Source organism: Dromaius novaehollandiae, chromosome 1 (genome assembly GCF_036370855.1).
Source record: "Dromaius novaehollandiae isolate bDroNov1 chromosome 1, bDroNov1.hap1, whole genome shotgun sequence".
NCBI lineage: Eukaryota > Metazoa > Chordata > Aves > Casuariiformes > Dromaiidae > Dromaius > Dromaius novaehollandiae.
In genome coordinates this window covers 121,871,152-122,015,135 of record NC_088098.1, presented here as the reverse complement: position 1 = coordinate 122,015,135, position 143,984 = coordinate 121,871,152, and the positions used below count along the sequence as shown (strand labels likewise).

Sequence of the window (143,984 nt, the reverse complement as noted above, 5' to 3'; positions counted from 1 at the left end):
CAGTGGCAGTTGTGGTTTTCGCAGCGGTCCAGCTTGCTTGTCCTGCTGGGGAGCTGCACCCGCCCGGGAGGCCGCTCACAGCTGGAGCCCGGCGATGCGCACACTGCATATGGAAAAGCACTCCTGGCAGAAACATTTGAAGTGGTCAATGGCTTTTCCAGGCATGATGGTTACAAAAGCTGTTTATTGTCAGTGCTGTCTAGTCACCTTAGAACAGTGCTGATTAGTCCAACTAATTCCTTAAGAATCAGAAAATGTAAAAGTTTTGCCTAATTTTCTTCTCTGACTCTCCCTTGGCAGTTGTTTAACACGATGGCTGTGTAGTTGGGAGGGAAGAGATTGATGAGGGTGTCATCCAAGGGATTTCAATGTGCTTTGCAAAAGGAAAATCAAATGGCCTGTTTGGTGCACAGTCCGTTCAGATTATTAGTCCCCTTCACTCATGAAAAGACAGCTATCGTCAGTGTTCTTCAAGGACATTTTGAACAGTAACCACAAGCATGAAGAGAAATGTCAGGCTCCTACATACTTCAGTGTTATTATGATGCATAGACTACATTTAGCTTGGCTAAAGAGGGATTCTTAAGGGGGTAGAGGAGAGAACAGTATGATTCTGAAAAAATGAAAAACTAGAGAAGATTAAAGGTTTTAGATTCGGATAATCTGGGGAATGGATGGAGCTGATGCAAGCTAAAGAATCCATATTTGGGCAGAAAGGGGTATAGTTGCGTCTGATGTAAACATTACAGCCATCACGTTGCACACAGCGGTGCACCTCCTGTTTGGCTGCATAGCTGCTGTTCTTGCATGCCCTGGATGCTTAATTGGAATCCGGGTCTAATGAGCATGTTATGCAAATTTGTATGCAGATTGAACCGCCAGACCTACTTTGCTAAATGCTGTATTGCAAGTTCAAAAACATCCCCAAAGTGTAAAGGCATTTAACTGCTGGGTTCAAGTGACCAGCGCTTCTCATTTTCTGGGCTGGTTACTCAGTGCTAGTGTCTGTCACTTTGCTCCTCAATTAGGGCCAGCGCGGTTCCCAGTTTTCCTTACAATGCAAAGCCCTGGTGAGAGATGCCAGCATCTTGTCTCTGTCTGGTTTTGCAGCACTGACTCTTGCCCCCACTGTGGTGGGAAGTCCATGACATGGACCCCTGGGCGCTGGGGCTCTTTCCTGCTCCAGAAAGGCCGGGGTCAGGCTGGGAGCGGGACCTGGGGGGAGCTGGGTTTGCTGCCCCCGGTGCTACTGCCACATCCCTGCCACAGGGGCTGCTCCCTGCCCCAGTGGCAGCCAGCTGTCCCGCTTTGGCCAGAGCCACATCTACCACCCGGAAAAGGGCAAGCTGTGCTGCAGCAGTGCTTTGAGCCTGGGCGGGCCGGCCCCGCTGGGAGCACAGGCTGGAGCCTGAACTCCTCTTCTTGCAGGCTGAAACGCTCCTACCGTGCGCTGCGGGCAACGGTGGAAGGCCTTGAACGCTGATCACCCTCTAACGCCTTCCACAACCCCACCTTCTCCCAGCTGGGAAGGACGGGGCAGCCCCCAGCACAGGGCCTCCCCGGCGATGCTGTCAGACACCCGGCGTTTAAACTACAGCACCAGTTGGGGCAGGAGAGCAAGGGTGGCTTTGCACAGGCTGCTCACGCATACTCACAGCTAATCCAGGCACTTTTATCTGCTGTTGGTTATCTGGCTTGTTTATGGGGAAGCTGGTTTTCCAGGTGACCCGTCAGAGGCGCCTGCCTACAGCTTTGAGAAGCCTGCGCCACGTAAATGTGCGTTGCTCTGTCTGTCCTTGCATTTGGAGGGCTTGTTCGGATGTCATTTACAGCGGTGAAACTTTGCTTACTGACCCCTAAACACAGTGGGGCTCAAATAAATGCGTCAAGCAAACGCAGTCAACAGGTTTTGATTCTGACCCCGCGGGCTGGAGTGCGGGTCCTCCCACATTGCAGAGCACAGCACTCGCCTGCTTTTCCAGGGCTGTTATTCTCTTTTACAGTCTGCAAATACCATTCTGACTCTGCAAACTTTGAGTTCCCCTTGTAAGTCACGGCACAGAATCCCCCTGCGTGTGCAATATGTCTTTAAAGATAGATAATCATCGTCTCCCTAGTTAAATTTTAACAACTGGGATGAGAAAAGACCTTTGTCCTAGAGATAAAGTCAGAGGTGTTATAAGCTTATTATCCTGGAAGTAATGGATTTAATCTCAGTTTTGAAAAAGGTAAGCCTCATGAATTATCCTGTGTAGCTGATGCTTGGAAAAAAGAGCTGTAACATACTAGTCGGTGCAAAAGGAATAAAAGATTTTTTTATAATAAGCTACTTATAACCACTTATTTTTATGTAATTTTTATGTATTTTCATGCAAAGGGCATGTGCTGGACCTTGATTTTGTAAAGCACCTAAATGAAGCTATACGAATGCCTGTAATGCTGCACTTCAAGACTGTGAGCGCCACTATTAGAGTGTTCAAAATTTCTCCATTAGTCTAAATAATTAAATAAAATGCAGGCATGGGAATGCATTTTTGCAACTTTTTAAATATACTTGCTATCGGACAAAGCTGAGAGACCTGTCACAACCTTTTCTGTCATCGTGCTTATTGCCATGCACAGATCTGAAATGCTATCTTTTGGATCTGGCAGCAGCTTACGCTTTCTGCATGGGTGTAAATGGCTACATAAAGCACAGGTCAATGAATAAATCAGCACAAAGAATGAATAAATTAAATGACTGGTAAGATAAAATGAAGCAGTAGAAAAAAAGAGGAGATTCCTTAACTTTTCAGTCCATCGAAATGCTACAACACAAGTTCTTCCTGGCTGCAGTTTGCCTTCCACATGGAGACAAAACCCATCAGAGGTCTCTGGCATGGCATGGCCTGCCTCTACCAATTCGGGACAGCTCAGCCTTGACTCGCCTTCCTTAAAATAAGCAGCATATCCCCTTTGCACTCAAAGGAGCTAGGAGTAGTCACTGCATCTGGACGTCTGTCCTTGGCAGTGTGCACAGGAGCCAGCATGACTAGGAGGATCAAAGTCTTGGAGGGGAAGGAAAAAAAAAAAACAGCCTGGAAGAAATAAAGTTGTCATTTATGACATGCACATCGCCCTGGTGAACTTCCTCAAGTACACAGTGTTTTAGACTTGTTATCCTATAACCTTTAGCAACATAGTTCTTCAGCTCTTCCCAAAGATAAGGGAAGGTTTCTCCACAGCTGAACGCAAGTTGGTGCCTAGAGGCAAGGGCCCAGGGGAAAACCTGGCTGGCACCACGCGAGTCCGGGTGCTCGGAGTGCAAGCCGGGGGAGCTGGGAGCAGCGGAGCGGGGCTACCTTGGAGGGGGAGGTGGGATGTGAGGCACCTCGCTCCCTGTTTTAGGGTAATTTGGGCACAGCAGCTGCGATCCCAGGTTCTTCACAGCTGTCTGCGTTGCACCAGCCTCTGCTTGGATGTAAAACATTTACCCATCACAGCTTCTCCAGCCTGCTTGACACTGTATGCACTAACTCAGGTGGTGGCGTGATGTTAAATCTTACCCACTCACATAGGGTAGATTGGTGGAGAAAGTTTTGAGTTTGCTGGGGGAGGACGCAGGCAGGTCCCTTTCCACCGCCGGAGCAGGGTGCAGATGGTTAATCGAGGTTAATTCCCAGTGATGGTCAACTCCTGGCGAACCAAGACCCTGGGCACTCGGGGCGCCCTGCTAAGGCAGGACTCGGCTCTCGCAGAGACCCAGCGAGAGAGCCCGACCCAGTGCAGCCTCCCCGGCACCAGGTGCCAGCTGCCTCCCTCGCCCCGCTTCCCCACCGCCCCAGCCAGGGGTAGTCAGTCAGTTTGCTAAAAAGTGCTTTGCGTCAGCACTGACAGTTGCCCACGAATGCAAATTGAACTGGGGTTTTGTTTTAAAGCAAGAAAAGGAAGCTTAAAAGATAACCTTTTTTTCCCCTCCCAGCATTTTTCTATTAGGGACATTTTGGTTTTATTCATTTCAAGGACAACTTCACCTAAACATAATAATATTTTTCAAAAAGCAAAATAATAGCTCCAGGGTGAGGTCATACATAAGCATGGTGCTGAAAAGGGATTCCGTTTAGCTGAGATTTTTTTATAAGGAAAATGAAATTTCAAACTTTCAAGTTTGTGCCGAAGTTTGGTAGGGGGTGAGGGGAGTCGCTCCTCAGACTGGAAAGTCAGTTGTTCCTGTAACCTTTTCTTCTGAAGCTGTGAGGAGACTGCAAGAAGCTTTCTCCCCATTGCTCCCCACCACTCCCAGGGTTTATAAAAACCTTGATGCTTCTCCTTTCCCCCCACAAGGCATGCCGTTTGCCAGCATTTCTGAATTTACCGCAACCAGCTAGTCCCAGCCCCAGCCCCAGCTCTGTGCATGAGCGACGGTCGGGGCTGGCAGGTGACCTGCACCCACGGGCCCTGGAAGGCAGGTGCCTGGGGCCACCGCATGTGCGGTTGAGAGGCGAGGGGGGACGGCGAGGGGCCGGGTCACTCCGGGCAGGCAGGGACCAGCCAGTGCCTGCAGTTTGGATATAGCTGGAGGGCATCAGCGCCAGTGACCCACACTGTGGCCGAAGAGAGAGGCACGGCTCAGCCTTCAAAGCCATTTTCCATAGCTGCAGATATAGGGATATGGCAAGCCAGCTTTTTGTAATGGAAAGCCTGGCCGGTCCTCGAGCACTGACTACAGTAGTGCAAAAACGTTGCCGCTATAACGTATTTCCAGCATGTTGACTCGGAAAGCAGACTGAGCACTTCAGAGCCAGATGGCAAAGTGCTCGAAAAAAAAGAAAAAAGCAGCACAAAAAAGAAGCTTCCCTCTAAAAAGCCACCGCTGCCAGCTGCCAGCCCCCCAAGATAAAGCTGGAAGGAGCAAACCAGCTTGAGAACGAATGTCTTGTTCGTGCTGCCTTCCCTTTGCCAGTTATTTGCATTTACTTTGAAACCGTTATCACGCTTGCCTCGGGGAGCGATAGTGGCTGAGCACGCGAGCCGCGCTGGCCTGCACTCGGCATGGCTGTCCCTCGCGCCGTCTCCCCACAGTGCTGGCCTTCGCCGGGGTCGTTTCTGTGGCTCTCTGCTGAGGGGAGCAGCATGGGGCAGGCGGCAGTGAGCAACTCCGTGCCAGGTGCAAGCCGTGAGCAACCCGCGCGCCGCTCATCCCCCCCCGGTTTGCTTGCCAGAGAGAGTCGGGGCAGTGGCTGAGCAGGGGGTCTGGGTCTGCGTTTGCACTGAGAGGCACGCGTGTCCAACGGCTTTCAGCTTAGCTGACCATATGCGAGCCGTTGGCTACGAGTGCTTTAAAGCGTCCTGGTGCGCTGTGCAGGGGCTGCAAAGCCTCGCAGCTCCCTGGTGGCACCAGCACTGGGAGAGGAGCTGGAGGGCAGCCGACCTGCATGGATTAACCAGGGAAGCTGTTAGCTGGAAATGCTGGCAGGCATGGCCTGGGCGCACAGAGTCCTGAGGAGGATTTATATATTTTTATGTTGATTTTCTTGTCGTGCTTTTCAGGCTGGAATACATCCCAGCTAACCAAAGTCCAGGACACGATCAGCAGACTGCGAGCGAGCTCTTTCGCCCTAGATAGCAGCAGAGCTGGTCCAAGCTGCTGTCATCCTAGAGTTTCCTCTAGGGAACAGGACCTGTGGTGTCTATCAGCCAGGCGGTAAGCGTGTTTCCACACAATTTGGAAAACAGAGATTTTTTTTTTCCTCAGAGGCATTATAGCAAGCTTTGGCTGCCACAAACCTCGTTTACACTTTCCAAACCCTCCTGGTTCTAAGTTTGTCTTGCAACAGAGCCAAGAGCGGTATTACGAGAATGTCTACAGATAGCAATTTTGTGTGTATGCATGTGCCTGAACACACCTGTACTTCTTGACTACGTGCCAAGACCATCGGAAAGCTTTGTCGTGTGTGTGAAATAGTGAGAAGTGCAGCATAAAAGCAAAGTCTCAGACCTACCACAACCTGACGGTGAAGAGAGAGATGTTTGGCTTGTTGGATGCAGCTTCTTAGTTTATGAGAACATCTAATCAGGTTTTTGGCCAAAAGGTTCTATGAAGTCATATTTTCTGAAAATAATAACTCTTGGTTCCTACACTGAGGAGCGCTTCACATCCAAGCACCACAAAGTGCTTTGCAATGGTAGGGCTCTCCCTTCTAAAGGAGAGGAAAGCCCTGATTTGGTGGTTTGCTCAAGGTGGTATTTCAAGCCAGTGGCAGCGCTACGCTTATTATTAAGACTGTTATTTGCTTCTTGCATTACAATAGCACCCACACATGGTGCAGGAGCCCAGCAAGCTGTTTTTTTGGAGTACAAACTCAGCCTTGGCCTGGGCACTCCCCTGGGGGACTGAGAGGGAGAACAGATCATCTGCCCACTGTCATGGTGCCTGGCAAAACAGCATCCAGGTTGTTTCAAATGCGCTTTTGACAGTGGTTGCTTCATGTTGCCAGGCCTGACCAGCCCTGGCCGCAGGAGCATGGGGCTGTGCACGCTGAGGCATGGCTAAGGAGAGCAGGAGCTGTCTGGGCTCCCCAGGGCCCAGCTTGGAGCTGGGATGTGCCCCCGGCTCATGCTGCCTCGCAGCTGACAGAGCTGCTTGGAGACGCAATACTTTTACTTTGGGCATCAGAGCAGCTTGCAGATGGCCTTAAATCAGAGACGTCCATTTGTGTACATCTTTCCTGCACACAGTCCCTGCTGCAGCCGGGACTCCGTGTCACTAACAGGCATTTTGTTATGCTTTATACCTTGTCTCGCCACCAAGAGGATGGTTTTGAAGACAGGAGAACAGGGGGAGATTTTGCCTTAGCAGGGTGGGTGGTTTGACCTGCTGCATCTGCTCTCTCACAGAAACCTTGACAACAAGACAGAGCAGTATGATGGGAGAATAAGAAGAAGTGTGTGTGCTTTTAAGACCGCAAGCCAGGCACAACCATGGGACTTGCTCTATCATATGTTCCCAGAGCGGAGGGTCGCTCACAGCCAAAGCCCACTACTTAAATAGGAAAATTTCATACTTCATGACACTGCTTCTCCTGATGGGTTGATGCTCAGCACCGGCCCTGTGCTTTGCTCCCATATGGAACAAATGCTGTTATTATTGCTGCTCAGAGGCAGCACCGAGATTAACAATTTCCATGTACAGATATTTCTTTGGCGTTACATAACCTATGTATTTAACACACACTAAATTTTCATTGCAAATTGGCTGCTGTGGGGGTATTCACATTTTTTAAAAGCTGTTTCCTTTCCTAGCCATGCAGTTATCTTATAGCTTATTTTGATCTGATTATGAAAGCCACACTAAAAAGTAAACTGGGTATGAGGCTGTGGGATGACATAATTAAAAAAAATTAGAACTAAAATCCAGAGATCATGGTTAGTTTTCCAAGCCAAACAGTGTGGGATAGTTATAAATTGTTTCATACCCACCTTTGATCACAAGTGTGAAAGTAACAGTGTAAGGCTGGGATGCAAGTGGGACCATCATGATGCTGAAAAGATGCATGCAACAGGTCATATGAATTTCTTTCTAGGCACCTACCTCAATGTAAAAAAACCCCACCAAGATATGATATTTGCTCTTATTCATTGGATTAGGGAGAGAAAAGATTTAAACTCACTCCAGACTTCTATCTGGCTGTCTCAAAAACTTCATTTTCATGCTAAGCATGGTTTAAAATGTCACTGTGAAAAATGTGTGACATTTTGATTGACTGATTGCCAAGATTCTCAAATCCATTCATTTACATATGAATCACAGTGTCAAATATTATGGAAAAAAAGTACAGTAAACTAGAATTATCAGAGAATACCTTACATTCCCCTTGGTTAAACATACATTGGGAGGAGGAGTGTCTCTTAGAAATCAAATATTACAAAGACAAATGAGATTTAAAAATGCCGTGGCATCCCAGTTTATACCAGTGACTGGTAATGACTGCTTGTGGTCTTTTTTGCAACTGTCTATAAATAGCAGCCTGGATGTTGCCTGTTCTTTCAGTGAGCTGCACAGTGCATTACAACATCATGACAGTCATCAGTGCTGTCTCAAGTAAGGGTTGCATTCCCTCCTTCATCTTTCTGACGTAGCTCCAACAAAGTCAGCAGGATTTTACCAGCATCCTTAGATCATCTCCCTCCAGTAAGCAGTTTTCAGATTGCTCTTAAAAGTGGTGGAAACCAAAACCAGCATGAAGAGCCATCAAATACAAAACTCCCATGTTCCTCAATTAGAAAAGGCTAAGGAGCCTTCACTATGCAACTAGCTACTGTATGCCAGAGGCCGTGACTGGGTTTGTGGGAGTGACATTAAGCACATGCATAAATACTTGTTGGATTAGGGTTTATGGTTAGAGAAAATCCTTCCGACTGAAACAAAACCTCCTATCAGGATCACTTTTAAACAGTTTTAGCAGAAGGAGGGTGCAGTCAGCTTCCTACAGCAGGTTTTCTCATCTAATGTAAGTAGCTCAGTGCAGGACTTGGCATATTCTGAGCAACTGTTTATAGCTCCTATGCAGCACATCTGCTTTGGGCGGAAATCCACTTGAATGGAGACAGTAAATTTGATTTGCTTGAGAAAAAGAAGTGAAGAGTTCCACAGCAAAACAATCTGGGTCACAATGTACTTTGGATTATAAGATTTAGTACAGAAAAAGGCCCAAGCTGCAGAATTCAGAGCCAGCTTTCAAGCATCAAAAAGTTTAAGGGTAATTAAAATGAAAGTTTAGTTCATCCACTTGTGAATATGTCTGCATAACTTGGAGCTGACTCTGTGCTTGGATCTTCCCATCTCCCTTGTGCTCCCCCAAGGCCATTCAAATCCAGGGATCAGACCCTTCTCCAATTCACAGCAGAAAGCACCAAACCAATATACACACACAAAAGGCTGTTTAAAGAAGAAGACTGCTTGGATAGAAAGAGGCACCAGCAGGGACAACTAGCTGTGGGTCTGTCATGGGTCTCTGAAAACATGCAAGCAGGAAGAGGGTAGGGGCGTGGTCATTTCAAGACAATACTTCAAGATAATACAAAGAATTAGAGAGTAGCTGAAATAATACAGTTTGAGGCCAAAGAAATAGACCAAACAATGGTAAAGCTACCGAGGGAGAAACAGAGGGAAACTGAGAATTACTGTGCAGAAATGATGGGAGAATTATTCTCTGAATTTCCAGGGCAGGAGGCAGTGCTGAACATGGTACTAGTCACCTGGTACTTCTAGAGAGGCTGAGTTTCCCAGGGTGTTACCTGTGTCATGAGGGGGAAGACTGGCCACCCATCTACTCCCATCTTTGTGAAAAAGAAGCTGAGACAGTGCGCGCAGCTGTGGCCTTGGCAGAGGTATGGTGTTAGTGTGGGTGCCTGCCTGTGGGAACACAGGGAACAGTGCAGCTTTTGTCCTTTCTGCTGGAGTATTTGCAGCAGATCCACAAAATAACCTAGGGGAAGAGAAATTGTGACCCTCTCCCTCCTTTTGCTTCTGCTTAGCAAGCCTGGTTAAAAGCATACATCCGTGAAAGCTGCACTGCCAATATCTCATATTCCTCTGCCCTAAGGAAGATTTTAAAACTGAGGGTTGACTTGTGTCCTCAGTTTCCCCTTCATAACACCACCAGAGGCTCTGGTGTGACATTTTGGGGATATTCACCACCCACTCTAGCCACCTTATTGTTTAACATGGCCAGCTAGGCTGGGCGGCAGCCTGTGTGAGCTCCCTGCGCTGGCAGGGGCTTGGTCCACTGCGGGTGGGCGGCTCCTGAGCCCAGGGGCCAGGCGGCATAGCCATGGGCCACCTCTCGTGGATGCAAGGAAGCAGGATTTCTTTTGGCCTTACCATTTGCTAGGCCGTGTGCAGTAATCCCTGACAGCATGGCCTGTCACTGGGCTGCACGGCTGCAGCGCTGGGCAGGGCTTGGCTCCCAGCACTCACAACAGTGGAAGTGAAGCTGTTTCGGTGCTGCTCCTATGGTGCAATGATGCCACAGAGAAGATGTTTCTAAAACTTCTCCTCTTAAGAAGTCCAGAACCTCCCCTCTCCTTTACAGCCTCTCACCTTGTATTCATTACGAGAGCTTTCATCTTTGGGAATGGAGGCAGTTTTTATGTGGACATCAAAAGAAAAACAAGTGTGACACTCATTTCTGTAGAAGAATATATTATTTAGCAGATCAGTCTGAAGGTAAAAAAAAAAAACAACTGTACATCTTCAAAGGTTTTTCTTGTTGCTGTTGCTTTTTGCATCCACAAGGATAAAAATATGCTTGCATGGTAGTCTCAGCTGTGAGCTCCCTTTGCTCATGCTGAAGGATCCCATGATGCCTACCTGTACCAGGCCAAAAAGCAAACCTGCAAACCCAGTATGGTTTCTTCTGCATTCTTCTAGTGTAGAAAAGAAAATTTGCGTCCAATATACTGGGCTTCTGAATGTGCTGTGAACACTATAAAATTCAGAGTATAATACAGAGAAATGTGTCATTAGGGCCTACTAGGCAAACAAAAATATATGCCAGGACCCCTGTCAGAATATAAGCATTCATTAAGCTATGCTATAATTAGCATACTGCTGAACACATATATATAGTATCTTGAACAGAATGACATTTTTTGGTTTTGGACTTCAGTGGATCATCTTCCAGAAGAGGCTCCTTTGCTAAATTCCACTTTGTAGACTGTGGGCCTAATTCCCGATGGTCACCAAAAGGGCAAAGCCGCTGAAGGTTTGAGTCCTGCTGCAACCTTCACAATGTCCGCAGGGGGGTCCTGCTGGGGGGCTGTGCAACATGCTCTGGAGCAAGGGGAGCCGTCAGTGCCTGCCTGTGGCGGTGCCTGTGCAAGCAGTCTGCAGGCTACAGACCCACAGGCGAAGGGTGGCTGGTAAGCTGGGCACCCATGCTTGCCACCTCTCTGGAGGACATGTTCCCAGGTGGTTGTTGATGTAGCCACCATGTCTACTTGGCAAAGATGATAATTTCGAAAAACAAAATAACCTTGGGACTTATACTTCGCTCATAGTCTTTTTCTTCTCACTTTTCGGTGCTTCCGGTGGTCAAGCTTTCACTTTTCTTTTTCTGCAACTGAAACAAAGAGCAAAGCAGAATAAACACCACTGATACAGTGCCCCCACTGCTGTGAGTCCAGTGCTACCCTCTCCACAAGGCATGTGCTAAATTTCTATGGAAATAACAGGCAGCCACTTGGTATACCACAGGCTGGAACTCAGTATTTCTCATTAGCCACTGTATTAGGCTCTAGGATTTTTTGCTACCTCCTTTTGTTTCAGGATATTTCTGAATTAGGGCAGTTCTCATTTTCCCAAGACCTCATGTACACTGTAATTAAAGCTCCATCAGTCTGTATAACAATTCTGTTTTGACAGCTTCTGTAAATCAGAAGTAAAATTTCAGCTCAGCATGAAACACGAAGAGGTCTCAGAAAGGCTCACTGTCATCTTTGAGCTCTTTTCCCCTCCTTTGAGGAATGCTCCGCATACCCGTTGTAAACCAAAGAATGCCTACAAGATTTTCTTCTTCTTTATAAGTTAGTGCCCTCAAAACTTGTGCTCTTTGATTAATCAGCCTTAGTATTTGTACTGCTGAGAGGAGGACTGTTCCCTCCAAAATGCTTTGGAGGAAGTGGGAGCGATAGCAGAAAGCTACTCTGTCCCTCACCCAGCCAGTGAGAGATCAAGTAAATGAACCCTCATTTCCCACATATCAAAGAATATCAGTACAACTAGTTCTTCAGGGCACTTCTCAATTTATTTTGGTGACAGAGTGACAGATAGGGTACTGTCTACATGATAAAACTGTTCTCGTCAAGAAAATCCTAAAGAGTGCAACACTGTTCTGGGTAGGTTTTGTTATCTGTTTCATCAGGGAAAATAAATGTTCAAAGAGTTGTGTAAAGAAGTCAGTAAGCTAAGAAGAGGTTTTAGGATTTGTCTGCTGGTCCAGCGCCACAGGCTGCAGGGCACTGCGGGAGCTGAGGCCAGCTCAGCCGCTGGCATGACTGCTGCTGCACAGCAGCTACAGGCACCCAGTTCCTGGGACCAGCCTCATCTCTGTCCTGGCCTGGCTCCTGAGGCAACACAGACAGGAGAGAGCAAACGCAGCTATGCGTATATCTGAATTTTCCTGTGTCTTGCATATCAAAACAAGAGACATCCCATTCATGGAGATCCCCACTCAGCCTCGGCCATAAAATGAATCCATTGGTTGTCTTGTTAATCCTAGTGAGTGCTATGTACCTGAGTGTGATTCCCCATAAAATTCCAGGCACATTCTTGATGATAGGTACGTCAGTGGAATTTTCTTCTCTGAAAAGAAAATTAGGCCTCTCTGGTGCAGCTCCTGAACTGATGTAAATTTTGCCCCCTCCCAGAACATTTCGGTGCCATCTAGTCCAGGTTAACTTCTTCCCAGAGTAAGCAATTTGCTTCCTGGGATAGGTGCTTGCTAAAGTGCTCCCCTCAAACAGTTATCTTTAGGCTTTGTCTCGAGGTCCCTCACTTCCAGGCAGCTCTATTCCCCTGGCCATGCTTCTGTGCTACCTGGCAGATGTAAGTACACATTCATGGGCACATACATGCTGTGATACTCTCCTTTCTGCAGTTAGGTATAATGAATGTGTTTCTCATGAGTGTGATTGTGACATAAACATTCCTATTATTGGGGAATTAAATTAGTATTAAATTATTACATCTGACTTATAATTATTAAGTTATAAAGTTTGCCTTATGAAAAAGATATTTAGAGCCTACCTCTTTCATAGCGTCATCTATCTGTTTTAATTCCTCATAGTGGTCCCTGGATTCCCAAAGAGGCTGGAGCATCACCTCCTCCACTTCTGGGAACAGCTAGAAGAAAAAAAAGAGAGAGAATACTGACTTTTCCTTTTGTATTCATTAACTTATACATGCTAGAAATAGACCGAAAGAAAGGGTGTGACTCGTGCATTCCTGTTTCCCTGGCTAACGAAACGCCTATCACAACAAACAATGAAGTTCTGCACACTCCCAGTTCTGCTTCTCACATTTGATAACTTACCTTTGTCACCATTTCGAACATGGGGATGAGAACAAATTTAAGGAATCCAATCTGTGCCGTTGGTTTGGTCACTTTATCGCGGTCCATAAAAGGTGCCACTGGAAGCCCCTCAGATTTTTCTCGGTCGCTCTGGAACAAATTCATAGTGAACAAATATTAACCTTAGCTAGAAGCCTATGAGGAGAGTAATGTGCTGAATAGACCAATAAATAAAGGGCAGTATTCTGTACATACATCTCAGTGGTATATCTAAAAATAAAATGGAATAGAAATCTGCTTCCTTCAGGCTAATATAGCCTGCTTTGTTCAGAGCAAGCATCTGAACAGATCTGCACAGCACTGACATGAAAGTAGTCATCTGTGGGCTTACAGGGCAATAAGGCCACCTGATTCCCACTGCAAACCCATGGGTCTTGTGGGGAAAAATATTCCTGAACATTCAGAAAGGTGGTAATGGCTCTTTGCCACTCTGTAAGAGAAGGAATGGGTCCTTGATTTCTTCATTCTCCACAGAGTGATTCTTCTTGGGTGTTCAACCAGAAATTACAAACCTTCTGTAATAAAGACTAAAGCTAGTGCCAGCTTATCCAGGGACCCATAATTTCTACACACTCAGCAAGAGAAGGCTGAATATATGTGTTCAGGACTTTAGACCGCTTTGTGCAAACCACAGTCCAGACCCTTCATTGGCATAAATGAATATAGCTCCATCGGCTGAAAAGAGTTAACCATGTTACCTGCTTGACCACATGACTCACTATTTCTCTGTGGGTTCATGTGCAAGCAGGTCATGGACTGTGCACCCAAAAAAGACTTCCTGCTGCAGGCTTTCTCTTCCCTCTGTTGGGTCTGTAGGCACATAGTAGTGCTTTTGTTTCATACTTGGATGGCCAAAACAGCAAGGCACACAGATAATAAAATTTTAAGTAAAAAACTGCAGTGCAGTCGGCTAGAGGTGCTTCTGACACATTGTTAGAGGTCTCTGCCTCTTGTCAGAAGCTCTCCTCTGCACACACCCTGTCAATGTGTGGAAGAAACACACAAGATAGCTCCAGTGTGTTGTCCTTCTCAGATCACTGCAGCTGCATTTTGCTTGCAATGCCTCCTGTGGCAGCATACAAGCCTGGCTCAGCCGGTGTGCAGGAGACAGCTGAGGGCTACTTTTCCAGCAACCCTTTTTTATGCAATCAGAAATAATGTCCAGCTGGGAATCCAGTGAGGAACAATTGTTCAGGGAGCTTAAAATCAGACTTTGCACACCTTTGCAAGTTTTCTGCTTTTTCTTTCAAGCAAATCTTCATACGCAGTTAAAATAATCTAAACTAGTCCCATGTAGTATTTTATACCATTGATTGACAGTTTTATCTTGCCACTGCTCTTCCCTTTTGGCTCAAAAAACATTTATACACCAAAAAAACTTGCAAGGCAGCCCCTTTACAGAGAACAACCTTCAGTCCGACAGCATTAGGATTTTCAGGTTGCTGTTGTCTTTCAAATCCAAATTACAGTCAATTACATCTACTTGCTTTCTGAGCAGCTTCTCTGACTGACAGCCTTCTGTAGCTTTCTGTAAAAGAAGCCTTTCCATCCTGGAGCTGGACTGGGCTGTCAGACCACAGCACAGCTCCCACTGAAGTGGGAATCAGTAGTAGCAGCAACTGTGCAACTGAATCTCTCCCTCATTCTTACCTGCATAAAATATTCCTCTAGTAAGCAGTCTACCCAGGGCTCTGCTACTTCCATCGGGCGGACTTCATTGGAGATATCACAGCATTTTATCAGTACCATCTTCAGCTGAAAGAGGATCAATACTTTAATACTGCAGTCATATTGCCAGCCCTTTTTCCCAATCCAGAGCTTGTGTCTTTACAATGCAGGGGGAGAAAATGCTTTTAGACAGCAGGGACAGTCTTAGGATTAAATCAGAGGTCTTAAATGGTCTGGATATTTTTTCACTCTCTCAATGACCCTGAGTAAATCACTTTTCCCCCCCTCTGCCTCAATTTTCCTATCTGTAACTCTGGGATGTGTTACAGTAGAACATGTGCTTATATATCATGTGAAGAACTTCTGAGATTTAACCAGGAATGATCATAAAGTTCTTTGTAAGTGCTTGGATGGGGTCAGAGGAAAGGCTGCCATGAACTTCAAAGACTATCGGATTAGGAAGCAGAGGAGACTTGAATTTGTACTGGACACTCTTTCTGCATAGTAATAGACAATAAGAACTTGTATCCTGACAGAGTAAATGTATTTTATTCCTGATGGCACTCCAGGACTTTTTAAGCCAGAATGATTTATTTTTTATAAAGTGCTTCCAAATTTGTAATTCTTTTTGGTGGGACAGAAGGTGTTAGAAAGGATTCTTTTATAATAATACATCTTGAGCCTTGATTTTTAAACAAATGCACATTCATCTGCAAGATTTCACACTGTGCACAGAAAAATGATAATCCAGAAAATCTCCTTACACAAGTCATGTGTTCTTCATTAGAGTAATCAAAATTTTCCATTTTTTCCTTGAAAGAGTCCAGTATTTCTGCATGTCTTGCCATGTCTGTAGCCAGGATCAGTGTAATTATTCCCTGGTAAAGAAAACATGTTCGTATATTAACTCAACGTTGTGTACAAAGTCTGTTATTGTAGAGAAAAGTGGGGGTGTTACATGTAAAAAAAAACCCAGATGTATTACATCAGTAACACTAAATGGGGAACTTTCTAACTTCAAACCACCAAGTAAGCTAGAAAAGAGTTATAAAGAGGTCATGGTATATTAGAGGTTGGCTAGGTCTATAATACTGGTGTTACATTCTGAAGGCAGTGAGTTTTTTCTTTCTGACTGGCTGATTGTGGAAAAACAGTTGTACAACAGGATGTTAAAAGCCACACTTTGTTTGCTAAGATCTACTTTTGGTCCCTTGGAAAGCAACATATGTTTTGCTGCTGACTCCAATAGCACAAAGAAGAGACAAAGATCAGTAGATGAGCATGTCCTCTGTACTCATCCTCCTTGGATGAAGGACTTTGAAATACATAACCACAGGCAATGCAGTAGCAGGTCTGTACCCCCCTGCTAGGCAGAGTTTATGACCGGAAAATACGTGGTTAATGTAAAGCTGTAGGTTTTCATGCAGATCTGTCCATTTTGGTCCATACCTGCTTCCCATGCTTTGGCAGAAACAATGACTCTAGTTAGGCCAGTCTAGTTGGGCCATTTGAGCCCTTTTTTTTGGTTTTCTTTTTCATTTAGTGTGTAAGGGAGGTGTGGCACGGAAAGTAAGAACAAATATTGGCCCGGAATGCTGTAATGGCAATTACAGTATTGTTCACTGTCACAGAGATATCTGTGATAACTCCCAGTCCACCAGAACCTCTTCCAATGGCAAAAGTGCTCTGCTGTTGTAAATCTTTTCCCATTTCAAACCCTCTCTTAAAATTAATACAATGTTCTCTTAAAGCATAAACTTCTGCCACGAGAACGTAATCCTTTCCCAGTCAGAGCTAATTGGCTCCTTCCATAACATAAATATCTACACAAAAAATGTCACAGGCTTTAATAGTCAAGATGTGCTCATGATTTCTCAGCAAGACATTCCAGAGAGTGCTGTTGTGGAAATCATCCAAGAATCCCTCTTGGATCCTTCCAGTGTAAGGGCTTTTTCAGTCCTACCCTCTAGGGAGAATGATTCACTTGCATTGTACAGCAGGGAGGTCTGTGCATGCTACATCTTCAAGCAGAGTTTGTATGACACAAATGGGACCAGCATTCATACCTGTCTTATCTGTTTGAACTGGTCCTGGTCAACATTGGAGAAAATGTTGTATTCTGGCTGAGAAATGATCTGGAAAGCCACGGCACAGTGATGGTTCTCCAGTGGGGAGATATCATTGTAGCGTACTGCAAGCTCTGTTCGTGCATTTATCTGATAGCTGATGTGAAGAGAAACAATGAGAAGTCCTACAGATACACACCAGCTGCTCTAAAACATGCTGCTTACTTTTATTTACATTCTTTTGAACACTTATTCAATCAGCTGCAATTTTTTTTTTGATTGTTAATACTAAATCAGACTTTTAGAGAAGATGGATATTATTTTAATATCACTTCAGGCACTCTTCCCCTTTAGGTTATTTTATTTCACCAAGTCTCTGTAGCTTAAAATGACATAGAACAAACACCGAAGGAATGGTTTGGGTTTCATTCAGCCCCCAAAACTGCTGACAGATGGGTTCTCAATCAATCAGAACTGGCTTCTGCCCTTATTTAATGAATGACTACAAATAAATTAGATTCACTCTCCCTCCCTCTCTCTTTCACACATACATACACAAAAGCAAAAGTGACCATGAGTAACACTTCTAATTTCCTCACATGACAGTAAATAGAATAATATAGATTTTGTAATCTGTAATTGTGAAATAGTGTTTAAGTCAAATCATCCTTTGTATTTTATTATTATTATTACATTTCAATCAGTGAAGCTATACTCATCTATGCCCTCTCAGCTGTAAAACATTTCCTTTTTTTTTTTTTTTCCTCAGGAGTAGAGAGGGAAGTGCCGGGGAAGAAATCTGAAAGAGCATTTTCTGACAGGGCTGAGGGCAGCTGGCAGCCCCAACCCGGACCTGAGGTTTCTGCATGAAGTTCTGCCCTGGCCCGTGTGTGAGTGAACAGCAGGGCCTTGGGGGAAGGCTGTGGCCAGCTCAAGCTGTGAGGAGGAAAACCTGATCCACAAAAATGCCAGCCAGTGTTACCTTCTCAATAAATTTTGGGAGAGAGAAAGCAAGAGACAGACTTACGTATTGTTATAACCAGGGTGATCCAAGTCATGGCATACTGCTGCGGTCATGAGAATCAAGATGTCAATTTGGGAAAATTTCTCCTGCAAAGTACAAACCATTAATGTAGTCTTGCAATTTCTTCCTCTCTCCTCGTAAATGAAAAGAAGAAAAAAGCCCACATTTACATTTCAGGGAGATGCAAATCAGAGCAAAATGAAATATGTTTCCATAGTTCAATTTACTTCAGTCAAGAAAGAGATTTTTGCCTTCCTTTCCAGCAAAAATGACTGAGATTTGCCTTTGTTGTATTAAATAACAGCAGCTCAGAGGAGGCAATTTTCCTCAAACTTGCTATTACTGCAGAAATTGTATGAAAGCACAGAAATATTAATACAGTCTCTTACAAGTCATTTGAGTATCTTGATTAAATTAGTTAGGACTAGAAGATAACTTAGCTGTCATTACATTCTGTATTAACTAAAGTTATAAAAAGAGTGAGAAAAATTAAATGTAGCATTTCTACAGCTTCTGAATAGGATGAACTTCCATGCAGAAAAGTTTTTCTTCATACTCCTGCTGGCAAGGAAACAGACTTAGGCCAGAAACTGAGATGTTTAACTATGGAAAAAAAAGGATTTTTGACGAATAAAAACTATTTTTTACAGAAATGAAATGAATATGCAGACACAGATTTTCAAGTCAAAGAAAAGAAATGATGCCTGTAGTTTAGGAAAACATACAGGTCAAATATGAATCTTGCATATGGTACATGCAATGCATTATTTGCACTAGATCATCCAGAGGCAATCACGGTTTTGGAAAAAAACCTCTGTGGAAATAGTTTGTGTCATGCACAAAGCTCACATCCACAGACCATAATTCAGTAGGCTTTTGGATCCAATTTGTAAATGTTTCATATTATTGAAATGCCAAAAGGGCTTCTGTGTACAAAATGGGAATATGCTAGAAGTGAAAATAGCTCCACAGCAGCCTCAGAAAGTCCAGGAGGTGTCTGGGGTCTGAGACGGGGTGGCTTAGTGGGCAGCCAAAGGTGAAAAACCAACAGCTTGCCCAACACCTGCCCTCCTCTCTCCGGCTCATCATTTACAAAGAAGTCAGTGGCCTCTTTGGCAAGCAAGATGGCACAGGTTTTGTGGCACTCAATGAATGAGCATACACCCCATGAGGGAAACACAGTGTTAATACCTGGATGGGGGACATACCTGGAGACTGCAGAGTGAGATCATGCTGTACATCATCTGGGTCACGCAGAAGCAGTGCCGGAAGTTATGGAAGGGGTTGTTTCTGTAATTGTCATGAATACACAGCTGCAGAAAGAGGGAAAGAAGCAGTCAGAGATAGGAGAGTTCTTTTTCTATAGAAATGTGAATACATATGCTTCCCAGTCTACCTGGAAGCACCGTATATCCTTATAGGAGTGCTGTGGAGCCCAATATTTTTCTCTGCTAAGACCGAGTTGCAGCACAAGGCCCTCTGACACACTTTCTGTCTTTCTGGGGGAGGACAAGAAATAACTGCCTTTCAATAATTTGTCAACACTTTGGCTATGCAGTGGTGTCCCCAAACTGCACGAGAAGGGACATATTTCCCAGTCACAACAGGGCTACTCATGTAAAGCCCATGACAGCCTGCTGATTTTTTCTTACTTTCACAATTCTGAGCACATTTGGAATCAGGAAACTCTGAGACAGGTAATGCTTGTAGCAGCTTCTCTCTAGTACCAGCTAGCTGTGGGTAAGCATCCCAATGCAGCTGTAAATGCGTCTCAGTCCTAAGACAGGACTCTGTGCTCTTATCCTGAATTTGTATTTCAAACTGTGCCATCGTTAAACAGCCACTTTGGGGTATGTAAAGAACACAAAGTACATCCTCATTCCCCTCGCTCACTGAATGCAAATTGTAGCTTTGAAATCTTCAAAGCTGAAATGTAGTTGTTATCTCATTTGCAAATACTCAGAGGTGGCGCTTTGGGATGTGTCTCTTGGCAGAGTGAAGATGTGAATAGACACACAGGAGCATACCTGTGTAGATTTTCTACCCCAGGAAGCATGGATGAGGTTTAGCCATGCGGACACATGGGACTAACTTTCGCATATCTTAACTTCCCACAGACCCTGCCTGTATACTCTCATTACAAATGCAAGCTAAAGCAGTTTTGATGTGTTCCTTGCTACTGTTAGCCTCACCCAGCTGGCACAGCTGAGTTAAAACATGCCACGGTTACTCTTCTAATGTACTAGATGGCCTTCAGTATCTTTTCCTGCACATCAGCAGCACTGCTGGACCCCACCTGCTGAAGGGCCAGTAGCCTGGACCCTGAAGAGCCCTTACCCACATGCCTCAATTACTGAATTTGAATTAATGACACTGATGGCATTCTTGTCCCCTTCTCTAGCTAAAGGGTGAGTTTACTGAGAGAATCCTCAGGACTCTTCAGGATCAAACCCTTTAACCTGGCATGTGACTTCTAGAAAGCCTAGGCATGCATAGCTCTGGGCGAGGATGTGGGCTTCACTGTGGGCTTTCACTGCTTATTAAATATTTGGGCTTCACTGCAAAAGCTCCTCAGATTCTTCTGCAATCAAAGACTTTAAAATTACATTACATTATTTTAAAATCAGTAACTAATTGCACTGTATGGTTGACAGCCAGGCTCATGGATGGTAGGCGGTATCTCCCAGCCTCTGCACAAACACATCGCTCGTGCACAGGCGCTGTACAACACTGCTTGGGTGTAATGTGTATATCCAGCAGTGGAGCTTGGAGCATCCCGGGGTAATCTTGACTCACAGCGCTGAAGAGCTGGAGTGATGGGGCTGCATTAGTCATCCTTTCCTCCACTTTCTGCAATATTTCTGTAGTCAGAGGATGTGGGAGCACAGAAGAAAGTATATGCAGGAGGCAGCTTTTTCTCACTCACTGAAGTTCAAACTGGTGCCCATGCTCTGCCTGGGGAAGTATCACAGCTTGAGGCAGACTCCTCGGGGCTTTTTTAATCACCTTTCTTTCTGTGAAGCTAGTGTTTGAGGAAGGAATTCTCACCGTGTCTAAGATTTGTATAAAATATATTGGAAACTCCATTCATTGTTCAGAATGAGGCTCTTAAATGCTAGCAGTAAAAAATGACTTGGAGAAACAAGCTAACAGGAAGCCGCCTGCTGTAACACTTGTGGGTGGTATGTTGATGCATGTTGACATATCACCTTGTTTCCCATGTTTGCAGGCTGTGAGACAGGAGGAGGAAATTTTCTGTTTTATCTCCTCTGTGCTAGTCTTGATTGTATTGGGTTTCATCCTACCCCTTCTGTTCAGCTAGTTTCTAAGGTCAACAATACTAAGCTTTTCAACCATCTCCTTCAGGGAGAGCTTTCCCAGGTCTTGATCATTTTTTAAATCTCCTTAAATGTAGTCATAATATTTTTCTAACATGGCTTAACCAGTGCTACATACAAATTCCAGGTGAGCTTTATGCTTTGCATAGAGACATGTTACTATCGGTCCATTTTATCCCTTATTCCAGTCTCTAATCAGCCTAATGCCTGTTTAGCTTTGGGCTGCGGCAGCACACCAAACAGTGACAATCACTGACATAACTACTCTTGTGCCCAGGTGCTTTTTGCTCTTGATGTACTTACTGGTATGATGAATTCAGTGTTTTGCTTTGTGTTTTCTAGCTACATTCTGACTGCGTGGAATTTGTTCAGACCTTTTTGGAAGCCTACATCAATCATACAAAACAGTTCCCTCTGTTCTGTGCATACTCTTGAGATAATTAAACAAGATTAGTAAAATACAATTCTTCTCCATAGGAATCATATGAAACTTATTCATATCATGAACTTCACGTCATGACTTTTTATTTATTGTTTCAATAAATTTGGCAGGTAGAGATGTCAGTTTTGTTAACTATAATTATTCAGCTTATTCCTAGATCCTTTTTAAACAATAAGTGGTATATTTACTATTCTGCAGTCCTGTAGGACTCTGATGGGTTTTACTGAGAAAGCCAACATATTCTTCATCTTTTTAACAATTTCATTCTTACGCTCTCCCTTGGGCTTGAAAACTTACTGGTTTTTTTAATACTCTAGTGTTTCTTCTTTAGACATCTTAGTTTCTGGTATGATCTTATCTTTATCATGTCTGGCATCTCTGCAACATTCCCAACATTGAAGACCAAGGCAGAAAAAGTTCTTTAGCTTCTCAGCAAGTTTTTCTCTTTCATTCCTTGCTCTTTTACTCCCTATGATTTAGCACACCTAATAATTATTGTACCAACTGCTTTTTTGGCTATATTTGAAGACGTTCTTGTTGTCTCCATTTACATTAGGCAACAAAAGCAGTCACCATAAATGAATTGCTTGCCGTAATAGAAAGCTCAGCAAACACATGCGAAACAGTTAAAAATTGTCATTTGTGACCGCAAGAATGCAAACATTTGCAAGTACTTAAACTTTAAGGGTGTGTATAGATTGACTGCTTTCAGTGGGATTACTCATGTGAGCAAAGCTAATTCCACGCCTAAGTATTTTGTTTATTGATTTCTGAATTTGAAAAACTGCAAATATCAGTAAATTGAAATACTTACCAGCCACCTCTTTAATGTGATAGGATTGATGTTGAAGTCTTTAACCAGTCCAAGATCATGGTACATATGTTCTAGACAACTCAGCATCTGTGGCCAGGGATAGACAGGTTATTGGCTTGGTAAATATCACTTTAGTTTACAATACAGTGCAAAGTGAATTTCCTCCTCCCAAGGCTGCTATAACTGCAGAGCCCTTTTGTTAAGATGAAAGAAAGATGTTCAAAGATCGCGTGATTAAAGACAGTGCAAGAGGGGAGGTAGAGAGGTTCTGAAAGCTTTTTGAAGTAGACAGATCACTGCTGACTTCATAGGTTTTGTACAGGGCTTTGAATCACACCAGCTGTCTTTAGCAACTGTGATTCATGAATATCGTAACAATTCCTTCTCATGAAAAAGCATTGCCATTTTTCTAATTCAGCTGGGATATGGGCTTGTTCTAATGCTTGTTGAAATCAATGGGAATTTTCCCACTGACTCCAATGGCCCTAGCTGCATAGAGATGGATCAAGCCCTAGCTGTATAGAAAATGATGGCAGAAAACAAGACATGCTTAAAGCAATGTGTATTCTAGACACATAGCAATGTCTTTTTCTTTTCTGACTTCTTCTAAGTTCTTAAATCAACTATCCTAACTCTTTTTTGTTTCTTAAAAAAATCTCAGTTTATTAAAACACAAAATTGTAGCGAGTTTGTGAACATCCGCTCCCACAGTCTGGAGCTATGAATCCCAATGGCTGAAATGCAAAGGCAGGCTGTTCTTTTGAGACAACATCTGTGCCAAGGTACAAATGGGAACACAGGTAGTGTGGCACTGCCCCTCCTGGTTAATCTTCTGCATTTGAAAATATTGCAGAAGAGAGGTATTGATAACCTGATGTATCTGTGCACATAACAGCTGCCACCATTTAAAAGTGAACTGATTTCTAGGATTTCAGGACTGTATGTCTCTGCATTCTCATCTGTGAGAACAAAATCTGCAGGGGGTAAAATGTAGCAATTATATTAGCAGTTCTTAGACTGTAGACTGATCCAGGAGTTATAATATGATGAGTGTAATATCACACATACAGCCTTGGAGATATTTTTAGTTAGGTTTCTATTATTTAGGATCTTATAAACTCTCCAGAAAAATGGTTTCATCTAATGAAATTTTATATATATCCAGGGAATATACATAGTTTACATGGTAACAAGGGAGCTGGTTTTGAGTCATCTGAACAGGAAGAAACATACTTTCCCACAAGACTTGAGGGACAATGTCACAAGCTGATCTGTGCTCAGATCACACTGCCAGTGTTTTGACACAGATCACCTTGTCTCATTCCTAGTCTCTGAGATAGGATATATGTTTTGCAACAGTTCTTTCAGAAAAAGCTTTCTGAAACAATAAACCTGAGCTGGATCTAGAGGGGCTGAGCTACGTTCAGGAATTGCCAGTCTCCCTCCACTCATTGCCAGGAGGGCCTGGGTGAGTTGCTGGGGTGATTCGGAGTCTCAGAGCTCCTGCCCCAGAGTCGGGTGAACACACGAGGGTCTCAGTTTTCATCAAAAAGAATTAATTTTAGCTGTGTCAGTCAACAGCAAAAGCTTGAATATGGGACTCTTTTAAGGCTTAAAATGAGTGAGCATTTGAGAAAGAGAATGAAAGTTTGCTGGATGGCCCTGTTACCTACATGCTGCAGAGCACCACATTATTTCCTTGTTTACTGAGCACATAGGCAACTGTTCATTGTTAAATAAGCATTGACAGAATTGAAATATTCTCTGTAAATATAAACCAGAGCTAAAAGGGTGAGACAAACCCATATGGTGCTGGGGTCACCAGAGTTTGTGTGGTATCTTATTTCTGGGCAGTGCTCCTCCTTGCAGAGCATGCCTGATCTCCATACCCTCTTGTTAGCAGTGTTCATGCCACCATATAATGTTTCCTAGTACTCTGAATGAGTTACTTTGCTAAAATACTATGCTTCAGCATGCAAGAATCCGTGGCAAATGTTTTTTTGTCTCTCCCTATTCTTTCCTAGTAGTCAGAATAACAATAAGCCAACAGTGTTACGGTCCACCTGGCAAGCTGTAATTCTGCCTTGCTTGAAAGACCTGACAGGCATTCAAAAAATGGGGCAAGCCATTTTGCCTGAGCAACTGTATAGCTGTGGTGCAGGGAAATAGGGGTGGAGAGGGAGCAATGATTGCAGAGCATCCACCTCAGCTTGGCACGGGCCATGCGAGGAAAGTTCTGCCAGCCTCTGCAAATGGGAGATGGACCAGAACACCACCAGAGAGTCCTTCTGTTATTCTACCAGTCAGATGAAATATCTTGAATGAAATATGCTATATCTGGGGGGTGGGGCTTGGGATATTTTTACTTGTCATGTTCATTTAGAAATACTGAACCAGATTGACTCTTGTATGTGTAATATTTTATTGAAAATTTATTTGTGCTGCTAGTGCCACCCAATCCTTCCCTTAAGAAAAACTCAGCACTAAAACCCTAACTTAGTCCTGTCCTCCCTTATGTTTTCCCTGTGTGAGATTTACTCAGATCTGTTGCATCTAGTTTTACACTATAAGCTGGCCATTGGAGACACATCCTCCTTCTTCATGTTTCTGCAGAGGCACATTGGACCTTCTAGAAGCATCCATAATACAGATGATGAACAAAAGCAAGAAGAATAATGATAGTACTAATAGGCTGTGCATGCAGATTTGCAGCCTCTTCAGAAAGTGCTGCAGAAAAACCCTTGCATAAAAGGCTATCAATCAATGCATGCACCTCAGCCTGGATTCCTACAGCAGCAGGTAGCTCCATTGATTTATATGGGGTTACTAATCATTTGCTTAAAATCAAACATATACTTTCCCAGGGGCCGATTTGTTCAGATAAGATGGCATGAGAGAACTCATGTGGCATTAATGATAGTGCACAGGTCTTTATGGGACATTACTAAACAATGAACAATGAAGACATTAAAAAAAATAAAGAGAAGTCAAGGTATTATAAGCAATGTAATGTATTTGGTGTCTGTAGGGAGAAAGTACTGTATTCTGGTGTGATACAATCAAAATACAGCACTATATTTTAAGTATACTAGTTTGATTTCCTGATTTAAAAAAAGTCATTTTAAACTTAGAAGACAAGAAATCTAAAATAAAAAAAATAGGTAAGGGATAGAAAAAGAAAAAAATAAACTCCTTCAGATTATCTCAAATGGCTATTTCGGCTTTATTTGTCCTCAGAAAGAGTACTAACCCAGCAAAGGGTGCTGTTGAATGGGGGCTAGTCCCTAAGGGTATGTCTTCACTGTGGAAAGGAATATTTTTCTCAATGACAATCTCAGTGGAGACAAAGTGCAGCCAGGAGCTCTTCAGCTCTTAGCTCCTCAGCCAGCGGAGGTTGCACCTGTATTTACCACAGGGTAACACGAGTCAGCTGCCTAAGATAGCCATCTTTTTCACAATCATGTCAAGGCTTCAGGGCAGCAAAGACCTCCAAGGGGTCTGTGCCAGTTGCGTTGACGGGTGGGATCCCTGACCCGTGACTGGGATTGCACAAGTGTCTGCATGCAGGTGGTGCAGAGACCTGGCACTCTGCAAACTTGCAGCCAAATTAACCTCCTAGTTACTTGCTCGTAAGCCCAAACTGTTATTTAATCTCTGTATCATTACCTCATTGGGCTCCCACAGCCAAACGTCAAAGGTTGGTTTCCGAAGCGCTTCGATGGTCTCTTGGGACAGCATGTACTGTGGACAAAACGGCAGGCAGCGTTACTGAGGGCTCCCTGCATCTCTGTGGGGTTGCAGTCACACGTCTCTGAAACTCCCCGGGGCCCTGCTCATGTGGGTTTTGGCCTCATTTCCCAAGGAAAAAGTTCTCTTTCCCTGCCTTTCTCCTTTTTCTCCCAGTAACTCTAGAGCCAGCAAGCTGCTCTTGGTCAAAAGCAGAAAGTTCTGCAATTTTTGTAAAAAAAATGCCACTGAATAGAGGGGTGACACGCTGGGTGGCTGCTGACATGCACGGCTCCTAACAGGCCACAGCACGGCTGCCTCTCACAAGCAGGCCAGCCAAGGGAGAGCAGCTCCGGGACGCGGGGGCAGATGAGGATGTTTGTGGTGGGGCAAGGCATGTGGAACATTTGGGAGAAAAGAGAGAAGCGAGGAGATGCTATGGAGGGGGTTGCCAGTGGAGGGAAATAGGTTATTTCAGCAAAGAGACGTAAAGGGTGTAGGATGCCGATCTGTGCCCCACTGCATTAATTCCACTGCTAGCAAAACAATTTAGTGCATTTAGTGCATCCAGTCGTGGCTAGATAATATGAAGTGTGTATGTTTATAATTTTAAAGTAGTTGGTGTAATATATTGAGTTTCAGATGATTTATAGTCTCCTGAGTATTTTTTCAAGAAGTCCCACTTTTTCAAATTGGTTGTCAGCCTGTAAGATTTACGTAATTTTTTGTCTTTATGCTCAGGGACTGAAAACAAAATCCAGTTCATCATCCAGCTAGGATTTGTTTATAAAAAGAAAAAAAGAATGTGGGGGGTTAAAAGATCAGGGAAGAATCTGGGCATTACTGAATCGTATTTTTTAGACTCTATTGATCAAAGTCTCTTTGGAGCACAAAAACCTTGTAGCTTTAATCAGCCCATTTACCATGCCTGTCTGTAATTAGTTTGGGTTTACTACACTGAGAATCTGAATGAAATTATTTGAGCCATCAAATTGTTGTTATTGAATTAAGATTCAGGGAAGAATAACACTGAAGATGCCTTCTGGAGAAGGCAACAGTTTTTGCTTTTGCATCTAGAATGTACATTTAACATGATGTTCTGCAAGAAATCTGTGAATTAACAATACTGATGCATTATTTAATAACAGTGTGGTAGTGGCCACTTCTTCTTTCAGTAGAATCATCGCCTCTTAGCCTAACTGACATTGGACAAATCCATCACCTCAAAGGTGATAACAAATGTCACAGATCTGGCAAACAGAACCCAAACTTCTTCTGAAGCCAAAACCCTTATGAGCTTTGCTCTCTGGACAACAGAGTATCAGTTTACTCTGCAGTCAGTCAATACAACTCCCTATAGCATTTGTTGTTAATTCAAAGTCCTGATATTATAGCAATAGATCAAAGTTGAAGGGATATCTGGCGTAAATACTTATCAAGGAAAGAAAAAAAAACAGTTTTAGAATGATTATGCTTGCCCTATATTGGGCAAAATTTAATTTTAAAAAACGTAAGTCTAATGATGCCCACTCCATAGACCTAGACATCGCTTTTACTAGGCAGGGCAAAATAAATGGCAGTCTTCTAATAACTTGGCCGGAGCTTATAATTCATTGCTCTGTAAGGCTCTGAAGACAAATCTGCAAGGGTGTATGTTGTATCATACAGCCAGATCACACATGACCCTGTGAACTTGAGACAGCTATGATCCGTGCAAGCAAATGACCACTGTTAAACTGTGATTTGCACACGTGTGACCTGGTGTTTTGTCAAGGTGCGAGTTGAGCACTGAGCAGCTGCATCCTGGCAGCTTTGAATAAATCCTGTGGAGAAGGACTGCAGGCACCAGGACTAAATATCCTGTGTGTTTCATGGTTTTGGCCCTATTCACCACTGTGAATTTGTACTTGTGTGTACCCAGTAGACATTTTTCTTCAAACATTGACATTTTCTCTAGTAAATACACTAACTCATTTTCACAGTGGCAATGAATCATTCTGGAGAGAATCCAATGTAGCATTTTCTCTTTGTTTTCCCAACTGAAGCATCCCATAAATTACTTTTTAAATTAAAAAATAATCCATTAGGAGAAAACAGGAAGCAGCACTATTTTCAATTAGAGTACAACATTATAGACTATTTTTGATTGTGTGCTACAAGCATGCAGAATAAGCAAATATTACTAGACGAAAGAGCATTAACTGCTGACAAGTGCAAAATGGTCATTAACAACTCAAACACTAATGAGATTTCAAGTATTAAAGACTACTGGGGATCCAACTCTAAGCCCATTACAGACAATGACAGCTTTTCCACTGGCTTCTAGGAATTTTGGATCAGGCCCTGGGTTTAGAATAATTAAGTGATAGATGGCTAGGGAGTTGTGCATTGTAAAATGATATTTGTCAGGATGGCAAGCATGTGTTAGGATTCGGATAAGAATGAGTATTGCATGGTACCTTTGGGTAGGAGGGCACATCCCGCCGGGGAGTTGGCCTCTTGTTTTCGTCCAAAAAGCTGTACTTGCAGGGACAGTTAGTCCTGAAATGAAATATTCAGCCCTTAGCATTGTGGGAACAGCACTGCTTGGTCTTGAAAAATGCCAGATGTATTTTGGTCTTTTGGTAGGCATTGCTTGGAGATTATGCCACTTCCCAGCCTCTCCTTTTCTAATCTGGTGTTGCTCAAATGCTTTAGAAGTGGGATCCTCTTTAGGATATTCTCCCCTTGTGCAACACTCCCATCTCCCTTCCTCCATATATTTGAATTCAGATTAGGAGTGTCTTTCTTCAGTCATGTATCCATGGATACCCAACCCCTTCTATTTAAACTAGTTACTTTCCTTTTAGCAAACAGTTTGCGTTCACCCAATGCCATGCCAGCGCGCTTTTCAGACTCAGAGGCTGCACCAGCGCTACTAAATAAAACGGACTGCGACTCTGCTCTGCCCTTAACGCTGGTTGGTGTGGCAGAGCTCACCGCCTTGCAGCTAGAGACTTAAGTCCCCAACAGAGCAGCCTTGCCTTGCACTTTGTGTTAGGCAAGCTGTCTCATCCACGCAGTGCCCCTAGCCTGTGCCATGGCAGCCATCCGGGACAGTTGGCCAGGAATGCCTGAACCCTGCCAGGATCGCACCGTACCGCACTGATCATGTGATGTTGCTCTGCCTGCATTTTGCATTTATCCCTGGAGACCTAATATTTGGATTGTCCGCTCTCATTTTTCAATCCCTCCAACCAAATGAACCTAAAAGAAAATCCAAAACGAAACCAACTAAAACATTCCACTAACTTTATCTGTTCCCTTTTCCAGGATTTTGCAAATTTTGTATTGCATCTCTTTTTAATGCTTCTCAGCTGGGAATTGGCCCACATCTCTCTTATTTTTCCTCTTGTCTTTGATCTCTGCTATCATTTCTGATGGCATTGTCTGAATCCTTTGCAAAGTTATTTCATCTTTTAGTTCATGCTGGTCAGCAGGCTTCAAACAGCTGCCTTTTCCTGCCCTGTTTAAGGAGATTCTCAGTTGGTGAAAAGCTGTCTTAATCGTTTCTAAACCCATTTTCTCAAAACTCCACTGTGAGGAGTATTACTGGGATAAAAATAGTGAGATTAGGACATTCCTTGCCCTAATGGGAACTGGCTGCCAGGGTTAGCCTCAGGTCAGCCAACCATCCGTATGGCACAGCTGTCGTAAGACTTAGAAGCCTTCATCCTACCACACTGGGGAATGCACCAGAACTAGGATGCATCAGGCCCTTACAAATGTAAGACTATCTGTAAGTGATCATAATTTTAAAAGACACTATAATGTTATTAGTGTCTGCCAATAGTGAGCACAAAAAGCAGACTAGCAAAAAAAGCAAACTGAGTCGATGCCAGCAGGGCTGCTTTGCTCTTCTGCCGAGTAGAAATGCGCATATCACTACGTGTGATGGCTTTTATAAACCTAGCTGTTCATCATTATCCTGTCATTTGGTAAATGTAAATGTAAGAATATGTAACGTAGAGGAATATAGCTATATATATTGTGATATTATTAAACGAATATATGCACACATAAATATACATGAGTTTAGTTTAGATGTAATATGTAAATCTAACTGTAACACTTTATGTGGCAAATGACATACTGCACAAGGGATGACAAGTCCAAATAGGAACAAAACCATTTCCACTTGCCCTGGGATGCCTCCGTCCCCCGCAACACTCATGCCCCTTGCATCGGCGGGGGAGCCTATTTGCAGAGCTGCCCGGGGACGAAGCGCCCCAGTCTGGGGTCACCGCTTCTGACGGCATCGCGTCGGCGGAGACATGGTTGCCTGGGGAATGGGGAACTACGTGCTGTTCCTTGGCACCTTGCTCCTGGGTCCTGCTTAATGGCAACACCACGCAAGGAGCACCCTCTCCTCACTCGTACGCCAAAAAAAGATGACTCACAGCAATCCCTGACTATATGCTGAACCTCACCAGGATTTTGTGCAAGCCTCTCTGTGTTACTGGTGCGGGACCTCAGTTTTCACCTTATGTTACGAAGGAGAAATGGTGATGTGCTGGAGTGTGGGAGTGTGCTGTGGGACAAAGAATCAGAGATACAAGACCAGCAAAAAGCACACTCAATTCTACAGAGAATCTTTTGCATGTACACATTGCACATTCTTCCAAGCTCCACATGGAAGAGCGGTTGCAGGAAACCGCCACCAACAAGAAAAGCAGATCAATATGGCACAAGGTGATGTTGGGCAGAGCAAGTTAGACCTCTACTTCAACTAAAGCATCTGTACAACTCCCATGGTAGCTAGGAGCAAGCTAGCTTGGGTGCCTGCACCCAGCATTATGTGCTGCTGTTTTACATCTGTTTTTACCACAGCTTTTGCACATCATGTTCCATGCTGGTCTCCAGCTTTTGAGGTACCAGCTGCCAGTGATTATAACTGCCACAAACTGCCAGCTAAAAATTCACTTTGCCTTTGTTCACTGCGAAGGTAATACTGTCACCCAGAAAAAGGGGAGCTGCAGCTGCCCCCATAGCCCAGTCCATCTGACTAAACAGCAGCAGTCACAAAGGCAGGAACTGAGCCCCCGGCATGGTGCAGCTTCAGCACCTGTGCCACAAGTGCATGCAGGCACAGAGGGGCCTATGGGCTGTCCTAGGACCCAGCAGGAGGGATGCGAAGGGACTTAGGGACAAGCCTGTGCAGGGCCGAGCTGTTTTCCTGGGGTGATGACTCCAGGAGCGAGAGCGGTTTGATTTTTACACCCGCCCAGGCAGAGGGACATTGCTTTACTGTGCTCATAAGAAGCTGGCTCCGGGCCATGGTGCCCGGCTTCATCTGCAGGAGATGGCAGAGACTGGCTTTGCTTCCAGGGAAGACTTGATATTTCTTGGAACAAGGTGATAGGACTGTCAGGAGGGCAGACAGCGGCATAGGCTGTTTGTTTACAAGTGATAGCCGTGGATTTACAGGCCCTCTGACTTCAAGGCCAAATGTCTGAGCCTGCCTAGGTCTCTGGCTACTTTCTTGAGTGTCTGGCTCCTGCTGGAGCCTGTGCTACTCTTGTCTTGCTGTCTGTCAGTACCTGACCTAGCCAGACCCCAGACAGTGAGGGTCTGCCAATGCATATCACACTCAAAATTCCTGCGTGAGAGACGGTGGCGCCTCAAAGCCGGATCAGCAACTTGATGCTGCCCAGACCCATCTGGCCTGAAAGCTGCAGAGATACAAAGAGTCCTCCTGGTCATAAGAGAGGGATGACTGATCGGAAGGGAGATTCAGCCAGACCTGGAACAGGCTGTGCTGGGCAGATGTAGCATTCCCCATTCCTTTTTTTCTTATTAAATGGATAGCTTAACATACTGCTGTTTATATTACAAAATATAGATTGTAAAATGACAAGATTTCTGACAGGAATGAGTCATGGCTGTTGCTGGAATAGTCTTGTACTTCCTGGTGTATGTGGTGTTAACTGCGTGAATGCAAAGTTGCCATGACTTCTTTTTGGTTTTAGTTTTCTATCTGCCTATGCATCTCTAGACTCGTCAGTGCAACTCTCCCAGCTCCCCATAACATTTGAGGAAAAATAAAGACACATGCACGCACATACACATTATTCACAGCACATCAAGCACAAATCAGCATATGTGTTTTCATGTTTGCTGCCAATCTGAGCTCTGATTTTTCTAATGAGATTTTCTCACACACCTGAACAAGAAATGATGCAAGCCCCAGGGCAAACCGCAATCCATCATAAATCTGGAGCAGATCTTCTGAGGTTAATACTGTTACTCTGCGTTTATGCTAGTATGACAGCTGAATTTGGCCTTAGACTTTATAGGAATGTATTAATACCCTGCCTCCTGACATATCTGGATAGTAAAATTTATAAAAGCCAGTGATCATAAAGCCCAATTCTTTCAGCAAATCTCCCATTGCCCTCAGTGGGAAATAGTTTTGACTAAAGGTCAGAGGATTTGACCCCAAATGAAGAAAAAGAGAGAGGCTTTCAAGATAACATAGTTACATTTGCTGAGAAAAATCCCCTTCACCTACAGTTTGAGCAGTGTGGTAAATCCTTTTTCAGTAACCTTCCCAGAAGTACTCATAATCTCACAGTGATGATTTGTTTGTCCTAATGGAGCATCTTGGTGACACAGGGGGCAGACTTTCCAGCTGAGACCACATACTGTACAAAATGCAATTTTTTCTGCTGTCATTTTAATTACAGGGAAACCAAGTTTGACAATTGCAGAATGAGCCCTTTAATTAGAAAGCAAATTCCCAAATTCTTGTTGAAATTGAAATGGGCACTTTATAATAGCATGAGATCATAATTAGAAGAACTGTTACATATTTATTTGATATTTTCTCAGACTACGGTTTAAATCTTACTAGATCTAATTCGACTGTTATCTGTTTCCCAAGCAAATGCTTCACTTTGCAGAAGTGCTTTTCCCTTTCCCTCCCCCCAAAAAACTGAGTGAAGAGTTTCTGTTCTATATGGTGAAACACAGGAAAAAGTTACCCTCTGCTGCAGGACTTCTTTGCTCTAATCATGAAGCCTGCACTATTTTAACTGATAAATGGCTATAAACCTTCAATTGTAACAGGCTGTTAAATTAAAGCCAGTGTCCTTAACGGTTATTTCTTTCCTTGCCCCTATACTTTTGAACCCAGAATGTAACTCTGTTCTGCAGAAATGTTGCATTAACACTGGAAAACAGATGCTTATTTCTTCAGTTAGATCCAAAGCAGAACTTACCTGGTGCTTCTAGCTGCCATTTCCTCCTTCATCTTTTTAATGTCGCTCTTGCATTTCTCAATCTCCACTACTTTCAGGCCTTCCACTGTCAACAAAGGAAAATAACAGGGGTGTTACCATGGTGAAACTCGAAGGATCTCATTACAACAATTATACAAACTTTCAAAGGGCTTGTAACAGTGGGGCTATCCAGTGAGTGAGGTACTTCTTACAGTCCGCACTGGTTCTCATGTATGCAGGTGCTGCCAAAGCGATGTATCTTGAAAACCCACAGGAATTCTTTGTTGTCAATTTTAGATGATAGTCTGAGTATTTTAATTCACAGAATGGTTATAACATCTCCTCTTTTCCACGGTTGCTCACAGCAGTCAGCTGTTCTGATGCCTTTACTTCTCTGCTGTTAAACACTAATCAAAGGGGCTCCTGAGCAAAAAACCTCCAGTGATGGGATGATAAGCGCAGCTAGACAAATATGTCCCAGTAGGATTAGAATTCCCATTAAGATAAAAGGTTTTAATTTGAAAGTTCATGCAGAGCATTAAGGAGCTCTAAGAGGCATTACTAGCTACTGAGAAACCAGACAGAGAATGCAGGAGAGAGAGAGAAATGTTGAAAAGTTTTGACTCTAAGAATTGATTTCATTGTGTTTAAGTATTGAAGATCTGCCACTTTTTTTTTTTTTTTGCAAATCAATTTTGTAATCAAAAGTTATTTCTGCATGCAGCACAAAAATCCTATGTTCCTCTTCTGTATGTGTTTATGAGAGCCACAAGGCAAAAAGTTTGATTGCTTGTTTATGTTGCAATGCATTTCATTCCACGTAGCTGTGAGAACCTAATGCAGTGCAAATATGTGAATATTCTCCTTTTTCTTTCCCTCTGGTTGAACTATCAGCATGCTCAAGGACATAATATAGCGCTATTTATTAAGTGCATGTCATTCACATGGAATCATTTCACAGCTCATTTGTTTACTGAACTCATTGTTTGCACGGACAAGCCGTGGTTCAGTGAACTCAAGGGAACGTGTAATTGTACAATCAGTCCTCAATCACTTTCTTATAAAATAATAGAATCATCATACTTATCTGGAGGGTTACATATAAGTGACGAAAAACTGCTTCGGAAGGGCAGAACTCTGGAGATCAGCAGAGACCTCATTTTTTATTTATTTATGCTAGTAATTGCTTTTGGATGAGGAACAGGGACAGAAAAAAGCAGAAGAGGTATATAAACCAAGTCCAAAACATCATGTATTAAAAGAGGAAAAGAAAAGGGTTTTGAGTTATGTTTGAATACAGGGACACCATCCACTTAAAAATCACATTTCCAGATGAAAGTTTTTTGTCTAGTACTGTTACAAGCAATTTCTTTGGGTGATGATAGGGATGATACTGGTAAGGTGCTGTCCTGCTTATTCAGTATCTTTACTCTGGGGGTCTGACTGCACTTTTTTGGGTACTCAGTTCAGCTGTTTTGTTGACGGTCAGCTGCAGCTGACCTGCAGCCCCTGCACTACTATATACCACCCCTGTGCATTCCTCTGGGAGAAGCTCATGGTAGTCCATTTGACAAAATGCCTAAATGGGTGGCCGGTTCATATCAGAAGCAGTGGGAATAAAGCACAGTAGCAGACTGACAAGGCAGTGGGGCAGACAACTGCAGAGAGTAGAAGAGAGATGGTGCAAAAAGGCAGCCCTGAGCATTTGCAGTATTGTCTCTCTCTAGTTTTCTCCCAAAACCTCCCCAGGGGAGCAGAGAATTTACATAATTATTTTCTTAATGTGATGTGAGACGCTTACAAATTGTAAAGGGTTTTGCCAGCTTCCTTATTCATGTGTTGGCTGCTGTGTGAACACTGGGACAAAGTAAAGCCATGGAACAAAGCATTTCCAATGCTTTCCCTGCACGGATATGTTTTCCAAGGGGAAGTCACAAGCTTTAGATGGGATTTAAAAATCAGTTAAAAGATCCGGCTCCTAGAAAAAAATTTCTGTGATTCTGTCTCTAGACAGTAACAGGAAGGAAGCTGAGAACATATTATGTGAGGTGCAGATGTAGAGCTGTCATGAACTCTTATTCCCACACATGTCCCCTCTGGGGAAGAAAACCTGGAGATCACATGTGAAAGTGGTAGAAAAGGGATTTCTGCAGGAGCTGGGAGAAAAGGCAAAACAAAAGCACAATTCTACTCACATTTTGCTTGCAAATGATAAATGGCCTTGTCATGTGCACTGATTAAGGGCTCATTATATTATTCTGCAGCAAAAAATACCTCTGAAAAGACCCTGTGCTGTCTAAAGAAATCCTTGGGCTGAATCCAGTACTGAAACATGGCTGTTACGGCAACCACTGGGAGCCTTGCCTGAGTAAGGAGTCTGGATTCTTCCTTCCCCTCACAGTTTTGCCTTTTAAATATGAAAGCCTAGGATTATTTCAAAGTGTTGCAGATTTGGCTCTGTTGCAAAGTCCAATTTTGAGCAGATGGGTGCACTTGTAGACAGGCAACCCAGGGAGCCCCTTCCCACAGGCTGAGGCTGCTGGAGATGTGATCACAAGCGCTGAGGCAGAATGGCAGCAGATTGCTGCATCTGCTGTTATTTCTGTCAGCGGAGAGAGACAGTTAAAAAAAGAAGCCTCATTTGGGGAACACTGAATTTAGTTCACCTACATGGCATCACAGCTCCAGGAATACTGCCTTCTCTAAACCAGCAAAAAAGTGCTGTATAGTGCAAATGCACAACTCTTTCCCTCCGGCAGCTGCATGTGGATCTTTGTTATCTCCCTCCACTGTTGCAGGGCTGCTGGTGCTGAAAGGCAGTTTGTGCAAGGTACAGCCAGGAGTCCCAGCGGCATCAGGGAGAGACCGGGGAGAGAGCCAGTGGACAAAAGCAGCCGTCAGCTGTCTGGGATAGTCATTTCCCCTTGCTGCCGGGGAATAGGAAGACCTGTAGAAACACTTGCCTCATTTGCACTAGTCTGTGGATCTAGCCCAGAGCACTGGAACTGGTTAGAAATTTCATAGAAAATCAGAAAAATCGTCATTTTTGTAGAAAATGCAGAGCAACAGAGCTGATTTATTTTTCTTCTTTTTTTTGGGGGGGGGGGTGGTGCAGGGACAAAACAAAAAATCAGTGGTGCCTTGGATAAACTGCAACCAAGCATATTGGGTGGGATTGCTACCTGGATTCCTTGCAGAGGTCTGCACTGAGGCTGGGCATGCTGCAAGGTGCCGAGATACAGGCCGTGGAGCAGACTTCACCAGGAGGGCTCCCACTGCACCAGAGCTTTTGGAAAGCCCCAGCCTGAGGGCAGTCTGCTGCTGGGGTGGCCTCTGGGAGAGGTTCCCCTGCAGCTGCTCCTTGAATAGGACATTTTTTCCTTTCGCTGCTGATGAAGGCATCAGTTTCACTGAGCAGCTGCAGGGTCAAGGTAGCTTCTGGTTGGGGGAAATTTCAAGAAAACAACTTTTTCCATGTACCAGAACCTTCTTTTTTTTTTCCAGCCAGCTTTAGTGAGAAAGCACTTTTTGCAGCTGTAGCGTTGGGGAAGATTCTGTCCATCTCTGACTTAAATGTTGCGTATCAATGAGGATTTGACCTCTGGTGTTGACACTGCCCTATGTGACAGTGCCTTATTCATATCTATGCCCCGTCTTTCTCAAATCTGTTTTATGCATAACATGCTAAAAAACTACAGGGCAGATGCTGCCTGGAAAAAAACAGAAAAGGAGCTCTTTGACCAGCTGAACTTTACTTTGTTGCTGCATGGCAACTAAAAACAATTGTATTACTGTCAACACATGAAACAAACAAGGAAAACTAGAAATAATACTGTGTGCCTGCTCTGTTCTCGTACTAAGCCAGGAAATAGGACCTGCGAGGTGTGGATTTCTGTGCTCACAACCCAGAAATCACTGCCTCTCAAGAGCCAAAGCAGTACCCTTTGCTTGTATTTAAGTATACATTATGCTGCATATTTAGTGATACTTCTGATATCATACCTTCTTCATGCCATATGTAGTATGCACACATGCAGATACGGCTAGGCTGCAGGGTGAGTCCTAACCCCATTTCAGTCCCACACACAGTAGAAAAAGGCAGAGAGAGGGAGTGTAACATACACTTATTAGAAATATATTCAGACCTTAGTGCTCAGGATCGACTTTAGCCAGTAGTAAGAGCAAACCCAATCGTATTCAGTTTAATATACAGTAAATGTATTTCCGAAAGGACAGAGTCTAAAGGAAAGGCAAAATGTTTGTCCTAACCCCATTTCAGTCCCACACACAGTAGAAAAAGGCAGAGAGAGGGAGTGTAACATACACTTATTAGAAATATATTCAGACCTTAGTGCTCAGGATCGACTTTAGCCAGTAGTAAGAGCAAACCCAATCGTATTCAGTTTAATATACAGTAAATGTATTTCCGAAAGGACAGAGTCTAAAGGAAAGGCAAAATGTTTGTCCTGTGCAAATATCCAACATAGTTAATGTGGGAGAAGGCAGCTACATTATCCTTCTTTAATTAATTTGAAAAAGTAATATCGAGTTTGAAGGCAAATAAAGGGACACTCACATTCAACTTTTTTCTCCAGCATTGCCAAGTGATTAGCTACTTCCGTTTTCATTTCATTGATTTTAAAAACCCTGAAAAGAAAACCCTTATATATTAATGTTATACATATAGTGCTATATCTATACTATCCACAAAAGATTTTGTGTTAGAAATGTCTTACATTTTTCAGAGGATGGATTACTCCAACTGTGATTGCCATAAAGAAAATAAAATTTGCCACAGAACTGTAAAACTTTTGGTGGAAAATACACGTGTTCAAGGGATTTCAGAAAAATGAAAACCAAATGATTTTGTTATGGCTCCAGGAATCTACTATGCCTCTGACACACTTCAACACCCCCTCTCTCAGCAGTGACTTGTTATCATACGCCCTTAGGGAAGCAAAGTTAAATTGACAATGCTTCATCTATCAGCAGTCAGTATTTTTACACCTCTGAAGCTCTCCTGCTTTCAAATTATGATGGTGATTTGCTGAGCTAGGGTGGAATAGATCTCTCTTACTGAAAGCAGCTGGAATAAAATAAGCAGCAATACAGACTTCAGAAATCCTATTTGAGGAGAGACATATTTGTGTGATAACAGAAAAAACAAAACAAATCAGATGATTTTAATGCTCTGTGAAGAAGCATTTCTTTTGCTTCCTGAGAGGACAGAAACACTATAAAAACATTTATATTTGATACTTGATCTCCTTTTTAGATCAAAGATATGCTAAAATCACTCCTGGTTTAAGCTACTGTATTGCTTTTAGTGGGAGGCACGTGTGCACCAGGCTTAAATTTGGCAGGAAGAGTGGAATTTGAAGATCTTAAGTGGCCCTTTGGCTCCTGTGAAAAGCTCACTTCAGCCCAATAAAAGAAATAGAATTTTAAATTGATAATAATGCTGTTCAGTTTCTTACCTTGAGAATTGCTCGGCAATCTGTCCCAATAAATTCTGGAGCAATTCTTCTTTCTCTAAAAAAAGGAAAGGGAGAAATAACAGAAAATGATACAGAGAAGAAGGCACATTCAACTCTCCTGCAAACTTGTACCTGCAGACTTCCAGCTCTGATGGTGAAACATTTAGCCAAAAAGTCATTCTTGTCCTTTGAAAAGTGACACCATTTGGGAATGCAGATCAGTCTATGATTCCTCTTTCCACATAGCTGCTAGTTTCTTGGATTATATCCCTACTGCTGTATTTGTGCAGATTACAGTCAGGATTTACTGAAAGATTTTTGGAGGTGCTGGATCTCTGAAAGACATCCTATTTTATTATTTATTAAGGGAGTGCTCTCTGAAAAGGAGACCCCTTTCACATTTCTCAAGTGGGACGCCCTGAACTATCACTTGCTTTTGAAAGGTTTGGCTCACTGTCTGACCTCTGGCTCACAAAGACTCCCTTCATATTATCAGAAATAGAAATTTAAATTGATAATAATGCTGTTCAGTACCAAAGCATCCAGAAACAACACAGCAGTGCTTACAAACAGAAGAAAACCCAGCTTGCCTTTCTGACTTACGCTGTGACATTACACTGGACACCTATGTTTTGGCGCAAATTTGTGAAGACCACACAGCTAGGCGTAAACTTCATGCAAGTGCAAGACGCCAAACTGACCATCCTTGCAGAATGAAGTCCACCCTGCAGAGCTCGTGGGGTGGACCCAGCAGGACATTTGTAGCATGGATTTCCCAACCCCTTTTCACTTGAAAATATAACTTGGGCAGACCCAGCGCAGTGCGGTGCCTGCAGGAGGGAGCTCCAGCTAAAAGATCCTGCTGTTGCCAGTATCGGCTGAGTTGCTCTGGTGTCGGCAGCTCTGGGAGCTCTGGAGTAGATAGCTCGCTGCTTCCTACTGCCAACTTCAGCACTGTGGCACTTAAAACCGGCTCAGGAAAGTCAGCTTAGTAAAGCCCAGTCCCTCTCCTGAGATTCTCAGAAGACTGCAATCAGCAACACAGGAAAAAACAAGTTCTTAAAACAAGACCCTAGCTTGTAAGAGACACTATCCTTTAGGAAGGAAGAAGCTGCACAACGGCAACATTTTCTGCTCTTTTGGTATGTCCACACTGCATTCACGCAGGCAGAGGAAGCATAAACCACATTTGCTGAGCTCTGAGCTGCTGCATCTACATTGCTCCCACTTCCCCCCGCCAGTTTATTTAATCTGCACTACGCTGCAGTCGTTCTCATGCCTGCAGTGTGGATGTACTCTTGGTCTGTCATGCTCAAGGAGCAGAAATATATGCATGCTTTCATATACACCCCCCAGACTGCAGAGCACCCCTGCTCGCCCTAAGCAGAAATACCCGACTGACATTTCTGAAGGTGCTTCTCGTGTTTGTCTGAGGGAACAAAATTCCTCATGAGTGCAACCACCTGGACAAAATACATCAGACGGAAACACAGCCCAGCATTTACGACATATTTCTAAATAAATGCCCTTGTACCTGCTGAAGGAATTTGCAATTCCTCAAATATTAGAGTTGTCAGAGATACTTGTCAGGAACATTCACTTTTCTGTTTGAAATGATTTGGCTACGGCACCCTGCAGTAGTCTCTAAACTGGAGCAAGCACTCGCTCCTCCAAACATCTCAGACCTAATTCGCTCTTTTCTGGTGTGATCCAGCTCCCAGCAGAGCGGCCAGCAGAGCAAACGAAGAGATTAGTTCTTATTACAGAGGCTCGTTTTTCAGTTTCCTCCCCAAAAGCGTTCGAAACTGAGAATCAAAGGGCTGAAGCAAAACAAACGCGGCTTCCTAGGCAAAACAGCGGGGAAGCTTACCGTCCGCAGCACCTGGGCAGTCACCCGAGTCCAGCAGTGAGAGCAAGCACAGAAACCTGTGTCCTCCTGCTTCACTGCTGCTCGGCGCTCTGACAGTGGCTGTAGCACGCGAGAGACTGACAAGTTCCCTATAAACACGGTTCCAGTAAAAAAAAAAAAAAAATCTTACTTTCACTCCCTCCCCCTGTCAAAACTTGCTCGGAGTACTAGGACATTCTAATCCAGGGAACAGTCAGCTGCAATCTGATGTTTATAGATGTAATAAAAGACTTTCAAAACGAAGATGTATGTTTTTATAACCCTAGGGTGCAGTAAAGATATATGACTAAGAGTGGCAGCTCTCCTCATCTTAAAGAGACAAAGAGCCATTTCTTTCACCCTGTTTCCATCAAGAAGGGAGACCTCTGCTAACCCCTGCTCCCTAAGAAAACGAGAAATCGTGACGGTGTCGTTCAGCCTGGCAGGATGCCCCCTCCTTTGCAAAACAGCGAGCGTGGGCATCCTGCCACCCCTCCCCATTGCCCTGCACCTTTCGTGTCCCTCTGCGTGGGGCTGACACCCCAGGCGCACACGGCTACCTTTGCCACAGTTCCTTAGCATTTCTTTTTCCTTTTCCTCTGTGATTCCCTACGGGATAGGGAAATTCCTCGCCACGTAACATAGGCAGCTGCCATCCGCGTGCCTTGACAACGGACCCTGGCTACGGCCTGCGGCAACCCCAGCCTTAATCGAGCTGCGCCGGACAGTGCGCAGGCCCGCTCGGGCCTCCCTGCAGCTTGTCCCGCCCCGGCCAAGGCTCCTCGCCCCCCAGCACGGCGCCGGGCCGAGGGCTGCGGGGCAACAGTGAGGGGAAACCACAGGGCAGGGAGTCGTTTTGCCCCGGTCGGACCAGGCAGCAGGTGTGGCAGGCTGCAGCGGCCACGCTTCTTCCTCAGCCTGCCACCACCGCCAGGGCACGAGGGGCAGCCTGCCTCGACGGGCCTCCCTCCACGGCTATGCACGGCGGCCACGGCGCAGGTGTCCCTCTGCCTCCGCGGGCCCTCTCGCACCTGCATTTTGGCTCGCCTTCCCTGTCTGCGCTTCCCCTTTTCGGTCCGGGTTGGAGTTTGGGGGGTTTATTTATTTATTTATTTTTATTTACTTTGGTTTTATTTCTTGAGAGTGTGCTGCCAGCAGGATTTGTTCATTTAGTCAGCATTTCCAGCGATATTAGAGCGCCCCAGCTCTAATTACTGCTACAAGGCAGCCATCAGCTTGCGAGTTTTGAGTCTGTTCCGCCTCAGGAACACGGGCCAAAGTCTTTCTAGTGGCGAGAGAGACAAGATGCCAGCTTGGACCATGCCCCTTCTTGCCTGAGGCCGCAGGAGGAAAGACGGCACGTGACGCCAAGGTCCCCAGCCTGACCCCCCCCCCCCCACCACCTGTGCGTTGCAGGTGACTGACCCAGCAGTGGTATCGCAATGGCCAGTGCATCCGATGGACGCTCACTAGAATAATAATCTTAATTCTAGCCCCGCTCCCGTGACTACAGCCGGGAAATGAAGAACAGTTTCTTAGCAGGACTCCAGTGGATATCTCCTTTATTGGATAAAAGCCACTGCTGAGATCTTCCTCCCAAAGGATCGTGCTTTCCAGTCTCACCTTTTGCAATCTTTGTTCCACTACAGCATGCCTCACTCTTTTCCAGCCGCCTGGGAGATTGCTGAAAAGAGGTGCGTTCACTCCAACTGTTGTGAAAATTGTGGTGACCCTTTTTTGGCATGTGTTTGGACGAGTTGCTTTGGAAAGCAGAATCACGCAGGCAGATTTGTTTAAGAAGTGAAGGCTAGAACTGAGCTGTTTTTTTTCTTTTAATGAAGAAGAACAATTTCCCACTCTATTCATTCTCCCTACTCTCAGCAAAATGTCAAGAATGTTTAAGATTAATGGCAAGCCATGTAAAAGAGAAACAGATACCAAGGAACATTAGTTCCATCACACAGTTCAGCTTTCCTCCTCTTTCCATAGCAGACTTTGCCTTATGCTTTGGCAACCTACCACCAGAATTTTTCTTGCCCTTTTCAGTTCAGATCTTTGGAAATCCCTATTTTATAAAATGCAGGGGGGAAACAGAGACCTTGTTGACACAGTGAACTGCATTCTGCACAAAGCAGAGCCATGTGCTGTCAGCTGGAGTGAAAAACGAGGGCCCTGGGAAAGTGTGAAAAGTCATATATATTCTTATAAAAATATAAGGTTAGGTTCATGTAAAAGAAAGTCAGCTTTTCTTGAAAGCCCTTGGATCAGATTCCCATCTGATATAATACAATGGGATTCCCCAGTGGAGTCCTGACAGCATTCACTGGCCAAGGAATGGGTTTTTCTGTATCTTGGGGCTAGTGAATACTGATTACAAACATTATTCAGTATGCAACTAATCCTGCTTCTATTAACAACCCACCAGTTCTGACCCGATAAAGCAAGTAGTATACTCCTAGACCAGAAGTGTGATGCTGTTCCAGCAGAGTTTGTTCTAATAAGGAAATAATTTAGAAGACAGCTTCCTTCCCCTTAGCAGTCATGTGTGTCCCTCAGCTTGGAATACCTCCCTGTGACAACAAGCGGCAAGCACTGACATGGGATCTGTTTATGGCTTTTAACAAGCCTTACTGTGATAAAGTTCTTCCTTGTTTCCTATCTGCATTGTTGTTTTGCTCTCCTTTTTCCGTTTGCTCTCCACATGCACAAGCTCTCTGTTGTTGGCTTTCCGATCCCCCCAGACATCGTTCTACGTTGCTTTGTCATGTCCTGTCTCCGTGGAGGTTTCTGCCTGAGTGGCCGCCGGTAACTTGGAGAGCAGCTTTGGTTCGCTATGCCTCTTCCCCATCTATATAGGAAAGTGCTGCCAGACACCATGTTTTCTTGCACAACACAGGAGCCTCAGCAAAAAAAAGTGGTGGGACCTGTAGTTATCATGAAAAAAGCAAAACTGCCTTGCTCCCTTCTCAGAACCTCACCCATTTCCTTCAACCACATTTTCCAGCCCCAAACTTTCTGGCTCCCTCCTTTTCTTTCTAGGCACTCTGCATTTCTAAGATGATCTTAGCCCCTTGCTCCTTGTGTCTCACTTCTCCAAGCTGTGTCCCCAGCTGACGTCTCCTGCCCTCTTACTGTCCCTGCCACCTTCCCAAGATGTGCTTCCCAAACACCTAGTCTCTCCCTATAGCTTTTCAACGCGCAGGCTTGGGCTGTTGTTCAGGCTGCCTTGAAGCAAGTGGCAGGAGATACCACAGTTGCACAGATGAGATATACCATGAGCCAGATGCTTTACATGAATTGCCCCAAGCAAATGCTCAGCTTCAAAATCTGAGAGCTACTGCCTTGAGCACAATACTTGCTTGCAAAAAAGTCCTGTAGAAATGCCACTTTAGTCCTCCCTGTGGAGGACAACAATTATAGGAATGTGTTCCAGATGTTGTCTTTCATCCAGGCCTTCTTTAATCTTGTCAGGTATTTTAAAATATTACACTGAAAGCTACCATACCCACACCAGAAATCACTCTCTTTCCTCAGCCATTTTGAAATACCTAGGGTTCATATGTTGTGCTCAGCTTTGAGCAGAGGTTTGCTGAAAGAAGAACAAGTTTAACAAAACACTGCAGGACAGGCTTTCAAAAGGTCTATGATGCCTTAACGGAACTACTGCTCTATGTGAGACTTTTCCCAAGACATCCCTGGGTGCTGAGTCAGACCAGAGCAAAGCACTTTGAAAGACTTGGACCCCAGCCATTCCACCTCACCTTCAAATACTTTGAAACTGGGGGACAAATATATTTTCAGCTTTCCTTATAGCTTATTTTGATCAAACACTTTTTATTCTGCTGTAGCTACAACCATAAGAGACTCAGCTTTCTTTCTTGCATTACAGCCACATAATTTGCACATGAAAATGATTTCTAATGAATGTAAAATGATTACAAATTCAGTTTTAGTAAGTGCAGTTCAAAAGAAGTGTTTTACCTGAGAGTCGCCCAGTGGCAACAGGTATTACTTTGTATGGAGACCTGGAAAAATCAGAAAGGGCTGATATTAATAACGCTGAGAAAGCACTTTGCATTCCACATTTCTACTCCCTGAGAAGTAGGAAGAAATATCTGAATATATTCTAAGCCTCAAAATCTGTCTGTTGAAATATGGAACAGGCACTTCTAATGAACACATAACCTTCCATTTTACTACTGAACTAGTGCACAAAGAAATCTTGGTTGTACTGTACAGTCACACCACAAACATGGGAAAACAGCCTCCTCTTTGGCAAACCTTGATAGCTTGGAGGCTGAGATGGTGGAGAAATTGTTGCAGGCCAGAAGGAAGCTCCAGTGGTGGGGACCATTTTTTTGTTCGATGTTTGTGCAGCACCGTGCGCAATAGGTCCCTGCCACTCTGGGGGCTCCGACAGATGGCATCAGTGAAAATAATAGCAATGGTAAGTAATAATGAAATATGTAATGGAATAAGAAACAGAAGAAGTCATAACTGTGAGTAGTCAGAATGAAAATAAAACCGCAAGGCTGAACAAACAACAGGAAGCCCAGGAGCAAAAGGGAAAGGGGAGACAAAAGGGGTCAAGGCCAGCATGAAAGAGTCCTAACCTCATAAAAGACTTTGACTTGTCTTTGCAAATAATGTCATGGTTAGCTTCTAATGGAGCCATAAAGGAGACGGAGTGAACAAAGGAGCTGGGAGCCTTGACAGCAAACAGAGTGGGAAGGGAACAGATGTTCCACATTAAATACTTAAATGCGGTATTTTTCCTCAGACAATTACTCCTACTTTAATAACAAGGAAAAATCTTCAAAAGTAGGAGGCATTAGTGTTATAAGCCAGCGTGCAATTCTTGCTGTCATCTCCCTCCCTCTAAATAGTTGCTCACATCACACTGTATACAAGAGGCATTCACAGCCGAACAAAACCCTTTCCCTTGGGCTTGACTCCATTTTCTGAGAGCAGCTTCCAGCAAGGCTTACCTCTCTGAGTTTGCGGGCATTGTCGGATCAATGGATACCATACAATTGTCTGCCGTCAAAAGAGAGATTGTTGTGTTCCTGAAAGGTACATTTCAAAGAGGTTTATTTGACCTAGAAATGTTGGCTGAGATTTTGCACCGCTGCTTATGGTGCATGGCCATTTTCTCTCACGCAGCACTCCCATTCTGGCCTGGCACTGTTCTGCACATACCTGTTTTAGCTGGAAGGGTCAAAGCACAGAACAGGGTAGGCTTGATGTTTCACTCATTTCAATTACCAGAAATGTTTCTGACAAAATATTAAGTGTGATCATCGCTGATCTTGGAGCAAACTTTGCTCCCTGCTAGCTCACGTATTCTATTGAATCATCAGCTAATGACTTCTATTAGGTAGCTATGTATGATGACACATCGACTAGGCAGCTATACACCAACTAACTTACTCTGTAGAAATGACTATCAGTGCTATGAATGTCTTGAAATTGTCTAGTTACTCCTTTACAAGAAACAAACAAAACAAAAATAAGAGGCCGTTTTTTTTCATTATCCGGTGCTAAGTGTGATCTCATAGGCTCAGATGTAAACCTGGGTGCTCTCCAGGAACCTGACTGAAATGCACAGTTCTTTGGAAGTCTCTGCTGAAAATGAAACACCAAATATACAGTTATCACCCTGTTCATGAATGACTCCAATTGCTAAACAAAGTTGCCTGGGTGACAGAGTGGAAATATTTGACATCGTAAGCAAATGAGAGTTATCAACCTCTCTAATGTCAAATGGGAGGAAATAACAAGGATAAACAGCAAAGGGCATTAATTCTCTACAGCAGTTTATGCAAATTCTGAGTCAATATAGTCCAGTTGATATTTCTACACCCAGAGTTAGAGTCATACAATAAACCCATGATTCAAAGGTTGGCCTATTTCTCATGTGCATTTTTGTATTGTAAACTTGTATATACAAATACTATGGCTTATTGCATGCTGTTGTGCACTGGCCTGTGCTGCTCAAGTACCATAGACAGACAACAACTGCTCTCTTTTAAGTGTGGATTTGTGACCTGGTTTCCCTTGTGCCACTGTCCTGGACAGGTAGCACAGAAGTGGCTGAACTATCCTCTTCCATGCCCTTTCCTCCCCCATCTTATCACACAGCTACATCCAACGCAGAATTCCTCACTATACACTGGTTTAAGTTGGAAGATACTCTCTGCATGGAGAGGAAGCAAACTCTACAAGAAATTTCAGCAGGAGAGATGCATCGAATTTACAGAATAACATAAATTAGAAAATATGCGGCTCAGCTAATGGCTTTTGGAATATTTCTATTCTAAAAAGGTTTCTGCTGGATACTTTGTGTTTGATTATCCCACACCTGGGATTATACTGTAGTGTGTCTAAATATAAAGCCTATGATCTAGTGGCAACATTTCTCATTCTCCCCAAATTTTTCCCTAAAAAGCAGATTCTAAAATTGTGGTTGCATTTTGCTTGATATGGGCAAGGCTGTAGTACTGAGGTATAACGGGTATGTGCACAGAGCCAGTATGTACTCTGGGCTGGAATTCTGGCTTTGGTGGCTTTTTTACAAGAGTCTACAATCCGATTTGATTTGATTTGATTTGATTTGATTCGATTTGATTTGTTTTGATTCAATTCAATTCTATTCTATTCTATTCCGTTCCGTTCCGTCCTGTCCCATCTCATCCTGTCCTGTCCTGTCCTGTTCTTCTAAGCGTACTCAGCACTGAGGTGGCTATATCCCTGCCAGAGCTTCACGCACTTTTCCAGTTGATGCTGTGTTGTCCCAATTTCCTCTTCCAGCAAACTGGAATGAGAGCAAAACCTGAATAGCAGGTTTTTAACTAGATCATTTTGGGCTTGTCTCTGAATTGTCCCTAGAAGTAAAGGAACAAAAGTGAAATGAATGTCACTAATGAAAAGAGAGACCTACCTACCTTGGTAATCCCGTTGCAATGCAGAAGAGGTCCATAATATCTTTGGAGTTGCAGTATTTACTAAAGATCACCTTCCAAAACGAATAGCAGCAGGGGAAAAATGAAGACAAAGGAGAGAAAGGACAGTTAGTTCCCAGTGAGATATGAACTCTATTCAGGCGTGAACTGCGCTAATTTTAAGGATCATCCTATAATTTCAATTATCTGATTTGGCCTGTGAGCTGGAGTATTTCCCTACTCCTGCTTTAATACCTGTGCTTTTAGATAAAGAAAGAAGGCTCTGGAGACCTAACTGTGCTGTTCGGAAGTAGAGCAATAATGTACGTGAACTGACAGCTGAAGGTATCTCATAACACTGTAGAGCTGCAGGATGATAACAACCACAAGTTTCAGAAAGGAACAACCCAGATTTAGGAAGGTTCTTGGATGGTATGAAAGGGCACTGCTATTTGGATTACACCAGCTTAAGCTAGTTTTAAGCAGAATAGAACTTTTTTCCCACATTTGTGCCAAATTCCCTGCAGTCTAACAGATTGCATTGTTCCTGCTGTTTGGCCAGAGGTTGGACCTTGACTTCTGAAATTTGCCACTTTTATCATCCTACTTCTCCCACCATCTCTTTATACTCTTGAGCTCACATGCATACAAGGCAACCCCTGGGTTGAGAGCACTGTTTGAGCTCAAAATGCAAGCACCTGTAGGTTTGGAAAGAGCAGCATTAAGTCTGCAAATGCAACATTCACCTGACCTCATTGTGATACAGCCTTTAATGATACAATCCCATAGCATGATTTTCCCCAGACTTTCACTTCCTTCAGGGCACATGGCGATGATGCTCACTGATTGGGAAACTCTTGTGGGTTGTGTCTTCTGGTTGTTTTTGGGAGGTGGTGGTGGGCCAGAGAGCCTGTCTGAATATAATTTATTGATTATGGTGGAGGTTTTGAAACTGCTGTGGAAATAAAAGGCCTCATTGTAGTTCAGTCTGGCTCATCTTCTCAAAGCCAAGAACAATAGAGAACAGTGGGTCTTATTTGTCTGGAGCTGCTCAAGTTAACAGTGTGGCTGCAGGCTACAGAGGCCAGTTTGTCATGGCAGAGTGGAGGAGGCTGTGGTTTGGAGCAGCGGTTTCCCATGGCAATCGTGGATCTCAACTCCGTTGCACCCTGCCCCCTGGAAAAAAAAATACAATTGCAGAACCTTGAAGTTCAGGATAGAGTAGATCAAAGGGACTCACAGAGACATATTAACTCATCTATAATAAAACTCATGAGGAGTAAGAAAGTATTTCACAGATGAGAACTGAGGCACAGGCTGAGGATGGTAAAAAGTCTCCTCTCCTTGCAGGTGTCTAGATGGAAACACTGTTTTCAAAACTGCATAATCATTCTTCATATCTGATATTTTCATATTTTCAGGCACAATTTCCATTGCCTTTCATTGCAGGCATGAGCTCTCAGCTTGTCTGTGGATCAGACTCAAAACTGGTGACCCAGAAAATAAGAATGTGTCATCAGGGACTGCCTTTGAACAGTTTATTTTCGCCAACTTGCTTCATATCACTTCTGAATTCTGGGGCAGACTCTGCAAGAGAAGTTGGTTCTCAGGTACAGTGTTCGGCTGCTTCCCTCAGAGACCCTTGCTAGCAGTACCGCAGTGTCCTGTCTCCTCCATGACACACTGAAAAGGAGGAGGAAAGGTCTCTAGACAGCAAGTGTTGCTGCCACGATCCTCTGATTGACTCAGTTGAATAGTGTCTCTGCATTCAATGAGGCAAGGACCATGCTGGAAAAATAACATGTCATCATATAATAAAAATTACAAAATTTTCAAAATGCATACATGCCAGGGGAGTGTGGGTTAATTAAAACTGCAGCTTCACTCTGGCAGTCTTAACATTTGAGTGCTTTGATTTCTAGATCATAATAATGTTGCAAAAACATAGTCCTCATGTGTAGCTTCTAAGATACTTTTTGGAAACTAACCAAAGTCCCTCAGCTGGCCTGGGCACCAATCCTCTGTTTCTGGCAGCATTGAAGGTTGTGGGATGTGCTACCCAGACCTCGGCTGGCAGAGATCAGCAGTAGGCTGTTGTCCCCTTGCAGACCAGCAGTAGAGGCCATGGGACACTGTCAGCAAGGATCACTGACATTTGCTAAGGGCATGGGAAACTGAGCCTCAAGAGCTTTGGAAACTGTACCAGGCTCTGGAGAGGTTGTGATACAACAAGCACAAGCTCTCTGCCTCTTTCCTCCGACTGAGATCCACCTCTGTGCTGTTATTCCAAGGCTGGCTTTTCCATACCCTTGGCTTCTTGTCTCATCAATGCTTCAATTCATCTACCCACTCCAGCCTTCTTGCCCAGACATGCCCAGTCTGCCCTCAAGCCCCAGCTCCACACCCCAGATATGTAGCCTAACCAATCCAAGGTCTAGGTTGAGAATGACCTGATCATGACTTTTGCGATGATCTTTTGAGATTTAAGGAATTTATCCCCAATGTCTTTCCTTCTAAAATATTGGAAGAGTCCTGACATAATTGCAAGATCTGACCACGCCGGTTCAGTCCTATTGCGCCTGATGTGTGCTACGCTAAATACAAGGCACAATTCTTTTCAGTTCTGATGCTGAAGTAATGCTTCAGATCTTAGTTTTCACTGGTAACTAAAAAAATCCCTTTCATTCTTCGAATGTGTGTTAGGGTTTTTATGGTATAGAATAGAACAATATTTGTGACTTCAAGAGACGGTTATGGCTGATACATAAGTATACATCCACCTTCCCTATTTTCCAGCCTAGATGAAATTACACTAGATAATACATTCAGATTATAAAAACTCAAGGTGGATGATTGCTGAGGTAGTTAATAACTCTCACTTGGGAAATGGGTGGGATTAAAGCCCAGTGTGTCTCAAAAGGCTGCTTTGATAATCACCACAATGATTCACCCTTGTTTATTAAAATCAGCAGCAATCAAAGCAATAAAGCAGAGTTAATCGAGTTCAGACGGGACTGAAACCTTGCTTCTCACAGAAAACAGCATCCTGTTGGAGTGATAGCTGCTAAAATTGGCAAACAGAACATTGGAAGGCTGTTTTTGTACCGACGACTGATACATGCAATAACTGAGCAGATGATGTTAATTGTGGCTGAACATAAGGAAAAGGCTTGTGATGTGCTGGGAGTGTTATTTCAGGTAGTGAGATTTCTTATTCTGGAAATCAGTTATTATTGATGGGGACAGATGAGAGAGGGAAAGATTAAAAAAAAAAACTTTAAAAAAGCATTAAAGGTTAGAAAGTCAGCCTGACTCACAGAAAGCAGCAGGCACTTTCAATGCATTGGGGCTGAATTTTAATACTTCCTTTTACTCCATGTAATAGTGTAAGTGTGGGAAGGAAAACAAGAACGTAGATATTATTTTGTGGATTGTGAGCTATCTATGTACATGTTTTTAGCTTTCCCCATTTTGACATTTTTACTGAAGTTTGCTAGAAGTGGATTTGTGAATCACCCACTGCATTTTGATTCTCATCTCAGGATGTAAATGGTTATCCTCAGCTGTTCTTCTTTAATTAAAGAGCATATGCTACTAAAGTTCTCTTCTTTTGCAACCTGCTGAGCTTTTCTGACCAACTTCCTTCGGTTTCAAAACAAAGCAGACAGCCTCAAACATTTCCCAGCAATATGCAATTGTTCCTGTTATTGCCTGCAGGTTTATGTTCCCAATAAAGTCAATGTCAGCTGTGCTGATGACTTCAGCTGGAATGTATTTTGGAGAGGGGAGAGGACAGCCTTCATACTGTGTACTATTGATGGCTCCAGCACAGTATAGGAATCCTATTTGTTTAAAGTCCATTATCATTTCAGGGACATTAGCACCATGAAGCAAATATAGTGACATTTGGCCTACAGTCATACTTTACCCAGCTGGGACATGCGGTTTCTCCCATGACCAGGGAAGGTGGTTGACTAGCAGTGCTGAGGACAGCTAGCTTCCATGTGATGAAACTGTCCCCATTCTGCCCTCTTCTCTGTGTGCTCTTGGCACTGGGAGGTGAAGCAAGCATCTCAGCTAGCCTCATGAAGGTGTCCTTGCTCGGGCAGGTGTCCTGAACCCATTGCTGCTCAGCCCAGGTCTGCATGATGACATTTTTCTGGCACTGTTTGCAGGCCTGATCCAGACCCGCCAGTCAGCACAGGGGGACTCCACTGCCCTTCAAACCTGCCTCAGCTGCTTTTAAACACAGTCACCTTCTTGCTTAGGGCCTCTCTTCCTATCCCAGGGTGGCAAGCCACTGCCAAGATGTGTCTCACAGTGTCTCATTCCCTGCACTAATGCCTGAGCTGGAAAAGATCAGTGTTCACAGCAGGACAGAGACCTTGCTATCGGGCGTAACCAAGGCCAAAGACAGGAGATATCAGTGACTTATGTAAGTGTGATAGTGGGCTAAGATTACCTATGTGCAGACAAGTTTTCCCATAATACACATCAAGAAAATGAATAGTTTGACACAGGCCAGTGCAGCCTGAAGAACCCAGGGATGTAGTTCCTGACACTCCTCATATAAGGGAGAGCTGGACACAGGAACTCCAGTGTTGCCTGGTGGTACAGTAGCGTCCTGCAGGCTGGGCCAACACAAGGCACTCAGTCACCAGTGTCATTTCTGTAGGAAAGGTAGAGCCTAAATCATATGAATAGAGTCACAGAGGAGACAGACCACAGGGGAAAGGGAAACAGAGGCCCCTGCTTCAGTTTGCAGATTGACAACTGAATGCCATGAGGATGATCAACCACATATAAATCCTGCTGATTGCGTGTCCCTTGGATTTGTGCCAGGAGGAAAAGAACGCATTCCCCCCAAATGATACAGCATCCGCAAACAGTTAGTTTCCTCTGTTTGAGCATTAACATTATTTCGTATTTTGGTCCTTGTTTCCCCTTATTGTTAGCAAACCTTCTACCAAGTGTAGAAAAATGACAGGAAAACTAGTCTCCCCTGAATGCTTAGCTTGATAGTTTTAATAAGTTGCCATCAAAACCAAGACGTAGCCATTTGATTTAAGTATGGAATGCTGCCTGCCTGCCTTGGAGAGTAGAATGAAGGGGAAAAAACAGAATGAATAATAACTGAGATGTTTTGGAGTGGAAATAATATTTTGATGAAGCATGCAATGACTGTGAAGTAGGACAGTGTGACTCAGTAGAGATGTCTGTTTCCTGGCCCAGAGCTCACATCTGTGGTACTGAAACTGTGGGTTAGTTAGTTTTCTGGGGACAGTTCTGCACTGTTTGAAACATCTTCCTTCTTCTCTCTTAATCCATAGCACCCACATTTGGGAGGGAACAAGGATTTCAAGACCCCTTTTAGAAAGAGCAGAGATTAAGAACCCTGGTGCTATGGCTGGTTTCCCCACTTGGAAAAGCTGTTTAATATTAAAGGACTGTGTTGGAGGTACTACTAAAGGACCACAGAGCACACACTCTGCAACCCACCAGTTTACAACTAATCACATTATACTTCACTTTCAGATATGATGGGTAAAAAACAGCCTACAAATCCAATTTCTGTTCTATATTTGATCCTCAGAACAGCTAATCCTCTCTGTAAACTGCAAACCCTGTCCAGTGTTATCCTGTTCTGATCTTTTGTTGGTAATTGGGTTTTCTTCCAAGTGTTTAACTAACATTTGATTTTTTTTAACCATAGTAAAATTCCTAAATGAGTAATGGAGGAATATTTTCAAAGCCAATATATCCTCAGTTGCCAGCCCTACTTCCTTCTGCTGGTCTCAACCTGCTGTATTCAAGACTTTTAGCACTAGGTGATATCTTTTTCATTCAGCACAGCAAGCAATGTTCAGAACGAGGGCTGAAAGTGTGGGGCTAAAACTATCTAAAATGATGATATTTAGCTAACGATATTGAAGGATAGTGTGTCAGAAAAAGAGCTTGCTAAAACTCGGTTACATATCTTGCATGGACTTTGAAACTCATTGCTGTTCTATAACAGCAGTTTTCATGGAGGAATTTTGAACTGCTAAAGCAGAATGCAGACGGGAAAGTTTTCACTGTGATTTTCTCTTTCTCTCCAGCAGTCTTTGTTGTCCATATCAAAATGAAGCAGGTTGAAGAGCTTTTAGATGCTGCTCTATAGAAATCACTAAAAGGAACTCATTTTTCTGAATTTGTAATCAAAAAGGTCTTCCTGAGAAAATAGCAAAAAGAGTACCTACCTTATCAGTCACAGTTCCCAATATACAGCAGAAGCCCTGCCTAAAACCCCATATCTAAGCCTCTCTCAGCTTTCTCATCCTTTGAATTTCAGATACAAGTATTATAGCGTGAGCCCAGCTATATCCAAAATATCTGTCTATTCTTCTTTATTTCTTGCACTAATTAACAGTTGATATTTGGAAAACCACTCCATTTTTCTGGGCTTTAAATGTTAGACAGTATTAAAAATAGTACACCAGATTTGCCATCTGTTTGATGCAGTAGGAACTTCACCAAGAGAGGAACAGAAAATAAGTGCATGTGTGTGTGCATGCATGTGGGTGTGTGGGAAAGAGAGAGAGAGTCCTGATCTAAGAATCTGAACAAAAATAATAGCAACCCAAAGCTTTTCAACACCCCTTCTGTGGGTAGTTGGGATGTGGTAGACTTTTTACTATCAATAGCCAGAGCTCTGCAGAGTTGCTGATTCACACTTACCTTTGAGCAGTAGCATGGCTTGACAACATTCATTTCAACATGACACCTATGTAAAATGTACAGGTGGGATTCATCTGATGTGGTTTTAGACACCTAGATGCTAGGTTTCTTGTGCACCTTGCTCCACTAGACTCCTCCTATTGCCGGTAGAGACAGAGGACAACTTCCAAACAGTAAATCAGCCCACACATCTCCAAATCCTGGTTTAGGATGGGATGAATCATCCTCTGGAGACATTGCCCACCTCCCCACTGACTTTGGGGGAACCTGCATGACTAGCTTGGGCTAGTCATCATTAACTTTAAGACAGCTATAGTTAAGTGGGATGACTCCCACCAGTTTCCTAGTAATGTATATTACCCTGAAATGAGAGACAGGAGGCAGACAGAGGTGACGTATCAGGATCGCAAAGTACGTGGATATATGATAAGGCACAATTCCCATCCTTTATAATATTCCTGAAGAGAGAGATATGGGAAAGAATCTTTTCAGGAAAAAGAAAATGTCTGTGATACTCCGATACCTGTGAGCACCAGGACCATCCTGAAGGTCTATTGAACTGGACAGTGTGGCAGAAATTGGATGCTCTGTCACTATGAGCAAGGAAGGATCTCATCACTTTTTAGAGATGTTGGGGCTTGTGGAGGAAGTGAGGTTACATTAAAGAGAGTCTTGTGCAACCTGCTGACCAGACTAAGGGATATATTGCTAACATTCAATCTTTTAGCACTAATGATAGCAGTATATAACCAGGAACCAACAAGGCTCATTTTGAGAGGCTGAGCTAAAAGTTTCTTAATTTCTACAGCAGACATAAAAGTATTTCAACCTTTGACAAATAATTCAAATGTCTATATTCTGACTTCCCTGAATATCAGAAGGGCACATAGCTGCTGCTAATGGAGTATTAAGTGCAATTAACCCTCTAGCACAGTAATGCATTAGACTTGAAATGTTTGTAAACTGGATAATAGGGATGCTTTAGCATCAAATGTCCTCACTAAATGTGAGTGAAGTTAGTGCATCTCAAAAATACTCACAAATGTGATGTCTGCCTATGTGACCTGCTTGATAATAGAGGAGTGTTAAAAATGCATCTTGGTTAGTAGACAAAAGAAATCCAGCGTGGTGAAAGGCCAGTGGATACAATTTACAGCTGTAAAAGTAAGTTACCTAGAAAGGTGATAGAAACAAAATGATTTTGTCTTGTTTGTAGTAAGGCTTGTATGAGAGCGGCACAAACTGCTAAGGTTTCCTTGTCCAAATCCTTAGGTAACACCAGCAATAGAGTGCTCCACCGACAGTTTCTGAGCATATGTTGTAATAACTATAATAGATGGCGCATGACCTCAAAAAGATAAATGCCAGTAAACAAGCCTTTCTGGGCCATGGGTCTGGAAGAGTTATGCAGGAGCCATGGGAGTGCCCCTGAATGACCTGATGGGCCTCATCAGGGAGGAAAGGGAAAGGAGGGAGAAGAGACAGAGCCACAAGTATGATGTTTTCTCTCACATTTTTAAAAGCCTGCTTTTAAGCCATTTTTGTTCTTTGAAATGTTGAAATGTTGTACAGGAGCTGTAATATGACAAAGTTTTAAAACACTCGCTGTTCAGTTTTTGCTACACTACAGTGAGGACATCTACCAGCTACCTTAATTTCACCAAGGCCAGCTAAAATCTGAGCGCCCAAGTTAGCCAAGACCACTGGCTAGACTCAGGCTGTGCTACCTTACATGCTCCATTGCCTGCAGCAATCCACCACTAGCAAAAAAATGGCCTTGATCCCACAAAAACATACTTATGCCTCACTGCTACAGAGGGTTTTGGCATAGGCTTGTCCGTGTGTGGGAGGAAGCTGTGAGCCCTGGCCGTACAGACCGGACCCTGGGGGTGTGTATTACCTGTGTCCCGACTGCACGTGAAATACGCCTCTGCACACCCCAGCCTCCCCGGAGGTCAGGAGTCGAAAGCACATTCCTAAATAACTAAATCCCCTGGCTAGACAGCCAGGGAGTGGGGAGCTGCGGGCACCACAGAGCACGCTTGGCCCCGCTGTGCCAAGGGAGTCGCTAGGACTTTCTGTGCAGCATTTAGGGATGCGAAAATATGTAACAGCCTTGAACAGATCATCACGCCATTATTTTTCTCCTGCGTTTTGTTTTTAATCTGAATCCAGTTCGGCGTGTTAAAAATAGCACGGCAAGTTTTGGAAAAATCTGTTGGGTTTGCTAGAGTCTACGCATTTATACCACAGTTGCTGTTGCTTTAATTAAAAAGAAAAGCTCACATGACAAAACTATCCCTACTGGCTGACATTTCAGTGCAATAACCACAGCACCAAAACATAATCTTGGCTTTGTTCTGTTCATCATGGACCTCAGGCCAAGTGGAACAATAGCTGCGGGTGTCTCAGGGTCCTGCTCTACAGGTCAGCACAGTAGAGGTGGACAAAGATTGAACTGAATAAATTGTTTTGAGAAAAAAAAGAAGGTTGTCTCTCTATTTGGCATCCAGAATGACTCAGTAAACCAGCAAAATGACTCCAAAATTCTTTACTTGCTTTCTGAAAAGGAAGAAAACTAGCCTGAGTGATTTTCTTGAATCTTAAACAAAGGCAGTGGTCCTTTTTCTTTTTTTTCCTGAAAAATTCAGGCTCTGTACCCTCATGACTTTCCATCCTTGCTATAAATATACTGTTGATTAAGACAGTGGAAACAGAAATCATCTCAGATTAAGTATTTTCTCAGAGGAACTCCTTACAACTCTGCAAGTAAAGCCACTACACTGACATTTGAAAATGCGAGCCATGAAGCCACCCACCTGGGAACACAGGCACTGGCTGGCTCTGCTCTGTTACCATTTTGATCTCAAAGGTCAAAAGAAATTCCAATGTTCCCCTGTAGTTTCTATGTGGAAAACATACAGACATCAGTGTTCCATGTTGGTGGATTTTTAATTCAAAACAGACTCAATAGGGAGTTTTCTTAAAAAAGTAGCCAAAGAGTTAATAACATTATGAAGGAAAATAAGATTCCAGATCTGGAGTTCCTGGCTTCCTCAAGTTTTGTAGAGCAAACCTTATTTCTCCACAGGCAGATTTGGGGTTTTGGTGCTTGACCCCATCTAGTGGCACTCCAGAAACAACAAGAAATCCCCATACACTATGGTAGTGTAAAGTCACCTTCCTATACGAAGCAAAGCCATGGGATTTCTTTTTGTTTGTTTGTTTGTTTGTTTTCCTGACCATCTGTTCTTTTTTGCCTGACAGCAAAACAGGCTGTGGCACAGGTGGGTCATGAACGTGTTGCACAAGCATGTCAAGCCATGGATATGCGTGTAAAGTGTAGCAAGAGGCTTTGTGACCAGGCAAGCGGGTTATGATTTGCTGTGCTTCTCTGGGCAAGAAGAACCTTTAAAAATAAATAAATCAAGCAGCATTCATTTCCCACAGATTCATATCCACTTTACTTAGATCCTGAATAGGAAGTGTATTACCTTCTACCTCCCTTTTTTTTTTTTTTTTAAATCAGCTTTAAGAACAAACGACCTCTTTGAAGCTGAGCTGTTAAGACCCACAGCTCAGCTTGCATCTGCAATACTACGAAGGCTTTGATCTTGCCTCTCAGGCAGCCCTGCCATGGATGTCCCGCTGCCACAGCACACCTCGCAGTCGGCGCTACCTCCACCAGCCTGGCAATCCCCGGTGTTGTGGGCAGCACACAGCTATCACCAGCCCCATGTGTCCTCCCAGGTGATGCAAAAGCCACCCCTCCGCTTGTGGATGCTGGCAGCCATGTGTCTGTCTCACTCGTTGCCATGAGGGGCTGAGGCCCACTCCTTTCCCCTGGGTTGAAGCTTGCTGACTGGAGTGAGTTGCCTCGGCTGCAGACAGGCGGAGCTTGCTCAGCTCTTGACCGAGGCAAGGTGGTGATGCTCCCTCACGTGAAGATATATGTCCTTGCAGGTACTGAGCTCTGACCCCTTGGGAGAGGCGACAAGGAGGATTGTCCTGTTCTGCAGAACGGCTGTAAATCCAATTGCCAATTGCTGCTTCTCTTAAAGAGTATGAAGTGTATTTGCAGTGCCAAAGGAGCAGCCTAATTAGCCCTGAGAGTGATAGTGCTCTTTGCATGTATCATGAGTAATAATCACGCTGGGGCTGGGTGCACAGTACTTAGCACAGACCAGGCGTGCGGGAGCAAAGGTAGCAAGCCACGCACTCTGCAGACATGGGGCTGTCAGAGCTGGAAGGGAGGCTGGCTGCTACAGCAACGTGGAGCAGACTCCACTTCCAGCCTGTCCGCATGGAAATGGCCAGAGGCGAGTCGTCCCTTGCCCCGCCAGCAGCAGAGCCCTCACTGTTGTGACAGAGCAGCATGGGGAGGAAGGGTAGAGGAGGTCTGGATATGATCCCTTCCTCTCAGGCATGCTTGCTTTGGTCACCATCCTATGTTCAACCCCTGCTGATGGTGCCTCCTTTATTTTAGCAGCCCCTGAGAAGGATTTCAAAGCCAATGACAACCCCTCTGTCCCCAACAATTTGAGCAAAACATTGGGCCAAACCCCTTTGCCCTACCCCCTGTGCCTCTCTGTACCTGGCAGCACATATACCTGTTTGGTTTAATTCAACACTCATGTTGTAGAGCATCTTGAAGTAATCACCTGTAAGGTGCAGTTTCCCAGGGTGGGGGCGGTATGGTATTTCCTGGGCTTGGATTGTCCCTTCCTTTACTCTGAGATGGAAAATAACTTCTCCTTAAGTCGGTAGCATGCCCTGAGGTTGCACTGGTGTGAATTCAGAATCAGGCCATGTAGGCATAAAATTATGTATTAAGAATCACTATTATAGCCATCATTGTGGTATGCCCACATTACAATGCAATGCTTAGCAAACCAGTTGCAAGTTGGAGCTAAGACCTGTCAAACTCAACAAACACGACTCTAATGAAGCTTATACCTTATTACTAGGTTAAGAAGGAGTAGCTTAGCATTGATTTAACAAATTCCCTTTAGAAGCCTCAAATACTGCATTCCTTGGAAGATTAAGGGTTGCTTTTTTTTCCTAATGATGTTGTTACTGAGGAGGCACGAGAATCTGTGATATGCCCGGCTTACTCCTGAGTGAACCCCATTTACTCGGTATTTTTACTGCAGGGATTCTTCCAAACATTGCACAGATGGAATTTCACATCTGACAAAAGAAACAGATAATGTTTATCGAGCAAAAAACTTAATACTGCCTGAGTTTGCATTTGCTTGCTCATGCAATTGTGCCTCTTCTGTATTTTTAGTGACAAAAGTCCTCTCTAGAGACTGATTCTGTGAAACGCTATTTTTTTTAAACCAGCATGGCTGACAGATAATATGATTTAATTACATGTGTGGAAATGCTCACAACTTTTTTGAAACGCCAAAACATTTTAATATTTAGCTGTAAAGGTGCCAGAGAAAGCATTCATTCTGGGGGCTGTCAGGAGACCAACTCATTAAACCCTGGCAAAACAGAAGCAGTCCCTTTCGCTCAGCAGAGCCTGTGGGCTCCTCTGCCTGTACGGAGGAACCCGCTGCAGCAGAGGAATCACCTTCAGCTGTAAGCCGCAGGACCAGTGAAGAGGAATATTCTGCTGTGGGAAACCTTGCACAGGTTTTAATCTTCCAAGGTCTTGTTTCTGATTACAAACTTCTTCACTTGTGCGCTCAGAGAACCTGCTTCATTGCGGGGAACACGGTAGTTCTCCAAAGCAGTTACAAAGGGGACCGTAGGCAATGGCACCGTAGGACACGATTGTAAGTATTAGCTCTCCCATTGCCTTGTTTCTGTGGTCATTAATACATGAAAGGGAAGGGAAAGGATTTCTTTACTGTTTCTTTTTAAACAGGAAGAAAAAGGGCGAGGCTGGGTGAAATGAAGATTTAGAGCAGGAACACAAGAGGTGGATATTTGAATTTTGCAAGTCAGGGTTTAGTTGCTCTTAAGCCTCTGACTGGCTTTCTGTCAGTATTACATAAAACAAGGCACTTGGTCTGTGGCCAAAGAATTCCTGACAAAAAGAATATGAAGAGTTACTTACAAAAATGCTAAGACATTTTTTCTGTTTAAAAGCAGTGGGCTCTATAGTGTACGAGCTATTTCTTTTAGCCATAATACACGTTTCTCCTGCAGTTTCCCCTGTGCTGCATACAGCGGTTAAGCAAACAAGGAAGAATAATGTAAGCTAAAGTTTTGATTAATGTTTGTTGACACATATGAACAACTCCACAAAGGTGGCGGGGACCCGGCAGCACCCCAGCACAGCACATTAGAGAACAATCCAACACCTGCCTGCCACTAAACTTCTCGATAGGAAAATGCCCATCATTAAAAACCTGATAGGCAATTTCAAAACAACTCAGCACGCCGTGCTTTCCAGTTCTGACTGCTTGGGTGAAAACCGGGGAAGCACCTCTCCACAGGCAAAACTTTGTAAACATGTCGAAACAGTACTCTTGGAGAGAAATCCTGCAGCGCTGCTAAACCCAGGATTCCCACACAGACACCGAGTGCGGGCAGCAGAGAACACTCATCGCCTGCCGGTCTCCCCTTCCCCTTTAAATAAAAATTCATGCACAAAGCAGAAGCCACGCAAGACCCCTTCCCTACCCCCCCCGCCTCCTTTTAAAAAGAGATTTGAAGCCCACAGCGGAGCTGAATGCAAACATGCGTCTAGCTCGCATTACAGAAATAGGTCGCACGGCACAGACAGCTTGCAGCCGCTGCCGTGTCCTGAGGCACTACTTGGTGAAAAACAACAAAAGTACCTTTTGAATTCTTCCATCAATATCCAAATAAATACACTTGGGCCGGTAAGTTGAGGAGGCAGATCCCATCTTGCTACAGTTGGGCTTTTACTGGACTTTTTTTCCAGTGCCAAACAGAGCAGAAAAAAGGTTTATCCTAAGAAGCTGAGCCACCACTGCCTGACAGTTTGGTGTCCCTGCTCTTCTGTATACCACTGTACTCTCATTCTGGGAAGGTCCCTCCTCTCACATGCATGCATTTTGCTGTGTCTTTGTCTCTCTGCCACCTCCTTTTAGCTTTGCTTCCCTCCAAATCCAGCTGCCTCGGACAGGAAAGGCACAGACTCCCGGTCCTATCTGCAAGTGCCCTCCTGATTCCCATAGCAACAACCCCTCTTGGCTCCGGGGCTGAGAGCTGCTGGGTGTTCGCACTGCAACCCTGAGAGCCCAGGGCTGATGAGCTCCTTCTCCACGCACAAGATAAAGTGGCACTTCTCGCCGGGGAAAATCCTCCTCCATCAGCATGGTGAGAAATGCCATTAATTTTTATGCTGAAAAAGGACTCTAATTATTAATTAGTGCCCACCCTTTCCATAAGCTTCCTGCACATTCATTGCAAGTAGTGTGAGAAGCTCCCAGCTGCACTGTGTGCCGAAACTGTCCTCTTAGACACCCGCTGCAGTCAGGGCTCGGACTGTCTCAGCCAAAACTCAGCTTTTTAGTTTCCACATCCCTCCTGCTACCATTACAAAGGTGGAAAGAAAAAGCAGCAGCCAGAAAAATGTAAGCCCCAGAAGCATGAAGAAAACAGAAAGCACATGCTCTAGCCCAATGCCCTCCAGGCCATCCCGCAAGTGAAACAATTCAGTGTTTTAGGGCACGTGAAGTATCCTGGCAAATGTGTCTTCCATTTGAAGCACAGCCGAAAACCAGGGGGGCGCATGGCATTTGATGGTTGACTCTCTAAGCGAATGATGAATGCCATCTGCTGCATATCTGTGTTGTTCTGCAGTGCCTGCGCCTGTGGGGAGCTGAAACAGCAGTGGCGGGTGATGCTCGGTCACGGAGGAGAGAGTTTTGGGGACAGCAATCCCTCCACCCTCAGAAGGGAGAGGCTGTCTGACAGGCTGCAAGCGTGCAAAGTGGCTGGAAATAGCTCATTACGCTACCATTATTGCTTGGTGTTTTCTCAGGCTTCTGGCAGAGGAACTGTAAAAATATTTCCCAGCCTCTTTTGTGCTGGAGCCTGGAAGAGTATGGCTTGCGGGAGCAGGTGTGCAGGAGCTCGGTGCTGCCTTTCCTGGCCACACACAGGCCCTTACCGCAATGTGAGCGAGGCCCAACCTGACCCGTAGAGGCGGCCACCACGGGCCCTGCAGGTTACGTTACTCTGTGCAGCCCTAGGCCCTTTGGTGCGGTGCCTCCGGCTGGAGCACACGTTCCTCTGGGAGCTGCCCGGCTCCCCCTGCAACACCCTGGCAGGGCTCGTGTGCTGCTTGTCACCATCGCTCAAGTCAGTCAGGTGTGAAAGACGGACAAAGAGGGTTTGGACGACGCCTAGCAGAGCGGGGCATGAAACGGATGGTGGCGGCAGTCCTGAGAGAAGCGTAGAGCGGAGATGGGCAGCAAGTGCACCCGTGTTGACGTGGAAGGGCTGTCTCAGGAGGAGAGGCTGCACCCACCGCAGCATAGCCGGCCGGATGGCTTCCAGGGTAGCTGATTGATGGTGACAACCAACACACATCACAGGAAGATGATGATGATGATGACAAAAATGTAGCTGTTCAGAAAGAGGTAGCAAGAACACTTGCACTGGGACACGCACGTTGGGCATTTGTAGAGGAAGAGGCTGAGACCTCTCCCAATGATGACCTGCTCCAAGAATGGTCAGACAAGGTCCCTGGGGCATTGCGGGATTCAATCTCATAGTATAAAGAGATATATTGATCAGAATCACAGGCCAGTGAGCAGTCACCTTCTGATTTGTACTTTAAAAAGCAATCAGCTTCTCCAGCCCCCAAAATAACAGTCTCCAAAATCCAGTTGATGATCCTCTTCCTGCCTTTGCATCCACCTTGTCATATCTACTGTCCCTATGTATTTAAATTGTGTGTTTCTTAAGTCCCTGCACACATGCCCCCTCTATTATGTTAATACTTGTTGAAAAAATTGCTTTGCTACAGTATGGCTAACTACTGAACTTTTCAGTTAGAAGTGAATCTACACTTCCTAAGAGCTGAGCTCATAGAAATTATGGTTAGAGCTTGCTGTAGTCCAGGGCACAGCTCAGGCCCATGGCTGAATGGCCACAAACGACAGCGTTCATCCATGAGGGCATGTACCTCCATGAGATCACTGCATTCCTTTAATTGTTTTAATCCCCCTGAATCCCTTTATTTCATCGTACAGTTGTGCAACTGAGTTAGGAAAGCTATCCTACCATATCAAACCCTACATCAGTTCATCAGCTGGGCCAAATCCTGGCACTAGAGCTCCCAAGCACATTTCTCTACTGTTTGTATTAAAGGAACATTTTGCTTAACAAGGAACAGGACTAGGCAGGTATCCTCTAGACCACAGGATGCAGGAGACATGTTGGATGTTGCATAGCTCTAGTTTGCCTTCTCTGCTAATGTCTCCTGAGGCCCACACACACCCCGCTTTGTACACGTAACGCTTAACATTAGATATGCCTTTCAGGATACTCCTGAGTTTGAGTCTTTGACCTGATGCTCTGGCAATCGCCCAGACAAATGTCACTGACCCAGGCTGGCACTCTCAAAGAGTGAAAAGGTGCCTCTGTGTCCCTGTTCCAGCATCTGCTCCACCTATGCAACTCAGAGGCAGCTCTATCAGGATTTCCAAGGTGTAACTGTAAAATACGTAGATCCCACCTGGTTCACACTTGGACTCACTTCTATTGAGGCACAAAACAGCAAGCTCTCAAGGGCAAGTTGGGGGCTGTGCCTCTGTGCCCACCACGCGCATATCCAAAGGTGAACACGGACAACCGGCCGTGTAGGGGAGAGCTCCTCATGCTGTGCAGGCCAGCAGCCTCTGCGCCTGCTCAGCTGCACTGTCTCTGTCTCCCTGCCTGACATAAGCTCGCGTCCAGCCGTATCCATGTATTCCTCATCCCTGGACTGATGAGACCATCTAATAATCCCAAGAAAGACTGTGCTCGGTCAGATCAGATGCCCACCTGGCCTGTTGCCGCTCTCCTTCAGTGACCATAAGCAGACACCCGGGGAAGAACAAGAGGGGTAGGCATGTGGGATATTTCCCTGTTTTTTCCTTTCCAGCGCAAGAGCTCCTGGAGGTGGTTTCTGTGCACCTAGCTCACACTCGGTACATTTTTCCTCTTTCATGACAGAAGGCCCCTTCAGTCTCCCTGAGGAGCTGCCTTTGTCAAACGCACCTCAAGGTTACAGCATCCTTCTGCAACACCCTGCCAAAATATGTCCCTTCTCTGAAGCACCTGTCATTCCTAGTCATTGATTTACAGCCACTGGATGGGGTTTCCAGGGCTCACTTTACCCATTCTTAAATGAAAAAGCAAATGGAAAGAGCAGTTCGGAAGTCTCTGTGCTCACATGGTGGCTCACATCAGCCATTCCAGAGCATTACCCGGAGCCTCTGTAAAGCCTTGTTTTCCCTCAGCACTCAAAAATTAAGTAATCTGCTACAAACAGCAGTGCATCCACACTGGGGTGGGGGCAGGGTAGCAGTTTTTAAAGAAAAAAGGGATTTAGACAGGAAAAAAAAGAGAGAAATTTTTCAGTGCAAGAGTTCCAGTTCATTTTTTCCCCAGAGAAATACCTTTCCATTTGCCATTGCTGAATCATGTTTTCCCACTTTTGCACTGTATTTTGGCTCTCCTTGTTCTCAGTAACAGACTGATGCTTCGTGATTGCCTTCTTGTGGTGGCTGCTCTTGCTCTCACTGCCCCGGCAAGGGAGAACATGCTTGGACTCGGCACTGATCCCTTCCAGACCCTCGGCAGACAGTTCTCCCACTTCACGCATTGCCTTTTATGACTGCCCTTTGCCGCTGAGCACAGAAATGAAGAAGGTGCGAAGCCACCCGAGCCCGTCACCCTGCCCAGGGTGCTGTTTCCCACGGGACACTCCCCGCCGGCTGGCCCTGTCCCACTGCAACCCCACGCTCTTCCCACTTGCCATGCCTGAAGGGTCGGGAGAGGCAGCTTTGGTCAAACCAGTGAGGGAAAACCTCTGTTTTTGTGTAAAACGCAGTAAGTACTTCAGAGTCCTTGGGGGTCGGGAGGAGGCTGTTTAGGTTCTGAGCTTTTATTTGAAAATGTTTCCTAGGCTGGTAGGAAATGCACAGCCTGGCCTGAGAAGATGATGGGCTGCTGGAGCATGACTCAAATCAACCATTTCAAGGAAGCTGATTCATCTGAAACTAACATCAAGTAGAAGAAAAAACAGAGAATAAAAAAAGTCTGCTTTGTTTTCTTACCTGTTTGGTGTCTACAAGTCTGTGCTGCTTCCTCTCTCCATTAATCCTGTTTTTCCAGGTTTCCTCCTCCAGCTGTAAGTCTCTCTCACAGGTCCGTCTTTCTCCATGTTCCGCATGGGGCCTGGTCTTTCTGCTTTACTCTTCCACATTGGTCCCTCAAACTTACTCTAACACTTTCCCTACCCCTGGAGCTCTGAAATTTTCCCTTTGTTTTCTCAGTTCCTCTTTGCCTCCTTATGTAATCAGTTTTCTGTCTCTCAGCTATTTTTTTTGTTTCGCCACTCGTGTTTCTAGATTTTTCTCCATCACTAATGTGTGTGTCAGGGCTTTATTCTGTACAGGAATTAATTGTTTATAACAGTTAATGCTAGTAATAGCTAAACTGATGGTTATATCAACTTAAGTTCCTGTATCACTTCTGTTCCAGAATATGAGCAACTTATTCAGTTCAGCTTTTAGCTCCTTTACGTAAGTGTATGGAAAGTGTATGACTTTATGTAGATGGAAATTTTAGCTTGCTGCTTAGAACATTTCTTTTATGCACTGCCAATTTTCCGCAGAACCAGTTCTGGAAATGATCACATTTAATGCTAATTATGGAATGACCGATCAATAATACCAGCACGTTTTGTATGATTTGTCTGTTCAGGCCTCCAAAGCCAGCGTTTGAGCCTTCACCCTCCAGCAGCTCAGCTGCCCACCTCAGTCTTGGCACCATCTGTTTTTCCAGGTGTGTTGCTCACCTTGGCTCCATCCTGAGCCCATATTCTGCAACCGTAATCACACTGGTCCTGGTTTCCACAGAAAACCCCCTCAAGGTGCATGGGCTAGAAGGGAGCTGCAGCATCTCCTGACGAGGCTGGTGCAGGGGACCAGCACGGTGAGATACACGGCCCCATGGCAGGGGGATGTAGCACTGTGCACTCAGGAACCGGCCTTGCTCTTCGTCCCAACAACCCTGGTCACCTCAGTGCTAATATTCCCTTCATTCTGTTTACGATTATCATTAAAAATCTGGCACCAGTGGTTCTCTCGTGTGAGTCAAAACTCACACGTACCAAATAATAAGCTCGAATCCTGGGATAGTGAGTCCCAGCAAATACTATTAACTTGCTAAACTTGTCCATGTGTGCGCTACTGGCTCAGAGAAGAAGCAGAGCAGTCCCAAGGCACAGGTGATTCTTCCACTTTATGAAAGCACATGCCCAGTGTAGCATTTGATACTCCTTGCCTTTTTCTTCTGTGCATTGAGGCACAAAACTGCTCTCCCAAGTTCCATCTTAGCAATTCTTTTGGTAATCAAGTCTCTTTTTTCATTTATTTTTACAGCATTTGCAATATCTAGCACCTCTCCCAGATGATTTCTGGAAGGTCCCTGCAGCTGTGCAAAGCCCACCATCTTTGCCTGTTCCTTGATGCAAAGGAAGCTCAGACCTCACAGGCTATGTTTTTTCACTGCAGTGTTAGCATCAGGTCCTTGTCACAGGCTCTGCAACACAGTGGCACAAACAATCCTATGTCCTGATTTTTCTAAGAGCATTTTGCATCACTAGGCTGGAATCACCTCCCCTTGACATCCCTTTCCTGGCTCCTCTCTCCTTCCCAGAGCAGGCAGGATCTTGGGCATTGCTGTGCCCTGCCATGGTGCCATGTGCTACAGAGATATTTGACTGCACTGTCTTCTGTTGCAGCAATCCTGCAACCCTGCTCCTTGTCTTCCAAGCTCCCTTCCCTCTCTGCTATTCCTTTCCCACATCTTCTCTTCATTTCTGATTCCCCTCCCATCTTTTTATTCCAACTATCTGTTCTTTCAAGTATTTATGTGGCTCCCACTGCAAGAGGACCTGAGTGCCTTGCAGTCTTGCGCTAGTCACTGCTGTATACAATACGAAGCATGCAATACATATGCACACACACCAACTGGTTGTGAGTGAAATATGTAGTCAGCACGTTGGATCCCTGCTATAAACTTCTGGGAAAGCCCAGCTATAAAAATTGTATTTTCATAAGGTTATGGAAGAAATTAACAGATCCAGCCGGAATTTTAAATAGCTGATGGGAAGAAATAAGTGAAATTAACTGTGTCTGGAGTCACTTGCTAGATCATTCAGAGGGATGATAGCCAAGAGGTGGAAAAGTGAATTCCCTCTACTGGACAAGATTGGCTCATGCTTTTGGCAAGAAAGCCTGAGCTGTGGGCCATGGCCTGTGCTTCCAAACAAGAGGTAAGCAATACATGGTTCTATTTGAGGAATTGCAGGAAAGTAAGGTTATTTCAAATGCAAATTCTGGAAGACAGTCTTTTGAGCAGGTTAATGCTATTCAGTGATTCAGTGTAAATTGGCTATTTTCGTCTTTCTAACAAGTGGATCTCCGACATCCTAAAGTTTTGGCACACTTATGAGTAACAAAGGGTTGCTAGTGTTGGTATCGATCTGGAGGAGCATAGTTAATGCAGTCACAACACGACAGGGTGAGGGGACAACGACTGTGCACTTCCATGTCTGGGTAGAAGTACTGGCATATGTAGAGCACAGTGTGTCACAGCTGCACATAAGACAGTCCAGGAAGGACAAATACATACCACATCTGGGTCTGTGCAACACCAGAGTCTTTTGACTGCTTCAGCACAGAGCTGGATGTGTGAAGCCACAGAAGCTTTGGATAGTCCTGTGAGAGAATCAGTCTCTCCAGTGCACGTTTTTTTCCTTACGCTTTTTCTCTTGAAAGAACATTTGTCTGGACAGGTGTTATCTGTCACTGCTCTCCTTCCCCAAGGGGACTGCACACAAAACCTATAAACATCAGAGTGCAAGATCACTCCGAAGCAGGAGATGACCAAGTGACCGGAGGATTGCTGCATTTATGACTCATCCTTTTGTGTCTCCTTGCCTGTATTCTGCCTGATTATCCACTACTTACACCACCTAGCCACAGTCGCATCAGCAGAAATGGCTGGGAAATGTAATACTACTTGGGTCCGCTTTTCAGCAAGTTAGATGCATCACCAAAGTTAGGACCCTGACTGGGAGATTGTACCTCGACTGTATCACATCAGTGTCCCATAGAAATCGGAGCCAATCATATGAATTTCTGTTGGGTCAATACAGAGGGACTATGCATGATTCTTGTCAGTACATAAAAATTAAACTCTGTTGTTTAACATGATTTTACATATATATATTCATATTTATTTACAGATAGGTAATATCTCAAATACACGTATATAATGTATCTATTTTTTCATGAAGTATAGATCTTCTCATATTGGTTCTGTTTGCAGAGGTGGTTCAGTGCTGTTTCCTGTAATGACCTATTTTCCTGTAATGGCATATTTTTCTCAATAAAATAGAGAGTCTTATCTTTCAGTGTAGGAGTCCAGAACATGGCCACAGATACTGTATGAAAAGGATGGCAAAAGCTTCCTGCGCCCAGGTAGCACTGAATGCATCTGATCTGCTTCAACAGAAAGCTGAAAGATATATGAAATAGGGAAAGTGACTATTTTTGCAGTTTCCAAAACCATGTTGAGTTCAGCAACTCTTTCCCCCAGGAGTGTTAGCTAGACGTTCACCCATCATATTTCTCTCTATTAGTGTCGCCAGCATTTCTGAAAATCATAGGTCATGACTAAAGAAAATCAGAAGATTAGATGAGAAATCATTAGTGCCTGCTTTCAAATAGCACATCTGTGATTTTTTTCTTTTTTTCTTACTTGCCTCCTGTTTGTTGCTGAACCTGGGTGTGCATTCAGGTCATGTACATGGGCTTTCCTTTACAACTTTGAAGGCCAAGAACTTTCACTAAGAAACAAGAATGAACTGAGTTTCTCATGCAGTAATAAGACTCCAGTTCCTGAGGAAAACCGCTAATATCATACAATTAATGGTGCAGTCAGGAGCAAGGGCAGCACTGAAGTATAGAAAATGGAATGGAAGGGATGCCAGCTGTCAAGTCCTCCGCATGTCTCCTGGGTTATTCCTAGGCTGGTGACCCCATGCAGGGTTTGGATAAACCTTTTGTTCCCTTTTGGAGTTGACATCTGTCAGTATCTCCACCCTGTCCCACTTCTGGGCGTCATCAGGACTCATCACTGCTCTTTGTCTCCAGATTTGAGTGTCTGGGAAAAGAGAGGTAGATGGCCTGGGCAGCCAGGCCAGCGTCACAGAGGACATGGACATCCCACACCTTGGCAGAGGGATGGCAGCACAACTCCCACTGTAATAGTCCTCCCTGTTACCGGGGCAGCCATCCTCAGTGTGAAGGCTGGGAATTCACCTTAGCAGAGCCTGCTCTGGCTTCCCAGATATGCACAGGTAGCACAAGCCATGAGTCTGGTGCATGGCGGACACCCCTACCAAACTATGGATATGGCTGTCCATGCCATGTCTACACAACCATGGACTGAGCAACAGCAATGTGAGAGATATTGTGGTTTGCTAAGAGTAGCCATGGGAAGCTTCAAACAACCAGAGCAATTTCCTTCTCGCTGCTCAGGGGTGCTGTCGTGGTGGTGACCACTGCACTGCATGAGAGGAGCTCAGGGATGAACTCCCTGGAGAGCCCTCGCAGCCATCCCTGATGACTCCCAGATTGACAGCCGCTGGCTTTTTATGGGAAGCTTTTCAGTTGGGATTTATTGGTGGCTGGACCCTCTCCTGTCACATCTCCTTGCCATTCTTTCATCCTCTTCTCTCTCTCCTTTATTGCTTCTTTTTCCTTCTGAGTGTATTTCACTGGATTCACCTTGGATTTCTCTTTTGTTAATCCTTATCCTCCTGTCTTCAGCTGCTTCCACACAATCTGAACACTGGACATGATGGTTTTCCTCATTCTCTCTCTCTGCTCAAATGTCTGATGAAAACATACTATTGACATGTCAACATCTCAGAAGGGAGTGCTGACCTTCCAGCAGGCAATGAAAAAGTTTTTTGCCAAAAGCTGAGCAAATCAAGAAATTTTCTGAACAGATATAAGCTAAGTAAAAACCCCACAATTAGCCATCAAAAAGGGCACAAAGTTGTGGCCAGTTCTACTTTCCAACTCCACATCTTTTCCATGTACTTTCATTCTTCTTTGGTCTCTTTTGCTTCTTTTCCCTCATCACGTCCTCTGACCCGTCCTCTGCTCCCCATTTTATCTGCCCTAATATGTTCAGGCTCAACGACTATGGTTGGGGGTTGTCCACCCTTTTCTCCCTGCCCCGTTTCATCTGAGGATCGCAGTCTCCCCACCATTTCCCGTTATGTCTTAGCCTCTCCTGCTAGCAACACAACCCAGCTCTCCACTGTCCCTTTCTCCAAGGAATGGTGCCAGTTAGAAGAGGAAAAACTACAGAGCCAGAATTACTTCTTATCAGTAAAACAGGGCTCCTACAGAGGAGCCAAGTCCTGCTTTCTTTGGAACGTGTGAGTGCTCGACCCTTGCGTTTGCTAGGGAGAAGGCCAAAGGCAATACATCACATTGTTTCCCTTAATAAAATGGTGCTTTTGGGCTGTTTGTATTTGTCTTCTACACACCATGTTCATGGACTGAGCAAGCAAGACTGGATTTTTTTCTTAAGAACTCTGCTTGTTGCTGAAGAGCTGCTGTTCAGAAGCATGCCTGATATGTGTGTGCGTGTCTGTGTGCACATGCATGTCTATGTTTACTCTATAAATTTTTAAGATGTCATGCATTATGAACAACCTCCCCCCAACTGAGATGCGTGGTAGCTACCATAAATAAAATAGTGCTAGCATCCTACAGCATCATACTGAGATATGTAAAACATTGCCATTTCTAGCTGTTTTGCATTGCTGAATATTATTTGTAGGAATTTCCATGGAGTCCTCCACTAGGACAGCAGAATGCTGATCAGATCAAGAGAAGAAATCCTGCTGCAACCTCAGAGAGGTGGCATGCTCTTCTCATGCCTTTGGAGTCCATTTTCTTTGCAGTGTCACTGCTGCTCTCTGAGTGCATCTGTGCTGTGTTTCTTTTGACATGATTGCATTAGAGTCTGCTAGCTTCAACAACTGACTCTGCTTCATATTCTAAAGGTGATGAGGTTTAAAAGTCCCCCGGAGAAACAAATCCATCACCAGGGATCATTTTGTGAAAACATTCTGCCTTTGGCATTCAGTCCCAGCCTCCATTAGCCAGAGCATCCCGTGGAGAGTGTTAGCTGCTGCAAAAAGCTGAGATACCTGTATGGGCAGAGCCTCACGAAGGCTGCACACTCTGAAATAGATCCAGAATTTGATTCTGGGTGAATCGAACTGAAATTCATGAAGTAATTACTTGGACAAACCTGCTTGAAAATAGACTCCTGCCACAGAATATTAAAATCGATGGAAAGTCATGCAGCACCTAAGCATTCACTTGATATCTATTTTTTGGCATAAAAAAGTAAGACTAGCAATGCAGTTTATTACAGGTTGTATGTGTGTGTGTGTGTGCGCGCGCACGCGCACGTGTGTATTCCTCTCAACAGAACATAATTACATGGACAATTTCAACAGCTTTGGAGGTAGTTCCGGATATTTAGAGATGCATAGGTGAAAGCACTGAAGCTGCTAATCATTCATTTTGATTGCTTTTTACAGGTCTGGGAAAACAGAAAACAGTACCTTTGGGAACCAGTCTGTGCTTAGAAATAATATTTCCTTTCTTATCATACACAGGAATGAGATTTAGATGTTGCTTTTACAGACGCACTGTTCTGTTAGAGGATTTCAAGCAGGCAAATAGGGACCTTGTTTTCCTTGCTGCTATACATTATCTGTAACCTTTCTACCAAGAGGCTTGGTTTCAAATGACAGTGATGTGAAAATTATTCTGAGAACTAGATGCATTAGTTTTACTCCAAATGTTCAGGGACTTTAATCAATTCACCATTTTTAGATTCTTTGCTGGAGAGGGATTTTGTCCTTTCCAAAAAGTTATTTACCAAAATCTGGGGTCGTTAAGTTTAGAGTCTCTGGATTTGCCCAACACCAAAGAGTACAAGAATTTAGTTTGTTAAATGCAGCCCTAATACTGGTATCAGACTAAAACATACATTCTCAGGCTTATCTGCTTGTAATCCAGATTTGTTGCTCAGCCCAGTTTTGCATTTCTGGACTGTATTTCCAACCCCTATTTTGAGAACTGCCAATGTAAAAACTGGACCAAGGAAAACAGAGCATTTCTCTTTCTGCCTGCTTTAAGCAATTATGCTGCTTTGCAACCAGACACGCAGACCAGTTGTGGCAATACATTTTCCTCACTACAAAGAAAGCAAGCAAACTTTCGTACTTCCAAACCCCTAACAAAGCCGAGAGGAAAGCAAAGAGCTGCTCAGCGCTGGCCAAAGGCACCCATGTGTTGATGGGGGGATGCTCTCCCCAGCACGGAGGAGCCTGCACATCTTTGAGTTCTGTCTTCTCTTTGGGATGGAGAAGGTGCCTCTGATACATTTCTGTGGCCTCTTCTCTCCTTTGTTAACACGCTTTATTCTTTTCACCTAACTGAAAGGCTGCAGAAAGAGGAAGCGGGGGAGGAAGCTTTTCATAAAGACTTCTAACAGTGACGGCTGAATGGAATCCCTATGTAACGTGATTATTAGCTCTACATGCAGGTATAGATGCAAACATGCAGATTCTGTCACAGAATGACAAAATGTTCAAATGCTTCCTACCAGATGATAAGAGTGATTTAATAATAGAGTCGGAACCAGCTGTACTTATTAAGCTAAAGTCTCACCCGGCCTATAGTGAGATTGGATGACTCAGACTCAAATATAATACTCCATCCTCCACAGCAGAAATAACATCACTGTGTTTGGCAGAAGATTCAGAAGAAATCCAGTGCTTCCAAAGGTTTTGCTTGTACATTGATTGTACTTGGCTACTATACGCTGTCTATATCCTCTGTATCACAAAAATGAAAAGATAAGAATTCAGAAGTTACTGATCATTTTTTATGCCTCTTTTTTTTTGAGCTAGACTACCTATGTCTACTGGGCAGCAAAATCCAGCCCTCTTTCAACTAGTTCCTGATTTGTGCTGTAACTTGTGTGTGTGCACCTGTGTGTGTATATATATATGTGCATGTGTATGTGCATATATATATATATATATATATATATATGTTTGTGTGTGTGCGCACACACATGCATCTGTATTCCTCTTGATTTAACATATGAACTCAGGCTGCTTCTTTGGGTTCTGACCTCAGTATGAGCTGCTGCTGGTTTCTGAGTAACCCAAGAAACTTAGGCCACCAGCTATGGATTTAGGTACCAGATAAATTGAAGAACTGCAGTGCCTAAGATGGCAATTAAGGACTTAAATAAAATCTTTGGGTTCTCAAAATGCTGGCTCCTGAGCTACACAAGTGTAAGGAGAATTAGTACTTGGAAGTAAAGACTGATTAGATATTTGCTATTGCTTGCGAGTACAATTGCCAAAGTACTGGCAGGTAGATAAGGTTAACCAACTTATCTTACCTAAGCTCTACCACAATTCATCTATGCAATATAATCTCTCCAAGCTTTTGCCCTCTGCAAGTCTGTGTGTAAAACAAATTCACTCAGTCATAGATTGCAAGCCACAAAAGGCAATTTTCTAGCCAATCTGAAATCGGCATCCTGCAATATTGGGGAAAGCCCTACAAATGCACTGTAGAGCTTGCACAAGAAGGTGACGTCTTGGAGTGAGGAATAATGAGAAACAAGTTTTAGTTTGAATTTTTACTGCTGTATTTTTAAAAACACACTGTAAAGGTGATAAGACCAGGAGAATCAATTAGTATCAAATACATGCAAATATCAGAGTAATTGAGATTCTGCAGTGTTTGTTTTGAAGCACTAACTCTAGCACCAACCCTAGATTGAAATAAGTATAGAAATCTACAGATGAAGAAAAGGACTTGGAACTGGGCTGTATAGGGACAAGCCTGCAGCTTACCTAAAAAGGACTGTCAAAGTTTCAGCCACACTCAGCCTCTCCACTAACTGCTCCCCTAACCCTAGGCCAGCCTGCAGCGACACAGGCCAAGGAACACACTGATGCTGAGAAGTGAAAATAAACTAAAAACTACTGAAGTCCCAAGGTGGCTCCACATTGCCTTGCAGGACACCATGGTCGGTATGTCTATGGAACAGGAAATTATCTGAGCCCTCACAGGCATTTCATATAAGCCCAGAACCCAAGCCATTCCTGGAAACAAAGTGAAAAAAAAAAACCAAAAAAACCAACCAAACAAAAAAAACAGATGTGAACACAAAAATCCCAAATTTCAAATGAACTCTCTGGTGGTTGTTCAGACCCAAGTGTCTACCTATCTTATATAGGTTTATGCCTAAATAATACAGGGGAGGCACCCCCAAGCTGAAGGGCTCCACATGCACCCACATCAGCCCTCGCCCCTCGGGACAGGGCCCTCCTGGCTCCACGCTCCCGACGCCAAGCCCAGGTCCCCAGAGCTGCGTGGGGCTGGGGGCCATGAGCCGCAGGGCCCGGCAGGGTCCTCACCAGTGACCTTGCTCAACTCAGTCTTTTACATTTTAACACTACCTGCTCCCACATTTACATTTCTATAGCATCCTGATTACAGCCTTACATTTTAATTATGTCATTACTTGATGTCTTCCTCTATCTTTCGCATGTTCCTGAGTTTGCATACGCAGTTGCAATTGCAGTGGGACTCCGTGAGTCCTAGAGATGCAGAATGACCAATTGCCAGGTGCTTCTATCCGTTGGCACAGTGAAATTTCAATCACAAAAAACCCACTGTGGGTTTTTTTTCCCTAGCCTTTGCAGATGCACAGGAAACCACCATTATCAGGCAATAGATACTCAGCATTTGATGGGATACCTCAATAATTTCCAGCAACTGCCCTTTTTTAAGGATCTGCGGTCTCTACTTATACGAGCATGTACTTTATTTTTGCCCTCCCCTTTTTTTTTTAAACTCACTGTGACCAGCAGATACACCTCTCCAGGAAAAGAGAGCTATTTTAGACTCATTTGTATTTATTGACATCTGGATGGTTATCTAATGGCCACAAGCAAGGATCTTGTATGGATGTGTGTGTACATATTGTTGTTGCGTGGCATAGAATGTATGTATTTCCACTTGCAGCCAGAAAGAGAATCCCTTACTATCTGAAGCTGCAGTGTAAATCATTCCTGAAAATAGTTCTTAAACGTCTTCCACTTCTGAATGGCTCGAAAAGCTTCAAGTGAATACTGTAATCAATCATCAGTAAGGAAATCTTACCTTTACCTGGTGCATCAGCCTTTTAATAGTATTCCAGTGCTTATACGTACAAGGCACTATATGCAAAGTCAGTTTAACGCCCTCCTCTGCCCAAAAGAAACTTCTGGACCAAAACGAGTTCTATGGAAAGGTGGCTAAATATTTGTAAGCTGCTTTTATAAAAGTAGGAGGGAGAGAAATTCTACCCCCAGAATAATCACAAGGTAAAGAAAACAATCTTTTAGTTAAGAACAGCATCAGAAGAGAATTTCAACACATTTTTGACAGCTTCTCTGTCAATGCAGGAGACAAGCAGGTTCCATGAAATACGTCTAAAGAAAGTTTGGTTCTTATATTCAGAGGTGCGAAAGCTTTGCTGCAGCAGCAGGATAACTGGGTATACCATGTCAACAGAAAACTACAGAGGAAAAAGGAAAAAAAGAAGCATCAGCTAGTGATGTTAAATAATTTTCTCCTTATTGCAAACTGGAAACCAACTATAAGAAGGGAATAGAAGAGGGGAAAAATACAACATTTTATAGCAATCAATTTTATTAAGTGCTGAAGAAGCGAGACACATAACACAACAATGTCACTGGACATGAACCTGAAGCGTAATAGTAGTTAAACCAGCTCCTTCCCAGCTTTCAAGATGACAGAGAGATTTCTAACTCAGCGTGACAGAAAATGTAGCGCAAGGTTACCAAAGCCCTAGAGCATTTCAATGCAAAATTCCCAATGAAATTAACGGAGCCCTGCGTCTAGAGTCATTTCATAGACATGACAGTCTCAGCATAATTAGCAAAGGGAGAGGAGGAAGAATTCGTATTATTGCATTTCTAGTTTAGCAAAGAACAAATCAAAATCAAAATAGATTTTCTCTAAGGTGAAAGTGACATAGTTCAGCAGAAGAAAAATATAGCAGATAAAGTTTAAGGCTTGGAGAAATCATTAATTAATCTAATCTAACCTCCTATATAATACACGGGCCATAAAATTTCATTCAGACCAGAGAATTTCACTGGTACCCATTCTGGGCCTAATAACTTGACCTGATTAAAACCAATCTTTCTCAAATTAATTCCATATGAAGAACAATCAGCCTCCAACAACTCTAAACGTTCTTCGATTTCTTTTACAGTATATTATGTCCATCTAATTTTGAGCAGGACTTCTCATATAAGCAACTCCACATATCAGTCCCTGGAGATATCTATTAGTAGCAACTAAATAGATTCTCCAGTCTAAACACTTAAGCCAGCCAGAAGTCTGAGATAGTGCGACACTGGCATAAACATAAATGGAAGATTACCATTATTATCCTAACGGCTTTATGCAAGAAATGCGCAGCACATGCAATAGCCTTCAGAAGTGGATGGCAGAGTTGCTTCTGGAATTTCCTAATTGGCAAAAACACAAGAGAAGGTGTCTCATAGTGCATGGAGCATGTGAGTAGTTTAACCTAAAGGCAAAAAGTCTTAAACTGACCTATGAATATGACAACACCTTCTTGGATACCTAGTTCTCCTCTTCCTTTCCCACCTCAGAGAGCCTTCCTACATGCAGCAGAGACAAATCTCCTCTGCAGTGTGCCCAGCAACGGCCAGGGCAAAAGGGTCCAGGTACTCTGGCAGAAGTTTCTGCCCTGAGCCGGGCAGAAGAGGAACTTGAATCTGAGTCTCCCTTCTTCTAGAAAATGCCCCAATTACCATTGCCTATTCCAGGGAGGCACTTTGGGCACACGTTGATCAGAAATTCTGCCAGAGGCCCTCAGAAATCCTGCCAGAGGCCCTCAGAAATCTTCTTCTAAACAGATTTTTTTTCCCTTCCAAAAATTTCTCCTCTTCCCAGTGCATCTGTTGTTTTGGACTCCATTATATCTCTGGTAGAATCACACAAACCACATTAAACATAAAAGAATCAAGATCATAAATGTTCAAAATGATTTGAGGCAGAGAGAAAAGATGAAGCTTTTCAATTTAAATTCCATATAAATTGAAGAGGAAGCGAAGCAAATAAAAGAAAAAGCACCTTAAAGCCAAGCTGCAGAAGCTGGACTCACCCCTGACTTTCATGAGTGTCCTCCTTTCTACTTGACCAAAATAAGGAGGCAGAACATCCCCATCTGATGCAACTGATTACGAATAATGATGCTGCACAACCCTCAAGACCATGGAATGACAAAATTACACATTCTGTGGAGAAGGGCTTTGTTCTCAAAAGAAAAGAATCTTAATTTGTTCTCCTAAAAAAACCCATTTCAATGAGTCCTATCAGGGATATGAGCCCTGCCCCAATAGGTATGTCTATCTTTCACAAGCAAGAAATGGTACATTTCTTCATGGAGATTTAAAAGACGAAGTGATCAACATTTTTCATTTTAAAGCAGAATGCATTTTTATTCAACACAGGAGGGAAAGAGATAAAATTCACAACAACCAGCATTAAAAACAAACCAACCTGTAGTCATATTTAAATTCAGCACTACCTACTGGTCACTCACATTTCTATACAAAAAGTTTTGTCAGCCTTGTTCATTTCCAGATTAATGAATATTGACACCCAATACTAACAAAACATAGAGTTTGTCCAGAACTTGGGAGATCTTTCAGGTTGTCATGAAAGAAAAGCAATCTTTATATTTTTGTCCAACAATTCTTAATTGGAAGGAACCAAAATGCTGCATGTTAGCAAGGAAGGAGAGAGCGGCATGTTAAGAGCCCTAATTCCTTCTTGCAATCAATGGAAGGAAGATTCAGCCCAGCACCTCCAACATTGTCATCATACCATATCTGAGTCAATGCAGTGCAAAAGCTTTTCAAATAAATAAATAAATAACAGCAGCAGCCCCAACAACTAAAACAAGTAAAACATAATTAAACATCTTTACAACATCTAACTGTTAAATAGAACTAAAAGCACTTTAACCTAGGACTTCGGCCCATGGGGAACAGACTCACAAAATCTTGACAAAGCAGAGTTGAAGAGCACCAATTGTTTTGATAAGTGAGTGTACAGTTCTATATACCTTCTTGGGGGGAAGAGGGATTGGCATCTTCAGCTAAAGAAGTCCTCTACCCCACTCTCCCCACATAGTCCTTGAGGTTGTGCCAGCACAGCTGTTTTGGGGTTGCAGTGTTATTTTTCCCCATCTTGGGCTAGACTAGCCCCCTGATGAGGCAAATGGTCCCACCAACAATCAGACTGGCCAACAGAGGGGTGCTGTGCCATTGCACTGGGATGGAAATACCTTCAAGCAATATTGCTGCAGAACTCTCTGTTGCGTTAAACTACAGCCTAAAGCTGAAATGCAGAATAAATTTACAAATGTGAGTCATTTTGTGCATGTCAAGTATTCCCACCGATATCAACAGGTTTACTCGTACAGTGTGAAGTCAATCATTCATCTGAGTAGCCGCAGGTTCAGAGCCTATGTAGAGGACTCATTTATGAGGACTTTGGTACCTGCCTTAAGTCTTTGTGTGACTGAGGTGTTCCCTGTACCTCTGTGCAGCAAAACAGAAAAATGAACACATATTGTTCAAGTTAAGCATAAAGCACATGCCGAATCAAACCAGTGAAGTAACTGATCAAAGACTGCACAACTACAAAACAGCCCAGAAAATTCACTATTGTGCCAAGACATGGCACACAACACCAGCAGCTCATGAGACATTTCTCCATATGTTTTGCAGGACTATTTTACAGAGTGCTGTTTTGTTAATCAAGTACAAAGACTACTGCATTGTTTCACAAAGCTTAGAGCACAGTTTAGAACAAGACATGTACCTACAGCTTTAATAAATACAGTTAAGAATAATACACAGTTTAAGTTATTTAACCTTTGTAATCTAAGTATAAACACCTCATACAAAAAAAATCTTTCACTTTGTACATCTTAAAAAAATCACAGAAACATCTGTTTTGCAAAAGAGATAGCTGTATGCAGAAATGATATGTTTTGAAGACATTAACCTTTCCAGTTGCTGGGTAACACCAGTTACTGAAATGTTCTCTTACAACCTACCATCTAGGACTTTTTTTGTCATATATACATATTTTGTCTCTGAATTCGAAATTCAGAGCCACTTGAAATTAGCCACTTGAAAGAGATTTCTGATTATTAAGGCCCTGATCTGAAAATGACTTCCATATGCACACAACACCACAGAAATCAGGGAGTGCCCAACTGAGATCACTGTGGCACTGGGAACTAAAACAGCTAATCTTTCTAATTCTGCAGTACTGAGGTATGACAGCTTGCAGTTCTCTCACCCCAAAGGAACATCTCATTTCAACCTGACCTAGAAGAGTAGCACAACTATTACGTCACCTTTGCACAACCAGTTTATAATGCCCTGAAAATCATTAGAGTCCCTTACTGGAAATTCTGACTCACAAAGAGCTTTTTGCCAGCTTAGGACTCCTTTTCGCACAATCCTAACTGTGGACTAACATCTATTCAGAAAGTCTGTAAAAAACTGCTTACTGCAGTACACTGCAACTGTAAATTCCATTTCATTATCTACAAAAAGTTCAGATGTTGTCCTTGGGATTAGAATTAGTGCTGTAGTTAATATCTAATGATATGATCAGGTTATCATTGTCTGAGCAGCTTCAAAATACTAAATAGTAGTGTATCTTAATAGCCAGCTGGTATTGTCCTCTATGAAGTGATGCCCTTGATGTGCACAAGGTAACATAAGGGATACTTTGCTTATCGACATTTGCTAATACCACTGGGACATTCCACTGCTAGACTATTACGATTTCAACTTCCTTGTGCTCTATTTTTGACTAGTTTTTTGAAAATACAAAGCTTAAGATTGTAATTAAAAACATCCTATCAAAAGAAATAAAAGGCACTTGGTATTTCTCTTTGGCTCAGTTGAGGCGCTCTGCTAGCAGCTTCCTGAAGCTGCTGTCTCTCCATCTGATGAATAGTTGCTATCCTGAGGTACTTATTCATGTGCAAAAATAAGAGCTTCAGGGATTTACCAGTTGCACTTCTCAAGTTGCTTCTGGTAAATGTGCAAAATTCTTCACCAAGTAGAATCTCTTAAGTATAGAGTAGCATGTTCCACAAAGCTTTTTCCAGGGAAGAGCTCTGATCAATTACACAGTCTTTATTCCAAGTCTGGTCTCCTAGCTCAGTGTTCTTTAAACCTGGGAAAGAATAGTAATCAGGCAGGAAAATTTTATGCATGAGACATAACAGCCACTAATTTCAAAATGCGGGAGCCATTCCTTGCTATGTATTTTTTATTTTCCATCCATTTTACTTCTCCAAAACTACAGTGAAAGGGGCCTAATTTATTTTTTTGCTTGAGCCAGTGTAACCCGATTGATTCAATCGCATTTTTCTCCATCCAAACCACCATAAAGTCAGAGCCACCCTTTCCTTTAAGGAGACCTTTTGGAAAAAAAAACCAAAAACAAAACCCCTATTTGAAAACACTAAAAAATATAAACCAAGCAATCCAATTGCTTCTTTTTCCCCACCTGCATGCTCTGTGATGAATGCAAGAAAGATCACATATGCAAAAAAAAAAAAAACCCAAAAACACAAAGCAAAACCAAGAGACTATGACAGAGAAATCTGTTTTCAAAATAAGATGCTTTAAAGAAAAACTGTCATGATTTAAAATAGCAAAATGAGATTACTCTTTTGAAGCAGAAATAAAGCAGAGAGAGAAATGCGCATACAGAAAGCTTAACATATTCTGTCTACTTCTAGATATTATGGGGCAATGGCTCAGTAATGTGTTTTTCAACTGTTTTTATACAGAAACAGTCATGCATAATACTTACAGGGTATAATCTGTATTACACCGGAGTTCCTTCTGTATAAGACGGAGTAAGAACTGTAAAAATAGTAACAGCATCTGTGTTAATAACTAGAGATATGCCAATAGGCTAAGGTTTAAGATAAGATGCACACTGTCATTCAAAGACTTCTTCATGTGAAACATTATCCTGTAATGTTCAACAATGAGAAAAAAAAAAAGAGTTTGGAAGATGAGTCTACACCACGAACAGGCAAGAGGCAAATAATTTCCTTTCACATTTGCATGTCAAAACCTGAGTGGCTTTCCAAGGTTACTTTACCAGCAGAGCTGTAAAAAAACCAGCAGAGGGAACCCAAGACTTCAAGAAAACATGGCAGATACCTACATGCTCCAAAATTTGTATTTTAGGTGCTATTCTGAAAAAGCTGTGTGTGTGAAGAGCTTTAATCACACACTTAGTCTGAGTTAAGTCACTCATATTTATTTGCACATGTAGGATTAGGACTGTCAAACTCAAAATTTGAGGATTCCCACAGACAGAACCTCCAGGGTTCCTCACTGCTATAAGCTTCCTTATCCTCATAGCCTCACTGCTATAAATGGAAGTTTCCTCAGTATTTTAAGCGTTAGTGTTTTAAGAAGTTACACCTAACATTTCAGGTGTATGATATCCTTGTAAGATATCTAGATATCTTTGAAGAAATACCAGCCAAAAAACTGGCATCTATTTGTCCTACTGCAAAGAACAGGAAAAGCCAAACAAGAATTACAAAAAGCAGGATTTATCTCAACAACACAGAGTTAACCCTCTCAGAAGCAAAGAGCTTTACAAAGGCATTTTAACAGATGCTGCAGAGAAATGCGGGATTTTCTTGTCTGCTTTTAATAAATATCTATAAAAGAAAAAAGCAGAGCTTTAAGTCTACTTGAGAAAACTACAACAATCTCCCAAACTCCCACTCTGGAGCATGGAATACCTTGAATGGGAATGCAAAACTGAAAACATTACAAATCAGGATTTATAAAGCTGCTGACTACCTCTAGGAACACCCTTCAATTATTGTCTAATTTAATTAATTTCTAGATATTTCACATCTTAAATGCAGAAAGAAAACTTGGTTTAAAATTTTGGGCTTGACTTCAGAGAAAAAAAACAAGAAAACAAAAAATAAAAAAAGTCTCAATGCAAACTCAAAGCAAACTTCCTCCTTTTCTTGTGTTAGGAAAGGATAGTCTGACAGGCTCAGCATTAGCACCTCTGCAGGAAGTATGCAGCTCAGCAGAACACTGTGTGGGCATGGCATTTTGTCTAGGCACGGCCAGTACAGAGGAAAGAGCATTTATTAAAAGTGTCCCACAGCCACCCTGCCCTTTTATGAGCACTTCCATCCAGGACTTCAAAAGGAGAGGATAAATAAGCGACACTTTGGGCGACCTGAGGTAGTCATAGTAGTATTCTGCTCTACTAGAGGAGAACAGACCCAAAGCTAGTTCAGATGCCTGTCAGAACGTAACCTACAGGTTCTATTATCTGCGTGTGTAGCATGACTGACTTTAAAGGTACAGCAAGACCCTCCTTGGCTCATCTTATGTCTTCTTTGGTCTCTAAAGCAAAGCAGGGCAAGTCAGAAGAAAAAACCCTTTTCAGATCATCTATCCATCATACTTTCATCTTAAACAGGAGGAAAAAAAAGAAATGGATGTACTCTGTACTAAGTCATCATGTGTGTCACACCCCTTCCCTAAGCATCTGCTCTTAGTCACTGCCAAAAGTTAGCATGCCAATCTTTGGTCTAACCTAGTGCAGCATTTTTAGGGCCCATCTGGAGAATGTGGCGTATTAACTTTCAACAGTTTCATTATCACAGTGATTTTGTTAATATAGCAACGTAGCAAAATGTTCGTTACTGCTTCAGTAAACTGCGTTAAAGGAAACAGAAGTAATTTTTCTGTGAGCAGACTCTGAGGCATCTTCTAGGCCTATATGGGAAAGTTTACTTACAATTATGCCTGCTAATCTGCTCAGCCAGCAATTTATTTATGTGGATTGTGCAGAAATTGGAGTGCATCAGAACTAATCTGCACTTTTGATTAAAATTAGATGAGAATTTCGAAACAAGCAACCTTGCTCTTTAATTGAACACTGCCTGTACAATTGGAATGGAAGTTTCTTACAAAGGAGAGTATTGAAATTGCAAAAGGAAAATCTGCATTTTAATATAAATAGCTTGGCATAAAGGAAATACATCACAACTCCATAGTATTTTTAGACTTACTAGCAAGGCACATGCATCTGCCACCATCAGCATGTAAAACACATTGTTCCAACCAGATGGGGAGATGAGACCAGCTAAGAGAGGCCCCAAAGCCGCACCTAAAATACAATATTGAGTGTCAGAATGATGCAATGTAAGATTCACTATGAGGAAAGAAAGCCATTCTGAGTTAGAGTATCGATTTCTCCACCTAGGTACCTCAGTATTACAAGATAGTATTGGTACAGCTGCAAGCCAATGGGGAACCTAACATAGGAAAAGCTAGAAGACTAAAAGTTTGAGAAATACCATCCTTTGGCTCAAAAAATGCCCATCCAGCATAAGGATGAATCCTAGTGAATTCCCTTCCACATGCCAGTGCAAAGAGCATGACTAATATCTGTGACCTCAGAAACAGCCCCATGACATCTACTTCTGCTATTTGTGCCCTAGTATCAGTCTACCACCCTCTTGCCTCCTCTGTCAGGTTTGGGACCACTAGGGAGGCTTAAGGCTAGGTTAGTTCTATTTCCCACTTAAAAAACTGTACTGAATCCTGGCAAAATGGGAAACAGGGAGAACACGTTTTCACAAAGATCCTTTGGTGGCTAAAAATCCTACAGTGGCTAAGGCAGGCTACCTCAGAGTTCTGGCTTACCTACGGATCCTGTTCCATCGATGATTGCAGTCACTGTGGACAGGGCTCTTGCATTCCCTTTCAGGCTTTTATGGGTGCCCTGAAGTGATGAAGACTCTTTAGAACCATTTTGAGCTGAACTTAGAAAAAGTCCCTCAACAGCATCTACTTCACACCCCTCTACAATAGATGCACATTATTAATCAGTTGCCTTAAATATCCAAGCTCAGACCCTTTAATCACTACTTAAAGAAGCCCTCCACCCCAATCTATTGCCTACAACATTTTCCTTTATTAAGAACAAAAAAGCTTTCTGTTCTGCACATTGTGGATTCAAGTAGCAAGGTCAGCACTTCAATTTTGCAATGTGCTACAAGGCTGTATTCATAGCCATCATGTCCCCTTCTGATAACGCAAAGCTCTGCACAACAGAAAAAGATCACTACCATAAACAGGAATACTGGAGTACCAGAATTACGGGTACAAACTAAAATGTTCATTGACAGAATTCTTGAGCCAGGAGAAACCTTTCATTTGCAATTTTAGAAGATGGTCTTCAGAACAAAACAAGCAGGAATGACTTAGTAGCTGGACAGAAAAAAACCAGAAAAACTGAATAGCTCAGAGAACTGCCAATGAGATAGACAGCCTTTTATTTCCAGCACACTGACAAAAATACAGTCAAGGTAATCAGTGTTTTACTTTTGCTCATGTCAGATGGTTGTTCATTGACATCTGAGGAATTAGCTGATGGTTTCAGTTCTCTTCTCATGAAACAGATAGGGGTCCTGTGATGTCTCGTACCACTTCCTAGCTTGCAGTCCCTTTTACAAGGCTATGGATAAAATGGGCAACTCGTGCTGGCCTTCTTTCTCTTGCCAAAAGCTCCGGACCAAGGACAGAGCTTCAGAGGAAGTGTGGAGATTGTTGTCCTGCTCCTTTTCCTATGTTTAGTATGTTTGTTGTTAGAGGATTTTTGTCTCTTGCTTTGTGCCCTCATGAACCAGCACCTTTGAAAGCAACCCTCAGAAGCCTAGCTAGTGAAAGGCACCAGGGTCAATGCTTTCATATGGTGTTTGTAACTGAGACTTTATCCAACTGGAAGTGCAGGCAGCTAAAGTAACAGTAGAAGAAAGAGTAGAGGGTAGCATGGGCAAAAGTAAAGGTACATGCCAAGCGTAGCTTTCTATGCTGATGGGAATGAAGTCTCCAGCTCATCTCTTACACACAGACACATAGCCCCTTCTCTCATTTAAAGATGCAAAGTATAAAAGGGAGCAGAGAGAAGGCACCTGTACAGAGCCTTGGCCTTGCATGCAATCTTCACATTCATCTTCGGCTGTCGTCTACAATATCCCCTCTTTGGTCTTGTTAGTAGGCAAGAATAATTCATAAGTCCCTCACAAGCGTTAGACTAATTCATACTAACACACAAACTCTAAAACAATCTCAGTTGCTGAGTTCAGTGCTCTGCCTATCCAGCTCCTTATCTATTTGCTTTGGGACAATGCAGGCCCTTCACTGACCACTCTGCAGAAGTCAGAGGGCTCTCTCCAGAGGCCAAACTTGCTACATTGAAAATAGAGAGAAAGCCAAACTCACCAAGTCAGCAGAGACAGCAGTGGTGATCAGTGCATAAGGGCCATTCACCAGGGCACCACTGATAAGCAGCATCACTGTTACAAGTTGGACAAAGAAGAGGAAATGTGAGTTGCCTGGAATGGATGCCAACTATAAGAGGAGATGGCACTGCCTGCAGTTCTCGAAGGGTTTAGATCCTTCCTTGCCTCCTCTGACCCCATTCCAGAATTTTTGCATACATTTTTGCAATGTTTTCTCCACGAGGGGAATTCCCAAAGACAATAGGAGATAGGGCTGAGTCAAAAGGCACTTCCCAAAACCTTCACTGATCCTGGTGGTTCGGGAAGAGGGGAAGTCTAACCAAACTGGCCCATAAGAGCAGGGGATGCTCACAGGAAGTCAACCATAAGCCCTCTCTTGGCTTGTGCAGCACCAAGCACTAAAGGGCCGAAAGATTTAATGAGGCCCTTAGGTAGGTGAGATACTGCTGTCAGCATTTTTGTTTCAACTCTTATTTTGAGGTAACAGATAGAAAGTCCCAAGTGAATTCAGCCTATGCAAATAAAGGCAAAGGTGCTTTCAAAAAGTAGTCTTTAAACATCGCTGACATTCAGCATAGAGAATACAGCAAAGCCTGTGCTGATGTAACATGATCCAGAAAGAGGCCAAAGGGTACTAACTAAATCACTTTTCTCATGCTACCCCTTACTTATTTCCTAGCTCCTCTCCCTGCCTCAAAAAACCCACAAGACAAAAAAATTCCAGGGAATTTGATTCCACACTTTCTCCTCTCAGAGAGAAAAAAGAAAAAAGAAGGAAAAAAGCAAACGACCATGAATGCAAAGTTCACATAAAGCCAGGCAGAAAATAAGTTAAAATACTCACCTATAGTAGCCTCAAGGCCCATTTTACTGACTGCAGAGAACATGTACAGCTGTGGTAAAGATGAAAAAACAGACATGCTAGAATACAAACATAGGGATTAATCCTATGGACCCCATTTTCTTCGTGTTAACTAAAAAATATCTTAGCTGGTATCATGTGAAAAGCAGCTCTGGTTTCCTAAGTTTTACAAAACCCTGTTAGACAACGGCATGACGGTAGATCGATGGGATTGGAGAAGGAGATAAGGAGTATGCTCCTATTTTCCAGTATGTCCTCTCAGAAGAAAGGGATCCATGATGAGACCATTCAATTTTAAACTCTCAAACTGCCAGCATCAACACAGCACAGAATACTGCTCACAATAGCATCAAAACTCCTAAAGAAAAATGCACCTCATATATACAGCTGTCAGTTTTCCTGCAGTAATAGCACAGTAATTTTACCCTTTGAGCAGCTAAAATTCTGGCTAAAAGCTGGACAGCACATTTTACAAAAGAGTAACAGATTTCCTATAGAATCATTTAACATGCAATGCATTACACCTGTTTGTTTGTTTAGTAAAGCCAGCCCAAATCTCTACAGTTGCTCACATGCTCTATTTTTCATGCCAGTTTCGAGTCTGGCATGAATTTTTGAGTTAGAAGATTCTGTTTTCAGAACATCCTATGGACAATGTTGACAAAGTCTCATCCGTGCATGAACAAACTCTTACTGTGGGTGCTGCCAGCAATAACATCATTCCGCAGGTCGATGCCCTCTTCTCTAGCCGATCTGAAATCAGGCCTGCCAATATTCCACCTGAAAGAAAAGATAGATGTGTGAGGGGCAGGCTCTGTGCATGCTTTACACACTAAGTATCAGATATATTTAATGAAACTCAACCCAGGTTACAACAATATAGTACAGCTTTTAATATAACGTTATACACAACAGCACAGGGCAAGGGACTGGCAACATAATTTGTATTTAGTAGTATCCTTATTAACCCAGCCAGGTTTGATGTAGAAGATAACTGCTGCAAACAGTTCTTCCCTTTTGTTTACTCCAAGGTCAACTGAATAGCCAGCCTGATGTGGACTGGGCGGGGGGAGGGGAGGGAAGTGATGACAGAGAGAATAAATATTTAGAAACCACTGTCCTGCTGCTTTTGAACACAGAATGCCTTTGCACCAGGTGCTATGTGGCTCCACTCTGGCATCCAGCTGTGCCCAGCTAGTCTGATAAGGACCCAATAAATCCAGCTCCTTAACTCCTCACATGCAAAATAAGCTCGGCTCCAGTGTGTCAAATGCTGTATTCTGTCCGTGTCACACCACAACCAGGGGAAAGAAGGGCTATTTTAGATCTTGGGGCAAACAAAACATGTTTTTCTTCTCTACAGGCAGTCACCCCAGGCTGTTTAAGACCCCCTGCTTCTTGTGCTTGCCAATGACTATACACAGGAGCAGTAACCGGAGTGTGGCAGCTGCACATGGCTGGAGCAGGCTGGAAGGCCTAGAGGAAGGAGCTGCCAAAATGACACACAGGAAACTTGATAGAGGCTGAAGGAAAGGAAGTTTTCTAGATTCCCAGATTGTATGTATTGCTAGGCCTTCCTTTCCCTTGCCAGTTGCCCAACTCCAAAGTGACCACATCTCATCTGAATTTATATTTAAACTCCAAATGTCCAAGCAGCACCTGCCACCTTGTCAAGCTTGGATACACAGTGCAGTACGATGTGCCTTGAGTCTGCTGAACAAAGTCACTCAGATCTCAAAGGTACTATGAACTCTTGCTTCCAGCTGTGTGGGAACCCACCTCACTTGCCCAGCTGAGCAGTGAGGGATGGTGGAAAGGACATTCAGCACAAGACTGGAGCAACAGCTGCAGCACACCCTGCCACTGGCATCTTGAACCACTGGGGACCACATAGCTCTTGATCCTAGGAAAATTCTCTCATTGTGAGCTTCATTTTCCCACAGACTGACATAGGGCTTTCCGTAAAGGAATGGAGGTGGGTGGGGGTGGTGAAGCAACTGGGCATCAAGATGATGATGCTTGCACTATTGTGAGTTGTACTGTTTCTACACTAGGACAAAATTTAATTATTCAGTGGTTACCTCATAAAATACACAGAAATATTAGTATTATTATTATTACAATCTCCTGGTTTTATCACATAAAATGACATTAGACATCAAGAAAAAAACTGTGGCCATTCACCTGTCTGCCTACAGAAAATCACAGCTGTACAACAGCACCAGTTGCGTTATGCTAGCGTGAAAAAAGGAACACATTTTAACAGCTGAAGTGACAAAGACCCATTTCCAGAACTGATGGAGCTAAAAGATCCTGTAATATTTGGCTCTTCCAGCCTACTGTGGACAACATCATTACCTCAGTGGTTTGTTCAATTAAGAGATGTTTTACTAGGCTTTTTGTGTTCAATCCAGCTTTCAACCAAGCACCTTTTCTACCACTCTTTTTCAGTGGATGTAGGACACAAGACTAATATATGTAAGCTGTGTGTGCCACAGGTTTTCCTAAACTGGCCTGATTAAGGATGAAATATTAAACTTACCAAAGATTCCACCCACATCAAACAGTGTAGAAAGATCTCCAGCTCTTTTGGCATCAAGATGTTCTAGCAACAGAAGTAAAACATTTGTCTCATTTCAAGACTACAAAAAGCACAGACCTCAATACAGTCTTGTCATGCTAGGGTAAAGGTATCTTACAGTAGTATTATTTATTAATGGGAATAAGCTATCATAAGGTGTTCTTACATATTGATGCATATCACACAAAGATATATCAAAACTAGTTATTCAGTGATACAGTCTTTTAGATATGATTACACTGCATGGCAGGGCATTTTACCACTGTAACTATTGATACAGTCCAAGCAATAGGGCTGATCAATTATTAAACTTTGGACTAAAAATATTCTGATGTATTAATAGCTAAATTCATAAACAGGTAACAAATGCTAGTAAGTTAAGCTTTTTGTTCTAAAATCACCATTAGCATACATTTGGATCATTTACTGAGCCTCGTTCTGGAGGCCAGTTATGACCAGTGATATTCATAATTAGATTATGTCTAGCCCCCTACTTGGCATAGCATATACTGCATAGTTTATGAGGACTCTGAAGAGACCGTGATATCCTCAACTCCACTGCTCACCATGAGCAGTGAGGACCAGTGTTTGCATATACTTACATTTAGTCTAAAGTTTCAAAAGGAACTGAATTTCTAAACTTCTTTGCTATTTTTAAAAAGTCTCAGTAATACACTTGAAAGAGAAGTATGTGCTAAAACAGTGGTGTCAGTGGCACTACCATAACCTCACCAACAGTGAATCAGCCAAAGCACAGATGGGAAGACTGTGCTAAATATCCTCAGTCCTTCTATTAAAAGTTAGCTGCTTTCAAGGTATCCACTCCTGCAGGAGCACTGGTTATTTGGAGTCCACACAACAGACTTTATCTACAGTATTTGCAACTCTGTGCATTTTCCTGTAACATTTAACCTCCCTCTCTCTGCTGGTTGTTACTGTTATAGTTTACTACCACAGCCTTTTTAGGTAGCTGGGGGTTTAAAGGCTACATGATGACTCACAAGAATATCAGTTTCTCTAGTTAGAGAAAATTCCTTCCTCCGTATTCTACAGCACAAAAGAAAATAGCAGTAGTGAACAGATAAAGAAGCTTGTTTGTATTTTTGGTATACTTTTGGATAAGGCCCTTCAACCATTTAAAAATATGATTATAAAGTAAACTTTTTGACTGGCTCTTAAGAGCCAAAGCCCCACCACCGCGGCTTGGAATTGTTGAAGATAAGCCAGATTCCTTTTTTTTGAAAACACTCCCTCATAATATTGAAGCTGTAAAAGTGAGAAATACATCAGCTGGTGACTTACAACTCTCCTGCTCCTGTAGCAAAGATAGCCTATTTCAGAAGCAGTAATGTTTATTTTCTTATTTATTTCAAGCTCATATTTTCAGGCACTATTTAGGCAGACTTCTATTCTCTCTTACTGTCATACTTACCGACATTTGTGATATAGAGGGGAAGCCAGAAGAGGAAAGTATAGCTGACCAATTTCGCAAACAGAAGACAAAGAGAGAACTCTATGACTCCCTAAGAGAATAAAGAAAATAAGAAGTTAGAACCTTGATATATGCTGCTGCTGTTTTCATCAAAGCACATTATGAAAACTGTTCCTAAGTAGTATTTTAGGCCTTTCTTTTTCTCTCAAGAATTCTCAAGAAGCTTTCTTCCCTTGCAAGCACAAAGCTTACAATCAGAGCAGATCGTGGTATTCTACTCATACTCTTTTTCTCCTCTTACTTGTACTGAACCGACAAAAGAGAGAACATTAAAACAAACAGGAAGGATTTGATACTGTTTGGAACACCTACATTACTTATTTTTGTCAATGTAAAGACTTTTTATATAGCAGTATAGCAGGATTGGAGTACATACCAGAGAAAGAGGCATATTTTTGTGTTCTTCAGACCCATTTTTCACATAGATCTAAGATCTCACACTTGTTGTTTAACCCTTTACAAATAGCCAGTTACCAGTATGACACAGGCCTTCAAATCAGTAGGTGGCAAAACCACACCACAGACATAGCAGATGCCTATTTAAAATAATTTGTTCCATCTTCTTTCCTGCTGGGTATATGAAAGGTATGCTTATTGCACACAGCTGCAACTGAACTGCCAAATCATTCCCCTCACCATCTGACATCTTTCAGTTGGAGACAGACTTTTCAAATCCTTGGTATGGTATACTGCAGTTATCTGCAGGGACAACACACACATACACACACTCCACTTCAAATATAGCTGTAACCCTTCCCAACATCTGGCAGGAAGAACAGAACATGTGTTACAGGGTTTCAAGGTGGCAGCAGCAATTTTTACTTTCATTTTGCCACAGGAAAAATAGTTAAGACAGAGGGTGAGATGGGACAAAATGCAAGGATGCAGGAATACAGCAGCTGGGTGCTGGAGATTTCTTCCTCTACCTTTACACTTGATCCAAATAAATTTGGGTACAATTCTACTTGTGCTCCCTAGAGCATAGCCTGATTGTCCCTGAATTAAAGGAAACTTCCTTTCTCTTGCTTTTCCAACAGTCTGAATGCTTGGGTTGTCTGTCTTCTCTATATAAGCCATACAAGAGATTTAAAAGCAATTTTGAGGAGTGTAACAGCAAGCTATGGAAGGAAGTTCTGCTGCAGAGAAGAGAAGCTCAAGTGCTTACAGATTCAGCCTACTCTTCCATTCTCAATCTCCACATGATATGCGGGGATATTTTCAAATCAGATTAATACCTGTAAACTTTTACACTATAGGCTGTGTGTAAACTTTTACACTATAGGCTGTGTGAGTATTAGTTACACCAGGTAAAAAATCAGTTTATGTAGGTACTGGAGTCTAAACGTTTGTAACTTTTAAGATGCTGCCAATGACCTTATGTTATCTGCTTACTGGAGAAGACGGTATTCTTGGACCAATTTTCACTTCCCCTCTGAGAAGGTGGCACTTTGTCTCATATACCAAAATACTGCTTTATATACACCAGAGCTGCCAATCAAAGCTTGTGATGCAATGCTAATGTCACCCACCAGCCCATTTAGAAATGCATGAGACATATGATCGGTGGAGGAACAGGCAAGAAGAGCACATGTACTCACAGGTATTCGCAAGGCCCCAAGGAAGCTGATAGCTGATGTCCCATGTCTACCTTCTGCAGGGACTGCAGTGCCAGAGTTCAGTGACACGGTGCAGTTTTCACTGTCAATAAGCAAATGCTGCATCTCTGGATCCTGTAATTTCCCCCAGCAACAACATATGCAGAAAAGGAAAAATATATCAAAACACATATCAAGTAACCAAATCATTCCAAACTCATTTTAAAATGTATATATTTTTCTTACAGAAAGTTATGGCTTTTTAAATCTCTTGATTTGGGTATATAAAGCACATAGAGAAACAAGCCTGGTTGTTTATGCCTGAAAATGTACACTGCATTATGGAATCAAGTCTCTGTTCTACCGAGGGAGATTTCAAATTGCAAAAAACACATATTTGAGTCTGACTTAACATAAGAAAACAATTTCCAGCTTTCTCTTACAACACTATTTAGGTGGTCTAATTAGAACCTAAAATCTACTGGGTATTATAAGGTATTTCTCTATAAAACCATGTACCATCTACTTGCTGTACAAATATTAAGCTTCTTTTTCAGAGTCTGTCCATAACCTCATCCTATCCATCAATTTAAACAGAGGTCATCTTTCCAGTTGAGTTATGGACAGTGAGTGCTTTACGTTAACCAATCGATGAATTTTTCACCTGTTTCTTTTGAGCACTGCAATCTACAAACTAGAAAAATCTTCAGTCTTCAGAACTGAATTCTGAATTGTTTTCTTGCACTAGGAAGTATTTTATTTTAATAATAAATCCACTGTCTGCTAAGAATATTTGTGAAGTAAGTCATTGCAATATAGCCACAAACATGTTATTAATTTTATCCACCCAGCATACTGAACTGAACTCTCAGAACAGAACTGGAAATTTACATTTCACAGCTGAACACAGAGAAAGAAATGTCAATTACAAACAGTCTTCAGTACTACTTTGCCAACTCAGAAAAAGGACAGGAGGTAGCCATCCTCACTTTCACCTGTTCCCTCAGACACTTACCTAGCTCTGCTCTCTTACTAGCTATGAATATATTCTACGCACAGTTTTCTTTCTTTCAATTGTTGTGCATTTGAATTAAGCCTTAGTGAAGAATTAAATGCCATATATATTTGGCTGTACATTAGTAAAAATAAAATGGCACATCATTCCACTTCCAGCAGTAATTACGAAGATGAAAGGTTTCTGATTAATATCTCGTAAACTGATGGAGAAAAAAAATGTGATGGACACATTCAGTCCTGCTATTTTACTCTGAGTAATTCTAAGGTAAATTCTACTTTTAAAGAACACCATTTAGGACAAGCAATTAGGGAACCATTCAGATGTGTGAACCTGGACACTTAGTATAATTTTAGAAGTTACCATATAACATACAAAACATTTGTATAGGGTTGGCAGATGGGATGCAGGATTTATTGGAGACCCTGCAACCTGCTGAAGCAGGAACTGGAAGACAGGAAAAATATGTAGGGACATCTAAAATGGCACTGCACACCTACGCCATGGTGCCTGAGTCACTCCATCAATATTTATCTTCTGAATTACTGACGCAACTTCAAAACTTCAATTATTTTGATGGTAGCAATTCAAATCACCAGCTACTAACATTAAAAAAAAATGCTGACAACTTTACTCAGCCAAGCTCCCCAGTGGAATCAATGGAAGATATGTCTGGATAGTGACTAGGTGAATCTCATACTATTTACACAACAAACCTAATCAGGATTGTCTGAGGTAATACTGCTCATTCCTCAAACAGGTGTCTCTAAATCTATTAAAGCAGAGTCAGCTGAATATCAAAGTGTAAGTGACCAAAACACAAATACCTTTATTTAACAACTCATGCTGAAGACATCTATTGACAAGATGGGATTTTTATGCTGCATGTATCCAGATAAAAAAAAAAATAGCAGTTTGCACTTGGCTGAGATAACATTGCTCAGCTTTGTCAGCTTGTCAGATAGCATGATTAGACATATGGCACACTCTTGATCTCTGGGGAAGGATTCATTATCTCTCAATTTTGTATAATTTTTAAGAGGCCAACCTGACACAAGCAGTAATGAACATGTGGAGTTACTCAGGTCACACAGCCAAAAACACACTCTGCTTTCAGTCGCTGCATATCTTGAATATTTGCTTTCTTTTCATAGTAATTGAAGAGGTCAATGAAAAAAAAAATCAGTAAAAGCTTCCTCTCTAGTGTGCTTGGAGTAGACCATCTCATATATGCTAACCATCTGCTTTTTGTACAGACACAAAAGCTAACAGTGATAATCAGCTCAACATAACTGGAACAAAACCACTGTAAAAAAGCAGAGATGTTCAACTCTACTTTGACAGAAGTAAGATCTTCTGTCACAGGCAGAAAAACTGGGGCCCTAAGCAGAGACAAACAGGAATTTTTCTTTTTTTTAACCTTATTTGTACTCCATACTAGAAATAACCCAGTTGGCAGGGAAAAAAAGGAATATTAACGAACAGGATTGCCAGCAAGTGTTCTCATGCTTCGCTGTCAATGTTGTCTCTCTGTTGGGCTCACAAGGGAACATCAGTCAGTGTGAGTGGGTATGCTGCCTTTGCCCATGTGATCTGCAGACTCTTTGCAGAGGTGACTGTGAAGGTGCCAATTAGCAGTATAAGAAACCAGAGTTAACAGAGTCATTTTTGTCTACTAAACTGCTGACTACATTTTAGCTCTGTAATTCTTACATCATCTTCCTTATTTTCCAGCTGGCTGTGGAATAATATTGACAAATTGTTTCTGGGCTGGGGACTGTTCCTGAGCAGCTCAAAACGAACATGAGTAAATGGAGTATGGAGGGGGCAGTACACAGACTGTTCCAGCACATACAAAGAGAGTCAATCAAAATCATGAATGAAGTGTTTCCCTGACAAAAACTTCAAAACCTTTTCATCAACACTGATTATTATTCTATGGGCAAAGAATGAAAAAGAATGTGAAGTTTCCATTTTGAAGAAGTAAAAAAAGTTATCCTCACAGGATATGATGTGCCTAATGTAGCGAATACAAATACAGTATTTGAAATGGACATTTTTCACTTCGTGTTCATCACAGGTTAACACTTCTTTTTGCCCATGAATGGGCAAATCCAGAGTTCAGTTTCCAGTGAGAATTACCAGCACTTACAGGTTTTAAGCAGGATTCCTGTGAATAACTGCTCATATTTAGAACTCTCTGTCTCCATGCATAATCCTGTAAGTACATACATCTATTATATTAATAACGGAAAGAAGTGAGAGGGCAAGGGGGGGGTACACACAATAGTAGTAGTTTAAAGATTTCAAATGAGTTATCTTGAAAATATTTTGCAATGCATTCATTTTTGCTGGAATTTTATGCAGATCATAAATTAAAACTAACTGAGTAAGCATGTTATCATATTCAGCTTGGTTTGAGGCATTTAGGTTAGATAATGCTTAGTTTTCTTGTTCAGAATTACATTTGTATATGAAAAGGGAAATAGATTTCAGCATTCTAAAACAAAGACCGTAGTAAGTCTACTGTAAATATTCCACGTGAGCTTTTTGCACGTGAGGAAGTTTGCCATACTTTTCACAATAACTAATTACATTTTACCTGAGATTTGCAGGTTTCCTTAGCATTTAAGGTTGGCATCTGGACTCTGACTCGACCTGCACCGTTCAGGAAGGCTTTAGAACTCTGAAAGAGGGGAGGAAAAAAAAAAAAAGCTCTTGTGTTGCTTTTTGCTTTTTTTTAAAGATTACATTAGTGTTAATCATTTCTTTACAACAAAAGTGTCCGTGTATCACATGGTAAACATAGCCCCAAATGGAGCATCTCTAATGTAATGACTGTGCTTTTTTTTTTTTTTTATGTTCTTAAGCAGACCTATTGCAATCTATATAAAACACACTCATAAAACCCATCTGAGGGCTGACTTCACACTGTCTTGTACATAGAAGCAGCATACTAAATTCGGAGCACAGTCATGCCATTCTTAGTGTCTTCAACAGCTTTTTCCACTACTGAATATTCACTGACATTTCAAACCTCTATTTTCTCGTAAGCAGATTACTTTAATAGCAGCTACAGAAGTTGAGTTGATTTGTTTCAGGAAAACCATTTTTCTTCACTTCCCTACCTGCTGAAGATACAAAAAGTTTAACCCATTATCTTATGTTTGCTCTAGTCTTTCTACCCAGAAACGGACAAGAGGCCGTCCTCTTGGGGGCAAGCGGGGTAATGAAGAGCTGCAGTGCCTCTAGGGAGCTCAAAACAGAAATTGAGGCAATGGGCTATACTGTAGGATCTACCAGAGTGCAGAATGTCAGAATTACAAGACACAGTAAGTCAGAGCACCCTACAACTTCTCAGGCAGGGTCTTGGAGCAACCTACTCCACTGTCTCCTTCCAGGCAGCTCTGGTAAGTAGCCTTCCCACGAATCAGGCCCATTCATATTCTGCACATTTCTTCAGGCCCCCCGGTGGACCTTGGCTAATATACTGCTTTCTACATATATCTATTAACATGAGCATTCCTTGGAAAATGTCAGCCTGGGATCCTTGGCCTAAAAGGATTTGCCAGAGATATTAAGGTTCATTTACTGAATTAAATCTACAGCTTCAATGTAGTTTGCAGTCAGGTAGAGATAACCTACGCTAAGACCACAAGAAGCAATGTGTAATCCCCAGGGATAAGATATTTGTTTGCCAGGTGTCTAATTATATCCTGAATGCCACACTAAGGATAAAAACAATAATAAAAAAATTCAGAAAGGAATGCCCACCCTGACTGAACATTTTAATTCAAAAGGAAACACTGAGTAATTCTTGCCCAACAAAAATTCAAGGACATACCTTGCAGTTTCCTTTAGACAAACTGCCATTCATTCACATATCCTTCTAAGAAGGCAAAAATTTATGAGCTGAGGGTAAGTGTAAGTATTTATGCTGTTTAGTGCAGTGCACAAGCAATCTTTGGCATGCATGCTCCAAAATAAACAAAAAAAACCCCAAACCTCCAGGGTCTGATAAAAACAAATTTTTAGATTTTATCTCACAGAAAATCAGGCTCTTGTTGGAAAATGATTTACAACAATCTATGGGTAAGAAAATCCATTATCTACAGAAAAGTCATCTACATCTTTATTCAGCAGCACAGCAGAGAAAAAACTGAAAGACTTTTTCATTTGACTGTCAAAAATAAGATTTACTGTGGTAAGGAGGAAGTGTCTCAGGGTAAGGACTAGACTGAGAGGCTGCACGTTTAATACTTAAAACTTTTTTCTGCTTTTCAGAAGATAAAAATTATATTCTGGTATCTTCTAAATGAACGAGCACTTTATCACAGGAGTTTAAGAGAACTAGTTTTCCTGGAAACACAAAATCATATTAAAGAAATTTTCTAGAGCATAAAGACATATGAACATTCTGTAACTAACACGTGTACCTACAAAAATAATACAGGGAGAAAAGCAACCAAAAGCAATAAAAAAGTTCTAAATCATCATGTTTTACAAATGCCATTAAACCTGCTCTCTAATGCCCATTATGAAAGTGCGCCAATGCATGATAAAGCACACTGACTTCTTGCATTTATTCATCATGGGTACTGCCATTTGGAAAGCTGTATATTAAACCTCCAATTCTGCCATCTAAATGCCCTTTACTACACTCAAATAATTTGAAACGAATTTCAAATTCATAAATCAGAGCAAAGGTAAATGCAAGCAAACAAAGCACACCCCAACAAACTGGCGAATGAAGAATGAGACTTGTGTATTCAAGGTTCTTTGCCCGGCTTTCCCTTGTCCTTCTGGGCAACTCAATAAAATGAGATCACTCACCATTGTAAACTCTGAAGAAAAATTAAGCATATGAATATGATGTAAATAAACAGTAGACCAAACTCATCCAGGATAGTGATATCAAATCTATAAATCTTAATATAACTCTACCCTAAAAATTTCACTCATGTTAAGCGTTTATTTCAGTTGTGTTTAAATTTAACCCACCTCATTCTTATACAACAAAGTTCAGTTTTTGGCACCAGCAGGTACAGCTGTCTGCCTCTAACCAAAAATTTGTCCAAAGTGACCTGCTATAGCATTATGACTATAGCATATATTTTCTTTTTCATTATTATTCTTCAAAAAGGATTTCTAACAATTGGCAAAAGCACACAGGTTGTTTTGCTTCTCAGAACGACTGAGCACAAAATGATGGTTATCATTTTATGCCTGCCAGCAAATTCTAATCCTTGTTCAGCAAAGCTGAAATTTTTTGTTCCAAGTGATAACAGTCTATTTTATTGCATGAACCTTCTTTCTATTACCAAGCTTTTTTTCTTTAGCAATCAGATATGGTCACTACCACATCTGCATTTTAGGATATCTTACTGAACTTCTAATCTTATCAATTTCCTCAACTCATAAAACCACTCTCCCCACAGTGAATGGAAACTGCAAGCCATATTCATCTAGAATTTAGAATCCATTGTACTTTGCAGACCACACAGGGTTGAAGCAAGGTATTTATGCCATTCAAATGGCATATAGCTTCCCAAGATAAAGGCAAATCTTAATCTGAGAAAAGTCCAAGGAATGTGGGGAAGTACTTTAAAAACTCTCTACGAGAATTGCAAATGCAAATATATGGAATGGGGAAAGGAGAAGTGATGCCCTTGGTTCTCCTCTGGAGAGCAAGGTTTCCAGGGAAACAGTAGGTCAAACGTATTGCTACACAATGAAGCTGCACATGCTGCAGTGATCTTGTTGCTGTCCTAGAGAAGATTAAGTCAAATGATACTCCCTTTCTGGGACTGGGTGGAGGGGCCGTGAATGAAAGGAAAAAAAAAGCCCCTAAAATGCTATATTTTTGTTAAAAATATCATGACAACTATTATATCAAATGCCACATTTTTCCCATACCAGCTCTTACTGAAATATATGAGCAATCTATTGTGCAGACTTCTTTAGTTATGCTTTCCAGCAAATGTATTTGAAACAAATGGTAGACATCCATAAAGCGTAACAGAATATTTTGTAAAAATTATGCTCTAGCTATTATAAAAGCAGCTAAAATGTTCTCAGGAGCATTTATGAACTACATAAAAGCCAAGGGGGAAAAAAAAAATCTTTCTCTTAGGTGTCTCTAAGATTCACGGAAAATATTCTCATAGTTGACAGAAGTTATCTTTAAGAAGTGAAAGAGAATTAAATGAAAAGTACAGAGCTTATTGTGAATATGCCTTATCTCACAGTAATACACTAAGAATAGGAGTTCCACAGACCATTAAAAACATACATTACAAAAGACAAATTGCCTTCAGTTACTACTCAAGAAAAAGAGAGCATTTAAAATGTAAAAAGCTATCTATCTAAAACTGATGCAGGGGAGGAAGGAATAAAAAGTGGAAACCATCCTTGTACAATCTACCTGTGAGACTTGCAACTAGAAGGTATAGTTGACACATACATACATGTACAGATGATCGTAAGCATTATCTTTCACTACAGGAAAACATATGTGGGATTCCCTTGGGACCTTCTCTCCAGCATGTTCCTCAACAGGCCTGATCTGTCTTCACACAAGGGAAACCTCAAGCCCTTCTTTACCATTCCTTCCCTATCACACTTTCAAAGAACTTGTCTAAAACATGGCAGACCGTGACCACCCACAGCTCCCTGGGGGCCAAAGGAGAAAGAGCCTTTTGATTACAGTACAAATATACAGATACCAAAGTCTTAAAAAACAAAACAGAGGTGAACCTGCAAACATACTCTTAAACCAAACAATGGTAACAAATGACATTCTGTTACCAAAAGGTATGCACAGCTTTTCTTCCTGAAGCTCTCTGTTTTGTTCTCTTTCCTTGCTTATTTTTCTCTTGTTCTGCTTGGATTGCCTCCCTCCCCTCAGGTCACAGTACAGGAAGCAAGAAAGGAATAATCTTCCCATGTAGTAGCTAAAGCTTCCTAAGGTACATCTCTTTTCCTAGTATAGACATGGCTTTCTATGTGACTTGGTTTTGAGCACTGAAGAAGTCTTAAGAGGTTTTGCACCAAATGCATTGGGCAAACATCTCAGTAACTGGAGCTTTAAACACCTTCCCAGCTTACTTTTAAATAGTGTTTAAGCAACCAACAACTTTATGCAAATATTTAAACAGAAGACTTCCTTTTAGAAACAATTAAAAGCTACAGTTTTGCTACCAGCATGACAAGGGAAGCATACATTCAATGTTTAACAACTCAAAGAAGGCTTAGACATCCACACACACACCTCATAATCCTGCCCCAACATTGCCTTCAGTGGTCAATCTCTAATGCTGGATTTTCAAACTCTAGTGCCAAGATAGGTGTGTTTTCCCTTGTGATCCAGGCAGCAGGCATTCCAAAGACACAAAAGAGCATGTGTGTGATAACACATTTACAGCTTAGTAAAGTTCATTACCTCACTGAAATTTAGGCCCTTGAAATATAAGCTCTCATACAACAGCAAGATGCACTGTTTTTTATGCCAGTAAACCCTGTGATCAATACTTTCATTCTAAAAACTCACTGGATGTTTAAAAAGATGTTGTCTAAGTATAAACGGCATCTCCATCCTTAGAGATGTTGAAACTTTGCCTAGGCAAGACCTAAGCAATCCGATGAACATCAAAGTTAGCACTACTATGAGCAGGGGGTAGGATCAGATGACCTCCGGAGGTTCCTTTCAACTTAAATTATTCTATGATTCTAAAAAAACTAAACCATTGCATTGCCACGTGACCCATACCATTAAGCATAAGCTATTTCTCTCTCCATTTCACAACTCTTTATTAACGTAAGTATAATCTTCATTAACCCCAGTTGGTTTTGGTTACATAAAGGTCATGTTATATAACAAAATTCACTGTCATGGGTTGTTTACTTCAGTCTCTTCACCTCAACTTCATATTCAGTCCTTGCTGCCTCTTTTCCCCAGCCATGTGCTTCAATGGTCTTTCCCTCTACCACCTTACACCCCAAACTCATAGATGCATGCTGCATTGAGACTATGTCAGGGGAAGGGGCTGTTTGCTTCTTATTTTCTGCAATGCCTAGTGTTAAAGAATAGCGAACTGACACTGTCTAGAGGTAGCCGCTTAGCACAACTTATATAAAACTTGCTTAGCATGAGGAGCTAAATTTGCTGAAGCCTTAGGCCGCACTTAGATAAAATAATGAACTTTTACTTAGTTCAGTAAGAAAAGGGCCTCAGAGCTGGTTCAAGCTGGGAAGATAAGGAAGTTACAAGCAGTCTGCATTCCTGCGTCTCACACTCCGAAAGGGAGGGTGTCTGCAGCAATGCGTCTCACACTCCGAAAGGGAGGGTGTCAAGGCTTTGAAATAAGACCAGTGCAGGGCATTAGGACCTTGAGGGACAAAGCCTTAGCTCACTGCTGGGGCAGTGTTAATTGTTATGATTTAGAATCACTTCCTCCTCCTCCTCCTCCTCAGGACCTTGAGACACAACAGTAAGACCCAACAAAAACAGAGGTACAATCGTCATCAGAGATCGCAAAAAACAAAAATAAGGAGAAAAACAGCTTACCTCAGAATGACGATGAGACCCAGTGAGGAGCAGGAGACCCCAGACCAAAAAATCACTATTGGTCTAACTACCGCATGAGGGGTGGGAAATGTAAGTTGAAAAAACTATAATTGCCCAGGATTTGTTTATGTTAGGGTCCCTCTCTGGAGGCACCCAGCTCGAGCTGTAATTACTGCACGCGCGTCATTAAAATTTAATTATTTAATTTGTTTTGATTTGGCTCTGAAATTTTCTGCGGGAACCTAGCGTTGGGCCCTGTTATGGTGGCTGACAAGCCTAATTTCCATAACAGTTTGGCACCCCAGATGGGACCCTAGGCGACCACTGTCAGGGCCGCTCATCTCCAAACGATCATCTGGCGCCATCGGGTGAGTTCACCTAGGATCTTTGGCAACAAGAGGCACCGAGAAGGTGAGTCTTAAACTCCCGCCTAAATTCTAAATTCTGGTCTGGTAACAGTGCACTGAAGGGGTACGCGGGCTGATCACCGTAAGGTGTACCAGGGGATGGGTGCGAGTCCCATCCCCAGGGTTTGAGTGGGTTTTAAGTCCCAGCTCGGTCCAGCCGGAGAAGGGGTGCGCAGCCTGATCAGCATAAGGCGCACTGCAAAACTATAAGACAGAAATCTAGAGTCACTGTGACTGGTGTGAGTGTAAACAGTACTGTGTGTGCGTGTGCGTGTGCGTGTGCGCGTGTAGCCCGGGAACCGATTGGGGCACCCGTCGGCTGAGAAGCCGCCCGCTGCGAAGGGACAGCAGTCCTAGCAGTTAAAGACTCGGGTGGTGTGAGTGCGGTTCCCAGAAAGCGAGAGAAAGAGACTGTGTGATCGCACCAGCTACAGGGGCTGGTGTTACTGGTAAGGCAGTGTGCTGCCTGACTTGCTTAAGACGCACTTTTCAGAAACTCAATATGGGGAATAATTTCAGCATAGAAAAGGGGACGCCCTTAGCTGAAATTTTGGAAAATTGGAGTAAGATTGATGGTACCAACAAAAAAAAAAATCTAAGGAAAAAAGGTTGATCCAGCTGTGTCAGGAGGATTGCCCATTTCTGACAAAGGAGGGAAACCCAGCAGAACGGTGGCCACCGCAAGGGACTTTCGATCAGCAGGAACTAACTTTCTTGTGAAATCGTCTAGAAGACAGGTTTCCAAGTCGAATGGATTACTGGTATGTTTGGGATAACTGGGCATGGGCGCAGGAGCATTTGAGCCAGGAGGGAGGGAGGAAAGAAACCTGCTGAAGGTAACACTTGTGTTAGCAGATACTAGTACCCCGGACTGTGCTCCAAAAGTTTCTGCTCCACCTTTTATGCCTGATGATCTATCTGTCATTACTTCTCCTTCTCCTCCTCCTTCTCCCTCTTCTCTACCCGCTGCCAGACTCTATCCTAATCTCCAACGTGCTGACTAACCCTGCCGCTTTTCAGCCAGGGGGAAAGGGAGGGGCCAGTCCCCCTCCTCCTGTGCTGCAGGTATTTACTAATCAACCCTGGGACCCTGGCGATCTCGCCTTATGGGGTGGTAAAATGCAGAGATTAAGAAAAGATGCAGAGCAATGTGTCCAGTTATTTTCTAATATATGCACCGGGCACAACCCAAACTGGAGTGATACCCAAATTCTTTTGAGGGAATTATTTCAACCAAAAGAATGGGATAAGATAATTAAAGATGTGGAAGAAGCGCAGCAAGCCGGGGGAATAGAAACCTCTGGCTAGCAAATGACCCAAACTGGGATTGTAATAATGCAGGAGATAGAGCTGTGTGTCAAACAGGACTTTGAAATTTAGCAGAAGTAATTAGAGCATGCAGAGAGTTAGGAGTAAATTGGACTAGAGTGCAAGAATGCAGACAGTGATTAGATGAACACCCCCATGACTTTTGGGGACTTTTGCAGTAAACCCTGCTAAAATATGGAGGAATGACCCCACAAAACTTCAATGATGCTTTTGCAATTAGTGTTTTTTTAGATCAAGCAGCCCCTGATACACCAAAGTATTTTAAAGAGCATATGCCAGGCTGGCAAGGGGAGGGGGCACGGAAGAACCAGGGGAGATAGATGGAATCAAAGTGAACGTGGTGTACAATTAAGAGTTAATGATGTTTGTCATTATTGCGGGGAACAAGGGCACTGGCAGCAGGAATGCCCAGTGAGGCCCCGTGTACTTGGGAATAGAGAGACCAGCATGAGAAAATCAAACACTAAGAATGAGACCAGGCAATTCCCAGTCAGTCCACAATGACAGGAGATAGGAGACTCAGAAAATACTGTGGAAATTGGGGTAAATTTATGGGATATAAATTTGAATTTGAGGGGCAGGTAATGGCAAATATAGAAGGTTTAGAAGTTCCCTTTCTAGTGGATACTGGAGCCACCCCTTCCTTTTTAAATTTTGAGCCTAAAGGATGCAAGTCATCAGATAAAATAGTGATGCAAGTAGTGACAGGAAAAGGCGAATGAATGTTATCTAAGCCCTTAGTACTCACTATTGGGAGTAAAACAGTGTGGGGACGTTTTATAATTTCCACAGACGCGCCCATGTGCCTTTTAGGGAGAGATCTCCTGCAAGCCTTGGATACTCAGATCTGCTTACAGCCGGAAGGGATAAAGCTAATAATTATGGGTTCATGTGTTCTGGCTAAGACACCAGAACCAGAGTCAACTAATCTGCAAATTCCAACAGGTTTAGAATCAGTTTCTAAAAAATTATGGAGCTCTTCAGGAATGGATGTGGGACTACTGAAATCAGGTAGTCCAGTCTCAGTAAAAACAAAGGGGGGATTGCCTCTTGCAGTTAAATACCCTATTCCAAAGGAAGCAGAGAAGAGCATCCAAAAACAAATCAATCATTATTTGAAACTGGGTATGCTTAGAGTCTGTGAATCCCTGTGCAACACTCCGATTCTGCCAGTTAAAAAGAACAGACAAGATTCTGATGGTGATCGGAGTATCGGTTTGTACAAGACTTAAGGGCTATAAACCAACATGTAGTTGCTCCACATCCAGTAGTCCCCGACCCATCAACCATTTTACTACAAATACCTCATTGGGCAACTTATTTCACTGTGATTGACCTAACAGCAGCCTTTTTTAGTATACCGATAGCTGAAGCTAGCCAAGATCTCTTTGCTTTCACTTGGAAGGGACAACAGTTAATTTGGACAAGGCTGCCACAGGGATTTACTGGGTCTCCGACTATTTTTTCGTGTATTCTCAAAAATGACCTCAGATATCAAACTTCCAGGACATTCTGTATTAATACAATATGTGGATGATTTGTTATTAGCAAGTAAAGATTATGAGACATGTTTAAAAGATACTGTTTCTCTATGTAACCCTCTTGCAGAAAAAGGGCATCGGGCATCTCTGTCTAAACTTCAGCTGTGTCAAAGAGAGGTAAAATATTTGGGTTTTATCTTAAAAGAAGGACACAGGTTAGTTGATCCAGAACGAGTAAAGACAATTTTTAATATGCCTCGTCCTGTAACAAAAAAACAACTTAGGGGATTTTTAGGAGCTGTAGGATTTTGCCGACCATGGATTCCTGGGTTAGCAGAACTTACTAAGCCTCTAGTACAGGCAACAAAAAAGGAGGAGATAAAGCCTTTGGCCTGGGGCCCAGCAAGGGAGAAAGCTTTTACATCTGTGAAAAAAGCGTTGGTTTCAGCCCCTGCTCTAGGGTTACACGATTATAGCAAACTATTTGAATTATTTGTCCATGAACGACAGGGAGTAGCAAGTGGGGTACTCACCCAAAAACTAGGTCCTCACCGTAGACCAGTGGCCTATTACTCCATGCAACTAGATGAGGTAGCTAAAGGCACTCCAGGATGCATCAGAGCAACAGCAGCTACGGCAGCTCTTATTGAAAAAACACGACCTGTAGTTTTGGGTCACTCATTGACTGTGTATGTGCCACATGAAGTAGAACTGTTAATGAAACAATATGCAACTCAAGCGCTATCCCCACAGAGAGCTCACCGCTATGAACTGATAATACTGCATGCAGATAATGTGACTTTAAAAAGATGCAATATCTTAAATCCAGCAATGCTACTGCCTCTACCGGAGGATGGAGAGCCGCATCATTCCTGTGAGCAGGTGATCGTCAGCTCGAGCAAGCCCCAGGAGGACCTTAAAGATGAACCTTTGGAGAACCCAGACTTAGTTCTGTTTACAGATGGATCATCCTATTATTTGGACGGAAGGCGCCACTCCGGCTATGCTGTCACTAACGTCTTTGAGGTACTTGAGGCTAATCCTTTGTCTCCGTCTGTAAGTGCTCAAGGAGCAGAATTAATAGCATTGACCCAAGCAGCAAAAATTGGTAAGAACCTGCAGGTAAATATCTATACTGATTCTAAATATGCATTTGGAGTATGTCATGTAACAGGGATGTTATGGAAAGAGCGAGGATTCTTTTCATCTTCAGGAAAGAAATTAGCTAATGGAGAAGAAATACGTAATTTGCTGGAAGCAGTTCAACTGCCCAAAGAAATTGCTGTAATACACTGCTCAGCCCATACTAAAGATACTACAGAAATTAGCAGAGGAAATGCTTTAGCCGACGCTGCTGCGAGGGCTGCAGCTCGACAACCTCTGAGAGAATGTATGGGGGCAGTTCCAAGGATGGACCAGAGTGAGTGGCCAAACTCAAGAGACCCCAAAACTATGTATGAAAAAGACTGCTCAGTGGAAGAGAAAAAACAATGGGAGCAGTGGGAAGCAAAACAAAGTGATGATGGTATATGGACAATTGGAGGAAAACCAATTCTACCAAAAAAAATATTTAATTACTATAGCTAGGTGGTTACACAATAAAGCTCATGGGGGAGCCGAGGCAATAGCTAAGCAGGTACAGAAAGTATGGGCTGCTCCAGGAATTTATGCAGCTGCTAAAAGAATAACAAATAGCTGCCTGACCTGCCAGAAGTTTTCAAATAACAAGCCAAGCTCAGATTTAGGGGGGCGACCATGGGCTTACTTCCCTTTCCAGAAGCTACAAATAGATTATGCGGATATGCCATCTGCCAATGGGTACAAACACTTGTTAGTGATAGTAGATCAGTTATCAGGCTGGGCAGAAGCTTTCCCAACAAGAAAGGCTGACACAGGGAGAGTGGTAAAAGCCTTACTGAAGGAAATCATACCCAGGTATGGGGTCCCAGATTCAGATAGGGGTGCCCGTTTTACGGCAAGCATAATCACTCAGTTATATAAATCATTAGGAATAAAAAGAAACTTATGTACCCCTTATCTAAACCCACAATCTTCAGGACAAGCAGAAAGAATGAATAGAACATTAAAAGAAAAAATAGCAAGAAATGCACACATGCTAGCCTAAAATGGCCAGAAGCATTAAACTTAGCTCTATGGGATGTTTGAAATGTCCCATGGCAACCCATAGGACTAACACCAGCAGAAATTCTCTTTGGGAGACATTTAGCTGTACTAGGTACTTATTATTCCAGCTAAGACCAGCCTGTTAGACAGAGATGAACAACTAACCCAGTATGTTCTAAGTATGCAAAAAGATTTGAAAATCTTAAAAAATATATATATATATATGCTCAATGATATCAATCCACACCACCTGAAATACAAGTGCTTGGTATACAGCCTGGGGATGAAGCTTTAAAGTATTTTCACAAAAATCCAAGTTAAAACCTAAATGGAACAGGCCACATACTGTCATACTATGTTCTTATTTTGCTGTTAAAGTTGAACTGTACTTGTATATGTTGAAAAAGAATGTGTATGTGTAAGAACACTTTGTAATCTTATATTCATAGATAACATTATTGTAGATACAAGTAATCACTCAAATATTTGTATTTGTAACTTTACCCAAGATTATGGGATGCAACTTTAATTATTCAGCTCCTATTAGATCTTATCAGTTGTTACAATCTGATTATACATTAATTCAAAATTTACTACCTATCCCCATTGGGATGAATCTCACCCTGGTAAAGAAACTACTACAACATGATGATTTCTGTCGACTGCTAGAACGCACCCGAAACAGTAGACAGAAAACTCTAATCACCATTCATCATGATGCGGAAGAGATACACCACGTCTCGGAAAAGATAAAAAGCGACGGAGAACATCATGGATGGGAAACTCTTCTAGGGTGGTCACCAACTACAACAGCGATTTATAATCATGTGTTGCACCCAGTAGTAGTTGTGTTAAGTTTAACTGTGTTATGCCTATTGCTTACAATCATATTATGCATAAGATTATGGAACGTGATAGTACGCCTTGAAAGGCTTTGAGAACTCTGTTTAAAGTATTAGCAGGGATGCTTCATAAAAACAAAGGGGGGACTGTTAAAGAATAGCAAACTGAAACTGTCTAGAGGTAGCCGCTTAGCACAACTTATATAAAACTTGCTTAGCATGAGGAGCTAAATTTGCTGAAGCCTTAGGCCGCACTTAGATAAAATAATGAACTTTTACTTAGTCCAGTAAGAAAAGGGCCTCAGAGCTGGTTCAAGCTGGGAAGATAAGGAAGTTACAAGCAGTCTGCATTCCTGCGTCTCACACTCCGAAAGGGAGGGTGTCAAGGCTTTGAAATAAGACCAGTGCAGGGCATTAGGACCTTGAGGGACAAAGCCTTAGCTCACTGCTGGGGCAGTGTTAATTGTTATGATTTAGAATCACTTCCTCCTCCTCCTCCTCCTCAGGACCTTGAGACACAACAGTAAGACCCAACAAAAACAGAGGTACAATCGTCATCAGAGATCGCAAAAAACAAAAATAAGGAGAAAAACAGCTTACCTCAGAATGACGATGAGACCCAGTGAGGAGCAGGAGACCCCAGACCAAAAAATCACTATTGGTCTAACTACCGCATGAGGGGTGGGAAATGTAAGTTGAAAAAACTATAATTGCCCAGGATTTGTTTATGTTAGGGTCCCTCTCTGGAGGCACCCAGCTCGAGCTGTAATTACTGCACGCGCGTCATTAAAATTTAATTATTTAATTTGTTTTGATTTGGCTCTGAAATTTTCTGCGGGAACCTAGCGTTGGGCCCTGTTATGGTGGCTGACAAGCCTAATTTCCATAACACCTAGTACAGCATTCTCAAACAGCGAGATCCTTCATAGGATATGGATGGCAGCTATCTCATTAAGCCTGGCCCAAATAAGGAGGGCAAACGGAGGATATAGGTCAAAAGCTCTAAGTATCTTGTTGCCCAGGAAGACTGGAGGAAAATAAGAAAGCTTAAAGATGAACGTTTTTCACTTGTTTTGCTATAATGAGTTCATCCTCTGCAAAACACAACTTAATACCAATCATTCACCTTTTGGTTCACCTGTTCTGATGGAAAGTAAGCTACTGGTTTCTACTGCAGCACAGAACAGTGATCATTCTCTCATGTTCGGGTCAGTTATAGCAGAGCCTGGCACAAAAGGGCCATGCAGATCATCTGGTTTCCAGAATTACCATAGCAAACGTATATTAGAAGGCAGAAATCTAAATAGAAAAAGCATTTACTTACGCTAGATGGTGTGCAGGAGCAACTTATATCTTTAGGGTCTGAAATACAATACCACACCTGGTTAATAGGGAAAACAAGGATAACAAATATCTTAAAACACTTGTATCAGTACAGCCTGGTCCAGACTATGAGAGGAGTGTGGGGGGGGGGGGGAACAACTCTGTAATTTACTCCCAATAAGCCAACAGTACAGATGACACAAAAGCAGTCCTGGTGTAAGTGTCTAATTGTACCTGTAAGAGAAACGAAAATGGTGCTCCATAGTATCCTTCCCATTCTATGACTGTATTAAGTGCTAGTCTGGCATACTAGCTCATTACAACAGTTATATCTGCAGAATTTTTACCTCCTGAGATGGAACAGCTACAATAACATAAGCTTTCATATACTAATATATCTGACTCTGCATAAGGACACGAGGAAGAATTCTTTCTCTTTTAATCTCTATCAGTACAATTAAAATAACAAAACTTGCTCTATTAGCTGATTTCTAGATCTTGTAGTACAGAATATGGACATGGGTTGGATGGTAGCACTGCATATACATTGCAGCAAGGTGGGATACTCTGCTAAGATGCACCTGAAGAGTTTATATAAAGATGGAATTGGACTGAATTCTGAAATGGTTCTTCCTCAGGTGTGCCAGAGTCTGAGCATATTAACTCTTTGGACATACCTGTCTTTTTCTCTGTATAGTGTTCTAGCAAGAAGTGGTTTAAGTATTGCCATAGTTTAAAGAGCATTTGTTTATATCTGAATAAACTACTACATATACTTTGTACCAGATGCTTTAATTTAAACAGCTGACATTCCCCTCCCATAATGAGCACCTACATGGTTTTCATCAGACTAAAACACTTACGTTCAATAAGAAACAGGAAGCAAACAATCCCCATCACAGCAATGATAACACCAGGCACTACAAAGGACAGACCCCAGCAGGTAGACACCCAGTAAGCAGCAATTAAGGATCCCAAGATATTTCCCACTGAGGTATGGGAATTCCACATTCCCATGATCAAACCTCTCCTGCATAAAAAAGACAAACATTTCTTATTATTCCAAAAATACACATTATTATAGTGAGAAAAGTGTATCAAAAAACAGTTCATCTTTAGTGTCAGTGAAATATTTGAAACCTTAGTGTCCTGTTACTGAACATTCCTTTATGCTACAGTCTTTCATCCAGCAATTTCAAGGCACCTGAATATTAATAGAAGTGATCTAAGTACTTCTCTGTGCATGACAGAATTTACTCTGCATTTAACGGGATTTAAAGGCATCTTTAGGGCTTCCATGTTTCTGGATAGCGTTTCCTGGATTAAAACAAACATGCGCATGTTGGGTAGCATATGCATGCTAAGTCTGATGCTTCTGGGAATGCAAGTCCTCCGGCAGACACATTGCACAGATAATCTGATGCTTTCAGAATACATTAGACTTACCATGTAGAAGAAAACAATCTGTACAGGATAGGTAGAGCAAATCCAGTATTTTCTGAACACATCCTGGACTTACCATGCACTAGTTGAAGATAATACCTGCACAAGCTTGGCTGACACATCAGGCTGCTGTCACCCTGGAAATCCCAGCTTAGAGTTGCTGCACAATAACTCCAGCTGGGCTAACGTAAACCTCAAAAATCCTACTAACGTCAAGGCAGTTAACAGTTTTTTCTTCCTAAGTCATGGGAAAACTACTTTGTCTTCAGTAACATTTTATCCGGAGCAACCTAATTTGAACTAAAACACATCTTTTGCTCTAGCTGAAGACAAGATCTAAAAGGTCTGCTCACATTTCAAGAAATTTGTAGCAAATGAGAACAAGAACCAGTTCACAGGCATTCAGACCAGAGCCCTATCTATCAGTCCATTATTTGGCCTCCCAAGAGCAAAGATTTTTGCTTTTGCATGAAGCAAAATCTGAATAAAAGCATCCCTTTTGTGTAGAATCACCAACTTTATTCAATATTGTATGATGGTTATTATTCTCTACATTTTACAAATTTCAAAAAGAGGCTGCAGGGACTACAGAAAACTAGCTTTAGATGGAAGTTTCTTAATTATCCCATGATTTTATATAGAAAGCATAGTTCATTTGCACATGGCCTCTTCTGGTACTGATTCATAATAATGTTCATTCAATGGTATCTACAACGGATGGCACTGTAGTAACATTACTGTATGTTATATGCATCAGCAGTTATCAGAACCAAAGGATTTAGCATGCAGCTACTGCAAAATTTATGAAAACATCCTGCATGGTATGACGAAAAAAGCACTATGAATGACCTCTCTGCAGGGTTAAAAAAAAAGGGGGGGGGGGTTAAAGAAAAAAGTGACAAAAACAAAGGTTAAATCAGCTGCCCTACATAATTTCTCATGAAAACAAGAGAAATTCCACATTAAAATGGTATGGAAACTGCCTTTATTAAAAGTGGTTTTAGACTGATAATATTTGCAAGAATTCTTCTTAATTCAATTCTGAAATAGTTCATTTGAAAAATTAAACATCTAAACTAGATTAAAGAGCTACTACAGAACACTGTTCTGGCATGAGAGAATGTTTTAAACTCTAGGTAAACTAACCAGGATAACAAAATTCCTCTCAAGGATCTACGCAAATGCTTGTTTCATCCCCCAGATCACTGAAGCAAGAGCAGGATATTTAAATTGATTGTAATATTGCAGCCCAAAGCGTGTTGATTTGTAGTTCCAGTACTTCAGATGAGATATTATTTACCTTCCTTTTCCAAACCAGTTACCAATACACGTAACGACGCTTGGCCAACCAGTAGTTTGCACCAACCCATTAGCTATCTGAAAGCATATAAAAACAAACACACCCTGTAATAAGTCGGGTTCCTACACAACTCCTGCTGAGTGCTGCATTAAAAAAGCATTGGAAGCCCCCACTAAAGAACAAACAAATTATAATATTTTGAAGAGATTCTTCCCTCTACCTAAATATCTCCAAGTACTTTATGAAGTCGAACAGAAAAATTAATGTTTAATCACAGACTTAACAAAAATCACATTCCACCAAGCAGAAATGACCAACTAATTCCCCACACCCAATATGTACACAATACTTTGCTCAATTTGAATGTAAGTATGTTTGTAATCAAACAAAAAAAAAAAAAAAGAAAGCCTTAGGGGAGACTGGACAATTCCGAACATTAATTCTGAAAGGGATAAAAGCAACATGTACATAAACTGAGAGGAAAAACTTAACATGCTACATTCAGGCTGGAGTAGGAACTGTTTCAGTCTGGATGTTGAACAGGTCCCAAGGGAATCCTAACTTGCTTTGACTCCTATAAAATTCCTTTTCTAGCATTTCACACTGACACTAAAATCACACTACAATAATTCACATGCGCAATGAGTACTTGAACATGCAGTAAACAACATCACTTTATTCACCAAGAACCAGTTAGGATGACAGTATGAGACTGTCCTTGGCATTACAGGACACACTGTCCACATTGTGCAGTGCAGCACTTTGTAGAGACACCTAGCCCAAACCTGAAGGAGCTGGCTCAGGTCTTAGAAACCAAGTAACCCAAGAGCACTGGGGCAGTGACATGGTTAAACAGGTGACAGGTGAAATGGTTATAAAGCTTTCAATATGCAAGCGAGTATCACTACATGCCATATTGCACCATGTCACAGACACACACCAGCTGTGAAATTGTTGCTGATACAATACAAAGAGAGCAGCAATGCAAGGTGTGGACCTGTCTAAAATGATGCAGAAGCACAAGTCACATCCTGGTCCTGACCTAAATTCCACTTTAGGTCAAAGGTAAATGTACATGGGATGCCTGATCAGATCTACACGTGCTCTGAAAAATCCCACACAATGATTTTCATTACAGAAGCTGGCTGTGTCTCAGCCACACCAGTGTGGGAGACTGCTCATCATTAGCAGCATAAATATAATTATCCTGTAGAGAAATCCAGGATGCATCACTCAGGTCTTGGCAGACTGACAAAAGTAAATATGTCTGTTTTAAAACTCTCCCACATTAAGGCTTGCAAAGATTTGATCAGTGATTTGACACAGATTGAAACACTTCAATTTGTTTTTAAAGATTGCTTCCCCTAAAAAACATTTTTTTAAAATAAAGCCTGGAGCTATACACTCTATTGTTGCTGTCTCTCATTACCTTTCATAGCACAATGTACGCCAGCATTCATATCTAACCATTAATCATTGTTTGCACCTGAAAAAACAACACAACACCAAAAAGCACCATAGAAACTCATAGTATCTAAACAACAGCATGCCTACCTGGGCCATTATGTAAAACCACAGGTTATGTATATTATAGAAATAACCTAGTCCAAACATTGCAGTGAAGAGTCCACTAGCAAGCATTCCGACTGTCAGATAGTACCGGATAGGTAGCCGTTCCCCTATTATACCACTTGAAACGTGGAAGGAAAGAAAAAGAAAGGGTATGATTAAAGTGAGACCATATCTCTAGCTTTCAAAAATAAAGCACATTTTGTGTTTTTTAATTCTGGTTGAGGAGAAACTCTACTAGCAGCCCTGTTTTATCTTTTTTTTTCCCCTGACAGAAGCATTAAAAATGAAATAAGCAATTTCTAGCACTTGACAAAATAAAACAACAAACAGCTAGCGTTCACTAATTGCCAAGTACTGACATGCACACAATCGTCTTTCAGGGAGATACTCATCTGGAGCACACTGGAAATGATTTACTTACAAAATCATTCTTCAAATGACCTGGAAGGTGTAATACATCTCCAATGTCTCCAGCCACTGAGAGCAAGACTTGTCTTCCTTGCTAATGATTCTACTCATGATGGTTCCATTTTCAGTCAGTAAAAGAGGCATCTCCAAATGGCAGCTCATCGCATACATTTTAAGATGGGCTCACTACACATTTAGGAGATGTCAGCTGCTCTCCTTTTACTAAAAGGAAGCCAGGACAGCTAGCTTAGTCTACACATGAAAGCTGCAGTTTGGGGACATACATCCTACCTCCACATGAAGAAAGACAGGCTAGACTGTGAGCTGGGAAGCATTCCTGCATAAGGCAGTTGTGGGGAGGTAAGAGTATTTCTACATATCAACAGGGATTATACCACTGGGGACTCAGGAAGATGCATTTTTTTCACAGTAGCTAGCACAGAGATTGGACCGTGACAGCCAAGTTCTTCCTGTCTTCACCAGAAACTTGCCAGTAGGAAAGGACAGTAGCTCAGAAGTAGTATAGCCTTGTATAAAAATAGTAAACTATAAAGAAGGTTTTCAGGAGTGAGAAGATTTACCTCAGATACATTCCAATTGCATATGCACACAGAAATGAGTAATCCAGTGCTCCTAGTAATTGCTTGTAGTTGTTCTTATCTAAGAATATATTTTCAAAACAAATTATCAGGTTAAATGTACCAATAGCTTTCCAACAGTTTTTACATTATGAAAAAAAATACTTGTGTATCTGCATTGACATTTAATTTTAAATAGGCACTTTTAGACTTATGCACGAATTTTGCAAAACATTTTATTTAACCAAAAAACCCCTCTACAACTTACACTTTTATCTGTAACATATTAGGAAAATATCACTAGGCCCATTCTTAATTCCAACGTATTCAAAACGGCATTTGGCAACAGAAGAAACACCAGTTATTAACATGTTGACCATTTCTTTCAGTTTCTTAGACAAGAGGAAAACACAAAAATATAAGGGATTTTATTAAAAGCATAGTGGAAAGATATGCTTCAAATGTGTGAAGTTCTCAAAGCCAAAATGACTAAAAAAGCCATCATCATGCAGGCCTTCAGGGAATCAGCTTAACATGTTTTATAGAATGTTTAAAGTCTTTTGCATTTCATCTTCCATCTACTCATAGGACACAGACAGAAAGCCTGTTTAGAAAACAGCATTCTGCTCTGTACAGGAAACAACCATAATCACAACTAAATGGGACTCGCAGAAAGCGTGGGGGCAGCAGGAAGGACTGCACCCAGCTAGGAACACCAACAGAGCACCTAATCTCAGGAGGTCCGAGCTCATCCTAAGAAAAAGAGTGTGGATATTTGCTAGGAACCACAATTCCCATTGGCTTTGAGAGTAAAGTCACAGTTACTACAGCACTCTTCCTTTTAGCACTATTCCCAGCTTGCCAGCTATGCTGCTCAAAAACAGAGCTTAAAGAACAAGTCTACAGTGCCATCTCGAAGGGTAAGCTTTACAATAACATGAGTCCATGGAAGAGGGAGGACACTGCAGCTCAGGTGGTATTGCAAATTAAGAAAGCTAGCTAATGTTTTAAAGCAGTGAGCTCAATAAGTGCCTCCTTGGTCCAGGAACAGCAAACAGCAACCAAGTTTTACTGCATTCCAATAATTTTGGAAACATACAAGACTAAGTCCTCGCAGTGGCATGACTACCTCACAGCAGGCAGTTAGTAACACAGAATTCTGTCCATAGAGAACCCAGAGCTCAGATCTCAAACTATCTTTGAAAAGAATGGGGGGATTTTATTGCTAATTAAAGAATAAACAGAATAGATTACTGATGGCCACATAGACTGGAGTGGACTAGAACATTGAATGCGACTGTTCTACTCCACTGATATTCTTGACAGTGATAAAATGTCAGGGAATGATTGAAAAAAATCTCAATTAAATTAAAATACAATTAAATTTGAATTTAACTTGTAAGTAGACAAATATTTTTTTCTATTTAAGTAAAGGGCCAGGTTTATAAGCTACTCAGTAAGCTGGCAACCCTGCTGTGCAAGAAAGTCCCACATTTCTCACCATTAAATTGGGGGTGGGGGAATATTCCTTCTGACTGATAATGACTCTGAAAAGCTGCAGTTTAGATATACAGCAAGTAATTCCATTTAAATGACTTCTGAACCTTGAACTAAAACAACAGAAGATTATAATGACTCATTTTTACTCTTCTCAATTTTTTTTTCCATAATGAACATTTTAAAGAGAAGTCCAAATTTCTACACAAACACATTTTCTGATTGAAACTCTACTGAAACATCTCACAGCTATACCAGGTGAAATAGTATCAGCTGTTTAAGTGATTTTAAATAGGAAAGATATTGTAAGGTGTGTCACAACTTAGCTTTGGAATATCAATGAGAACATTCAAAAGAAAGCACCCCTCCCAAACAAATCACCTGAATACCTCCACATATGAAGAACAAATAGCAAGAGGCAGATAATCTAATTCTCATTATCAACACATTACCATGAAAAAAAAACCCAAAACAAAAAAACACCACTCACCAAATGGCTCCCAACCACATCGAGACACATTAGATGGCTTTTTGACAGGCTGAATCTGGGCAGCATATTCTCTGTAGGAGTTGAGTTCAACTTCATGTGAAGCAGCACAGTGCTTATGCAGCTCTCCCTGATATAGAAAGAGAATTTAAAAACAGAAGACTCACTTATAATAGAACCCTGCTAAATCCCATACACTAGCAAATTTAATAATTCTAGCTCTGCATGAACCTGTGTCAGACCCACCGAAATCAGCAGAATCATTAGCCAGTGGCATTTTGCTGTGTGAAGCCTCCATTGCATGAAAGAATAACTATGTGGCTGGTAACAACATCCTATAGTGAAGCAGTGTTTCTGATACCAAAGGATTTTGAAATACTTCACTAACATCAACCCACTTTACCCATTTCTACTCATCAGTCATATACAAGGCAGCCCCAGAGGATTTTGCCACTGGTTTCACTGGGAACAAGAATAGACCTATAACTGGGAAAAAAAAAAATCCCATAGAATCCCAAGTGTACAAACAATTATGAAAATTGAAATTATGAACAGCATTTGGAATAGTCTTGTAAATGTCACTAGAATTTTATACATTTATACGTTTCACTCCTCAGTTATAAGCAACTTTTCTCAAACCTAAGAATGCAATCCTGTAAATATTATATATCTATACATTAGATTAATTCATATGAATGGTAGTAAGTACAGGCCTAACTGTTCAAAGTGTTAAGCCCAAAGAATGGAAGCATACGCAATATTCTAGGAGTGGTCTCACAATAGTTTATTAAGTAAATAATACTGTGTACCACCTTTATTGCTTTTTCAGCTTTTAAACCACTCCAAGTTAAAGTTTAACACTGCCATTCACAAAAGAAAATACTGAAAAGGAAGAGTGTTTCTTTGTTTAATAGAAGGATGTTTAAACAAGGATACAACGTTGCTTACCTTAACTATACTAATAGGTTTCCTTGATAAATGGAAGCTGGCATATAACAAGAAAGTGAGAATGAAAATGAAGGCTCTATACCTATAATAATAAAAAAAATGTGTTTGAAAATAATTTTATTCAGATTTACTTTTAGTGCTAAGTTATATTATATATTAATATATTAACATATTACAAAAGTTACTGGTAATTTGGCAATAACTGAAGACAACCTTTTTCATGTTTTCTAACAGCCAGAGAAACCACATTAGCATTAACACTGTTTTAGAACATCTGACCTGATCTAGCCTTTAAAGGGAATTCTGTAATACACAGGTAGAGATAGGACCACACGGTAGTGCTGTTTCTTTCTGCACTTGGATTGTGCACAGCTGATTTGCTGAGTTTACATCCTTCCTTAAGAGGCCATTAAAAGGCAGTTCCACACTAAACATAGTGACAAACAGATCTCACATATCATAGTCTCATCCGGTTTCTGCTAAGATCAGAACATTAATGGTGGTTCTGTGTGTTGTCAATTTGGCTATTCCAGATTAATTTTTTTTTTCTTTCCCTACTGCTTATAGGATTTTTGCTTCATTTTGCCTTCCTCTTTAACAACAAGAATCAGCCATTTCTAGAGTGGACAGACACTGAGACAGTGCACTGTCAGCTGGAATATATGAACATAATTAACCAGCTTGGGTTTGGAAAGGAACTTTCCCTCATCCTGACTGGCATCTTCAGGTCTTTCTCTGCAGTATGTCTGGATTATAAGGACATGTCATAAACTTCCTGTCACTGCAAGGGTTTTAAGCAAAGACAGCAATCTGATCTATTCTATTCTCTACCTGCGACACACACGTTTCAGTTGTTTAAGACGGGAAATGTTTTGTAGATTTATGCTTTTAAGAATACACAGAGATCAGACTAGATCTACTGGCTCCTTCCAACCTTGACCTTAAAATAATGCTACATGCATAGATACAAAGCTTTAATACCACACAGCACATTATAGTTCCTGCTTTGTAATTAATCTTCTTCCGTCATTCTCTGCCTTATAAACTTCTACATAACAAGGGTCTTGTTTTATATTTCTGGCATATTCACAAACAAAATAAAAAAGAGTGAGTTACACTGTGAGTTATTCACCCCCATTACTGAAGGCAGCCTCACAAGCCATAAAAACTGTAATGACTTTATCCTTGCTGCTCTACTAGAGAAAATATGTGATAAAATTGCTCAAATGGGAAGTGCTACGTCTTCATTTGTTATTTCTTTGTTATTCATGCACAATTGACTCAGTATTCTGAGAAAGCACAAAAGCTGATGCCATCCAAACAGACTTTAGAAAAGCTTCCAGGATTAGTTTCCAAAACAAGCTTTTTTGTTTTCTGTTGTTTTTCTTTTTTGCTATTTATATTACATTAGCAAGAACCAAAATTGAGCTTTTACAAGTCTTTATTATACACCAATTTTTGGAGGAGAAAATACATTTCTAGGCAAGACAAACCAGCTAATCTCCAGCCCCCTTGCCACCTAAGAGTTTGAAAATAAAAATTTGAAATTCATTCCTCCAAATATATACCTTGCAAAGAAAAGGGCAGAAGGGTTTATTGTCTAGCACACTTGATAAATAAGGATCTATAATATAGTCCTTAACTAGGTTCCCCCATCAATTTATGTCAGCGTTTTAATGACAGCAATATTTATTTGTTACACAGCTGACTATTATTTTCTTGCTTTATATATGAAGCAATGAAAAGGTAAAAATACAGCAATGCACCAGAACCATCTTTCCCAGATACAAACTCACCATGTCCAAAATAAAGATCAGAAACATACTCCAAGACTTACCACTGATCTCTTGAAAATAAAGTGATGAAGCGAATGCCAGGAGGAAGCTGAGCCATCTACTCTACAGCTGGTATCAAATTTTAGGCAACACGGTTATATGGTTGGGCAAATGTTATCTGCTGTTCAGAATGTGTAACAAAGATCCTCCAAAAGCCATGCAATTGTAGACTGGCAACAGACTTGGAAGATACACTGCAGAGCTGATCTGATCTTCCTTAAGGTTTTCTTCGGATACCTTCAGTCACAACACGGCCAGTTCTTCACTCTAATTTTGTTAACTCCTGATCCTTAAAGGATAGAAGTTGGTATGTAAGTGTTCTTATCAAGGTATTCTAGTACTTTCTAATCACTACATTTAAATCAGCAATTATCTATTTCAGAGACAAGTAATTAGCATAATTAACCTCCTAGACATCAAAATGCAATAGAGAACTTTAAGCCAATATAAATTAATGCCTTTTCTGAATTTTATCCCGTATAAACAAATACTATTTTGAGAAGTCAACATAGCACAAAGCAGAAGGGGAACAGGCATTTAGGACATGATCCAAAGCCTGGTGACATCAAACCACCTTGCTTTTGTCCCAGAGAGACTACAAATAGGTAATTCCTCACCTTACAAAGATCTTCTTTAAAACATCAGAAACACTCATAAGGTTGAAATTTGTTCAAAAATGACTGCAGTGTTTTCAACCCAGAACTGGGAACCCTCCAGCTTGAGCGTGGAGGCAGCCAAACAGCACTGCCAGTGGATCTCGATCAGCACTCCCTCAGCCAGCCTGATCCTCCTGTCCCAGCATCAGTGCTGCACAAAGCACGAAATCAGCAAAAACCTCAGGGTGGGGAAAAAGGGATGTTTTTCCACTACCTGAGCACTCTACACCAGCTCATCCAGGGGCCAGCACAAAGGGCAAGGCAGGCTCACATGCAAAGGCAGCACTGGAGGGAACACTGAGACTGTGACAGCACCAGTTCAAATTAGCATTAAATGTAAAATTCCTACCATTTCTTCGAATCCTGGCCAAAGCCTCTCAACAGGAAAAGATGATTGGGATGATTATGGGCTCGGCACCAGGAACTAGCTGCACAGTTATTTAGCAGCAAGTTTGATCCACCAGTTGAGTAAGATAACAAAAGGCACTGTAGGCAAAAGGTGTGACTGCAGCTCACGTAGACTAGCTGAGCCTCCCTGTGTGCTAACAGCAGTGCCATTCCAGCAGCAGAGCAGATGACGTACCAGGACTATGACTATTACCCAGCAGCATCCCTGCCTGGGATCTGTGACAGACCCCCTACCCTTCTGGTAGCCAAAGCTAGCAGGCTTAAAGGCAGCACCAGCCATGCGTCTCACCGAGATTTGGTAAGATACAGGACTCGCTCTCCTGGCAAACAACAGGAAGTGAGCTAAAGAAAAATCTCCCTTGAAGAAAACACAGCTGCCATGATCAAGAGCTTATATTAACTTGGGATTTTTAGAAGCTGCCATTTGACAGGCAGCTGTGCGAGCCTCTCCCCTCTGGTCTTTATTCCCCCCTCTTACCATAGAAAGCACAACTGTGCTCCTCTTCGACTGACTGAGTACCAGCACTGAACACAGTATCTGTTGCATCAAAACCGACAAGTTAAAAACTTCATTATCCACATATGCTTTATCCTTGGGAATGGAAGAAATCTACTCCCTTTTCACATAACTGAGTACCCCACCAAAAGATCAAGGGTCTGCTCCTCTATGTAAATACACATTTTTGTCATGCCTTTAATTCTTCACATTCACCTGGTTCAGCTTGACATCTCTCCTGTCCCTTCCCCACAATGAAATCTCTCTCCTGTAAAACAGAATAGACTCGTTAATCTTGTATGGTATGCTTTTTTCTTTCTTTTCCTCTCCAAATCAGATACTAGTTGTGCAATTAACCAACAAACCCTATAATCATTCCCACCTCTCCCACCATGAGTTTCCTACCTCCTCTCTGAAGCTGCAGGGGCCAGGGAAAGGGCAACCCTTCCTTTCCTCTCCAACCCTCAGCTGCAGGTTCCTGCCTCCCTCTGTGTTGGACCTAGTAGCTGTATAGCCTCAGTTCAGATGGCTGATCTGTCAGAAAACCAGCCTTGAAAAACATCTGATCTAATAGAAAATATTAACTCATTCTGTGGCCACAGGACTGCTAAGTGGGATGCACCTGAAGCAGCAGGAGCATAAAGCCAGGGACTAAAACTGGGAGTGTTCCTTACAGTAACAGCTAGCCATTAGGTCAGCTGAGCTTGAATGTCAAGCCATGAAATGCTCATCAGTCATTCGTGCTTGGCAGAACTGAGCTATGGGGAACTCCAGTGGGAAAAGGAAGAGAAGAGAAAAAGAGGTGAGAAGAGGCAGCCCAGGGTAGGAGTGAGCTTTTCTTTAAGCAGCATTCCAGTAGTAGCAGACCTCTTTCAGGGCAATCCCAAACCCATCTCTCTTCTCCCACAGTTGTCCTAAATACTGAAACGATTATTTAAGTGGCCACACTCCGAGTGAGGAGGTAGAAATATCCATTGGGGGGTGAAAAAAACGTGAGAGGCTAGCAAAGAAAAAGCTGAGGTCACAGACTTCTTAAAATGGTTCCCTTAAACTATAAGGGGATAAGGCAATTGTCATTCATGGAAATGTAATTGTTAAACAGGTTACTATTTAATGTGTACAAAGTGTAAGAAGCCAGAAGACTCTCCACATATCTTACAAAATACTTTAATGCTAAGTGGCCACACAAGGTTACACATCTGTGCGCCTGCTGCACAGATCATACTCACACAAAAGCTAGTACAAAAAACACAGTCTCATGATGGCATATGCTTGCTGTAAATCCAGAAGCATGTGGGTTCAGCAGACTGGACTATCAGCAGCATTCAGAGAACTGCACCCTAACTCTCTTTGACAGGGAATGACTTCATCTTATCTACTACAGGCAGAGAGACCCAAACTCTGGCCTTAAAAGGACTGGAGTGGATTTCATGCCCCAAGTTCTCGTTTATTGTCAATCATTTATCTCTATCTCCATATATCCCTGAGTTCGTCTGACATTCATGCTTGTCCTTTTCACAAACAAATAAAACTTTCCCTGTGAAAGCAAATGACCCTATGGCAATGACACTTGTGATAACCGGTTATAGATCTCATGCTGCTGTAGATGAAACTAGGTTTTATAAAGAAGTTATTCTTCAGAAACAATATTAATAAGCTGTAGCAGATAGCAGGTAGTTTACTAACACATCTTTTATATTTCTGCTTTATTAACAAAGCACAAGAATAAACTTTAGTTCAATAATTGAACTGGTTTCCTATTCTTCCATTTTCAAAGACTACTTTTTCTGGTAGTGCAAAAAAATACCTTTACTCCTTATTATATTGCCAGGTATAAAACAATATTCTGGTACTAAGTTTGAACCCATACTTACCTTCCACGTTTTATATTTTTCCTTCAGGCTTCACGCTGCACTGTCTGAAACATAATTCCCTTGCTGTTTCAGGAAAACACTGTCATTTTTTTACTGGCCTTTACCACCGCAAATACCATAAACCCTGGCTCAGCTGTGCTGTGTCGTGCATTGGAGAAATGGAGTGAAGCTCCTGCTTGGTCCTTACACCTTAGTGCACGGTTACTCTGGAGGACAGGCAAGCATTACCCACTGCTTCCTCCATACAAAATTCAGGCCCTGGTCAGGGTGTCCTTAAGGACTCGAGAGTGCCTTCGGGCACATGCAGATCAAAGGCACATTGTACTTAATGCCTGACAGCTCAACACCTGGGCCATAAACTACCGAATCCATGCGCTTAGGAGGTTTTAGAACAATCTCAAATGGCAGCATTTCTTCTGTTTAACATTAATGCACAAATCTGAAAACAACTAATCCTGACTTTAAAATGTGGGAAACCATCCCTGTGAATGTGCAATGAATCTATATCCAAGTTCCACAACGCCCAGTAACTCTGCATTAGCAACTGCACTGACCGGAGGCTAATGCAACACGAGATGACTAAGTGAAAGCCAGCGCAGCTGCCCAGCCTCCCTAAATGTCAAGTGCCAGGCCTGGCACTCGGATGGAGTGCTTAAATGCAGGCTTATCCTGCATGGCCAGGCCCGGAGAACACATCTCCCCACGGTGGGCCTTCCCCAGCCATATGAGGTGCGACTCCCAGGAGAAGCTGTGTACATCCCCATAGGAAGTTCCTCAGCAGCAGTTCAATACCCGCTAGCGCAGATCTCCACTTCTGGCTTTCAACGTGGCTTTAAAGCCACTCACTGCAGACTGTGTGTCTTCAACCGCGCACACCGAGGCGCACCAACCTACATCTACCGCTTCCTCTAATCAAGAAAACCAGCGGCTCCTTGAAGCACCATCCTCCCCGCGCTTCACGCCTTGCACCAAAATCTGACGCGCAATTAACCGCTGCGGGGCAGGGCTCAGGGAAAGGCTGCGAGCCGCAGGGGACGTACTGGAACCTGAATCCTCAAGGGGGGAGAAAAAAAGGTGGGGGGAGAAGAAAAAGGAAGAAAGGAAAGCGGGGGGGGGTGTGTCTAACCCCTCAGCAGCACCCAATGCCCGAGGGGGAGAGCGGGGCCCCCGGGCGGCCCCGCGGGGAGAGGACAGGAGAGCAGGGGAGGGGAGGGGGTGCCGCGGCGGCGGGAAGCCGCAGGGCCGCCCCCGCGGGCCCAGCAGGTGCACCCCCGCCGGCCGAGCCTACCCGGTGCCGCTGCGCTCGCCCTGCCGCCGCCGGTGGCTTCCTGCTTCCTGCTCGGGCTGGGCTGAGCTGAGCTGAGCCGAGCGGGGCGGCCGGGCGCGGCTCCGGGTGGCCGCGCTGCCGCCCGGCCGCGGGGAGCTGCGCGGCGGGACCGGTCTGCCGGGCCCCTCCCCGCCGCGCCGCGCAGGAGGAGGGTGAGGGTGCCCCGCGCTGGCGAGGCGGGCCGCGCCGCGCCTCGGCGCAACGGACAGCGGCGGCCGGCGCTGTACTGCCCCCGCGGGCGGGGGACGCCGCCAGCCCCGGCGCGGCGGGGCCAGGCTGCGGCGGCCGTTAGAAGTTGCGCCATGGGCTCGTGCCTGCCCCGGTCTGTAACGGCCACCGAGCCCCCTCCGCCCCGCCCGCACGGAAGCGGGGCCCCCCCGGCCGCGGTGCCGGGCCCCGGGCCTCGCCGCGGGGCTCGGGGGCGGCAGCGCGGCCCGTCCCCGCCCGGTTCCGCGGCGCGGCCCCGGCGGCGCCCCCTTCCCCGCGGCCGCCTGGGGAGCCGCGCAGAGAAGCGCCGTGCTCAGGGCAGGCGTTATCTGCGATTTTAACCGATTAATGTTTAACCCAAGGGGTCTCTTACTTACCGCGTTCCAGGACTGTGTCGCAAAGGAGGCTCGACACGCTCCAGCTATGCTTCTCCCCCTCCCCCCCTTTTTTGCCTGACATCGCCGGTTTGATTTCCGATGAAGTCACTGGTCCCCGTCCTGGGTAAATTTGCACAGGTATACAGCTTGAGCACGGCCAGCTGTCCCCCCGAAATCACTGAAGCTATTTATGCTGCTCAGCCACAAACATGCAAAAATCAGGAGCAAGGCCTCCTGCAAACTGACGGAAGAAAATCTGTGGGACTCTTTCTTTAAAACAGGAATCATTATTTATTTTATTTGCTTTCTGGTTTCCTGATTCTGCAGTGTGTTTTCAGTTACAGCAGCTATCCATATTTCAAAGCTTAGCTAGGTACACAAATGCTCACTTCCAGCTGCTGGTGTATTTCTTTACCATGATAACCTTACCAAAGCTGGATATGCGGCCTTGTTTAATCCAAAACTTAATAATTTTTAAGAGTTACTATCTGCAAGCTTTAATTATTCCATGTAACACAGTTCCTGCCTTTAGGATATCACCTGCCTGGCACCAGCAACCTGCTTATGGCACTCACTAAAATGTTAAGTTTTATTTCATGCCTTCCCTCTTGTCTTGCACTGCCTACGTCAGTAATCACAGTAAAACAAACTCTTGGACTCCCAGTGCAGTTTTCTTAGGCCCCGTGTTTCAAACCCTTACACACATGCTCAGCTTCACTACGCGATGACAGCAATGATATTTTTCCTTCACTTTCTCCCAGTCAATAAACAAAACCTTCTTCCCTAAAACAATGTTTGCAGAATCAGGTTCTCAGAGTTACACAGGAGTGTTGCAAATGCAGAGAGGTGTTGCACAGATAGCTATTTTTAAGCTTGTCACCAGCAGATGTTGATTCCTGCCCAGACTCCCATCCATCAGGCTGAGATTTGTAAATACTGAATCAGTTAAATAATACTGAATCGGGTTAAAAAAAAATCTTCCTATCTCCTCCCCAAATGCTACAAAGTCGCTGCTTTGAAAGCTAATGCAGTGGTCTTGATTATGATCAACCTTACTAAGTAGACCATTTTAGTTCGCAGATAAAAGCAAAAGCTCCTACTCAGCACCGAAAGGTCTAGCATTAGCAACTTCTACAGAGCCATCGTGTGCTATAAGACAAACTATAATTTCATCATGTCTTGGAGAAAGGACACTGCATAATTGCTTATTGATAGTACAGTCCCATGCCCTTTATGAGTCCAAAAGAAAATCATCTGCCCTAACTCCTCATCCACTCAGCTGAAATGGCCGGTGCCCTGGGCAGGAGAATTAAGCTTAGCTGATTCTTACACTCTGAGAGGGGGCAGAAACAGGGAGGTACGAGAGCCACTTTGGCTCTCCACATTTACTATCCCCCAATATGATGGTGCATGAACCGGACAAGGAAATACTTCATGACTCTCTATTCTTCTGTGCAGATGTATCATGGAAATGCTATTATCTTAATAAGAGGATATTTGTTCCTTGAGGTGGAAAAACATACACATCAGATAAGGGTAACTACAGCCTGAGCAAAACATCAACATATGTTGATACTTCTAATTTCTGCTGCATGAACCATTTAGCAGAGGCAAAAATAGAAAGGGGATGCTCCTCTAGGAAATGTGCTTTGCTTGAATCATGCCACTGCCTTTTTGCACCAGCACCAGACGGCAGCCAGACACCATTTATTCTGACTGGCACACACAAAAAATGAAGACTTGCCCCTTTATAGCAGAAAAGGTCAGACCCATCTCACTGCATTTGTTTGCATGCATAATTAGCCATCCCAAATTATCATGACAACTACTGTCATTATGCAGATCCTCAGATTTTCAAAATTTATTTTGGCTTGGCTCTTTTTCAGTTCCTTAAAGAACTTAACCCTGCTCATATCTTTCTATCTTCAGTTACAAGCAATTTGCAAAAAGTGCAAGCCAAACAGCCACAAAAACCTGATTTTTTTCCTGCTTAAAGTAGAAACCATGTCTCCCATTAAAATAAAGGTCTCTCCTAAACCTCTAACATCACTGAAGACTGCTGGCTGCCACATTTGGCACAGCTGCTTTCTCTGTTATGCTAGTACTGGTCACCAGCAGCTAAAGCTGTCAGCAGCCAGCAAATAAGTAAGAACACATATATAAGGGAGTGATTTGAGCTTGTATTGCTGTTTACAGCAACACAATGCTGGTGTACAGCGTCAGAGGAGAGACAGAGGTCAGCCTGACATAAAAAGAGGTCTACAGCCAGGACTAAACAGCTAACAAATAAAGCACAAAAAACATTCTTTAAAATAACATACATAATCTCAGGGCTCACAGAGGAGAGTAAAAAGGACATTTCACCAGTTCCTGTTCAGAAGAAAACACAAATGAAGGATATGGTTCAGTAAATAGTTGTATTGATAGCGACCGTGGCAACAGCTGGGCTTTTTAAGTCTCTGGCAGCATTCATACTAGAGAAAATAAAAAAGGGTGTGTTCTTGTCTCCAAAACCAAACAGAAGTAAAGGTATCGGCATTGACAGATGTTTTGTTACACATCTGCCAACACCTCTTTTGGAAAATATAATCTAATTTCCTAGGTGGACAGGTCAATTTTATTTCCACTGAACAAGAGTTGTGTGCTTAACTCCCCAAGCCCTGATTTAGCAAAAGACTTTGAAGTCAATAACGTCAGCATAGTCTTCCATTTGCTGAGTACATGATGCTAGCCAACTGAGGTCTAAATGCGTATTACTGCATCCTTTACGTGATTAATGTATTTATTTTCCTTCCAGTAAATGGCATGAACATATTTTATGATTTATAATTGCATGGATGGAAAAGACTAATCAGTTTAGCCACTGAGTGATCTCTTTGACTAGGGGAACAGAAAAGTTAATAAATTCTTTACATAATAACAGGTTGTTAAACAGTATTTTACTATACAAAAATTGATATTTTCTTAGACTTTATTCCAAACAACTAGCAGAATTCCCAGAACTGATATAATCATGGCTCTTAGTTGCCTTTATTAGTTTTATATGTTTTGTTTTCCCAGCAGAGCAGCTGGGATATTATATAACCAATTTACATCAACACTGGGTGCAATCCAAATACAACCTGCCATCAAGCCTTGGCAAACAAAAAAATCCTAAAGAGCCAAAAAGAAAAAAAAAAGGGAGAGAGATTATGAAGGATATGTCTATATGGACAGGAGTAGACAGATAACAGGCCTACTTTAGCCATACTCAGGAATGGCTGGAGGGGAGCCAGCTTTGGTCTGGAAGCTCTAAAGCTGTGTACAAGTATACATGTAACACGGTATGTCCTGCCTGTTAATGGGATTTTTTAGCTCTGGCACAGAGCCACACTAATATGACTACATAGCTTCCAGACTGGTACTTTTGTCATATTCAGCTTGCAAGAAAGCTAGTGAGAAACACCAGTGAATATTTTCAGGAAAGGAGATCAGCAAGCAAGACTGCTGTGCCAACGAAGCTATTTGCCCAACCAGATCAGGGCAGTACCCAAGAACTATAGAGCACTTATGATGAAAATCTGTAACAAATGGAACATGGGAACAAGGGCAGATGTTGATATGACTGCAGAAGACATTCAGGAATAATGGCATTTATTTGAACCCTGTGAGTTGCCTATCAGCCTCCCTTTCCATTCAGAAAAATGAGATCAGCTGTGCTGATCATATTCTACTATTAGTCTCAAAGAGGCTTTTCAGAGGGGTGCAGAGCTGTACTGTTAAATCATCTCATGTTGTCTGATGAACGATTTGTGTGAGGAGCAGGTATAGCCACAGCGGTGTCTTTTGGGGTAGGAGCTACTGAAGAAAGTCCTGGGCAGAGCTACTGCATGTGACCTGATGTTACATGGACCAGTGGCCCCTATAGCTGGGGTGCAGGTTCCCTGCTTAGAGACCCAGACCAGCCCTCTCATACCTTCCACCGCCTGCTCACAGCAAAATGGCCAAGAAAGTACTGAGAATCCAGGATTAAAAAATACGTATTTTTACAAGCTGTATTATTATAAATGGAGTCTGCAAAGCAACATACAGACCATCTTACCTTCCACTCGATTTCCTTTCACCAAAGCCTGGATAAGAACAATGCATAAACCAAGGGAATGGTATAAAGAAAACAGCACTAAACTGTATGCAGTCCCATGATCCATTGATCAATCGATTGATCTATTTATCTATCTATCTTTTTGCATTGGCATTGCACTGCAAAAATATGAGAAAAAATGTAGCTTGTTTTCTTTTTTTTCCTTTTTTTAAAGCCCTATTCATCTCTTTTTTTAAAAAAAATCCCTATTCATGGGAATACCAACATTTTCATGATACATACAGAAACAACCAAGTATTCCAAGAATGGAGCCAAAAAGAAGAAAGTTTATTTTGAGGTTCTTATCTTGAAGAATTTACTTCTGTTTCCAGCAGGAAACAGGAAAGTTTCTCTTGTTACTTTGCCTTTATTTCTGCTCTTCCTAAATTGACTAGAGAGCTGAGTAGAAGTGCATGAAAGGGCTACCGAAACAACTGCTGAGGAGTAAATAGATTAAAATAGACAGGTAGACTGAGTAGATTTAATTTCTCCATGCCTATGGTTATGGGCTTGATCACTCGAGGGTACTCATATGAGAAGAAAGGGCTGAGGCATTTTTTAATTCGCAGAACATTCACCAGTCTATTAATGCTTGAAATAGAAATCAAACACCTGAATAGTTACAAATACCATGGTAAAAGAGAACACAATCCAGAAGAGAGAGCGTACACTAAAGCAATTGCACCTTGCAAGTCATAAATAAGAAGATGAAGTATGAAGGTATGCAAGGTGACAGGGATGAGGAAGCAGCAAATTAGTCCCAGCTACCTCAATCATTTCGCTGTTCTGTATTGAATTCACTCTGAGTTGCTACATTGGGACTTCAGATATTCTGAACAAAAGGATCATGCTGCTTTTTCTTTATGCCATTACGAATCATGCTTAAATAAAGAATCTTAGGTTTGTGTTTTATTTATTTAATGAAACAACAGCCACATATAGAGAAAAGTAGAGAAAGGATATACATAATATTAATGCTATTTTATTCTTTTACTGACCATAAGATGTTTTTTACCTCATGAATAACGCTGTCATAAAAATCTTGAGAAAAGACATTAGCAACGACTGCCTAAATGGAATAGACATGACCTGTCCCCATTGCGCTTTAATGGAAAGGAACACCCTCTATGTAAAACAAACCTTGAAACTTTTCCTATATGTCTGAAGAATGGAATGTGCTACATACTTTAAAATTAGTAGCAGTTCAGAGAAACTGGAGATAGGTTTTAGCTACAACAGAGCACTACTCTCTGGATATTTTCAAGGAGGAAATTGGAAAGTTACATTTAGTCAAGAGGCAATGAAGTACTACCACTGTTTCAAGAATCGTTCTCACAGTATTTTGTCTTTTCTAATCACCCAGCTTTCAGGATATCCCAAAGGAACTTGTGCTTGGGAAGGCACTTCTGAAAAGAGTGGCTAGAAAGGTCATTCAGTTGTTTTCCTGGCTTGCTTATGAGCACAGAAAGAGGCTGCCTTCACTTGGCATGCAGACATGCTGAGCAGCTCTCATGTTGCCTGTAAAGGGCTTAAAACAGAGCTGTGCAGAGAGAAGTTTCCATTTTTGCAAAGGATTTTGACATTTGACATTGACATATAAAAAATATATAGAAGTTGGCGATAGTAAATTTGATTTTGTCCAATGTTTCCTCATGTAATCTAAGAAAATATTTTGTTCAAAATATTTTGCATTTTTTAATTGTGTCTGATAGTATATATTGCAGAATAGTAATAAGAACTCTTAAAAAAAAAAAAAAAGAAAGAAAGAAATCCTTCTTCCCAAACAAGAACTCTAATTTGGATATTATTTTAATTTCCTTACATTACAGTTTTCTCCCAAAAGGCTGATGAAATCAACATGTTTTATATTTCAGTTTCTGGTGGAAGAGAGATGTTTCATTAAGTTTCTCTGGCAATTCCAGATTATACTTAGTATATGATGCTGACCATATGGTATTATTAGACTGTGATTTTAGCTTGTATAATCTGAGAAAGGTGTAAATTAATACCTTTTAAGAGATAACAAAATATTTCCATACAGAATTCTGTTCTTTAAGTATCTCTCAAAAGACACAATCTTGCCCAGGTTTCCCTTCCCCCACCAAAAGAAATAGATTGTCACCTGCATGTCTAATTTAGCCCAGAACAAAACGCGATTTGACTTGAGTATCCAAGGACCTGGCCTCAGAAATTAATCAACTCTGTGAATAATGATTTAGCAATATGTAAAGTGAGGAAATCAACTTTGAGTCAGGGAAATTACCTCAACTCTCCTTATTAATTTTCATGGCAGAATTTGAAAGGAAGACTCCCAAGAGCCACGTCACTGGCTGGGTAAAGAAAAGCAGATTCAGAGGCATTGCCTCTGGCAGAAGGATGCATGGCTGGGCAGGGACCTAGGACAGAGAGCTCCTGGAGGGCAGGAAAGCCAAAGTGCACTAAGGCTGAATTAACAAGCACACCACTTTTACTACATCAGGGGAAGGTAAATGTAATGTGAGCACCCTGCTGTATTTTTTAGCACTGTAATGCTGATTGCAGCTTAGAAGTACACAAATAGAGCTGCCATTTCTCATGTTCATTGTGCAACATATGTTTCCAAAGCTCAGTCAGTGCTGGGAGAATCCCCGAGGCCAAGGCCTGGCACAGCAGGATTTCCCCTGCAAAACCTCTACTCTCTGTACTGCCAAAGGTCTCCCCTCTCCTAACACAGGGTAAAGTCCAAAGAAAGCCAGGAGCATAGCGGGCCTTAAAAGCACCTTTTGGCCATTCCCCACTACAGAGGCTCCCAGCTAAGTTCAAAGTGAGGATATGCAAAGTGGAATAAAAGGAAAGCCAGGGCTGTCCTCTCCTGAACAAGGCACTTTATGAGGCCCTCTGTCTAGCAGCCCTTTGCTTCACTGTGTCACTCTGTCTTTCCCTGTTTGTAAGCATCCCTGGGAGCAACGGCTTTGAGGGCAGCTTCCCTGCAGCTCTCTCTCCCCAGGGAGCTTCTGCTCAGTCTGCAGGAGGAATTTCTCTAGGGCACCCAACTACACCAGCTGCTGCCCTCTTCTGCCAGGGCGATAGTCGGTGCCAGCAGATGTCAACAGAGCCACTAGTCAGAGCAGAGCAGATAATTAGCACATTCACTAGCCCCCTTGGGCATCTTGCCGTATGAAATTTACTTAATTTCAAATTAAGTAAATTACTCAGTTTACAAAATCCGCAGGACCTTAAGAGTATTTACAGTATTAGGTTAGTCCTTTGGTTTGACCAAAAAGAGGAAAGAACAAGGAAATAAGGGTAATATTAGCCCACAACTGGAAACTGCTTTCAATAGTTATTCACTTGAAGTTTGGTTTTACTCTGACATTGAAACACACTTGACAAAACACAACTGGAAGACTAGAAACTACAAAATATATCTTCCTTGACATTAATTATATGCATTTGTATAAGCTATAGTTACCCTCACAAGACAGTTTCTCAGTATAGAAAAATTGAAATAATGCACCACTCATTTAGGTCAAACTATGTGATCCTGGCATACAGATGTTTGTGCCACCTGCCATTTCTAGGTTTAGGGCAGTTGGAATCTTATAAAGAAATAGTTCCTGGCTGTCTGCCAAGAAAAGTGAACTCTTCCTCCCTCAGACCTCTTCCTCTTTCAGGACTCTGAAACAATACATACAGCAAGAACATTTAGTGATAATTAGGCGGAATGTATTTGACAGCTTGTCATTGCTTCCTGTTTGTGACTGTCCCCTTGGCTATGTGAACTTTCAAGCTAAAATACATATCCAGTTGTTTGCCATTGGGTTTAACAAAGAGCACCTTTATATAAAATCCAAACGTATTTTCCCCGGCAACTCCGAGCCACACAGTCTGCTAAGAATTAATATGCCACTCACAGAATAAATAACCAATCTTTTCCTAATTAGAGACATTACCTTACTGCAGATAAAGGGATTTAGCCTTCTTTAGGTGCAAAAAGAAACTTATGCATCATCATGAGCGAAAAAGGAAGAAATGGGCAGACTTTGCTTTGGGTAAGTGTACTCATATCCCGTTCTGCAGGAGGTAAGCAATCAGAGCCGTAGTTTGCATACTCTGCAGTTACTTATTAACTGCACAGCCATTATGCAAATTAGACCACCCCCTAATCAGATGCTGAGGATTTGCATGAAAGAGAAATAACTATACAATTTTGAGTTAATAAATGTACATTAAGAGCTTCTTAATGCTCTGTCAGCTAGCAAAATTTAATTTCAGCATTCTTTAATATTTCAAACAAAGCATTCTTAAATTAGTAACTGAGTGCTAACTCGGAAGCTAAAAGGGAGACAGTTTATTAGCTAAGAGCACAATGACATTTAGCAATATTTCTCTTCCTTTTTCATCTTTGTCCAATTTAAAACAAAGAGACACAAATGCCACATAAGTGACATATCCTAGTGCTGGCTATTTAGATTGCTCCTATGAGAACTAACAAAGTTACCTGAATATATGGTGAATCTTTTTATAACGGTGACCCTCTTTTCCTTCCATTTTGAGTGGTGAAGTTTTGACCTAGGTGATAAGGTGATCTCCATCACATTTTCTAATCACTTGCCACTCCTTTTGCTGCCTACCTCAGAAGCTTTATCTCCTTTAGTTAGCTAACTCCTTCTCACCACAAACTTCCTCACATGGCTCCTCTTTTAAAACCTCTGCCATGAAATTACTATGAGAACTAGGTGATTTCCCCAACTCCTGTATCACAGACAGGACCTGAATCCCACCAAGCTCCTGCAACTACATTGAAGCAGGTAAAAGAGCTGCCACTTTGCAGAGAAGCAAACTACCACTTGCCATTGAGCAAGACGACTCATTCCTCAACACCTACAGGAACTTGGCATGAGCCATAAATGTAGAGGCTATCAATTCCCTTAGCCAAGCCAGACTTTTAGGGCATTTTCCTCTGTAAAGAACAAAAAAGCACTATCTTGTATTCAGGCAAATCGATAATATTTAAGAATGATTGCTTTTGAATGTTGCAGCTCACATATGAAACATATACAAAAATGTGACGTATGAAATGCGAAAGAGGTCCTTTCCATATGGAGTGTTATAATTGCTTAATATAGACAGAGGGTGGTTATTATGATCATCCTTCTCTCTCGTATTGCTCATGAGCTTACTCCCTTCTACTCTCCTTGGCCTTTTGAGAAAAGAAAGCCCTCCTCCTGCTTCACTGCATTAACTTAGCTGTAATTATATAAGCATGGCAGCATGTTTACTAGCTGAGGTGACTGAGCTCATCTGAGTTACGAGGATCAGTTCTGACGCTGACTGAAGTAGAGAAACTTTTCTCATCTAGAGGAAAGTCAGAATACAAAGAATTTTCTGAAATTATTGTCATCAAAAAAAATCATTTAGTGAAAGTAACTGTGTGAGGAAAAGCAAAAGGTGTTTCAATGATATAAAAACCTGACTGACCCATCATACTGATATCTCACAAATAACTCTATGTTAAGAACTGCACAGCATTCCTGTCACCATAACAGTTCAGTGCAATTTACAAAAAATAATGTGAGGGAAAACTTGCACTCGTGTCTGTTCATTTATACAGAAACACAGGATTTTGCAGGCCAGATCACACGGCTGTTTGATGACTTACAGTACTTAACCTCTAGAAGTGATTAGAACCAGAACATTTCCCTGTTCTTAAATTATGCATATGGACAGCTCTGTGGTCCTTTACGTAGAAAACAAGGAATTCCTTCTGATCGCACTGAAACATGAAGCCTGACTGTTAACAGTCCTACAATGCCCCGGGCATGCAGGTGACAGCTGATGTACATTTTTATGCTTGTATAGGAACATGGTTTTTGATCATTGCTCAAGTGCACTTCTGTCCTCCGTCTCTAACTGCTCTGCCATACTGTCAAGCTAGCTTTTGAAATCCTATGGGATTTCAGATACTAGAGAAGAATGTTGTTTGTCTTGTGGCTCCAATTTAAGAAGTGTACTCAATTTCCAGTAGAATTCACGAGGATGCTCAAGGAGAAAGTCCGGTCTGTTTAGCAGATGAACAAGCCTCATCAACATGCTGAAGCTGTAAGATATAAAACAGGTAAGATCCATGAACTGGAATTTCTGAATAACATTAAACTTGAGGGGAAAAAAAAAGCCCTAGATGCAGGTATCATTTTAAAGTCTGAAATGTTGTTTGCAGCTGAACAAAAACTCTACTGGGAACTCTCAAAAGGCATGAAAGAAAGTCTGTGAATGTTTGAGATTCTGAGGTCTCAAATCGCATCTCAAATGTCATAAGCCTGTTTATGGCACTTATAGTACAGCACAGGGAAAACTAAATCGAAGAAGAATAAAACGGATCAGTTTCTGGGGAAAGTCAGTCTCACACACTGCTGAATGTCTGTTAACCCTACAGTCATGTGAGACTTGCCGCACCTCCTTCAAGGGTGTCGGCACTGGCAGACACAAGTCATGAAGGAGGCTGGACACGCAGAGGGGCTCGGACCCCGTGGAGGCGGTGCTTTTCCGTATCTCTAGAAATTTTCTCAGCTCGGGCCTGCTGCATTTCTCCTCAGAGCGGAAACGCCCACGCGAGCCTACCCCAGGGCCCCTCCCGGGCCGCGCTTCCCCGCTCCCTGACCTTGCCCACCGCAAGCCCAGCAGACCCGAGGCGGGCGGAGCTTTGGGTCACCGCCCCGGCCCCCGCCCGCCCCAGCCAGCCGCAGCCCGCCCCGCCGCCTCGGGGGGCCTCCCCGCCCCTCCCCCCCCCCGGCGAGGGGCGGGGCGGGCCGGCCGTTGCTCTCAGCACCGGGGACAGCAGCGCGAGGCCCCGCGCGCGCGCGACCAGGGGGCGGTGGGGCCGGCGGCCGCGGGGTTGGCATGGCGGCGGCGCGCGCGCGGCCCCGCCCCCCCGCGGCCTGGTTGCCACGGTGACGGCGGCGGCGGAGCGGTGCCATGTCGGAGCTGGGCTCGGAGGAGTCCGAGGAGTCCGAGGCCCCGGCGGACTTAGGGGTGGGCCGGGGCGGTCGGGGGTGTTTGCCGGAGAGGGCTGGAGCAGGCCGCGCGGCTGGGGAGGAGCACGGGAGGGAAACAGCGCACGAAGTGCTCCGCCACGCGTGCCTCGGGGGCACGGGGGGCGGGGAGGGAGCAGGGAAGGGTGGAGTGAGCATTAGGAGCCAGGGGGTTCTGGATCCTGCATGTGAGCCGTGCCGAGCCCGGGAGAGCTCTCGAGCTGCTTTATCAGTGGGCACAAGAGATTTGCAAGCGGTGCCATTATCATGCCAGTCGGGACCCGTCTAATTTGCTCCAGCGGATGAACACAAGTCATCTGCACATTTCAGTAGCTTGTCAGGAAGGGAGGAAAGTCTCTGGGTGCCAAGACCTGCTGAAAGAGCCTTGCATAGGCAGTAGATAGATTGGCCAGCTGCTCCGGCAGTCCCTGATTCAAGCAGAACTGGTGCGGCTCTGAAGAAACAGTCCATTTCCTCTCTCTCATCAAATTAGATTCAGTCATGTTTCTCCCTCTTAAACCATTAATTTCTTACCCTGTGTGATCAGGAATATGATGGTGAGCGCAATTCAGAAGGTGAACGACACGGCCGTGGAAAAGCACGACTACCCAATGGCGATACATACGATGGAGAATATGAACATGGTCTCAGAAATGGACAGGTGGGACAGTAGTTGTGCTTATGTTTCATCACTTCTGTTAGCCTGGGCAATATATTAGAGTGAGAACTGACAAGAGCTTTATCTCTACTAAATATGTTTCAGGGGACCTACAGATTTACAAACGGTGCTCGCTACATTGGAGAATATCGTCAAAATAAAAAACACGGCCAGGGCATTTTTTTTTATCCAGATGGATCAAAATATGAAGGTAAAACATGGAAAACAGTTGCAAAGATTTATATAACTGAAAGGACACATTTTTGCCCCCACTGCAGTGTCAGTAGATAGTTAATTGGATTGTGTATTATTTTAAGAAGATAAGTTTGCTGCGAAACACTATCCTTTCATTCCAGTTTTACTACAGGCTCTGTGAGAGGTATGGATTTATTTTATTTATGTAGATTTATTTATGCAGATTTATTTGGATTATTGTGAGAAGTGTGATATTTAGTAACAGTTTATTCTTCTCAGGTCTCCTTTCAAATGGTGTATTCCAAGTCCTGAGTAACATTGAACATCTCTGCAAATCACTAGAGTCTTGTATCAATGAATGTAGAAATGAGTTCGATTCATACATGATAACTTTACAAACTGACTACTACACCGCACAGTGAAATATACCACGTCACTCTTTATTTTTATCGTGTTCTCATTAAAGGAGACTGGGTGGATGACCAGAGACATGGCTATGGAGTTTATACCTATGCAAATGGAGACAGCTATACTGGAGACTGGTTTAATCACAATAGGTTTGTTTCATTCTTACAGTGATTTTTCAAGTCACCCAATGGCATTAAAATGCAAAGGTTATTTTCAAAGTGTGGCTGACTGTATCAAATCAAGTGCTATGGGAGGACCTTGGCAATTATGTCCAACCTGAGTTATTTCAGTTACTTAAATCACACAGTTGTAATACCTTAAGCATAACAACATTTTATACCCTTAATCTTCAGCAGTACAAAGCAAAATTATTTTCTCCTTAGGCATGGGCAAGGTACGTACGTCTACAAAGACACTGGATCTAAGTATGTTGGTGGTTGGATAAATGGAAACCAGGGAGGAGCAGCTGAACTTATCCACCTAAACCACCGTTTTCAGGGCATTTTTTTGAATGGAAATGTAAGTGTGCTGGAAAATTCTATATTCATATGAACAATTAGCATATAGTTGCCTTAATATGATCTCTTTCCACTTAAAATAAGAAGCTAGGCTCCCCATCTTTTGGACCATTTCTTGAACAATAAATGTAACAAACAAAACAGAATTAATCTGCAGGACAGAACACAAAGTTTTTCTGCAACTTTGCTTTCAAACAATATTATTATTAACCATTGTATGAATTTCACAGTAAAGTGTATTTTACATTTATATGTTTAGAATGCACCAACTATAGTTTTGCTATTTTGTATCTCTTTATGTAGCCTAAAGGTCCTGGCAAATATGTCTTTGACAGTGGATGTGAACAGCATGGTGAATACATATACTCAGAGCAGGTAAAAGAAAGTGCAAACTATACTGAATATTAAAGAACTTGGTAAATTAAATCTACTGTCAAGTAATGTATAAAATGCCATATAAATATTGGAGTTAAAGTAAATCTAACCAGGAGGGACAAATAGTAGAGAGATGGTTAATAGGCCCCTTACAGCCATTCTGTTTAATGGATAGACAAAATTTTACTTTTAAGACAGAAAGCTGAAAGACATTAGTCATTCATAGTATTCAGCCAACTTCATGGTTCTAAAGTGTAGCTGTTCTTTTCCAAGATTTTCAGCTGCTGAAGTTCCTCTACCTGTCAGTGCTTTAAAGGGCTATGTCATTACCATTTTGGACCTGGGTAATGAGGTTTTAGTACACAGAAACATCATATTAGCCACTCCCTTACTACCTGTTAGATGTGATTCTGGACTTTCTGAGTTGTCTATTAGGCTAAAGAGGAGGAAGAAGAAGAGGAGGAACACCCATACTCATTACTCATTGTCCCAAAATGGAAAGCAATGGATATTACCAAAGTAACACTCTGGACACCCAGTGTGGAACAACCACCTTCTCCCACAGAAGCCCCCCAAGTAGCAGCACCAGCAGAAGCAGCAGAGGAAGAAGTGCCATCAAGTGCAGGTTTGCTCTGATGAACCTCTAGAAATGTGCTTCAGACATTCTTCAAATATCCCCTGAACCCAGTTTTAATTTCTGGTGGTGCAAGAGGCTTTTTTTTTTTTTTCTTATCATCTGCCAAGTGTAGAGATGCTTTTTTTTTTCTTATAATTTACCAAGTATTGAGTATTAGGAACTTCCAAACCTATTCATAGACTGCACAATATGTACCTCTGTTTTATCTCACGTAGCATAATAAGATACAACTGTCTTGGGAAGCCTGTGATTCATTTTAGTCTATTTCATGGCTTGATATACAGACAGACAGATAAGCAGTTACAGAAAAGTTGGTGGCATTTCTCCCCAGAACTGCAGATTTCAGTCTGAGTTATTAGTTGCTGCATAAAAACAATGACCAGGTGCAGATTCCTAAAAATTAATTTTCTTGCTCAAAGGAGACATATTTCTAATTTCTCATGTTTCAGTCACTGATGAATCTGCTAAGGGTGGGGATGATGAGCCTTCTCCTCATGAAGTATACAGCGAAGCTTTGAGCCCAGCAAAGGAGGCAGAAGAGGAAGAGGAAGAAAGAGAGGAAGAAGAAAAAGAAGATCAGGAGGATCAAGGTAAGGAAGGAAAAATGAGCAATCAGGTTGGTTGCTTGACATGATGCATGTCAGTCAGCTGAAAACATGCCACTGCTGAGAAGTCCATTATCATGCTGAAGAGAGCATAGGAAGCTCTACTTTTCATGAGGGGGACAGTCCTCTAAAGATATCAGCTGGTTTTGAATAGTCAAGTTCATATACCTTAACTGTTTGTACAAATTAGAAATCATGCTGCTGTGCTGCATCATCTGTACACATATGGTTGACAGCTCCAAGAACTGCTGAGAGTCTGTAGTTAACAAAACCGAGTTTGTAAGCAATTGCATTTTTGCACAAAAATGAGAAAACAGGTTCCAGAACCTTAGGAATTCTGGGTTTTTTTGAGCACACCACTTTCCCTCCTTGAATGAAACTGTATACTCTTACTCTCTCAACTGGAGTTAAAGAACAGACAAAAACTATTTTGAAGAAACTAATCTTAGGTATAGATATACATTATGAGCTGAACAGTTCACTGGAAGTTGGTGTCTGATTGGTTTCTTCTATTACAGAATAAAAAGAGTTAGAATTTGGGTACTCAGGTTTTTTTCTAGGCAGGCTGAGAAATCTAAAACAAGTAAGAAGCAACATAAAAGGAGGCAATCTGTGTTTACCCATATTTAGTCAATAAGCATCCACCCAATTAAAAAGTGTTGCTTGCATTTATTAAATGTTAATGTTTGCAAAGCTACATATTTGATGCTGGAAAATGCCAGGTAAATTTCTCCATTTATAATTAGTCCATATCACAATAAATCAAAGCAAAAGCTGAGGTCAGAAAGACTATTGTACCCTGTGAAAATACATCGGATGTATACCCTAAACATTTGGGGCAGCTCTTTGAATTCATGTAGTTTACTTGCTCTCATTTTTTGCCCATTGCCTCTGAAGGTGCTCACCTGTTTCAGGGCAGACTGGCCAGCTAGCTAATCTGATGCATAGGACTGACATCTAACAGCATCGTGGGGCTCGGATCAGATCTGGCAGGAATCTCAGAAGGGTTCCTGCAGAGCTCTGCTTTGGATTTGTTAAAAGGTCATTGAGCATGGTTTGTGTTAGAGTGTCTTGGATTAAGACAAACATTTTTTGAATTAACTTGATTCTAACATATTTTCTAGCCTACCCCAATAAGAGAGTTCAGGCATCCCCATTGTTTTTTGGGTTTTTTTGAACCAGTTATATGTGGAAGCATAGGAATGTGATAGATGTTCTAGAAGTTCATTCTAGCTCTTTAATTATGTTGAAAAGATTTTAAAAGGCAACTCTTTATTTCTAGAATTAATTAGGCAACATATATTCCCTTGTCTTCATAGGTTTCACAAGACTGAGTTATAGTAAGAGGAAATGATTAGAAGAAAATATGCATTGTCCCATAACCATCACTTTTTCCCCCTGCACAGAATCGAAGGAAACAGAGGAACGGGATACAACTAAAGAGAAATAGAGCCAAAAAAAAAAAAAAGGAAATTTCAGAGTAAATTGTCTGGTATGATAAACCTGTAATAATTTTATAACTAAACAGCTCTGTTAAGATATTTTGAATAAAAATTTCTGTCACTGTTCTGTGTGGAATATGTATTTCCAGCACACTTACAATCTCAGAGCATGCTGTCTCAAGACCACTTTCTGTATTCCATGCGACAGGTTATTACATTTTGAATTCAGTATGGGATTATTCTGGATCCATAAAGTCTTTTCCCTACATGCTTGCAGAATCAAGGCTTTGAAACCCTTGACACATAAGTTTTAAAATGGAACATAAATACATGTTATAACAGATCAGACCACATATGCCTGTAGACAAGTACATTGCTTCTGGCAATCTATATTCAGTTCTTCACAGGAAGATGACTTCCATACCTGATAAGCACCTCAAGGTTGGCCAAAAATTCAGAACATGGTATCCATCTCAGAAATGAGTTAAAGTTCTAGAAAGCAATCATAAAATCATTTATGTTGGAAGGGACCTCAGGAGGCATCTAATCCAACCTCCTGCTCAAATCATGGTCAATGCTGAATTCAAACCACATTTCTCAGGGTCCAGTCAACTCTAGAAAACATCCAAGGATGGAAGTTGCACAGCCTCTTAGCAACATGTTCCAATGCTTGATTATCCTCAGAGTGAAACATTTTTTCCTTTTATCCAGTTATTACCACCCATGTGTCAATTTATGACCACCATCTCTTGTTCTCCTATTCTGTTAAAAAACAAAGAAACCTCTGGCTCTGTAACCCTCACTTGCATGTTGTAAGGCCTCTGTTATGTCCCCTAAAGCTTTCTTTTCCCCAAGCTAAGCAAGTTTCCCAGTTCCATCACCCTCTCCTCACAGGTCATGGGCTCCAGCTCACGATCATCTTAGAGGCCTGCTGCTAGACTTGCTTATCTGCAGTCTTCTAGTACTGAGTGGGCCTGAGACTGGATGCAATATTCCAGATGCAGTCTGTTTTGAGATTTCTTAAGAGATCCCCGACTCAAACCTCTACCATTCTAATAGTTCCTCTCTCCCTTGAACTTTGTCTCTATGCACAGAGACTTGGCAGGTCTTGCTGGTAAAGACAAAAACAGCATTGGGCACCCCAGTTGTATCTGTACCCACTGTTATTAGACCACCAGTTATGGGCTCACATTTTCCTTGCTTATTCCTTTTCCTGTTCATGTAACTGTAGAAGCTCTTCTGGTTGCCCTAAAACCTCCTTTGCCAGTTTCAACCTGAGTTTTGCTTTCCCAACACCATCCTTAAATGCCAGTGCAGTGTTTTTAAATTCCTCCTTTTGTAGCCTGTCCTTGCTTCCACCTTCTTTATGCTACTGCTTTTTTTGTCTTGCAGCTCAGTCTCAAGTTCCTGGCTTAGCTTGGAGCCTTCCTTAAGTTGTTTAAATGAGACTCTGTCCACTTCCTCTACCCGACTGGATTATCTGTAAAAAATTACCACCACTATGTCACACTTACTGCCCTCTCCTCTGATGTGCAAGCTCTCAGCCAGCATGTAGGCCATCCCACAGAAGAGCTCTGTTTATTCAAGCTGCTCTTTCCCATAGAGGATATCCCTCCTCCTCATCTTCCCTTCCTATCTTTACTAATGAGCCTGTATTCATCCACTGGAGAGCTCCATTTGTGTGAGCTGTCCCATCATGTTACAGCTTTTTCCAGGGATGTCACAGTTCTGCATCTGCATGCAGAGCTCTAGCTCCTCCTGTTTTCCAGTTTGGATCCATTTGTGTACAAACACTTGAGGTAGGCACCCTTTTGACTTGTTTTATCCTTCCCAGGGGCTCTCTTGCTTCCATGTACTTACCACCCCTGAACTCTGTTCCTTCACTTACTGTAAGGTGTTATCACCATCCTCCAAGGTAGCAAGTCTCTCTTCACCAGGTTTGAAAAGCTGTAGGCAAAGATGCTGTTACCCTACTTTGTTAGGTGGGTCCCATCTCTCCATGTTCCTCCAAGAGGGACCCATTATGACAGAAACCAAATTGCCACCTGCAACAGCCATGCAGCCAGTTGTTAACTCTCAGGATTGTGTCTACTCCTACTTGAGTCCTTCCCATGGAGGAAGGAGAAGACCACCCTGTGGGATCCCATGTCCTTTGCCCCGTCAAGCCCCATAGTCACTCTTGCTTTGCTCTAGGTCTCCTTTGGCAGTGTCATTGAAGCTCACTCCAATGACCAACAAGCAGTAACAGTTGGAGGGCAAGATGTGCCTTGGCGGTCTCTCTACAACACCCAGGATCTGTTGCTTGTCCACAAAGCACCAAGCCTCCAACAACAGCATGCCTGGTCAACAGACAGGTGCCCTTCCTCTCCTCAGCAGGGAATATCCAAACACTACCACTCACTGCTTCCTCTTGATGTAGATGCTCAGGTTGGGCTCAGGTGGCCCAGAGGGCCCCCTTAATCACACCTGTCCCTTCCCCTTCTGTTGGTGCTTGGTACCAACTCTGTGTACAGGTCTGAGCCTGGAGAGGGAACCCTTCTCCTGCTGCCAGGAGTCACAGGCTTCCAGCGACCTCCCTCAGGGTAGCCCCCATCCACCAGTCTGTCCAGCCATCCTTTATCCTCTCTGCAGGGCCCCTACAGAGACTCTGCAAACCTCCCACATGCCCCCAAGGGAGCACAGCCCACTCACCTCCTCCCACAGGCTTTTCACCCAGTGACACAGCCCAGAGT

General features: G+C 42.5%; 3 protein-coding genes and 1 long non-coding RNA gene across 14 annotated transcripts; 2 read left to right on the top strand and 2 right to left on the bottom strand.

Moving 5' to 3' along the window:
• Positions 1 to 2,101: 2,101 nt before the first annotated feature.
• LOC112981980 (uncharacterized) lies at positions 2,102 to 17,867 on the top strand. 2 transcript variants are annotated; one of them, XR_003258879.2, is made up of 4 exons: positions 2,102 to 2,228; positions 5,530 to 5,683; positions 9,204 to 9,369; positions 17,616 to 17,867. It is a non-coding gene; the product is annotated as an uncharacterized LOC112981980 (long non-coding RNA). The 2 variants fall into 2 exon arrangements; XR_003258878.2 differs by lacking the exon at positions 9,204 to 9,369.
• On the bottom strand, positions 10,167 to 61,379 carry PDE9A (phosphodiesterase 9A). Of its 3 annotated transcripts, XM_026098024.2 has the most exons (18): positions 61,270 to 61,379; positions 47,759 to 47,829; positions 45,803 to 45,880; positions 44,796 to 44,839; positions 38,927 to 38,981; positions 38,026 to 38,096; positions 33,450 to 33,534; positions 28,650 to 28,731; positions 26,131 to 26,205; positions 22,465 to 22,551; positions 19,079 to 19,183; positions 17,874 to 17,956; positions 16,847 to 17,003; positions 15,545 to 15,658; positions 14,763 to 14,867; positions 13,074 to 13,202; positions 12,788 to 12,883; positions 10,167 to 11,102 (listed from the first exon to the last, which is right to left on the bottom strand). In XM_026098024.2, the coding sequence occupies exons 1-18, from the start codon at positions 61,336 to 61,338 to the stop codon at positions 11,052 to 11,054; spliced, it is 1,557 nt and encodes a 518-aa protein (XP_025953809.1). In that variant the 5' UTR covers positions 61,339 to 61,379; the 3' UTR covers positions 10,167 to 11,051. The 3 variants fall into 3 exon arrangements, with proteins under 3 accessions (XP_025953809.1, XP_064381586.1, XP_064381580.1); XM_064525516.1 differs by lacking the exons at positions 44,796 to 44,839; positions 45,803 to 45,880; positions 47,759 to 47,829; positions 61,270 to 61,379 and adding an exon at positions 40,797 to 40,829; XM_064525510.1 differs by lacking the exons at positions 44,796 to 44,839; positions 45,803 to 45,880; positions 47,759 to 47,829; positions 61,270 to 61,379 and adding an exon at positions 39,530 to 39,554.
• A 16,943-nt stretch (positions 61,380 to 78,322) lies between these two features.
• SLC37A1 (solute carrier family 37 member 1) lies at positions 78,323 to 124,833 on the bottom strand. Of its 7 annotated transcripts, XM_064525486.1 has the most exons (23): positions 124,662 to 124,828; positions 121,716 to 121,767; positions 121,482 to 121,541; positions 119,942 to 120,228; positions 118,105 to 118,186; positions 117,160 to 117,286; positions 115,176 to 115,254; positions 114,169 to 114,304; positions 112,615 to 112,691; positions 110,735 to 110,901; positions 109,873 to 109,910; positions 96,402 to 96,485; positions 95,952 to 96,017; positions 92,788 to 92,919; positions 91,130 to 91,220; positions 89,659 to 89,721; positions 87,811 to 87,896; positions 87,099 to 87,147; positions 86,235 to 86,308; positions 84,654 to 84,732; positions 84,017 to 84,114; positions 81,763 to 81,815; positions 78,323 to 81,117 (listed from the first exon to the last, which is right to left on the bottom strand). In XM_064525486.1, the coding sequence occupies exons 4-23, from the start codon at positions 119,995 to 119,997 to the stop codon at positions 81,102 to 81,104; spliced, it is 1,653 nt and encodes a 550-aa protein (XP_064381556.1). In that variant the 5' UTR covers positions 119,998 to 120,228; positions 121,482 to 121,541; positions 121,716 to 121,767; positions 124,662 to 124,828; the 3' UTR covers positions 78,323 to 81,101. The 7 variants fall into 7 exon arrangements, 6 of the variants coding, with proteins under 6 accessions (XP_064381556.1, XP_064381541.1, XP_064381547.1 ...); XM_064525471.1 differs by lacking the exon at positions 121,482 to 121,541; XM_064525477.1 differs by lacking the exons at positions 121,482 to 121,541; positions 124,662 to 124,828 and adding an exon at positions 123,374 to 124,360.
• Positions 124,834 to 136,281: 11,448 nt separating this feature from the next.
• On the top strand, positions 136,282 to 141,379 carry RSPH1 (radial spoke head component 1). Of its 2 annotated transcripts, none has more exons than XM_026097975.2 (9): positions 136,282 to 136,415; positions 136,962 to 137,075; positions 137,178 to 137,283; positions 137,734 to 137,824; positions 138,059 to 138,194; positions 138,497 to 138,568; positions 139,004 to 139,193; positions 139,655 to 139,795; positions 141,217 to 141,379. In XM_026097975.2, exons 1-9 carry the CDS (start codon positions 136,359 to 136,361, stop codon positions 141,258 to 141,260), a joined length of 951 nt encoding a protein of 316 aa, XP_025953760.1. In that variant the 5' UTR covers positions 136,282 to 136,358; the 3' UTR covers positions 141,261 to 141,379. The 2 variants fall into 2 exon arrangements, with proteins under 2 accessions (XP_025953760.1, XP_025953761.1); XM_026097976.2 differs by having other exon boundaries at positions 141,130 to 141,379.
• The last annotated feature ends 2,605 nt before the right edge of the window (positions 141,380 to 143,984 follow it).

What these genes read in the sequence shown, in the direction of transcription:
- PDE9A (XM_026098024.2), bottom strand. Translation starts at nt 61,338, where the DNA reads ATGGGATCTGCCTCCTCAACTTACCGGCCCAAGTGTATTTATTTGGAT. An exon ending in ATGGCAGCTAGAAGCACCAG is followed by an intron (nt 28,732 to 33,449) that starts GTAAGTTCTGCT and finishes ATTTCATTTCAG; the next exon opens with GACTAACTGTCCCTGCAAGT. An exon ending in CACCCTGGTTATAACAATAC is followed by an intron (nt 17,004 to 17,873) that starts GTAAGTCTGTCT and finishes TCTTCACATCAG; the next exon opens with CTATCAGATAAATGCACGAA.
- SLC37A1 (XM_064525486.1), bottom strand. Translation starts at nt 119,997, where the DNA reads ATGGCTCAGCTTCCTCCTGGCATTCGCTTCATCACTTTATTTTCAAGA. An exon ending in GGTTTTACATAATGGCCCAG is followed by an intron (nt 112,692 to 114,168) that starts GTAGGCATGCTG and finishes ATATGCTTTCAG; the next exon opens with ATAGCTAATGGGTTGGTGCA. An exon ending in AACTGGTTTGGAAAAGGAAG is followed by an intron (nt 110,902 to 112,614) that starts GTAAATAATATC and finishes TTTTTTATGCAG; the next exon opens with GAGAGGTTTGATCATGGGAA.
- RSPH1 (XM_026097975.2), top strand. Translation starts at nt 136,359, where the DNA reads ATGTCGGAGCTGGGCTCGGAGGAGTCCGAGGAGTCCGAGGCCCCGGCG. An exon ending in AGATGGATCAAAATATGAAG is followed by an intron (nt 137,284 to 137,733) that starts GTAAAACATGGA and finishes TTCTCATTAAAG; the next exon opens with GAGACTGGGTGGATGACCAG. An exon ending in GACTGGTTTAATCACAATAG is followed by an intron (nt 137,825 to 138,058) that starts GTTTGTTTCATT and finishes TTTTCTCCTTAG; the next exon opens with GCATGGGCAAGGTACGTACG.